This window comes from Ruditapes philippinarum, unplaced genomic scaffold, assembly GCF_026571515.1.
Source record: "Ruditapes philippinarum isolate M1 unplaced genomic scaffold, ASM2657151v2 ctg978_1_1_1_1, whole genome shotgun sequence".
Taxonomy (NCBI): domain Eukaryota; kingdom Metazoa; phylum Mollusca; class Bivalvia; order Venerida; family Veneridae; genus Ruditapes; species Ruditapes philippinarum.
The window spans coordinates 4,764-148,942 of record NW_026864178.1 but is presented as its reverse complement, the minus strand read 5'-3'; the positions used below and the strand labels follow the sequence as shown (position 1 = coordinate 148,942).

At 32.6% G+C, this 144,179-nt stretch overlaps 5 protein-coding genes across 16 annotated transcripts; 3 read left to right on the top strand and 2 right to left on the bottom strand.

Moving 5' to 3' along the window:
* The first annotated feature begins 12,359 nt into the window (after window positions 1–12,359).
* Window positions 12,360–17,852, top strand: LOC132724719 (protein sneaky-like). The gene is made up of 4 exons (XM_060709659.1): window positions 12,360–13,265; window positions 13,747–13,835; window positions 14,545–14,646; window positions 15,411–17,852. Exons 1-4 carry the CDS (start codon window positions 12,360–12,362, stop codon window positions 16,564–16,566), a joined length of 2,253 nt encoding a protein of 750 aa, XP_060565642.1. The 3' UTR covers window positions 16,567–17,852.
* A 6,242-nt stretch (window positions 17,853–24,094) lies between these two features.
* On the bottom strand, window positions 24,095–34,762 carry LOC132724718 (large ribosomal subunit protein uL15-like). The gene is made up of 5 exons (XM_060709658.1): window positions 34,742–34,762; window positions 34,334–34,397; window positions 31,952–32,027; window positions 31,008–31,179; window positions 24,095–24,259 (listed from the first exon to the last, which is right to left on the bottom strand). The coding sequence occupies exons 1-5, from the start codon at window positions 34,760–34,762 to the stop codon at window positions 24,131–24,133; spliced, it is 462 nt and encodes a 153-aa protein (XP_060565641.1). The 3' UTR covers window positions 24,095–24,130.
* On the top strand, window positions 34,618–75,228 carry LOC132724716 (uncharacterized). 7 transcript variants are annotated; one of them, XM_060709653.1, is made up of 21 exons: window positions 34,618–34,727; window positions 39,689–39,920; window positions 41,482–42,819; window positions 45,049–45,188; window positions 47,628–47,675; window positions 52,866–53,000; window positions 53,861–53,984; window positions 55,776–55,852; window positions 56,592–56,732; window positions 57,971–58,021; window positions 63,635–63,714; window positions 64,357–64,426; window positions 64,938–65,015; window positions 66,064–66,183; window positions 67,087–67,149; window positions 67,587–67,693; window positions 68,559–68,736; window positions 69,120–69,246; window positions 70,514–70,651; window positions 71,096–71,206; window positions 71,889–75,228. In XM_060709653.1, exons 2-21 carry the CDS (start codon window positions 39,773–39,775, stop codon window positions 71,990–71,992), a joined length of 3,378 nt encoding a protein of 1,125 aa, XP_060565636.1. In that variant the 5' UTR covers window positions 34,618–34,727; window positions 39,689–39,772; the 3' UTR covers window positions 71,993–75,228. The 7 variants fall into 7 exon arrangements, with proteins under 7 accessions (XP_060565636.1, XP_060565635.1, XP_060565634.1 ...); XM_060709652.1 differs by having other exon boundaries at window positions 34,661–34,771; XM_060709651.1 differs by lacking the exon at window positions 34,618–34,727 and adding an exon at window positions 34,839–34,940.
* A 2,704-nt stretch (window positions 75,229–77,932) lies between these two features.
* Window positions 77,933–134,898, bottom strand: LOC132724715 (uncharacterized). Of its 6 annotated transcripts, XM_060709648.1 has the most exons (32): window positions 134,577–134,898; window positions 131,621–131,697; window positions 123,599–123,656; window positions 115,651–115,852; window positions 115,102–115,198; window positions 114,359–114,542; window positions 111,020–111,703; window positions 110,501–110,649; window positions 110,007–110,204; window positions 105,787–105,989; window positions 105,279–105,378; window positions 103,624–104,373; window positions 103,050–103,189; window positions 100,638–100,724; window positions 100,262–100,386; window positions 99,634–99,727; window positions 99,022–99,123; window positions 98,361–98,495; window positions 94,041–94,121; window positions 93,158–93,307; window positions 92,309–92,416; window positions 92,003–92,168; window positions 91,406–91,689; window positions 90,851–90,937; window positions 90,429–90,504; window positions 89,894–89,983; window positions 88,043–88,728; window positions 87,440–87,517; window positions 86,793–86,926; window positions 85,609–85,633; window positions 80,900–81,048; window positions 78,681–78,819 (listed from the first exon to the last, which is right to left on the bottom strand). In XM_060709648.1, exons 1-31 carry the CDS (start codon window positions 134,657–134,659, stop codon window positions 80,932–80,934), a joined length of 5,550 nt encoding a protein of 1,849 aa, XP_060565631.1. In that variant the 5' UTR covers window positions 134,660–134,898; the 3' UTR covers window positions 78,681–78,819; window positions 80,900–80,931. The 6 variants fall into 6 exon arrangements, with proteins under 6 accessions (XP_060565627.1, XP_060565632.1, XP_060565633.1 ...); XM_060709644.1 differs by lacking the exon at window positions 85,609–85,633 and having other exon boundaries at window positions 77,933–78,819; XM_060709649.1 differs by lacking the exon at window positions 85,609–85,633 and having other exon boundaries at window positions 77,933–78,819; window positions 88,043–88,338.
* A 4,307-nt stretch (window positions 134,899–139,205) lies between these two features.
* On the top strand, window positions 139,206–142,842 carry LOC132724721 (catenin delta-2-like; the record flags this gene model as incomplete). The annotated part of the gene is given in 3 exon segments (XM_060709662.1): window positions 139,206–139,256; window positions 141,444–141,651; window positions 142,771–142,842. Coding segments are annotated over 2 exon segments (183 nt in total), but the record flags the coding sequence as incomplete, so codon positions are not given.
* Window positions 142,843–144,179: the final 1,337 nt, after the last annotated feature.

The window sequence follows — 144,179 nt, the reverse complement described above, 5'->3', positions numbered from 1 at the left end:
AGTTATTGAAGGTAAACTGACGGCAACTAATTTTTGGTCGGTGAATAAAATCGCTTAATGCAAGCTTATATTAATATAGTTAATTTCTTTTTTTTCTTTATTGTATAAGAGTAATCATAATTGAGTTGCATAGCAAGTACTTTTGTGCTCCGATATACATAGACGCTTACTGGTCAAAATATTTAAGTGTACGCTGGATTTGGGTGCGATAAATTAACTGTACGCTGTTAAAGGTTTGATATTTTTCATTATCACATCTGCTGTACATGTTTTCCTATGATTATACTAAGTATTTGCCCGTTTCCGGAATTCTGAAATCTTCTTCTTTCCTTAAAGATTAACTTGAAATAACAGTTTGTATAACCATCTATATAAGTGTTTGGACTTAATTTGAATGATTAATAATAATTATCCTGTGATAATTAGGAGTTGATAAAAGGTAACCTTTACTCTAAGATCTTAGATAAAAAGTAGGAATTTGACCAAAATATGTAAGAATGAATTAAAAAAACCTATTAAGAAATCTTGTATAAATTAACATACTTTCAAAGCAGAACATTTCAGAAAAATAGCAGTTAATACATGTATGTTATATAAGGGCTGTTTTACTACATGAGGTTCTAAGATCTTTTGTACATGCTGATGTCAAACTGATATTTTTTCATATTATAAATAGAATTGAACATTTCAAACAACCTATTAAATACAGTGAAAGTACATTTCACTGCTGTTCTAGAGATAGAGACTGAGAACCAGGTGGTAAAAATCTTTAGGTGGTAAAATTCTATTTTTGTAGTGCACATAATTGTGGCCTGTCAGGAAAAAACACAAAACTACAATTTCAAAATTCAGTCAGTCATTGGACATTAAACAGCTCAGTGTCTGTCTTAGGAACAGCTGATGCTCATATTTGCAAATACACCGTTGTAAATGTTTCAGAGCAATTAAAACATTACAAATTGATTAACAAACAAAACTACTGCCAGATAGGTTAAGTACCACAACAAGTACAAATGCTGACACATGTGCAAATAAACAAAAAGCTTTTGAGTATATAATATTAGATTGAGTCACAATGCTTATGGAGTAGTATATAAATAACACATGGGTTTGTGGGTTACAGTTAAAATATCATCCAAAGGAAAATACTGTTAGCCAAGGTGTTAGCCGAGGGAAACAGTATTTTTAGGAGGGTTGATATTTTTACTGTTACTCACAAACGCTTGTGTGTTATTTATTTTATTTCCCGAACAGATACTGTAATCTATAATACTTTTATTTACATAAAAAACACTTGCCCAGATTTTATACTGTTAAAAAGTGCTGTTGGCCTGTAACGGTACAATTCTCTTGGTACACTTGCTTCAACTCCTTGTTGAAATTAATATTTACAAAAAAGTGATACTATACATTAAATGATGCAGAGAAAGCCTAGTTTTAAAAGTAAAACTACTGGCAGATAAGTTAAATCACTAAAAGTATGAATGCTTTCATAAGCAAATACACAAAACTGTTTGGTATACACTGGTTATGGAGTAGTATAGTTATATATTCAAAGCGACAGAGCTAATGACAAACATCAGAATAACTGAAATACAATTATGTGCTCTGTATATAATATATAACATCCAATCCATAGAGGAAATCAAACCAGTTTTTTTTTATAAATTTTAAGTTCCATTGCAAAAAAAAAAAAAAATGGAAGAAACAAAACGAATATTATCGTGACTATTGATTACTTGATAGAATTTCAAATTTATGTGCATAACTAATCTCATTTTAATGATTAACCTCTGTGAGAAAAGAATATTTAAATTAACTATATCATAGTATAATACATTAATTGACGCTGTTGTTTAAATTGACACTGTGGTTTTCATATGATTAACATAAAACTCAAAACTTGATATTTCATCAAAATTGAATAAGAATGTAGTGTAATGAGGAAGTTACTACAGAAAAACATACCAACATTTGTGCGTACATTTGGTTTATCGTACCAAATATTAGGCGTACAGTAAGAAAACTGGAAATATTTTATATATTTTCGGATAGATATGGAAAACTACTCTTGTATATCGTTTTGTTTTCAAAAAAAAACATGTTGGGACTTAAACTAATCGAATATCTCGTTTTAAAACGACTGATACATTATTCGTTTGCATTTGCATATCAGGTTGACAGTTGAATTTGCAGCAACAAATACCTCAATAACTTCCTCAATTCTACAAAATTTAGTATTTTATTTTGACAATCATGCACAATTATAAGTTTTGATCAGCATGCACAATGCTATTCTTAAAAAAATTACAACATACAACAAATATTTGGAAAAAAACATGCTCATACCCACTTTCGTTTTCGCTCCCGTCCGCCATTAGGGCGTATCGCATGAATTCACCTCGCTTAAAGGAGTATCGCACCGCTATACGTTCGACCCCCTGGTACTAGTTGCCTTCACTTTCGCAAGGAACTGAAACTTTTGTACATACCGGAGCAGAGGTACAATGCGAATGACGATATAAAATATTTCATGATCAATTACAACAAAAATGACCTGCGCCGTCCGGGAATCGGATTCGGGTCATCCGATTCATATTCCAAAGCTCTACCTATTGGGCTAACCGGACGGCTAGTAATCTTAGGATTGCTGGTCGCGTGGTTTCATACGACATCCTGTGAGGGGAAATTTGTTGTTTCCTTGAACAAGAAACTTGGCGCTTATTGCGTAGTACTTGTTGGTTCTAATTTCCAGGAACTGATTCAAAAGTGTGTGTCTATAAGCTTATAGCTTCCATCGAAATGAGGAAAAACTGAATAAACTGATTCGATTCCTGTTGTAATTTAGAGTAATACTTATCGCGATGAATTTTTTACTGCAATTTATATTCAAATGTTCCAAACCAAGTTATTATACAAAGTATCTCGACTTATAAAGTTCATTTAATGGAAAGGTGTTAGCCTTTTTCAACTTTAAGAATGGTAATTCACGTAAGAAACATTAAATGAAGATTTCTGGAAAAAAATAGACAGTAAACATGTTATATTTCGTGCCTCATTTGACTTCTAAGATAGTGTTGATGGTAGAATCCAGAATTAAGCCTCAAAAGTGACTGATTTCGAGGTTTTATATCCGAAGTTTGACGGAAAGGGCCGAGAAGATGCGGTAGATTCGTGCTTAGGATGACGGCATTCCGCCGTTTAGAACGAAATTGAAAAATGTACGCAACTTTTAGAAAATACTTACAGGTGCAATGACATTTACTTCACGGAAATGTTATCTATTGAATATGGTAGAATATGCATGAAAAAAATATTACTGTAGATACGGTTCGATCGAAATATCTCAGGTTCTTTTCACGGCACATGACAGATATTAATTTAATTAATTTAGTATTACACTGGCTGTCGGTGCAGGTTGGAATATCTGACTCCAGGGAAACTTATTTACAGCGGTAACGAGCCTCCTTCAATACAGGAATGTTGTAATTAAAATGCAAATGATATTATATGGTCGTATTATTATATGTGCTAAATTGTGTGAAAAAAATGTAGCATTTCATCATAATATTTACAAAACACTACTATATCAGCAGCATATGAAAATACTTCTGTGTAATGTATTTTTTTTTTAATTTAGCAAATATCACATGTGATTTAAACTTGTAAAATATATTTGTAGAACTATAACAAAGAATTCATGCTTAATTGGTAAATATTTAAACAAAATAAAGTAGTACGTGTATCAAGTTTCATTACTTTAACATCTAATAATCAGACTTTGTCATTATTATAATTGTTATTAAGGTATCAAGTAACAAAGTTTTATATTCCACAGTGGAAAAAACATTGCATAAATATTTGCCAATTTTATTATTACAAAACAAAACTATTTTGATTAATTAATGAATTATCAGTATTTAAATCAATATTAGTGTATTAATATATATTTAAAGATGCGAATGAATAAAGACATGGATTATTTCTTTCAATTTATATTAATTGCAATGTTAATTGGACTAGCTCGCGGTGCATGTAATATTAGGACTGGACCATCCTGTTCAACTGAATGTGTCTTGTTAGAGCCCTACTACAACAAGTCCCAATGGGCAACGTGTCTGACTGACACATATATGAAAACATTCTCAAAGGGAGCTCACCTATGCAGGGATTCAACAGCAACATACTGCTGGTATCAGTGTATGTTAGAGGTGCATGGTCTAGATGAAGGTGAAACATGTATTGTATTTCTATTTTCTATGAAAAAGGAATACTTCAATATTAAAACACATGTACAAGCGGCATGAAACTTTAATCATTGTTTTTAACGAATTTTGATAGATAAATGGCTTCTGTATTAAATGAATAAATAAAATAAATTGTAAAAATTTAATGATAAATTTGAAATGTTAGGCAATCATTCGCACGTCAATTCCTCCGGCTATCTTGTCGTAGATGGATGTAAAATATTATATAATATGATCATAATAAAACAACAACAATATAGGAAACTTTAGAGAGTAATTCTTCAACATTATTTAATAAAGAATTCAATCATTGATTTACCATTATGCTGTAGTTTTCTTTATATTTATCATTTTTCTACGTGTTTGAAGCTTTTTGAATTATATGTTAGAAGATCTATTGAGACATCAAAATACTTTATACATGTATACATTTATTTTCAAACCAGCAAGGTTATTTGTGTTAATATGCGTTTGCAAAGTATGCAATGATAAGTATAGCAATGATTGTAGTCTCCGGTAGTAAATCAAGTGATTCCAAGAGAGTGTAAGTTAATCGATGATCGCACTACTATTAGGCGATTATGCGTCTACTCTTTTTTGTGGACAAGTGCACGGATTAATTCCGCTGTTATGTTGGCTAGCCAGCTTATGTGAGAGGGAGGGAGCCTGTTGACGGTGTGGTTTGGTTATAGGGATTGGTGATGATGTGAGTTTTGGCGCCAGTCGTGGTTTATCCAGTGTTCGTTTTTATACTTACAGTAGAGGAGTCAGATACTTATTCGAAATCGTTCATGGTTGGGTGGTGATTACAAAGTAAAACCGTGTTTAATGTTAAACCACTGATTCGCAAATTAACATAATCATGCCTGATATGGGCCGGTGCGCCGTGGTCCTGAATTTAATCTATTGGTTTCGGTTTAACGCGGTGTATAGAGGATCTCTACCTTAGCCGTTTTCATATCGTGGCGAAGAGCTCTCAAGACAATTATTTGAGCGTCTAAACAGTTGCGTTTGTTTATGATTCTGACAGGTTAAGTGTGACAATCACGGCGTGCTTGTTGCTCAGATTGAGTTGAGGTCATAAAAAATGGGCGGTGTCCGCATAACTGACCATGATATAAGAAATTCTTGATAATCGTTTTTTGTCGCTTTTAGTAGTGATGGTTCCTTTGTGTAAGATATGTATGCAGTGTGATCTCAGGCGGTCGGCACAGCAAGGTACGCTAATAGCACCGTTCTGCCCTGTCTGTCAATGGGAGTAGGCGGCGGATAATACGTTCGTGACTCTTGCACTCGTTGTATGAAGTGGTTGAGGTATTACTTTAGACATACTTCATTAGAACTCTATAGAGCATGGGTTTCGAATGGCTAGGATAATGTGTCTATCATGGTGGGAAGTATTCTATCACGTGGCTGGTGTAGTGGTGTCCGACAGATTCGGCTTGACAATTCACGTGTCTGGAACTTGTCCGGGCGAGGTGTCAGATAGACACGATCTTCAAGATTGTGTGGAATACGTACAAGCTTATAATGTGTCGTTTCATAAATTACCACGATGGATGCGGGATAATGGTAATATAAGATGAATGTTGTAGGAAGGGAGACCATTTTTACATGCATGGTTCTTTGTTTTCTCATCAAAAATAAAGCAATTTGTTGATTAAAATATCGAAAATGGAAGTTTTGGCAATTATTAAGGATATAAAAGAGCGATGGCAGTTCAATACGTATAGTGGTTTTTTCTGCGCGTGCCTTTATGTTCGCGTTTTTCCTGCGGTCAGAGTTTCAAGACATGCGCAGAAAAATAAGAGCACTGCAGAATAATTGAATTTCTTGTATTTATAGCTAGTATTTTAAGCTGGATATATTTAAAGAGTGCTTCTTTCCAAATCAGCACAAAATACGATGATCTTAAGTTAGCAAATGGGGTGAACCTGATCCGACATGCATCTCACGATCATGAATACATCAGATATGCACGCATGCTTTCCGTCTCCTTCATCATCTAGCGCCTTCTGCATTTTAATGATTTTTCCGAGACGAAGGATCATCTGCTCATGTTAAGTTCAATCGTAGTGTAGGCGCTGAATTAAGTTATTCACGCGGAGCGCGTTCCTGGATTTTTCTGTGATCTGTGGATACTATATGGCCTGTGTTACCTAGTGGCTTGGGGCGTCACAGTAGGTGGAAGAGTCAGAGCCGGAGCGTCACAGGATTAGGGGGAACTGGATTGTATATTGGATTGGTTTCGATGATATGTTTTTGTGTCTATTTGTCTCGTGGGGCACTGGTTGTTTCTTTTTTTCTTTTTTGAGGAATTATAAGTCGTGTTGTTAAGTGGTGAAGGTCCAATTATGACTGTGGATTCTGCTTCTATTGTAACTGATGGACGTTAGTGTGTTCGGAGTTAGCGTCACGGCGTTTCTGCAAATACGGAATAATGTGCCGCAGCCTCTTTCGGACGCGCCACCCTCCAAGGGTCAGCGCTGCGCGGCAGTGGCCAGCTGTTCAAGCAGAGAAAGTGTGTGCGTCAAAGCATGATAGCGAGGAAGGGACGATACTCATGGTAAGTATCTCTAAAATGAAAGCCTTTTTTGAAATATAGACTAGTATTGCCGTCCCTCGTTGTCGTGAAACGGCGTTTGGTCCGCTGTTGTTTCCTAGTTCAGGGCGCGCAAGGCGGCTGTGAGTCTGTTTGCTAATGTCCTACGTTTTATGCACCGAGAAATTAGATAACCGGTGAAAAGAAGAGAGCCCGAGTTTCGTATGGTGTTTCTAGATTATTTTCAAATTCACCTACCGTTCCTCTTGACCTCGTCATTCTGTTAATATTGTCTCGTCCGTGATTTTCGTCATGTTATGTGGCTCAACTGGCCGTTGGACTCAGAGCTCATTGTTTGGTGGTTTTGCTATTTTTCTCAACAAGCAACCGCGTGGCACAGGTCGGGCGCGAGCGTTATTGAGTTTGCTTATATGACTGGCCATCCAGTCGTAGGTCCCACGCTGACATCGCGTATAGTCACCCACCACTGCGGTCTGTTCTGTTCTGCGTTAAGCCAGCCGTTTTTGCGGCCTATGAGGGATTTCTGGGCTACAGAAACCTCAACGCGCGAGTTGGTATTAGTTGGCTGGGATCTGGATATGTGCTAACAGGGATCTACCAGAATTATTCAGATAGTCATGCGTCATGTGATGAGACAGTTTTTTGCGCGTGGCAATAGCATTCAGTAAAGCGGCGATCCCGGTCCATTAACGTACTATGAATGCTATATAGATCAGTCTTTATGTACGAGATTGGGAATATGAATGTTGTTTTATTTGTGTAATCGCCTTTGCCGTTGTTTTATCAACCTCTGGGGCGTGCTCTCATTTACGTATGCGCCAGTCTCCGACGAGTGGAATCTAGTGGCATGGGCGGCTTGGTTGGCTTCTAGATGATTGTGTTTCGGTTGGTACTGTTGGGAGAAAGAGGAGATGATGGATAGCGCTGCACGAACAGACCGGTCGTGGCAGCATTAACCGGCTATGGGAATTTGGTGCTGTCGTGTCGTCTGGGGCCGGTCAGCTCGTCGTTGGCTGCGGGCGTTTCAGAGTGACGTGGTGCCTAGGATAAGAGCGGCCGCCACCGTTGTCGTAGGGTCTGGTCTCTGGTCGGTCCGCGCAACCAGAGCTCACCGCCGTTCCGGCCATAGGCTCTGTGCAGTAGCGGTAGTGGTCTGTAGCGGGACGAGTGCGGTCCTGGCGGCAGGGTGCCCGGTGCTGGTGTGGCGTCAGTTGGTTGTCTGTGGGTGCAGAGTTGTTTGCCTTGGGGCTGAATGCGCCCTTGTTCGCCCTCCGCTGCGAAAGTTTGCGTGCGTGTCCGCCCTGCAGTGGTACAGAGGCAATGGCGCCTTTGAGGTAATATACATGAAGTGGGAACAATCGTATTAAGTTAAAGATTGCAAATGGTTGATATAATAGCTGTTATGAAACTCAAGAGAAAGTTTAAGGAAAGATGATGCATATAAGTAGCATTAAACAAGTCTTTCTCATATGAATCAAATGATAATAAGTCACCCCAGCATATCATCTCTTTTATATAGGTAGTGTACGAGTATAGTTTTGTTGAATGTAATATTGTGTAAAAGTGCAGTGTAAAGTGATTGAAGTATAGCTGCTATATGCTATGATGGTAGAATGAACATGAATGACATGGCAATTCGACAAATCGTTTATTGCAATAAGACTGGTTTGAATATTCACGTTTTGTCTGTTATAAAGGTTTTATATATATAGGTATAGTGTTATAGTATAATACAGTATATTATAGACAGTATATTATATATTGAATGTATATACATAGTTAATGATAACATGATTATGCATGTTAGAGGCGACGCAACATGTAGCTGTGTGTTCAGGATGATGGCTGAGATAAACTATTTTATAAATAAGGATTGCTATATACCGTAAAAGGGGTTTTTGCTAGGTAAACTCGTTTTTATCAGTGATTAGAGATTCGGGCTTTTTTTTCAATAACACTATCGAAAAGTTTTTAACTTATTCTATAAGTCTCTTTATTGCATTTTTGAAGTTTATTATTGGGAAGAAGGGAAACAAAATGATGGATTAACGACTGGTTTGGCGAAAGTCAGTTATTTTCTGTCATAAGACATGCCAATAGATTATTTCTGTCTGCTTACATGTGTGCAAAGTCTTGTTGTATTGTTTGTGTTTCGACAGATGTGTCAGATGGATGTGAGTCGACCTGATAGATCGAAGTAGTTGACGGCGTTAATAAGAAAGAGTTATAGAATGTAATGGATCTGGACTGTGAGTTCAGTTTTGGTTTTTGCTATTGTTGCTGAGAAACGGTTTCACGGTGTAAGACGCAGCGGAGGCAGTTCGTAGATGCCCGCTTTGACTACGCGGAGGTAGAATGGTTGATGTCGTATATTGTGTTTGGTAGTACGAGATTGATCATGGTAGACGCTAGTTAAAAGAGGAGTTTAACTCGCATTGGACCAAGAAGTGGATCATGCTGTAACGAAATGTCTACAAGTCAGGCCCTTGTACCCATCCTGAGACCATATGTAATGGCAACATGTGATAGCATTAAACAAACAGCCTTTGATTCTCACCCTTCCTGCTATCTTCATCCGGATTTTGGAAAGCCATCCATCTGTGATATTAGTGTGGGTAACTGGACACGTATATTTTGGACTGTAAAGGGTGCGCTAATTCAAGACGCGACGGCAACCTTAACACAGATGCTGGATGTTGTTTCGTCCTGTGGTGCTGATATACTATCAACTGGAATGGTGAAAATACAGCTGATATTTCGACAAGAAAGGGAAATGGTAGTGACTAACTTAAACAAATTTGCTGAAAATATTGCGGATCAATTATCAAGCAAGACAGGTTGGTACAACAGAGGGGTAATTGTTTTCGGCTTTCCAACTCTGAAAAGTTCAAATCGTAATAAACGTTCTGCTGACAATAACACTGATCTAGTTTACGTTAATCTCCTTATGGCTGCACAATCCGAATTCGACCTTAACGCGCCCAAAATGATCGCAACAAATGTGTCAGCGGAGGCGATAAGCGTAGCTAAAGCCATTGGAAACGGCGAGACTCGTATAGATAATGAAGAGGGGACCGAGTTTACAGAGATAAGTATTTGCAAAGACTACAACTGTGCAGAAAAATCTCTTCAGAGCGTAAACAGCAAACAGAGGACAAGAGAAAAAACAAAGAACAAAAAAAGGGGCGAGGGGGAGTTTTAATTTCCCCCTTTAAAAAAATCAAAGATCATGCGTTGTAGGTAGTGTGCAGTTGGATTATTCTATTAGTTTTTTGGGATAATTGTTATAAGCTGAAGGAAGATGGCGCGCATTCCTAACACGTTCCAATTATCGGTTCTGATACAAGGTTTGCGCGCTGTTGTACTTGAACCAATGTTTCCGTTTGCCTTTTGAGAACAAAAATGATTCATACAACGACATACATATATAATGATATAATAATATATCTTGTATATGCGGGCATGACATTCAGTTTCGCTCGCTTTCTGGCTGTTGGATGTGTTAGGTTTCTTGTTCTTTGTATGTTGGGAGTAGGCGTGTTATGAGTTGTTGGATTGGTTTTTGGATGTTTGTTGTGGTGGTGTGTGGTGTTCTGCTGTGTTGCCTGTCTGTAGTTGTAGTTTGAGTGTTTCGTTGCTGTGTCTCTGTTTGTGTCTGTGTGTTGTATGCTTTGTTTTTCTGTGACCGGCGATGTACTCAGTATTAGATATGTAGTTTGGATTAAGTTGATGACGGTGACAGTAAGGTCCAATTACCTTTATATTCTGTGTATGTCCTGTGACCATTAATGCTTTTTTTAAGTTTATGTAATATGGAATGAATATTTGAGTAATTTATCATGTCTTTGTCCTTTATTTGTTAGTGTTTGATTTACAAGATGTGTAACAATATATTGTATCTAGATTGGTAAAATAGTTGAGACAGCCTGAGTGTGGCATCATAGCGAATGAGTTTAGTGTGAAAGAGATGCGAAGAGTTTGTAGATTGGAGGTGTAGATGTTTGTTAGTGAGAGGAACTGAGTGGTGTTGGGGCTTAGTAGTGTCGGCGGCGCCAGCTGTATGTTGGAGGCGTGTTCGCTAAGCATTTGGTCGCGAGCAACAAACTGAGTCTTTTTTAAGAGAAACCAGAGATTTGGTGGTTGGTGTTTGTGTTGTGGCGTATGATATGATCGCGCTGAAAAAGGATTTGGATTATATCGTTGGTCGTCGTACTTTTCAGTGGTGTTATATCGCATGGGTGAGGAAGCTGTTAGCACTCAGGGGAATCGAGAGTTCATTCTTAATCTTGTTACGCAGCATTCGGTCGGAAAGCTATGTGGGTAGTATTAGACCGAGACACTGGTGTGTAGCACACGTGCGTCGATAAAATGTGGTATATTTGTTTTAATCTCTTTAAACGATAGTTTGAGGTGGACTAGGAACTTATGTGACTATGGATTCGATTAGGCTTGTCTAACATCAGTTGCTGCAGAGATCAGTGCTGTTAATGGGTGTACGGTGGAATTGTAGTTTTAGCTAACCTTAATAGATTTATTGAACAGGATTGAATAAGAAGATCATGATTTAGTGTGAGCCTCGTAGGCTACCGGTCGTATTCAGTCAACACGATATATTTTCGGCGTGTGTTATATTTGCGTTGCTGTAAGTGTGTGTATTTTTTATGAAAGAGAGGATAGAGTTACATACAGCTGTGCAAATCAAACATATAAGGTTTATATTAATCACTTAATTTAGTCATTTAAGGTATACAGTTATTTTGTCATGTTATAGGTTGAACGAAGGATAGGATGTACTATCGTTGTAATCATTTGACGTGATCGATATAGAGGACAGTAATTCATAATCATTTCATTTTTCAAATGTAGGTTTTGGCGCACTTCAAATATGGAAGATGAATACATTCCGACATCCTTAGTATTGAAAAGTTTCAACAATTATCTAGGACGTACACATGGAACGAAGAGGAGATTGAGACTTCATTGATATGCGTATATGGTTTACTGTTCATGGATTTGATGTATTCCATCAAAAATTGTGTCAGAGACTAAAGGACATGAGTCAGTAACATTTTGTATGTTTTTTAAACAAGAATATGTTTTATTGATATCGTGGTTCGTTTATTTTCTTGTGTCAATTCACGATATTCTAATCGATCTACAGGCATGATTACTTAATCACCTGTTCCAATATCTGCAGTTGTGCCAGTAGACAAGAGTGGTCTAATCGCTGAAGAGATTTGTGATAGCGCATAGTATCAGGACCAAACAAGCATGTTAATTTTGTATATGTCATTGTGAGGAGTTATGTGTTAACTGTATTGATGGTATAGTAGTGTTAACAATAAATACGAGAATGTACATAGAAGAAGAAGTCGCCGACCAGTAACTTGCAAAGGGCAGAAGCAATTATGTAGAAGTGTGTTAGGTATAGGCGCGATTTTGTAATGTGTTAAACACAGTAAGACCAGAGCGAAGCGACCTCTGTGTTGCTCGCGTCATATGGTGATATCATTTGGTAACAGGGGTCGCGATACACGATTAGACGCTTGATGCAAGTTTTGTCAACGGTTGTTACAAAGGTTTATATTTATCATTTGGGAGTATGTTTCAGACTTTTGATCGTTATTTATACAGAATATGGACAGGGCGAAGATGTGGCTCCGAGCAACACACAGCCTTCAACTGCGCTATCGTTTCGTCCGACTGTTCACCATTCTACGAGTGTTCCCGAATCCGTAACATCTTGGCAGGAGTCCACATTTGAAAGCTCTTACCAGCAGTCAGGGAAGGGAAATGATATATCACCAAGCACAGTTACCTTTGCCAAAGATGATAATTCTAAAGATAACGTTCAAAAGATGAAGAACAGGAAACTTGGCGAACTATTTGCTAGCACTGAAATGCTGTTTAATAGTGGAAGAGAAGAAAATAAAAGAATGAAAGCTGTCTTTGGGGTGTTTTCGGGTCTGGCTGTCGGAAGTCTGATATTCGTATTGTTATACTGTAATTTTGAATACAGTGGTATTATTGCAGGAATCGTCGCATCTGTCAGTACTATTTTCATTTGTATTGGGCTAGCTTTCTTTCCGATCTGTAGATGTATCATGGCTCTAGTTTTTCCAAACTTTACAACGGGAAAAGGACGAACACTACTTCTTTCGGTTATTTTTGCTGGTATATTAACTGGGCCGATTCTAAACATTACACACAATGGTAAGGAAATCGGAAACAGCATGGCATGTGTGATTGACCTAATTGCCAATCAATCCAGAATATTATTACAGCAGTCAAAAGAGCCTATAAGAGATGTTGCAAAATATATAGAGCAACAAAGACAGTCACTAGAAAACATCCAGAACAGCATGTTTGTTGACTTTAAGGAATTGAGAGACGCCATTGATGCACTGGAGAATGACTTTAATGTCGTGGATACAAGTATGAACAAAATCTATGAGGTAATTTGTTTTCCCTGGTGTTTATTTCCTAGTGCAGAAAATTGAATCAATACATATTCCACATGTGGAATTGATTACAGAAAGTTGCCAAACATTTCTGGTAAAAATTGAGAATTATACATGTACCTTAATTAATATCATAATATCTTTTAAACAATATTGATGAAAACAAATTATTTTTAGAAAAAAATGTTTTGTTAGATGTGTCTGTCATTCTGCATAAATAGAACTGTAAACCTAACCAGAACAACAATATGGTATATAGAATGGTAATTTAATGTATTTTAGTATAATGTGTAAAAAGAGAATGATTGGTTATTTGATTTTCCTCGGGTTATCTCTCAATATTTTATATTAGTATCTATATTATGCACATAATGATACTACATTCCGATTTGAAAGAAAAGCAAGTATATAATGTTAACGGTGAGAAATTTTATTCTATATACTTTAAACACACGTGCATTTTTTTAACTTTCAGGAATGCACCAGCCCACTAAAGACAGTTAATCAAGAATGTATAAAACTGTACGACTGTAACGAACTTCCGACATTTCCTATAAATCTAAGGTATAAACATTTGACTTATGTTAAACTAGTAAAAATGTACAAACTTGTCAATTTATCCATATAAATAATATCTTTCACAAAATTCCCGTCGCATCCGATCAAAATTATCATTACTTCTAAATACGATGCATTCCTTCTATGTTATCGTTTTATTATTTTTCTTTTCTTTACTTTTGTTTTGTAAGAAATATACGTCAATTATAATAAACCCCATTACAGTAATACATTTTTATTACTCAAAAGCTTTTTATTTTTGATATACTGCGCTTATTTTTAAAAGGTTACTCACTGTCAATAACCTGAACCATTTGGAAAAAAGTAAAAATAGTTAGGTCACAGCGAGTATTTTGGAAGTCAAAATACTATTTTGTTTATGTTTATTCTACTTTTATTACAAATACTTTCACATTCTACCCTACTTTTTCATGTGTTAAGCATTTAACTATTGTTTGCCCTTATACAGACAGGGAAATAGTGCTCGTTTCTGAGGCATAATAAACCTTAAAATATGAGTGTTATTCATCATCATCATCATCATCATCATCATTATCATCGTCGTCATTTTTTCATCTTTATCATATCATATAATATCATCATCATTACAAACATCATTTTATCATTATCATTAACAACAACATTATCACCATTTTATATATTGTTTTCTAATGTATGCGTGCTACAGGGTTAACATTTCTTTTGCTTACTTCAGAGAGGAATGCCTTACTCAGTGCAGCAGTTTGAACACTCTAACTGATATATGCTCTCCATTAAAGATAAGTGACAACTTTGCTGGTGTTACAAAAGATATGAAGTAAGCATAAAATCAGTTTATAATATATCATGGTAATGAAATCTGGTTATTTTATGAACATTGTAATATTTGGATACAGATAATCATTATTTTTACTAATAATTGTCCATGTAAATGAATATTTAATAAATTATAATGTATTCAGTTAATTTTGAGCATTTTCAAGCAAAAAAAATTTAGTTAATGTAATACACGCATTTCTTTCCAGTGTGACAAGAGTACGTGTATGAATAAAAAGAAATTCGTATGAAAAAATTAACAGCGCGTCATTCGCTGTCCTAGAAGTATTGTAGCATATAACATGTTAGCTAGTAGTTAACCATTTATAGAGATACTACGAAACACGTCAAACGTTTGGTTTTCTCATCTTATCCCACGGTTCAAACAAACATTTGCAGTTACAGATGATAACCGCAACTCTGTTATGAACGGTAGTTCACTGCGAGGCTTTAACGATAATTGTTTGTTTGTACCCCGGGATTACACGGGAATACCAAACTTTGCCGGGTTCCTGAAAGCAGGAATTATTTGAAAGTACCAATACAAGGCGTTTTATTCTTTTGTATAATTTGATAACTGTTAGATATCCCAATACAAGTTAACATGAGGACATCGTAGGTGAGAACGGTTCTCATCTAATGATTTATATTATACAGAAAAAGCAGGCGCTTAATCTTAAATTTTATTATATCATAAGAAATTGCAACCATCTTTCAAAAATCAATGAACAGTGAATAATCAGAGCTTTTGTTTCGTGTTTTTAGAGACATTATTGGCCAAGCAGAAAAGTATTTTAGCCCTGGAGTTAAGGTAGATGGTAATTTTGAAGACAATGGAAATAACTCGGAAGAAATCAGCATGGTACAACGACGAATAGATGAGAAGACTGAGTCAAGCGTTCTTACAATAAAAACTATCATTACGACAATGAAGTATGTGCTGTCGTTGTCTTTGCTTTTAATGTTTATCCAAGCGTTCTTATACTTCAAAAATTATATGGCAAAAGACGGGTATGACAATACATACATAACAAAAGAATTCATTGAACTTGACAAGAAAAAGGAGGAAAATGGCGAGGAATCTTTATTGCCTATTAAGAAAATAGAGAAATCAGAATACATTCATACAAGGTCATTAAAACTAACAAAGCAAGAGCTTGGCAGTTGTAAAACTGGTCTCGCTCATGTTTTTATACATGCCTTTATTTGTTTTGTCGTGGTTTTGTTCGATTTCTTTCTGTATTATATCTTAAATCTTATCCAGACGTTTGGTAAAGTCGAAATAGACCTGAATGATAAACGCCGGTTGACCGTTGACGTGAAAGGAAAGGGTTTCATTGCCAGCTTTTATAAGGAAATTTTTAAAGGCATAAACATAGATGATGTATTCCACGTACATGTTAACCTAGACAAATGTTTACCAAACCCAACATCTACATCTGGAGACACTGTTGTTGGCTTTTTCCTTCTCTATCTACTGGCATTGTGCTTCGTGATGTTTCATGGTTATGCAATGCGCATGCGCAGGAAAATTGCTGCATACTTCTATCCAGAACAAGAAGCTTCACGAATGGAATATTTGCACAAGACTATTCGTCATAAACGTATCGCACGTCAAAGATTTCTCCGTCAAGAAGTACGGTCGGCTCACAAAGAAAGTCTTATGAAGAAAAAATTCCGGCTTTCTACGTGGCTCATAACCAATTGCAAATGCATTGCCAATCTTGTTCCATCGAGACAGCAGTTAGAGTGCAGCAGCTGTGAGGAGACAAAGGGAACATTTGACTCAGTAAAGCTGACGAAATGTACTGGGGTAAGGGATGATGTTGCCTGTACAGCTGTCTATTGTGACGACTGCAGAGTGATTCTTGGCGGAGTTTGTCCTTTATGTTACCAAGAGGAAGTCGAACTAAGAGACTAGTCTATTATATCAAATATTGTTGCATGGAAATATATATACTATTGCTTTCTTCGAGGAATTATATCTTTCCAACAAAATTGTGCTCTATACATACATGTATATGTTTACAATAATCAGAGGTGTATCAAATGTTATATGTGCTGATGGTAGTCAACATGGCGCCATTGCAACGTTTTGTGTCTGCATTCTTGCTATTGACGTAATGATAAGTGGAATGGATTTAGAAAATTCAAAAATTAATTTTGACAGAAATAAATACATTTTTATCCTGAACACATGTACGAGTATGTGGTACAAAAGACATATATGTACTGAAATATCATGCTGAGTACCTTCACTTAACGTTGTACATGAAGGGCGAACTATTGTTCGTTTGTTTTTCTGTAATTGGAATATTGTATGTCGCAGTAATATCCATGGCAGAACAGTCGATATTTGATTTAAAAAAATCATCACTTTTTCGCCCCATTTTTCGCCCCATTTTATATTGATTTAAGCTGTCTGTTTCAATTGATTTCAATATATTCGTTTTACAAATATTTGGTATGTTTCTGGATGGATATCATTACATTCATACTCTGATATGTAAAAATAATCAACCCAATACAAAACAAAGTCTGCATGAAAATTCATTTCCTGAATGTTGTTTTCCCGAACAACATATATGTTCTTTTAGAGCTTTGATTTTGATTATTTAGGAGCATTCCCTGATGGGAAACTTTTGACAAATGCTAATCTTTAAACGTCCATATATGAACAGAATCTACACGTTATATGTAATTCCTTAGAAAATAATGATTATGTTTGAAAAGAAGAAAAAGTCAGATCTATCATGAAATAACAACACTTTCACAGAATAAGTTTGAGACTTTCTGAAAAAGAAACTGGCATTACTTTTTAACCTTTGTGCATTTGATTAGCAACATAACTTTCAAATGCATTGAAATTAGGGGAAAAAAGAAATCGCATCTTCCCGGCCTTTTCCGTCAATTTTCGGATAAATATTATGAATAATCGCCGAGGAGTTCCGATTTAGTTATTTATTTAGTTATTGCAGGCATCATTTTGTGACCATTTCCTTCAAGATGCAATAAGCTATTATATATGGCCAGAACAGCCCCACTTTAATAAATATACACATACAAAATTGCTTTTACAATGGCAGCAGCTTTTCATTATGTCACTGAAACAGACCAGTCTGTGAAATAAATTTCTATTAGCCAAATATAAGCGTGATTTTCTGATTTCATTCGAAATTTTAATTTCTCATTCGATTTATTTATATCTGGAACATACGATACGTTATAGTACATCCCAGTTTATATCAACAAATAAAACATTTGTTAAAATTAGTTCCTGGAAAATAACTTAAAACTGAACTTCATATTAAAATAATATAAACTGTATTTTGACAAACCTCGGGGAAGCCTGTACGAAATTTTCTGCACGGAAATGAGGCGGAATTCAATGGCAGATTCCGCCCAGAAATTTAAATTCTCCCCCAAATATACAAGTGTTAAACCATTTGCTTTTGGCACGGATTCCGGCCGGATTCCAGGCGGAAACGGGACGGATTCTGGGCGGAATTGGGACGAAATATGCAAATGAGTTGGGGCGGAATTTTGAAGCGGAATCTTGGGGCGGAATTTTGAAGCGGAATCTTTGGGCAAAATTTTGAAGCGGAATCTCGGGGCGGAATTTCGGAACGGAATTGTCAAACAAAATTCTGGGCGGAATTCTCGGACAGAATTCATGGGGGCGGAATTTTTATGAGTTTAACATGATCACATTTTTTTGGGATAAAATTATCAATAATGTATCACATTAAATTTTCTTTCACAAAATTTAATACATATCCTTTAGTCCATATACAGAATAGAATACCATACATTCACTATAACACAAACAGTTTTTTTCTACCTGCAGGTTTTGGTAGGTACTGGTTTTCTTAGAATCCAACACTTTGTTTTTTTGCAATTTTTTTTGCTGAGAGTGTTTCAATCATAAATTTGTTTCAAATGTTTCTGATTATTTAAATTACTATTTCTTTAATTGATGTCTGTTTTAAGTCCACTGCCTGTGTTTCCAAGAACTTCTTGTGGTTGTGCTCACCTTTAATAATAAAATTAATAATCAATTAAACAAAAATGTAGTAATGAATTATGTTTGATTGCATAATTATATGCAGTTATATTTCATGTTTTTTGATAATATCAAATTTTATGTTTCAACAGTATTAAATATTAACAGTGCTTATGCATATTCAAAAATACTAAAGCTTACGCAGTATCTTATTTCAGTGCACAAGTGTTTAAGAATTGCTCTGTATAAGAATTAATTAACTGCTTTATTTGTGACACTATTTATTACTGGTTATGTATTTTTTCAAGGAAAGATGTTGAATAGTAAAGTATTGAGATTTAAAAATATACCTTTTCAGGATTAATACTGCACATCTTTATTGAAACACCTTGCATCTCACAGTCAGCTCTAAAATAACTCCCAGTCTGAAATTATGAGTGTAAAATGTAATTTTAGATTGTTCCATTGGAAACACGTTCACATACATGTAAAATAATAAATGATTATAATGACCCTGTTCAGCTGTACAAAACTTCTGAATTTGTACCATTTATTCCTATTTAATCAAATTGACTTAATTTGTTTAATTTCCAGGAAATGAAAAAGATCTACTACATGCTACATGTATTAATTTATACAATACACACAATTATTATATAGAATCATTGAATAATTTATATTTTACAGTCATTAAACATGTAATAAAGATTTAAAACAATTATCAGAAAAAAACAAATGTATGAAGTTGAAAATATAACAAGAGCTGTCAGTAGGACAGCAACGCTCGACTATTCTTAGTGCTTGATAGTAAAAGAGCCTTGATAATGTAAAATTTTCAAAGCTAATGACAAAAGGACAAAATTTTTCTTTAAATCCATGTTAAAGTTATAGGCCTTGGACAGAGTCCTATTATGTTCTCAAAGTATAAAATATCAACTTTTTTCAATAGAATATGAAAATATCTGAGGTGGAATGCAAACCTAAAAGTAAATTCTAAGTTGAAAAAGGGGTATAATTCTGTCAAAATGCTTGATACAGTTACCTCCTCCTGTCTACAGGTTGGGGTTATAATGGCGAACAAGTGTGCAATGTTTCAAAGCCATATGTCAATGGACTTTGAAAATATTTGAGGTATTACAGAAACTTAAAACATAAATTCTAAGTCGAAAAAGGGGCATAATTCTGTCAAAATGCTGGATACAGTTACCTCCTCCTGTCTACAGGTTGGGGTCATGATGGTGAACATGTGTGCAAAGTTTCAAAGCCATATGTCAATGGACTTTGAAAATATTTGAGATATTACAAAAACTTTAACATAAATTCTAAGTCAAAAAGGGGCATAATTCTGTCAATATTGTAGGCAGAGTTATCCAACTTGTCAATCTGATGTACCTTGTTACTATAAATAAGTATTGTAAGTTTCAATTGAATATCTCAAGCAATAATTGAGATAATTGACTTTACAAAAAACTTTAACCAAAATTTCTAAGTTAAAAAGGGGCATAATTCTGTCAATATTGTAGGTAGAGTTATCCAACTTGTCAATCTGATGTACCTAGTTACTATAAATAAGTATTGTAAGTTTCAATTGAATATCTCAAGCAATAATTGAGATATTTGACTTTACAAAAAACTTTAACCAACGCAGACGCCGACGCGGACGCCGACGCCGGGGCGACTACAATAGCTCTCATATTCTTCGAATAGTCGAGCTAAAAACAACATTGACCTCTTGTTACAAATTTTAGTTTGCTACCATTCAGATAGTTTGATATAAAACTTGTTTCAGCATTAATGTAACTAAAGGTTTATAATTACAAATGTACCTGATTATGTTGTTCATCTCCTTGTCCCATGTTTTCACAATTATTTATCATACCAATACTTAAACACTTTGAGATCTTAAACAAAAGTATATCTCCAAAAATGTTAAACTCTGTTATTTGCACTCTTTTTGCTGACCCAGATATCTTAGAATTCAAAATTCACAACTGTATAACTGCATGGACAGGTCAATCATTATGTAAAACAGGGTTAATTTACTCATCATCTCAACCTCCATTCATTGAATGTAACAAAAATTCAAGTAACAAATAGATATATATATAGAATTTAAAAAATCATTACAAATTTCTGAACAAAAAAAAATTGCAATGTCCTTCACCAATTCTGCATATGAAATTTATTATGTTATCTCTCCCCAAAATAATTCAATGGAACAGCCTGATCTGTTGGAATGACCAGTGGAGTAAATTAGTCATGCAAAGAATTTAAGATGGTGGGAAACTGCTGGTCAGTTGAGTTTTATCAGAGCTCTGATCTGTGTAGTGTAAAATCTCAGGTGGATATATATTGTAGTATTTATTTACCTAAATGAAAAGCAATTATTGGGCATATTGGCTGATCAATTCTATATAGATTAAAAGGGCATACTATATGAGATTATTTTCATGCAAATGTTTTTTGTTTTGTTTATTTCTTTATAACAAAATCATGATTTCTTGGAGTTTAAAATGGCAAGCACACTATCTTGTCCTGTGCTGTCCTGATATTCAAATTTAAACAGCATTCTTATTTCAATGTTGCTTTTTATAAACTTAAGCATTTTGGGGGTGAATGTTTTTCAAGTTCTACACTAAGATTTATTACAGTTGTTTTTCAGTACAAAAAAGATTTGCTAAATTAGTCTGACAATATATCATTTGCCACAATATTTAAAAACATTGTTTAGGCATATTGTAATGTCTAAAAAATAACCCTATTTATTCTAAAAAAACACCTGTAATTATTGGTCAAGTATCATGCTTCAACAAAAATAATAAGTACAGTTGGTAAAATTTCAATGCCTGCAAGTGCAAAAACAAGAGTTAACAATTATGATTTAGACATCTTATATGTGAAATTCTGTTCAAGAAAAATGTTTAAGTATAGAATTCCGCCCATAGTGAAGACCATTCCTTCCCAAGAAAATTTCAAAGTTGAAAATTCTGTCCAAGATGAAATGTTTAAGTATAAATTCTGCTCCAAATAAAATTCCAGCCGGAATTTTTCTAGTTTTCCGCCCAGAAAAGTGAACAAAATATTTTTCTTGTGAGACGGAATGACACGGAATTTGCGTTTCCGTTCCTGGTCCGCCCAGAAATCACTGATTCCGTGTCAATTCCGTGCCAATTCCGCCCAGAATCCGTGCCAAAATTTCGTACAGGAGGGCCCACGATAATGTTGTTAGAACTTTTGGCCCAACCCTTTTGTATGTACACTTCATTATGTTTGTAAATTGTGTGTAGACATGTATTTATACAATAAAATATTATTAAACTAAACTACCACAAATGTATTTTTGTATCTCCAAGCTTTTTATAAATTATTCCTACATTTATGAAATAAGAGGGCCCTGGATCGCTCACCTGAGAAATAGGTCAGTGTAGACCCTTTTCACTCCAGAAGCACAATTTGAAAACACAAGACAGTTTAATCTGAAAATTTTTTGTACACAGTCACCAAGGAAATTTTTGTGTAAAATTATCTAAAAACAAAACCAGTGGTTAAGATGTTGATTAGATGTTGTTGTTTTCTAATTTTAACTCTAGCAGCCATTTTATTAAACAGTTCAGTCTGTCACTAAGTGAGAATGGAGCTAAGAAAAAGATGATAGAACAAGAGCTGTCATCCAAGTGACGAATTCCCCCCGAAAAGGTTTCTTAAGCATGCAGGTATTATGAAAAGAAAAGAGAATGAAAGTAACTAATTGCTGATTATTGTTCTTTGTATTATTGTACCTGTAATCTCTAATTGTGATAGCATGAATCTTCAAAATATAAGTGACCTTGACCTTTGGAGAAGGGACGTGGTTCCTGGACACGACAAAATGTTGTTATGAGATAGACATTTGTGCCAAATTATTTCAAAATCCCTCGATGCATGACAAAGTTACAGTCTGAACATAATTGTTGTGTAAGTGGGGACACACGAACAGATGGACATGAGCCTTAGCCTCGACACATTGTCTTGATGTGGTAGACATTTGTGCCAAGTTATTTTAAAATCCTTCCATGCATGACAAAGTTACAGTCCGGACATGAATGTGTATCTACTCTTCTCGAGAGAATGAGTACCTTCAAACTATAAGTGTGACCTTGACCTTGAAGGTAGGGACATGGGTATTTGTCGCGACACATCGAACATCTATGCCAAGTTATTTTAAAATCCTTCCATGCATGACAAAGTTACAGCCCGTACACGATTGTGTGTACCTATTAATTCTAATTGTGATAATGTGAAACTTCATAATGTCAGTGTGACCTTGAACTTTGAGGTAGAGTTGTACTTCTTGGACACGACACATCGTCTTGATGTGGTAGACATTTATGCCAGGTTATTTTAAAATAATTCGATGCTTGACAAAGTAAAAGTCCGACACGAATGTGTGTACCTAAATTGCGATAATGTGAAACTTCAAAATGAAAGTGTGACCTTTGAGGCAAGGACATGGTTCTTGGACGTGACACATCTTCTTGATGTGGTCGACATTTGTGCCAAGTTATTTCAAAATCCCTCGATGTATGACAAAGTTACAACAGTCCGGACACGAATGAAGTGGCGACGCACAGATTATATTATCCCTCCCTGGGGGAGGGCATAAAAAGACGAAATATTTTTGAAGCCCGTTTGACTTGCGACTAATCAGCTTAGTAATCTACTGATTGAGCTATTGAGGCAATTATTAGCCAATTTTAGTTATCAATCTTGATGTGGCAACAGTTCATTTACATGTATAACTTTAACATAGACTACCCCATACTATAGAATTATGTATGAAGAAATTTCTGTTTAAACGTTAAGATGTTGACTTGACAGCCGTTTATCAAATTCATTCTCCTGATAAAAGTTAAGCGCAAATTGTTAATGTTCATTGCTATTCAGAAAATGAAGTCATACATCTTTGAATTGTGGAATTTGTCCTTTTGGCTCGAGACAGATTTCAGACAGGGATTCACTTGGTCTTGCACTAAACATTTTATGGTTACCAAGATTACCAGCGAGTGTATTTTGGAATTCCGTCATTTCATATTAGGTGAATAATTCAGCATTAAACAAAGTAATAAACTGACACTGCATTAATTCTCAAACAACTTTCTTTGTGTGGCACTGACACTGTAAATGTCATATAACGACTTTTCAGCTTTACTGGTTGACAAAGACCGTAGAAGAGGCAAGCAGGTGCCTCTCCGTGGTCAGTGCATAATTTCAGGCACCGGAGTAGAGCTCAAATCCCTGTGGCTTTAGTAGTTTTATGTATGCAACCTTAACCACTCTCCCCAAATAACATCCATAACACAACACAAGTTGATTTTAGCCACAGGGAATTATCAATAGTATGTACATGAAAGTTTTCAAATGAGTCCAACGTAAAGAAATTGTGGAAATCTGTGAAGACAACAATAAATAGGGTTTTTTCTCTTTATTTGTCAGTATATACAATTTAAGCCACCAAAACGCAGGCTCCACCAGCTTGTCGAATTTTCTTCTGGGCCAACTGACTGAAAAATTTAGCCTTCACAATACATGGCTGCTTGGGCAAATGTCCTTTTCCTAGAACCTTGAAATAGCCCTGAAAATAAAAATACAGCAATTGAATTTCTACAAATTCTTCTTCGTCCTGAAGATCTTCAATTTGCCTAGACATCAAAAATAAAATGTTGATCTCATACAACTTTCTATTAAATATAATACTCCACATAGAGTATTTTTATTGTCAGACAAAAATTTCTGTATTTTCCCCTATAAGTTAATTATGCCCCTAAAGTGTCACGAACAACACTGGCATGAAGCCTGTTTAAATCATTTCCTTATTGTAAATCAGTTCTATGACAGGCATAAATATACAGTAAGGTTGTATTGTGTAAATCAATGAAACCCAATTACCTCTAAGGGGGTGTAGTCACTGGTGAGTGAAACTCATCAAGGTAAACAAAGTCTGAAGTCTAGAAGTTTACCAACAGACCAAAAACAATATGTTAATTTGTTATCCTAATCAGTAGATTTTGAGGCATTAAAATACATTCAGAGTTGGGAGATTGGATTATAAAAATATTTTTCTTAAACTATCACAATCTGACTTGTCAATTTCATCATGCCTTCTATATATGACAGGCATAACTTGTTACATCACAAGACAATATGTGTTCAAGTCTGTAGTTGGCTCATCTCCCCCCCCCCCATAATGTCTCAGTCTGACGTGCTGTTCTCACCATGTCTTTTTGTATGACAGGGATAACTTGTTATATCATGGACAAAAAAAAACTCAGTCTTCTGTCAAATAATAATTATCTTCCCCATAATGTCTCAGTCTGACGTGCTGTTCTCACCATGTCTATTGTATGACAGGGATAACTTGTTTCATCATGGACAAAAATAAACTCAGTCTTCTGTCAAATAATAATTATTTTCCCCATAATGTCTCAGTCTCACGTGCTGTTCTCACCATGTCTTTTGTATGACAGGGATAACTTGTTACATCATGGACAAAAATAAACCAGTCTTCTGTCAAATAATAATTATCTTCCCCATAATGTATCAGTCTGACATGCTATTCTCACCATGTCTTTTGTATGACAGGGATAACTTGTTACATCATGGACAAAAATAAACCAGTCTTCTGTCAAATAATAATTATCTTCCCCATAATGTATCAGTCTGACGTGCTATTCTCACCATGTCTTTTGTATTACAGGGATAACTTGTTACATCATGGACAAAAATAAACCAGTCTTCTGTCAAATAATAATTATCTTCCCCATAATGTATCAGTCTGACATGCTATTCTCACCATGTCTTTTGTATGACAGGGATAACTTGTTACATCATGGACAAAAATAAACCAGTCTTCTGTCAAATAATAATTATCTTCCCCATAATGTATCAGTCTGACGTGCTATTCTCACCATGTCTTTTGTATGACAGGGATAACTTGTTTCATCATGGACAAAAATAAACCAGTCTTCTGTCAAATAATTATCTTCCCCATATTGTCTCAGTCTGACGTGCTGTTCTCACCATGTCTTTTGTATGACAGGGATAACTTGTTTCATCATGGACAAAAATAAACCAGTCTTCTGTCAAATAATAATTATCTTCCCCATAATGTCTCAGTCTGACGTGCTGTTCTCACCATGTCTATTGTATGACAGGGATAACTTGTTTCATCATGGACAAAAATAAACCAGTCTTCTGTCAAATAATAATTATCTTCCCCATAATGTCTCAGTCCGACGTGCTGTTCTCACCATGTCTTTTGTATGACAGGGATAACTTGTTTCATCATGGACAAAAATAAACCAGTCTCCTGTCAAATAATAATTATCTTCCCCATAATGTCTCAGTCTGACGTGCTGTTCTCACCATGTCTAGTGTATGACAGGGATAACTTGTTTCATCATGGACAAAAATAAACCAGTCTTCTGTCAAATAATTATCTTCCCCATATTGTCTCAGTCTGACGTGCTGTTCTCACCATGTCTTTTGTATGACAGGGATAACTTGTTTCATCATGGACAAAAATAAACCAGTCTTCTGTCAAATAATTATTTTCCCCATAATGTCTCAGTCTCACGTGCTGTTCTCACCATGTCTTTTGTATGACAGGGATAACTTGTTTCATCATGGACAAAAATAAACCAGTCTTCTGTCAAATAATAATTATTTTCCCCATAATGTCTCAGTCTGACGTGCTGTTCTCACCATGTCTAGTGTATGACAGGGATAACTTGTTACATCATGGACAAAAATAAACTCGGTCTTCTGTCAAATAATAATTATCTTCCCCATAATGTCTCAGTCTGACGTGCTATTCTCACCATGTCTTTTGTATGACAGGGATAACTTGTTTCATCATGGACAAAAATAAACCAGTCTCCTGTCAAATAATAATTATCTTCCCCATAATGTCTCAGTCTGACGTGCTGTTCTCACCATGTCTTTTGTATGACAGGGATAACTTGTTTCATCATGGACAAAAATAAACCAGTCTTCTGTCAAATAATTATCTTCCCCATAATGTCTCAGTCTCACGTGCTGTTCTCACCATGTCTTTTGTATGACAGGGATAACTTGTTTCATCATGGACAAAAATAAACCAGTCTTCTGTCAAATAATAATTATCTTCCCCATAATGTCTCAGTCTGACGTGCTGTTCTCACCATGTCTTTTTGTATGACAGGGATAACTTGTTATATCATGGACAAAAATAAACCAGTCTCCTGTCAAATAATAATTATCTTCCCCATAATGTCTCAGTCTGACGTGCTGTTCTCACCATGTCTTTTGTATGACAGGGATAACTTGTTACATCATGGACAAAAATAAACCAGTCTTCTGTCAAATAATAATTATTTTCCCCATAATGTCTCAGTCTCACGTGCTGTTCTCACCATGTCTTTTGTATGACAGGGATAACTTGTTTCATCATGGACAAAAATAAACCAGTCTCCTGTCAAATAATAATTATCTTCCCCATAATGTCTCAGTCTGACGTGCTGTTCTCACCATGTCTAGTGTATGACAGGGATAACTTGTTTCATCATGGACAAAAATAAACCAGTCTTCTGTCAAATAATAATTATTTTCCCCATAATGTCTCAGTCTGACGTGCTGTTCTCACCATGTCTTTTGTATGACAGGGATAACTTGTTTCATCATGGACAAAAATAAACCAGTCTTCTGTCAAATAATTATCTTCCCCATAATGTCTCAGTCTGACGTGCTGTTCTCACAATGTCTTTTGTATGACAGGTATAACTTGTTAGAATGCATGGACAAAAATAAACCAGTCTTCCAGACTTCCCGAAAGTGGAAAAAAACTGTCAGACATTCGGTCTGACAAACCATGAAAATCCGTCGGACCGAAACGAAATCTGTCGGACCAAATAAAATTGATCAAAATCAAAGAATAACTTGTGTTTGTATTTCTAAGACACTTTTTGTTTTTAATTTTTTCGCCGTAAAAATCGGCACATTCCTTACAGCGCATTTTCATCTCCTCCCTATCATACACCAACAATTCACTGTCTTGCTTCTATTTTTCATTAAATTTTGTCTCAGGTCTATTCTTTTTATCCTTTTACTGCTGTTCGCCTGTTCCTCTCACGTAGATTTTTTATTTTTCCAAGGTTTGGCACCTTTAGCGACGCCATTTTGTATACATGCGGCTTGGATAAAAGCCGGACAGTCGGACCGATCCGGAATAAAAACTCGTCGGACCAGATCAAAATTTATCAGACATGTCCATCGGACAGACGTATTTCCGGAAGTCTGGTCTTCTGTCAAATAATTATCTTACCCATAATGTCTCAGTCTGACGTGCTGTTCTCACCATGTCTTTTGTATGACAGGGATAACTTGTTACATCATGGACAAAGTATTTTAAAGTATCTGGTATGAGGTTCATTTTTTTTCTTTAAAATACATAGAATGCATGGTTGATGTTGGGATGGAGAAGGTTTATCTGGTGAGCGAGAAAGTGTATCTTGGCGAGCTTTAGCGAGCCAGGATTCACTTTTGCAGCAAACCGGATAAACCTTCTCCATCCCGACATCAACAATGTATTTGATTTATACTGCTTTTAATCATGTTTTTAGAATAACTAAATGGTTTCATTCTTACTTTACCCCGATACAGTATGTAGTTTTGTTTTGCTGTCTAACAGTTGACGTCATCATGTGACATAATGACTGGAGATAGATAATTTTATCCGGCAAGGCTTTATCCAGCTGATGATATAGACAGTAGCAGGATAAAATATCTTAGTTTCACATGCTGTTTGTATAACAAAGATAGCTTGTTACATACTGGTAAAAAGAAGACAAAAAAATCAAGTCTTAGGTCTTCAAAACCATGTTTTGCCTCAGTCTGACGTGCTGTTTTCACCATGTCTATAGTATGACAGGGATAACTTGTTACATCATTAGCAAAACAACAACAATATTTAAATAGTATCTTCATAATGAGTCACTTGAGACTGTGGATCAAAAACATGAGGCAATCCAATCTGATATAGGCCAAAAAATTTCAAGACAACCAGAAATTGGACTTACAACAAACTTTTCAATTGTTGTTTATCCATCAGACAGATAAATGCTAACATTGTAAAAACAAAATAGTAATTATGACCAGAAATAACTTAAGATGTCAAGTATAACACATAATTCTAAATGTTTGAGATTTCCTGACTCGACACTTTTGAAACATTAAATATATCTTTAATCAAGTTAGCATACAATTATATTAGTATCACAGTTTTAAGACTATGCCCCATCGTACAAATCAGATAGCCTTGTATTTCGATGCTCCTTCTATTATGAATTATTTTATGAAAATGTGAATCAGAAATAACAAATTTTCTAAGTTCCTTTAATGTTTCAATCGGAGTATCAAAGCACTCTCCAGTTTATTGTCTCAGTCTGACGTGCTTTTTTCACCATGTCTTTGTATGACAGGGATAACTTGTTACATCATAGACAACAATATCATCAGGATGACTTCAGGTGACTATAATTATAAATTCTTAAAAAACTTCCATAGAATATATCAATTAATACTAATGGTCTTTTGACAAGTGTTTAATATGCAAAATATGGCTGAATTTAACATTTCAATCAACAAATTTCTGTACAAGCAACTTACAGAGCAAGGACTTTTTCTGAAAATTTTGGCACATTATATAAATAATGTGCCTTAGGCTAGCATTAACTCACTATATGATAAACAGACACTATTTTAACACTTTGCATAATGTAAAGTATTTTGTTATACAGGCATGCTCCTTAAATCTTTAAAAGCTGATTCTTTGCTGATTATCACCATGTCTTTTGTATGTCAAGGAAAACTTGTCACATAAAGGCAAAAAGCTCAAGCATTGTTTACTGAAATAATTATATACCCTCTCTGTGGGAGTGAAGTATGGAAATGCTTAAACAATTATTTGGTCGGAAAAACTTATGATTTCTTTAAGTCCATCAGTTCAAATATATATTGATGTAAATAAAGTATGAGGGATATTTTGTTTAAATTTGTCTCTCAGTCTGACGTGCTGTTCTCACCATGTCTATTGTATGACAGGGATAACTTGTTACATCATGGACAAAAATAAACTCAGTCTTCTGCAGTGTTTTTTCCCCTACTTTGGGAATGGTGCCGGTACCGCACGGATTGGGAAAAAAATCCATCGGTTTGACTCAAATTGGGAATTTTACATAAGATGCAAAATATTCTTTGGGAATTTCTTTCATCCAGGGAGACATGAAAATTATGCATAATAAACACTTAAAAACCATGTATTATTAACTTTAATGATTATTTTTGCCTCTTGAGGTTGAAAAAAAAATTGATAATCATAACAATTGTACATAAATAATGTTAAGGTGTGAAACACTAAAAGTACGAAATTAACTGGGTACGAATATCACTCATGTGGTTATACTTGGTTTTTATCACTTATCAATGGCATTTCTGTTTTTGTTTACCTTTAAATTTGCCGATTTTTTAAGGAAATTTTCAGTGTTATTTTGGGAATTTATCAGTCATGAATTGGGAAATTTGTTGTCTATTTTTTACTTGGAACGGTGCCGTTTTCTGGTATCAGTTATATAAGGAAAAAAAACACTGCTTCTGTCAAATAATAATTATCTTCCCCATAATGTCTCAGTCTGACGTGCTGTTTTCACCATGTCTTTTGTATGACAGGGATAACTTGTTACATCATGGACAAAATGTATCAAAGTTTCCAAAAATGAAGTTAACACTTTTTAAAATAATGTCTGACTAGTCTTTTATCTGGCAGGGATATGACATCATCATGGATGAAAAGATAAATGGTATTCTTAAAGTCAAAAGAAAATGAGGACAGTGGCAGCCTTTACCTTTATCTATAGGAAAAAATGTTATTCTTCTGCAGACAAAAGGGCCTTTACCTTGATCTGGAGGAGAATACAATAATTTTAATCTGTGTTCTTGCAAAAAGCATCAAAAATACATGTACAGGTTTTGTTTGTTTGTTTGGGTTTTACGTCAAACACAGTATAGGTCATATGGCGACGTTCCAGCTTTACTGGTGGAGGAAGACCTCAGGTGCCCTTCCGTACATTATTTCAGGCACCAACAGGCACATGAGCAGAACCACCGATGTTCCGTAAGCTAGCTGGACAGCTTCCTCACAATATAGAGAATCCAAAGTCCCTATCGGTATTCATAACCACAGTGGTGACTGTCAAGTGGTTTCAAGTCAACGACCTTAATCACTCGGCCATGGACGCCCCAACATGTTCAGGTATGCCAACATAAATTGTAAATGAAATCAGACTTACTGCTCTGACACAGTCAATGACAGGAGCTTTGCTTGGTTCCTTGGCATATTTTTCTCTTGTCTGCTCAGTTACAAGTGACCAAATTTTATCAACATTCATTGTTGGACAGTAAAACTTATTGTTGGTCTTGTGGAAGTATCTCATACCAACCTTTCCAAAATAACCTGGATGGCTGAAAAACAAAATAAGTAAATCAATATAATTGTCAATGAAGGCATTATGTAATTGTACATAGTTCCTTTTTTATCACAAGTCATATAGCCACTTTCCAGCTTTAATGGTGGAGAAACCTCACATACGTTTCAATGCATTATTTCAGACACAAACAAACGCCTGCGTGGAACATCCAAAATTCCATAAGCTTGCAGGTTAACTTCCTCACATAAAAGAATTCAAAGACCCTGGTGTTATGCAAACCTACAGCAGTAAGGAGAAAGTGATTTAAGGCCGATGACCTAAACCACTCTGCCCACAAAATGAAAATAAAGGCGTCAAAAATGTGCTTGAAACAACATACATTGGCCCATTTATCAAAATATTACAAGATATTACACTTTCAATGGTATTTTTTCATTTGATAACTATCTTACAAGATCTTATTCCTATTTAAAACACATGATTGCCTTTTCTTCAAAAGAAACATCTTATTCATTTCCAAGGCGACATGTGCCTTTGAATCTTAGGAAAAGAATTACGGTCTGTATGGGTTAAAACCCTACCGGGCGCTAGCCTGAGAAAGTAACCTGAGGAATAAACTTTACACTTATTGTTTTCAGGAACAAAATTTTAAGAGTGTGTCTAAAGACTAAACTTCCAGCTTCCTACAAAACAAACTAAAGCAAATTCTGTATAAACTATATGATCACTAGCAATTACAGAAAAAACTCTTTAAATACATCGTTTTTGTTTAGATTATATTAAAAAAAATTTGTATCAATACTTACTATTTATCAAAATTAATTCTGTGATGATGCTGACCACCAGCATTACCACGACCACCTGGATGCTTTCGATGTTTACCTGAAATTGTTACATAGTACAACTGTCATAAAAGTAAACATTGCAAGTAAATGACAAGGAATCTTATTCATAATAATTGACAGTCTGAAAACTGCTGATTTTAGCCATCCTGTTTCATCAAGATTATGCTGATTTTAGCCATCCTGTTTCATCAAGATTATGCTGATTTTAGCCATCCTGTTTTATCAAGATTATGAACTACAATCAGGGAAATCAAATTTCAGCAATAAGGTTTTGTTTGATTTTTTACCAAGTGACCCAGGTCAGCTTTGTTTTTTAATTAACCAATGAAATAATCTGTTTCAAATCGGTCACGTGATAGCCAATGGATGCTGATCAGGTCTAGGATTTCATGATATAAATATTTAGATAGTCTTGAAATTTAAAGATTTTTCAATCCATAAATTTACAGATATTCAATGTTAAATTTGCTGTTTTTAGTTTTACAATAAAGAAAAGTTGTTTTATTGATTGTTTATATTTACAAAGTTAATGGGGCGAGTTTCATCTTTGTATGATATTAAAAAATCTTTGTTAAAAGTGAAAATTTAAAGTCATCAAATTGTTCTGGATCTTGCCATACTGAAACATTTAATCATATAATAAGTAACCATATTCATTTTAACCTGCCGTTTTAAGTTTTAATGCAATTTCTACTATTTTCTTACTATGTCTGTACATTTACAGATAAGAAAATCTGTAAAATTATGGATCGTCCAAAAATTCATACTGTCCGTAAATATCATGAAATTCTAGCCCTGCAAAAGTCATTTCAACTTTCATTTTCACATTCAGAAATGTTGTTTGCAGATGTAATAAAACATTTTGAAAATCAATTTCAGGCGGTGTTTTTTTATAATTTTTTTTATTGATTTATTGTGGGTTGGTACAATGACATGGTTTGATTTGCGTTTATATAGCAAAAATACAATATTCCATCTGAAATATCGCTATGTCGAAAATAATGAAATGTTAATGGCAACGTCTAGTTATTTCATTTAGCTGCAATTTGATATATAGCTTTATATGATTTACTTAAGAATGACTTTACAATTGTGACATACTGACACTTGGGGTGTGGAGCTAAAAATGCCTTTAAAATCCAAATAAAATGTATATTTGTCAATCCCAGCACATGTATTGTTTGTTTGATTTTTTACGTCTTTTCCCAACAGTATTTCAGTCATATAGGCGGGTAGTTTCCTAACCATCCATCGTTCCTGGAGAGTTACACCAGTACTAGACTACCTTCCTCTGTGCTAAACTACCAAAGCATCTCCGGGGATCGAACCCACGCCAGAGAGGTAACTAGATTAGAAGTCATCGACTCTAACCCCTCGACCATGGAGGCGGTACATACTGATCATATATTATATCAAAAAAACTTAATATAAGCAGTTTTGAAAATTTTTCATATTTCAACGTCTGTAATAATACACAAGATAAAAATGTTCACCGGAAAAAATCCGCACACCTACAGTCAACATCACCATGTATTTTAAAAGTTTAAAATTGATCATCATTGTGAAGAATTATATCTTCTGTGTCGATGGACCAAAGGATTGTGTAAAAATATTGGAAATGCAATAAAATACATGGTGATGTTGACGGTAGGTGTGCGGATTTTTTCCGATGAACATTTTTATCTTGTGTATTATTATAGACGTTGAAATATGAAAAATTTTCAAAACGGCTTATATTAGGGCTGTCATTGATGGAAAATTTTGTATCAATAGACAAATATCGACGATATATCGCCTGACAGTAAATACAATGAAAAACATTTAAATATGTGTTATAAATTGGGATCATGCATGCTTGTATTACACATAACAAATTCTACAAACTAGTAGAAAGTTTGTTTTTTCTGTTATTCTTGTCACTGACAGTTGAAAACGGAGTTTAAAAGTTTAAGTTAACCAAGAAAACTAGAAAAATAAAGATGACTTCTCTTCTAAGCCAAAATAGAGAGGTATATTAAAATTATTTTTAGCTTGTATCGATATGTAAATGTGCTGGGATTGACAAATATACATTTTATTTGGATTTTAAAGGCATTTTAAGCTCCACACCCCAAGTGTCTGAGTGAAACTTCTGTTCGTTCTCGGCGAATTAAATTATGCAAATGCTCGTTTACAACACAGATGCATTATTAAATGCACCAACTTGTGTTTCATATGTTGCCAACTGACAATATACTTAACTTGATAAAACGTGTAGTTATCGTTACATGCCAGGCAGCAAATAGCCCATTATTTGAAAGTAAAAGAATAATTTCTATCTAATCTAATTAAAGAAAATTTTACCTATGCGACCATGTCCGTGGCTGACATGACCACGCAACTTTCTGGTCTTCTTGTTCTTTGTGGTCTGAAAAAGTCATAACGAATGTAAACAAATTAAAGGAAAACGCTAACAGATCTCATTTTACAAGAGGAAATGCGGACAATATTCTACAATCAGTATCATTCACTCGTGATTAAATGATGAACAATTCTATAATCTTACTAACTACAATTTCATTGACTTTATAATTTCGAAAATGAAGACGATTAGTGCAGATTTTTTATTAACAATAATGTAAGTACGTTACCATTTTCAAGACAGGAAGTAAAAGACCGGATGTAACATCACCGGTGTTGATGTAAATATCTCCACTGGAAATGAGGAAGTGAAATGAAATTGAAAATAGATGTTGTCGTGATTTTCCATACCAATACTTTTGGTTTCGGCATTGCATATATGTAAATCATCTTTATTTATAGATATCCAAACTCATATAAGTAAAGAATGTATTTTCCTGGAATATAAAACAAAAAAAGACGGTTTTTGTTTTAAAAGTCTGAAGATTTACAACTGAACTCTAGTATCATTAAGTTGTATATTTTGATTAATATAATACCCGCTATCTAGGTATCATTATTTATTCTTACTTTCTTTTTTTACCAGATTTAATCATAACGTTTCAACGGTTTGGCAATACGATATTGCAAAACAAAGGTTTAATTTTGTTGTCCTCTACAGTTTGCTTCAAATGGGACATGTTGAACTAGCTTAAGGTCTTCAGCGTACCCGTTTATATATATGACATGACGTGAGATGCCGCATCTGATGAAAAACAAAAATGTTAAAAAGCGGCTTATAAAGTTTTGGAAGCCAGAACTAATGTTGAACTAATTAGTTGAAACTACATGTACAGTGTGTAGGGTAAATCCTGGTAAATACGGACATATTTTGAATGACGTTCCGTAGAAGCTTTCTGATAGGCAGAAGAGTTACATTATCTGTTATTCGTTGAGTAAGTATTTGTAAAAACATATTCCTCGGTCATTATTATCTGAACCAATACGTTTCTGGACCAAATTGTTGCGGTATTACTATTTTTTATGCTCCATGTAGAAACTGGAAAATAGGGACACAGTACTGAAAATGCGGACATTCGACAGAATTTCTTCAGTCTTAAATAAACATTAGACATAATCGTTCTCACCTTTAGATTTTACAAGCAGGTATGTTTACATTTTTCGCATGGGGGATTTCACGTGCTACTGTTGCACGTATGCAAGGATAACTCCATTAGGCACAAATTATGACAAGTTTCCCCCCTTTGCCAGCGAACACAGATGACTTTTCAAAAGTCGCCAATAATCATTCAAAATTCATAATAGTCAATATATAAAAGCTAGAACTATGTGTTGTTGTCATTTTTAATCAACAGATATTGAAATAAAAGCAAAAATGACAGAAAATGGGAAACCCACGGCAAATTTTTTCTAACCAAGGGAGGCAACACTGTTTATTATAGTCTATACTCTAACAGTAGGTTGTTTCCCGTATAGAAGGCTATTTTTAATATGGGGCACATATTCAATAGAAAATTTCTTAGAGTATTAGAAATTTTTTTTTTCTAGTTACGTTTGATCATATCTCATAGTTTTATTTATATAAAGTATACTTTTTAGTCATCGGGAAAAAGAAGGAATGATTGGGATAATGAAAAAATATAATAATATAATGAAAATTGTCAAAGAGGGGAGAGCAAAGGAAAATAATTATGTACTTTTGACAGGCTGAGATATTAGAGGTTTACACATTAAAAAGAAACAGATTAAATGGCATAAATTTAACATGATGAAGTGGCCTTGTAATTATGGCCCATATTTAGGATCAGGTTTGAAATTCAGCGTGTGTGCAATGATTATGAAATAGATTACACTTATTTTCAAAGAGTAGTTGTTTATTGTTATAAAATATTGTCAGTTTTGTGCATTAGAATAATGAATCTGGAGAAAATGTCTTTATTTTTTTAAATTGAATCTCTTCGATCAGGTTGTCCGTATTTTCAGTACTGAAAAAAAAGTCGTAGGAAAAATACGGACAATTTATTTTTTACAAATATTTATTTAGTTAATCATAAAATGTCTTGTGCAAGTTCATTTTTCAAAAAATAAATGTTATTTACGAAAAATCTATTTAACTTAAAGAGAAGGCTATACAATACATTCAAAACCAAGACCTCAAAACCAAGGAGACTGGAATACCTTCGATTTAAATGTTGATAAAAATAGCCTAGAAGCGTAGATGATTGGTTTAAAGAAAGGATATGAAGTCATACATACCTTATGACGTTATCACTGTTAGATATGTTCAAACACGAATATTAAAAGAAGTGATATAGGCATTAATAGACAAGACGGATGGTCAAGCGCTGACGATGATGATACGTATGTTACTCGCGTCCGTATTTACCGAATTGTCCGTATTTACCAGAATTTACCCTACTACATTTACTTCCCAGAGATTGGTTTAAATTTTGGCATGATCAAGAGATATTATAATACATAATTATACATGTTTAAGGGTGTATAAGGGAACAAGCAACAACCCACTGGAAAAGCGATCTTGGCTTATGTTGATATGTTGTTCAACTGACAGTTGATCGCTCATTAAGCGCTACAAGTGACTATAATTTAAATGCCATTAATATAGAAAATGTTCAGAAAATTCTTGTTCAGACACTTGAAATATGAAAGGACTGTAAAATTTGTACACCAGTGAGTTAGCAAGTATATTTGTCTTATTTAGGGCAAAAAACTTTTTTTGAAAAAGTATCTGTTTTTGGATCAAACCTGATTTTTTTTTGTACATTAGAAATTAAGGCCATTTAAATGTTTGATTTTTAAAAAGTTATTCAGGGACCAGGTACAAATAACATATGTACAAATATTAGTTACAATTTGCCCCACTTTTACCTTTAAATGATCAAAATTAAGAAATGGTAAGGTTAAATGTTTTTGTAACATTTCGAAATAAAATGTTCTCTGTATCTATCTTTAAAAACAGAAATTGATCATTTTTAGCTTGACTATTCGATAAGAATAAGTAGAGCTATTGTAGTCACCCGAGCGTCGGCGTCGGCGTAACCACTTATGTTAAAGTTTTTGTAATAGTTTAAATATTTTCAAAGTCCATTGACATATGGCTTTGAAACTTTGCACACTTGTTCACCATCATTACCCCAACCTGTGAACAGGAGGAGGTAACTGTGTCAAGCATTTTGACAGAATTATGCCCCTTTTTCGACTTAGAATTTACGTAAAAGTTTTGGTAATAGTTCAAATATTTTCAAAGTCCATTGACATATGGCTTTGAAACTTTGCACACTTGTTCACCATCATTACCCCAACCTGTAAACAGGAGGAGGTAACTGTATCAAGCATTTTGACAGAATTATGCCCCCTTTTTGACTTAGAATTTACGTTAAAGTTTTTGTAATAGTTCAAATATTTTCAAAGTCCATTGACCTATGGCTTTTAAACTTTGCACACTTGTTCACCATCATTATCCCAACCCGTTAACAGGAGGAAGTAACTGTATCAATCATTTTGACAGAATTATGCCCCTTTTTTCGACTTAGAATTTATGTTAAAGTTTTTGTAATACCTCAAATATTTTCAAAGTCCATTGATATATGGCTTTGAAACTTTGCACACTTGTTCACCATCATTACTCCAACCTGTAAACAGGAGGATGTAACTGTATCAAGCATTTTGACAGAATTATGCCCCTTTTTGGACTTAGAATTTACGTTAAAGTTTTTGTAATACCTCAAATATTTTCAAAGTGAATTGACATATGGCTTTGAAACTTTGCACACTTGTTCACCATCATTACCCCAACCTGTAACTGTATCAAGCATTTTTTTTTACAATCAAGCACTAAGAATAGTCGAGCGTTGCTGTCCTACCGACAGCTCTTGTTAATGTTGGTGTATCAATGTCAAAACTGGTAACGATTTGTCCTAGTTCAGTGAAAATTCGCCCCACTTCTGTAATCATCATGTAACCATGTTCTTAATCTTTTTCCTTCAAGAATGTTTAAGTAAGATATATATTCTTTGTATTTACTGAAAAAGATAAGCTTTTCTAATTGGTGCTATGCATTGAAATACATTGTACTATGTACATCCTTTTTTATTTTAAGGCCTTCAGTTACTTTATAAATAACAAATTTCTAGTTTAAAAAAAACAACATAATATATATTTTAGCATACATTATATTACAAAATACCATTCTCAACAATGTATAGCAATCTGCATTCAGTAACAAATAAAATTTGGTATGTTTAAATTAAACAATTTATATCACTTTTTTATAACATTAATCTAATTTAATTCTTATAACTCTGAAAGTTAAATAAAGAATATACAAATGAGGTAAGTAATTGTTAGTTCTGTTAAACCTTTATTTTTCTTAATCTATCTCTAAATCAAATGCTATCTATAAAAAGTATACCAAAAAAAGCAAAATATACCAAAACCATCAATATTTTTCAATCCAAATGAATAAAAAAATGTTTAATATTAAGTGGGTCAAATCATCGTTAAAGTGGAACGAATTGTTAGTGGGGCAAATCGAAATATTACAAATAGTGCCATCAGAATTTGTCCTAGGTTTGCTATGAAATGAACAAAACATATAAAACAAATATTTATTTTCTATTTGATACATGTGTCATTAAGTACATACTAGTAAACTTCCGTTAATGTTAATATATACTTGCCTTTATTACTTAATACTTTATAATTACAAATGCATGAGGAATGTTCAACATTCAATGTTCATCATTCCTCATAATTATAAAGAATTAAGCCGTAAAAGTAAATATAAAATATATGATTAAAACAGTCATTGGGATAAAAATGGTCAAGCTAGGGGTCATTTTGTCTTAAATGAAATACTTTGACTTTTATAGGAAACAAACTAAAAAAATATCTCTGCTCAGAACACATTATCAATTGATCCTATCATGGGCATTGGTATAACTACTTATAAGTATTTGAGCCACGTCACGACAAAACCAAGTGCGTTTGCGACTAGCATGGATCCAGACCAGCCTGCGCATCCGCGCAGTCTGATCAGGATCCATGCTGTTCGCTATCAGTTTCTCTACTTGTAATAGGGTTAGTAAGCGAACAGCATGGATCCTGATCAGACTGCACGGATGCACAGGCTGGTATGGATCCATGCTGGTAGCAAACGCACTATGTTGGTTTTGTCGTGACGTGGCTCATTTCTTGATTTTTACAGATCTTTTAAATTACGGAAAGTTTAAGTTCCATGGTGTATTTCTATAATTTGTTTAATTTTTCATGTTTTAGGAGATGTTAATCCACATTACATGTAAAGTTGGTAACCATGGTTAGCATGGAAGATTCTTTCTGTACATTTTATACGTATATGGAATGGAAGATCAACTTGTAAAGGGTAGTATACGCAGCTTACCACATGGTCAGATGCAAAACATTAAACGTATGTTTGAAAAACAATGTGATCAGGACAACACAATATCAGAACAACTTGGAGAAGCAGAACCTGATGACACAAACACAGGTATATGTACAGATAGATTTAGATAAATAAATACTGTATAAGTGGATATTTTTGTGTCAAAAAGTTGACTTTTTGCGTGCGAAAATATATGTGAAAATATGATTCTTGAATTTAATACTCATTAAATAAGTAAGTTTATAGGTTAAGAATATGCCTGTTATTGTAATCGTTCTGTTCAGTTGTTTAATATCTTTATTATTTATATAATTACATTGGAAATATCCATTTTTTTTAAGTTTGATAAAGGACCTGATCACACATTTCTTTGTCATATTATGAAACATTGTTTTGTTATATGAATAACCTATTGTGTAAATAACACATATATTGTTTCATTAAAACATTTGTGATTTGTTTAGACCAAACTTAAACCAACAAGCAATGAGAAAAATTGATCTCAGTGCTTGAACAAATTTTCAAATGACAGAAGAAAGTTTGCCTAAAAAGAAATAATTTTTGTGTGATCAAATATTTGCGAATAATTTCAAATGTTTTTTCTCAATGAGTTACAAATTTTCATCAAAAACTGAAAAAATGAGGCAATAAAGTGTCTAATAAAAGTACCTCAAATTTGAAACAAATTGAAAAAATACGTGTAGTAGGTTATAAACACTGAGGCTTACAATTCTAATCTTTATATTCTTTATAGACACTAAATGAGAAAAAGGAACAGAATAAATACCATGATATTCAAGAACATGCGTACACACTTAAGATTTGTATTGTTACGTTATCCTTATTATACTTGAAAAACCATCTATGAATGAATGAGAAAATTATAACTGATAATGATAATTCACACAATTTTGATGATACAATATAAATATATGTTTTTATGTGGAGATAAACAAAACAATAGACATCTGTTTAAAGCATATGCTGTTTAAGGTTGATTTGATAAAAACCAACAATTTTTGTGCAAGTACTTGTGAGATTTAAACTTGAAAAGTTTACAAATACATGACTGTGTTAGTGTGTATCATTATCTAAAGTGGCAGACTTTCAATCGTCTCAAAACAAAGTTTATATCTTGATCAGGAAGTTTACCAGTATAAATATTGTTGTATTTCATAGTGTATTTCATTTCATGAAATATTTGTTTAACAATATATTCTTGTAACTGGACTAGTATATAATCATTTATCTGCATTCTTCCAGGATAACAATATAAAATGTAAAGGTATTTTATTTCCTCTTTGATAACTAATTTGTAGTTTGTGAATGATTATTAAGCTTGACTAATTATAAAGTTGGATAGTCACATGTACATTGTGTATGATAATTTAAAGTTGAAATATTTAATAAGGCCCTTGTTTCTGAATGGACAGGGTTGCTGACTTTGATAAATGTCCTCCCTTTACTGCGGGTTCACATCCCACCATATCTGAGCATTGTTTCATTTGAGGTAATCATCTTAATAAGCCTGCTGTTGATTGGTGCTGCTTTATGTTTCTTAAATAATGTACAGAGAGGCATGTGACATTCTTATGTATTAAAGTGAAATCTGTAAAAATCTGATATTCTGTAAAAATATTATATTGATACTTTGCATTTTTTTTAGATACAGTGGACATGGAACAAAATGAATCTTCATCTTCTAGATGGAGACAGCATATTTCCCCTACTCAGCATGGAGATAGAGCTAGCAGATCACCTATTCGAGCACAACGCCATGTCTCACCATCCAACCCTGAAAGTGGCTCCTACCATCCCAAACCTACGCCTAGAAAACACATAGACCACCATGGTATCTCTGGTATACAGGTGAAACAGTTTGGACAAATTGCCACCAGTGTAGCACTGAGTCCACCTGAAGATGATACCTACAGTGTGTCAAAGGTCAGAGACCAATTTGAACAAAATCCTCCTAGAAAATTTAGTGAGGGTAACATTAAAGTACCTCTCAAACCAAAAATTAAAAGTCCTAGTCCAGCCAGAAAGTTCGGTAACTCACCAAGTAGGGTTCCAGAGAAGAAATCTCCAGTGGCCATTAGAAAGCATAGTCCAGAGAAAAATTTAAGAGATGATCATGTGTATTCTAAAATATGGGAAAAAAAGTCCGGGACACCTGATTTGGATGTGCCAAATACAGAGGAAACTCATAGACCTGTTAGTGTTTTTGAAAGATCTAAAATGTTTGAAGGTGTAGGAAGTACTAATAATAATGCATCTCTTGCACAAGGAACCTTGTCCCCATCTAAACCCGTTAAACCACCTCCCCCTCTAAGAGAAAGGTCTTTTAGTGGGGGAAATTCAGACAATGCTAAACTCAACTCACAAGGGAAACCTTTACCACCTCGACCGCCTGTGAGGCAAAAATCAGTGAATGAGAAGTCAAAAGAAAAGCATTTAATTAAAGAATCAAATGAAAATCCATCAATTGTTCACTCACCTGTAAGTCAGCCTCCTCCACCAGTAAAACCAAAGCGCACTGGTGCACATGATGACTATATGAAAGTGAAACTTGAGAATCAAGCATCCGAGGGGAGGATAAAAATTGAAGAGACACAAAATGAAAACTGTGATAATGCATCAGTGACACAAACTAAGAATGTAAAAGTTGATTTTTCAAAAAGAGAACTTCCTGAAGTACCAGTATTAAACAAAAAGAAAAAGCCAACACGACCTCCCCCACCAAGGTCAAAGCCTCGACCATTTTCTATAGCTACAGACAGTGTAGATTTTAGGTCTAGTGAAGGTTCGGACTCTGATGAAATGTCGGATCATAACAATGATAAAGATGACAATCCATTTTACGAGATGATACCAGCACAAGCTTTCCTGAACAAACACAAGAATGAACAATTAAAACACTGGGACTTACCGCGGATTTCACACCCTGAACCAATACGCAGAAGTCTAAGTGCTGAATGCATACAAAAGGCTGTTGATGAAAAAGGTATGTTATAGTCTGATTTTATTGACCTGTCAATTATGAATACGTCATAGGACTCATTTAAATATTCGATCCCACTTCGGTTTGGTCCGTGTAGTTTACGAGAATTAATGTGGAGTATATTAGTCATGGATTGAAAGTCACGCCAGCTTAATGTGAAGGTTTTCGTTAATTCACAATAGGACAGTCGGTAAAGAGAATGCCTGATAATTGAGAGGTCTGTGGTTCGATCCTTACTGTTGCCATTGTTTTAGTACTCTTTCTTTATTTTTGCAGTATATTTTAATGGAACAGATTTGTAGTGTGTTTTACGGCATTGAAAAGACATTTATTGATTTTAATCTGTTTTAATTTTAACCATGAATTCTTAAAAAAACATGTTATTTAAAAAGAGTATATACATAACAAACTTAAGTAAAACATAATAAAAAAAAACGAACAACTTAAAATAATCATATATAGATTCAATAATGTTGAAAGTATTAATAAGATAAAAAAACATGGACCAACGCGGCCTCGAACTTAAAAAACGTGTGGCACTTAGATTATAAACTCGTGATTTACCCTATTGTGCTATAACGCTGAGTACACTCAGTTAAGATATACAAATTAAATTAAATTTGATCGTACAGCGTACATCTCACGGAACTTACCGAACATCATCCGAAGATTAATATACTGTGTGCATCGACCGTATAATCAGTATGCAATTGACAGGTTAATAAAACCAAACAATACTTAATTTGACAATGCATAACATGCTTATTAAAATGTAATATGTTAAATTGTTAACAATGAATACATTGTCTAGGCTCACTTGTATTTTTTAACAAATTCTTCACGAAATAAAAATACATCTCAATTTTGTGTGGCCTGAAATGTTTCATTATTTCATTTCACTCTAAGTGCAAATAAATTTGTAACTTCCTAAAATTGCAAGGAATTATGAGAATTGCAAAAAGATGTTTGTAAATTTACTTTTTTCCTTTAAATCATTTCTGCCATTGCAAAAGTGGCAAAACAAATTATGGAATCAAAGTTTTAAAGAATTTTATTTTTTATGCTATAACTTCATTAAACCAAACTGATAATCTGTTAACATTGCATAATGGAAATGTCCTGCTTTAAAATTTGAACTGATAATCATTACTTAGAGAGATTTTTATGTGGAGTTACCACTGTTATTTTGTAAGGTAACAAAATTTGTAGTGATGGCAATAAGTACAGATTTCATTCATTCTTCAAACATAATACTCAGTTACTTGGAACATTTAAAATGTAAATGACTGTATAATCATAAACAATTTATGTTTCCATTTCTGACAAACCCATTACGAGAATGAAGAAAATTTGTAATTCAGACTTAAGTAATTATTACACTACGCATATACATGTATATAGTTGTTTTGGTATGTGGTCGCAGCCAATTAATAATTATGCCCCCACACAGTGGGTGCATATAGCGTTGCACTTGTCCGTCTGTCCGTCTTTCCTCACTCACAGGAGAGTAATTATGTGGCTAGAGGGACAATAGGTAACTGTTCTTTCTCTTTGATGTCATTCATTCCGTAATGCTTTTATGTGGCTTTTTTCTTTTGTGTGGCTAAAAAGAACAAAAGAGAGAACAATAGAGTAGCCACATAATTACTGTCCTGTGACAACGTCTGTTCGTGGGTCTGTCGGTCCGTACGTCCCGAAATTTTGTGAACGCAACTCCTCTTAAACCGGATGGCAGATTTTGCTTAAACTTCCAGGGATGAACAACCTTAATGTGTAGCTGGTAGTAAAGGAAGGAATTTTTGCTGCGACCAAATTTAACAGAATTATGGCCCTTTGTTGATTTTTTCACTATATACTATGTAGAAATTTTGTGAAAGCAACTCCTCTTAAACCGGATGGCAGATTTTGTTTAAACTTCCAGGGATGAACAACCTTAATGTGTAGATGGTAGTAAAGGAAGGAATTTTTGCTGCGACCAAATTTAACAGAATTATGGCCCTTTGTTGATTTTTTCACTATATACCATATAGAAATTTTGTAAACAGGATCTATGTTGTTCGCTATCAGTTTCTCTACTTGTTATTGGGTTTGTAAGTGAACAGCATGGATTGTGACCAGACTGTGCGGATGCGCAGGCTGGTCTGGATCCATGCTGGTCGCAAACACAATAGTTTGGTTTTGTCACAGCACAGCTCATATAATTGTTATAATTATGTATGATTGTTTTACCAGGGAACGTAATTTATGTGGACCCAGATCAACTAGGTATAGGCAGCAATAAGAAAGAGTACGATATATATGTTGATACAGAAGGTTATGCCGTTCCACATCGCCTCATACGGAGGAATAATTCTACAGATGACACAAATGAGGTTTGTACACACATTCACAAACATTCTCTAAACATTCAGGACTGTATTTATATATTTATCTATATAATTATTTATATTTATGAGTATCACTGACTCACATGATCAATTTTGTTAGAAAATTTATGTCAACTGAATGATTTTGTATATACACTTGTTGTATAAAATTATAATTAAAGGTGATAATTATTAGTTATGTCATCCTACCAGCTTTGTGAGTTTTAAGTTTAATCCTATTATAAGATAGTTTTATTGATAAGAATAAGTACTGGAATATCATTCATTGATATCATTCATTTTAAGCGATACTTTTTAGCTCGACTATTCGATAAGAATAAGTAGAGCTACTGTAGTCACCCGAGCGTCGGCGTCGGCGTAACCACTTATGTTAAAGTTTTTGTAATAGTTCAAATATTTTCAAAGTCCATAGACATATGGCTTTGAAACTTTGCACACTTGTTCACCATCATGACCCCAACCTGTAGACAGGAGGAGGTAACTCTATCAAGCATTTTGACAGAATTATGCCCCTTTTTCAACTTAGAATTTAACTGTTAAAGTTTTTGTAATGTTCAAAGTTTATGGCTTTGAAACTTTGCACACTTGTTCAATGAGACAGAGGAGGTTCAAGAATTTATTTTTCAAATATTTTCAAATTTGAGTTTGCACACTTGTTCACATCATGACCCACTTACAGGAGGAGTACTTATAGTCCATAGACATATGGCTTTGAAACTTTGCACACTTGTTCACCATTATGATCCCAACCTATAGACAGGAGGTTACTCTATCAAACATTATGACAGTATCTTGCCCCTTTTTCAACTTAGAATTTACGTTAAAGTTTTTGTAATCCCTCACATATTTTCAAAGTCCATGAACATTTGGCTTTGAAACTTTGCACAATTGTTCACCATCATGGCCTCAATCTATAGACAGAAGGAGGTAACTGTATCAAGCATTTAGACAGAATAATGTCCCTTTAAGGAGTTATAATTTAAGTAAAAGTTTGCGTACCACCTCAAATATTTTCAAAGTCAATTGGCATATGGCTTTGAAACTTTGCACACTTGTTCACCATCATGACCCCCACCTGTAGACAGGAGGAGGTAACTGTATCAAGCATTTTGACAGAATTATGCCCCTTTTTCGACTTAGAATTTATGTTAAAGTTTTTGTAATAGTTCAAATATTTTCAAAGTCCATTGACATATAGCTTTGAGACTTTGCACACTTGTTCACCATCATGACCCCAACTTGTAGACAGGAGGAGGTAACTCTATCAAGCATTTTGACAGAATTATGCCCCTTTTTCAACTTAGAATTTATGTTAAAGTTTTTGTAATAGTTCAAATATTTTCAAAGTCCATTGACATATGGCTTTGAAACTTTGCACACTTGTTCACCATCATGACCCCCACCTGTAGACAGGAGGAGGTAACTGTATCAAGCATTTTGACAGAATTATGCCCCTTTTTCGACTTAGAATTTACGTTAAAGTTTTTGTAATAGTTCAAATATTTTCAAAGTCCATTGACATATTGCTTTGAAACTTTGCACACTTGTTCACCATCATGACCCCCACCTGTAGCCAGGAGGAGGTAACTGTATCAAGCATTTTGACAGAATTATGCCCCTTTTTCGACTTAGAATTTACGTTAAAGTTTTTGTAATAGTTCAAATATTTTCAAAGTCCATTGACATATGGCTTTGAAACTTTGCACACTTGTTCACCATCATGACCCCCACCTGTAGACAGGAGGAAGTAACTGTATCAAGCATTTTGACAGAATTATGCCCCTTTTTCGACTTAGAATTTACGTTAAAGTTTTTGTAATAGTTCAAATATTTTCAAAGTCCATTGACATATGGCTTTGAAACTTTGCACACTTGTTCACCATCATGACACCAACCTGTAGACAGGAGGAGGTAACTGTATTAAGCATTTTGACAGAATTATGCCCCTTTTTCGACTTAGAATTTACGTTAAAGTTTTTTGTAATACCTCAAATATTTTCAAAGTCCATTGACATATGGCTTTGAAACTTTGCATACTTGTTCACCATCATGTCACCAACCTGTAAACAGGAGTAGGTAACTCTATCAAGCATTATTTTTTACTATCAAGCACTAGAATAGTCGAGCGTTGCTGTCCTACCGACAGCTCTTGTTTGTCATCTTGATACTTGTTTGTTTTGGGTTTTTTGTTTGTTTGTTTTTTGTGGGTTTTTTTCAGTTTCTTAAGAAGTTGATAAATAACTGATATATAACTTTAATTAGAGAGTAAAATTTATAAAAACTAAGCTTGAAATTGACATGTTTTATTTATTTTTTAATGAAAAGTTTAAGATTACATTGTTTTGTTTAAGTGATTGAGTGGTACTGCTTTCTTGAAAAGAACTCTAACATATTTTTAATTTAATTTATCATTATTATTTGTAGTGGCATTTATTAGATGTTGAAGGCTCTTTTTCTGATAATGATCTGAGAGTAATTATATTTTGTTTTATTGTTTGGTGGTTGTTTACAGAAATACATGCATGGGTCTAGAGAGACAGGTGCAAATTAAAGTAGAATATCTTACTGTTTGTTCTATTCTTTAACCTGCTGGAATCAAAAAGTGATAAACCCTTTACCTCTAGTAGTACTAGTATAGAGCCAGGTCAGCCTGTACATACAGTCTGACAATGCCCAATACTATAAGTAACTCAAATTTTGTACAATGTACTTTCATATTGAAATTCTTTTAACTTTTAATGGATTGGTTCGAAATTCAAAGGAAAATCCTTTTTAGAAATTGAGTGAGTTTAGTGTATGGTGAACTGACATGATCTTGTAATAAGATTCTTGTAATAAGATAACATCAATAGAATGAATGAATTTTTGAATAGATGAAAAATAATTGCATATCAGGTTAAAGGATTTAGCACAGTTCACCTTTTCCTGTGGCATTGTAAGCTCGAGCATTTGCTGGATCCATGCATGGATTGTAGCTTAATTATCTATGCCTATATTCTTTAATACATGTATATCAAACCTGTATTTACATGAATCCAGGTAAGAATTAAAGATAGAGTATGGTAATCAGATAAAATATAAAAGTGTTGGAGTTTAAGGGATATATAGATATTTAATTAATGTCATAGTTATAAATGTAACTTTCAAATGTCTTTGTAAAATTTAAGATGGAATTTATACTTTATTAGTCCCCTACCGGTTTACCGGAGGGGACTTTAGGTTTACCCTCCGTCCGTCTGTCCGCCTGTCCGTCCGTCAGTCCGGCCGTCCGTCTGTCCGTCCGTCAGTCCGTCCGTCCACAAAACTGGATCCCGCGATAACGCAAAAAGTACTGAAAATATTTTAATGAAACTTGATATATGGATAGATGGCAGTATGGAGATTATGCACGTCTTTTTCTTTTCTTCCTATGTTGAAAATTCTGGTTGCTATGGCAACAAATAGACTGAAAATATGACAAATTTTACACATAAACTGGATCCCGCGATAATGCAAAAAGTACTGAAAATATTTTTATGAAACTTGATATATGGATAGATGGCAGTATGGAGATTATGCACGTCTTTTTCTTTTCTTCCTATGTTGAAAATTCTGGTTGCTATGACAACAAATAGACTGAAAATATGGCAAATTTTACACATAACCTGGATCCAGTGATAACACAAAAAGTACTGAAAATATGTTTATGAAACTTGACATATGGGTAGATGGCAGTATGGAAATTATTCACATCCTTTTCTTATCTTCCTATGTTGAAAATTCTGGTTGCTATGGCAACAAATAGACTGAATTTCAAGATTTCTGATTCTAGTTTTTAAGTTTTTTCACTATAAGTTCTTTATTTCTTAAGGTATTTTCTTCAAACTTTAAATATAAGTTGCTTGTCATCAACCACATCATATGTGACAAGGTTTACAACTCTATCACAAAATTTATTAGAATTACCTCCCTTGAACTTGAAATTTTCATGAAAAAAACATCGTTTTTTTAATAACTTCTTTTTCTGAATGTATCTACTTCAAACTTCATATAAATGTTTCTTATTGTCACTCAACATTTGTGAGTGTTCAATACTCTAGCAAGACTATTTCCAGAATTATGCCCCTTTTGAACTTAGACTTTTTTTTTTGAGAAATTGGTAATTTTTACTCCAACTTCTTCAATTATGATAGGATTTTAAAAATGTTATATTTTGATAACAGGGATGTTTAAAAAATAACTTTAGAGTGTCTTTCAGTCCGTCTGTCTTTACATAAAAACTATTTCCTGTGATCACTTTTAAAGAACTTTTTCAACAAATTTACTTAAAATAGGAACCTAAGTGAATTGCCAATGGCCCTTCAGAATGTTGCTTGGGCTCTTACCGGTAGGGGACTTATGGATTGCTTGCAATACTATGATAATTGCTTGTTGTCATCAGAATTCACCCCCTATAACTTGCAAATTCAAAAAGTAACACAGATATATAATACTAACAAAGTATGGCAGAAATAGAATATAGAAATACACATCACGGAAATTTTATTATAAAACAAAACGTTAAAGATATACTTTGCTCAAATTTCACATTAGAAAATATTGATAATTGCTACACAGTCTTTTTGTATACCGGTTTATAAAATTAACATGTTTGGACTTAACACAAAATAGATATTTTATGTTTAAAATCCTCAACACTACAGATGGTCACAATATGAATATACAGTGTCATTTAAAAAAACTGCCAGTTTTTTTTAAGAAAAGACCAACTTCACTTGTTCTGTAAAAGGGAATCCAGCTTCTCATGCATAAATTATGCATGCTTTTATTCAAATTAGACAAAATTAATAAGAATTTCATAGATTTCAATAAATTTCTGTGATTAAAATATCTTACTCAAGAATGAGCAAAGTATATCATTCTTTAATTATATAAAATTTATATATAACAATAATAAACTTATACTGATAACTTCCTGAAAAAATACTGGAGTGTGATTTGTGAGATATAAGTTTATTTAATGAATGTATAATATATATACAAGGAAGTTAAGATTTATATAAGAAATCTTTTAAACCTAAACAACCTCATAAATATTTAAACATTGGTCTAGAATGATGTACCATACATGTACACACACACACACACACACACACACACACACACACATAAATTTTAAATTTTTAAACAAGTGAGTTCTGTAAAATCATGTCTAGACATGCTGTCTTGGTGGGGTATCATGAAAATGCTCCTGTAACATTTTTATTATTATAAAACTGATTCTCTTTTGGTACCTATTTTGAAATGTGTCCAGTGCATCAACTAAATGTTATTTAAAGAATGTCTTTTTTTTCAACAAATACTCTGCTTCTAAATTATTATGTTATGAGTTCATGTTGTGTGTTTGTAAACAGGCTTTTCTGACTTGAATGACAACTTGAAAACAGTTTCCGGAACATAACTTAAGTTCCATTTGGCCCACAATATTCAAACTTCAAAGGATGATTGTCCATATTGGGTAGAAGACCCCTATTGATTTTGGGGTCACAAGGTCAAAGGCCAAGGTCACTATTACTTTAAAACTGAAAACAGTTTCCGGAGCATAACTTAAGGTCTACTTGGCCCACAATATTCAAACTTCATTGGATAATTGTCCATATTGGGTAGAATACCCCTATTGATTTTGGGGTCACAAGGTCAAAGGTCAAGGTCACTATTACCTCAAAACTGAAAACAGTGTCCAGAGCATAACTTAAGGTCTATTTGGCCCACAATATTCAAACTTCATAGGATGATTGTCCATATTGGGTAGAATACCCCTATTGATTTTGGGGTCACAAGGTCAAAGGTCAAGGTCACTATTACCTCAAAACTGAAAACAGTGTCCAGAGCATAACTTAAATTCCATTTGGCCCACAATATTCAATCTTTATAGGAGGATTGCTATTTGAAGGAGGTAATACTTTATTTAATTTATGTAATGTCTTACAAATGACAAATGCTTCATCCTTACAAAGACAAAACAAAACACTTTCGGGCATATAATGCTCCGCCTAGCGGTGCTCTTGTTTTCTTTGTAAGGATTCTTTCAAGCTAGGTCAGAGGTTCTACTAGAATTGCTGAATTGTACTTGAAATAATGCAAAGAGGGGTCACCTTAGGTCTTCTTTCACCAGTAAAACTTGAGAGGTATCTTACTATCACCTCCACATGGTCAATGCCCATATCACTTTATACCCAGTCAAAATAAAATAAAAAAACAGGTGAAATTTCCAGATCGCATCAGCAATTCAGATCCAACAGATCTCAAAAAAAAAGGATCTTATTTTATCATAAAATCAAACTGACCACTTGAAACTTGAAAAATGGAACAAAATTGGTGTACTCTTAATGTCTTTATGTTCAACATTAAGTTACATGTTAAATGTATTGTTAACACAATTTCTTTCAGTGAAGAGGGTGACTTGTATACTTCATGTACCTGTAAAATAATTATAACAATATATCCTGAAATAAAAGTAACACTGAATATACATGTTTAACTGCAGCACTTTATGTGTTAACCTGTGACATAGATTAACCAAAATTAGTGAATGCTTAATTGGCTATCATCAGGCAACACATGTGATCACTGATCACTCTTGTTAAAAGTAGATTTTTGTATTCTTTTATTTGTATTATTTGTTATAACATGCCAGTATCTATATGTAATAATGTACTAGGATATAACATCATATTACAATATGAAAATTACATGTATAATTATTTACATGAAACAATTAAGATTTCTAAGAAACACATGAATACTTAGAACTTATAAATTCAACAATTCAAGTAATGAGTAAGGGAAAACCCCCATTTTGGTTGTAACATATTTCTAAAATACTAGATTGAGAGGAAATACTTGAAACTGCTCATCTTACGTTATGGTAGGCTTAATTTATTAAGCTTTTTTTTTTCATATATAGAAATTGTGATGTGTTTTCACCAACCTTGATCTATACCAGTGATTCAAATGGATTATCTGAGCAAAGGATTATAAAACATTTGAACATCCTCATGTTGTGACTAAATTTGATATTAAATATTCTAACAAGCAGAATAATCATCGTGACAGGGACAATCTTAAGCTTTCTTATTTTATTGTTATAGTCTGATTTTATTGACCTGTCAATTATGAATACATTATAGCATTTATCTAAATATTCGATCCAATTTACTATTGTGCTATAAAGCTAAGTATAATTATGTGAGTGACACAAATTAAACTAAATCATATCTTATAGTGTTCATATTACGGAATTTACCAAATATCTATCAAAGAATAATACAGTGTGTGTATTGACCATATAATTAGTATGCATTTAATTGACAAGTTAATAAAATCACACAATACTTTGCATTGTATCTGAACTATGCTGATAAAACTATTTGGATAGATTGATTGTTTTAACAATGGTATTGTTTGGAGTTTCTCTATATGAAAATAATTGAAACATATGTAGTGATTCATTTTATTTACAATTACTTTTCTTTAATTACAGTTACAGGAAATGACCAATTAAATTGTCCTAGGCAATATAAGTTTATTACTTATTAAATATTTAAAACAAAAAATAGCAATTTTTATACAAGAATAGCTAAGTTCTATTGTTTGAATATTGTGCTGTTGTTGTTTTTTCAGCCTGTGAAAGCAATAGGTGATCGAGTAAAGTCAAAATTCCGTCGGTTTAAGAATTTGTTCAGCGAACAAGACAAACCAGCCCCTGAGAAATCCTCGACCTCAGATCGGGGCAGTCAAAAACGTAAAGTAGATGCAGTATGTATCTTTTTGTTTTATAACTTGTTTAACAAGAACATAAAATTGAACATTGTTTAAACCATCATGTATAAAAAGAAAAGGAAAAGAAAAAACATTAAAAAAAACAATTATTTTGAAGGAGACTAATGAATTATTGTAAAATTTTTAATCCACTTTCAGTGAGAAAACTTCTTTCTTTTCTTTGTGAAAATGTAGCAAGTGGTTAATAAAACATATTTTTATCTTAATTTTTGGTGTTTTTTTAAGCTTTTATTTTAAACACATCTCATGTAAATTATAGGTATCTTAATTTTCTATGCCTTTACAGTCCTATATTAAAGTGTTTAAAGCTAAATATCTGCTGCAAATGTATTTTTTGGTTTTGAAAAAGAATACTTCTAAAATACTTGTATGAAAGAAGTATGTTTGTATATTTTCCTAAGAGTGAATAACACATGTAGGATGCTACATGGTTGAAATCCTATACGAAATAGTAGCATAATATTTTGTTCCTGAACCATTTTCTTCTGTTTATGACTGTACAATATTCATATGTTTTGAATAAAAGAGACATAATTTTTCCCAAAATCAAGAGGCTAAGGCCTCTTCCCAATTAAGTGAGAAAAATCACTGCTCTTTTGAGAATTTACTATAATATCATGAGAGCACCTAGTTTTACTGTTTATAAAGATAAAAACAATCAACACAGGATAAGGTTTTAGGTTTCTTTAATAATGATTACATTTATAAAGATAAAAATATTTCATAAGATAAAGCTTTATATCATTTAAGAAATCTATTCAACACAGAAAATTATATTTTAAAGCTATATTTGTTTCAAGGGTTTATTTTTATGTTAACTGGCTTTTTCTCCATAGATTCGTAACAAAGTAAACCAAGCATTTGAAGTATTACAAAGTTCATTGAGACAGAAAAACAACATTAACAACAATTTAGAAGACAGTGAAGATGAAGATGATGAATTAGCTGAAAAACTTTCTAGTATGTATTCTTTGTTATTATGTTGCTACTTGTATTATAAAAGACACTTTTATGAGTACTTTTATACCGGTATGTAAGGTTGTTTGTTAACAGATTTCAAAACTTAAAGCTGTAGATGTGAGATGATGGTCCCACATGTCATCATGTGTCATTATAAGACAACACTGTACCTTGATCTAGTACTTGTATTTGGCTATCATAAATTTTCTTAGAATAGATTGAACTTGATGCTTTTGCACATTGTGAGATCCTGAACTAATGAAATCTACCCCAGTCAAGTACAAATTTCAAATCACGATACTTTTTTAATAACTCTGTTAGATTTGGACAATTTTGTCCATTTTTTTTTTTTTTTTTTTTTTTTTTTTTTTTTTTTTTTTTTTTTTTTTTTTTTTTTTTTTTTTTTTTTTTTTTTTTTTTTTTTTTTTTTTTTTTTTTTTTTTTTTTTTTCTGTATCATAAGTTTCTTACTAATAGAGTCTTAGGTCATTTGTCTCTCAACTCTCATGTGGAATTGGAAGTCAATTCACGTGCAGATCAAATTGGTAATTACTGGGTAATTTATCCCAGGAATGCTGGTTAGGTGGACTGAGTGCCCCCAGATATGACCAAAAGAATATGTTAAATCAGCATTAAAACAAACACAGGCAAACATCATTAATTGATTAGGGGTGAATTGACAAGATAATTTGTAAAAGGAAAGAAAAATGCTTATTTGACCTGGATAATGGCAAACCATGACTATTTTTCTAGATAATTATGGGTGTTTAAACATAACAATTGCAAAACTTGAGCTACAAGTATAGAGCCAGGCCAGCTTACACACCTGTGCAGGTTCGGCTAGCTAACAAACTTCCAAATTTTCTTCATGATATTTACATTATTTAATAAAGGAAAGCAGAGCAAGTGAATTATACAAATTTAGCTACTTAGGGTTTAAGTACTTTATAAATATGGTTCAAATGTTAATAATAATAGTTGTTAAAAGTGAACGTTTGAAGTGATATTGATTGTGTATAGATATATAAGAAGTTAGATGTCATGACTGTGTATATATTGATGTGGTTTATTACAAGGAGGTCACTGAAAGTGGTCATCTTTACCTTAAGTGGTTTCTGTCCATAAACTTGTTATGGTAATACCACACCAATATTTCTTCCCAACTTTATCATTGCAACACAAGTATCAGTATTATAACATGCACATGTATAGTGTGCAGTTATAATATTATATCACTTAATTGCTTGAGTGTACGTGAAAACATAATGTTAAGAGGATAAAGAAAAATTTTATTCTTCAAAAAGACGGAAATGAAACATCATCTTCCCTCTTTGTGCTGGTAAAATGATATAAATTGCTTATGCCTTTGTTTGAGATGTCATTTTGTTAAAGAATAATCGTTCTGTCCTTCTACCTGTGGTGTTTAATGTGGAACTTTATATCTCAATACCCACTGAAGATACTCTTTGCTTGACTTATTTCTTTATTATCATAACTGTAGGTCAATGGTCAGACCCTAAACTCTTGTTTTATTAACAAGCAGACATGTGTTGAGAATAGTTGAGACCCTTGGCCACTGTTATTAACTTTTAAAAAAGGGAGAATGAATAGTATAGAATATATCTCACTGGCAATAAGTGATATTCAGTGAATGATATAGAAAATATCTCACTGGTAAGGAGTGATGTTCAATAAATAATGCAGAATGTATTGAATTGGTAATGGGTGATACTCGGTGAATATTGGTTATTTTTCACTGTTAACTTAATGAAATTTATTAATGTAATTACAGATGATTCTGACAGCAAAGTTGATGAAAGGGAGATTAGGAAGAGGGTAGAATATTCCCGTAGTATTCGAATCAAAACTGTAAGTATAGCTTTATCATATTACATTGTATATATTGACACAAAATTATGCTAATATTGAAGAAATACAAATAATATTTAACTTTAATAATACCTCAACCCAAGTGAGTCCTAATAACTGTAATAAAGTATTTTATCATAAAAATTGGAATTGCTGTCATTGTATTAATACAATAGTAAAAAATGGCATGGAGATGAACGCTGAATCATTATTGATGATACTGACTCGGCCATGCCACCAGTACGTAGCCAGGTAAGCCGGTACACCCCAGTAGTCTGTCCAGCCACAATACCTGTCTGGTATTTTGGTAATGTACTTAACAGTATTGATGGATGTGTCACACTTAAAATTGAGACAAGTTGAATTATATAGATTATACAAGGTAAGGGTTAAGAACTGAAAATAAAAAAGCTGTACATCACATACCCATGCCGCTTTTGCTACTCCGTAAAAATGGTATTGCACGGCCGTGCATATATTTTGATGTGACAACATTTGCGTTATACAAACAAAGTGTAAGGATGCGCTAAATGCTAGCGAAATACTATAGGCACATTAATGAAAAATGAATTTTTTTCTCTTTTAACAGTCTTTATTTTTGGTATGTGATGAATAGAACTTGTTCAATAAATTCAGTATTGAATTTACACTCATTCAATATCCTCTATATATTTCCACATTGTTGTTCAAAATAACGTTTTGATTGGTTAAATGAATGTATATATTTCTGTTATTTTAGTCAAAGAGTATTAAGGAGACCAGGCAGTATGAGAAGAAGATATATCCTCAACTATTTGAACATGCAATGATTGTGAGCCTTCATCAGAACTCGGACACTGGCGTTTATGAGCCATATGTCGTTTATAAATTCCCAGAAATAGTGAGTTTTATTTCCTTAGTACAATATCCTCTGAAAGGTCACTTTTACTATAGCCACTATAATGTTATGATTGTGTAGTTGAACTCTGTCTAGAACAATTATATACCGTTTGATTCTTTCTCTCAAACCATTGATAGACTTGTATAGTGCTGTCAGTGAAAGCTTTGTAAAATCCCATAGTGCCATAAAATATAGTTTGTTTATTAATGTACAGTTTTCTAAATTTTCAAAGATAGTTAGTATAATGTGTTTCTTTTGAACCTAGTATATGTTAGTGTTCATCCGTGCTGTTCTACAGAAATAAGAAACTTGGACGGGAGCGTTAGGGACAGGAGAATGTTTCTAATTTCTGTAGAACAGCTACGGATGAATACTAACATATTTAGTGTCAAACTTTATTTGGCTTCATAATCATTCACTTTATTACGTCACTATGCCGCTCTATGAAGTACTATGAAAAATAGTAGTCGACTATGAACGGAATTCGATATAGTATCGACTTCTGTTTTTCTATGAAAATAAACGCACATAACTTTTAAGAAATACAGCGTTTTCATTGGATGACAAATTAAGTTGGACACTAATTGCATTTAGAGTGTCTTTAAGTTTATATGGATGAAGTTTTTCACATTTATTTTGTACATGTATGAAATTAGGTTCATGTATAGCTAATATGACTAAATAAGGACTACTGTTTCCGTAGAGATAGTGTAAAATGTAAATGTTGGTCTCTCTGTTATAACAAAAAACATTCAAACTTATTAGATTTTCAGTTAGAAATCTTTGTTGTGAAATCTTGAAAAGTCTATTTTGGTCTCATTATTTCTTCCTTTGAAATTATTGATGCTAATGATTTTACCTTAAGAAATGTTTAGGACATTGATATAAACCATATTAGTGTGCACAGATGCACAAGAAAGGAATGTTGTCTAATTCTATTTTGACATTGTAATAGATAGAGGATCAATACAAATATGTTGAACTACATTGAGCAGACAAGTAAATTTAATGATATCATAAATTTTAGTGTATTCATCCCTCATCTGATGTCATTCAATATGTACATAGTACTTTCCTTATTCTGTACATTATTGTGTAGAAATTCACTCAGAAGCTTATTCTGTTCAATAAGGAAATAGTGTGAGGTATACTGAAATTATGATATCTACAGTTTTCCATGTCTGCTAGAAATTGCTTATTACCTCTCGTATTGATTTTATGTTTATCTCATGTTGTAGCGCAATTATAAACTTACAATGGAAGGGAAATTATTCCCGTGCTCTGAGGCGGTAAGGGGTTAGATATTGTTCATAGTGTTGCTGAGAAGATTGTAGCTGGCTGAGTTCCCCCTTACATGTGCTTAACTTGTCGCTTTTACTTATTTCTTCTAGATGTTCTTATAATGTGAATTTCTGTTTTGGTTTAAGGCACATTATTGTACATGTATGTCAAACAATTATACCGTTCACCTGTTTTCTTATGTCTTGAAATATGACACATGTATGTAATTTGTCTGACGGTTTAACTAGGGAATTTCTACTATGTTGAAGCATGTATGTATGATCATTATTACTAACAGTGTCTATAGCATAACTTATCATTTCATTATCATCCACCTTCTCATTATATCTGCCTTGTCTCTTTACCATTTATGAGACACTTGTTTGCATTTTGGCATGTAATATGTTTTCTGCAAGTAGATGTTTATTCCTCAATCTTTGCTGGCACCAGAAGCGTCTTTGGTATTAACTTAATATCACTAGATTCACTGATTGTACATTAGAATAGTTAATCTGTTTCTATTGTTTTGATAACCGGATATCATGCTTTTAATTAAGGTGTCACGGTTAAAAAAAATGCTCTCCGTTTAAACGGCGACAAACGGACTTAATAACCGTTTTAAAAATATTTAACCGACCATACTAATAAAATCCTTAGATTTTTCAACATTAACTTTGTTTCATTATGATAAAATCTAACATTTTGTTTGAATTTTGTTGTACTTAAAATACATAATTATCCGAATATAGAGTAACTATTTTCCTTTAAGGTCGTACTGTACTTGATCAGATTCGAAAAAATACATTGTTGAGTTAACTAAAATACAAAAAAAATGTCTTTTCTTATAATAAAACACTAAGGTAATATTTAGTATCAAACTTAAACTTTTTTGTCTCTTTGTCAAAAACTAACATCGGTTGCCGGTTATTGAATTTTATATTCGGTGTTTAGCTAAAAACCAACGGTAAATGTTGACTGGTAGCTTATTATATTTCTTTGTTCTGTACAATTAATCAGACATTTATAAAATAAGACCAGTCTTATATTTTGAAATTGCATGATGAATTGTAATACCCCTTGTATATCCTTATATTGTATCATAGTTTGGGGACTTTCTGTTGAAAATGTGTCAGAGTTAAATGGTATACATATACATGCACAGTACGTTAACTGGAGTGCAGGTATTAGTTACCTGCACTCCAGAGCATGCCCATTGATTGGCTCATTTTTGCTGGGATTTACTTTTTGTGATGGAAGAGAAATAGAAAGCGACAGAAACATCATATTCAGATGCTCGTTCATTTTTATAAGCCCGAAAGGGCATATTATGTTATACCCCCTGGCGTCCATCCGTCCATTATCAATTTGGTTTCCGGAGCATAACTTAAATTCTATTTGGCCCACAATGTTCAAACTTCATAGGATGATTGTCCATATTGGGTAGAAGACCCCTAATGATTTTGGGGTCAAAAGGTCAAAGGTCAAGGTCACTATTACCTTAAAACTGAAAACAGTTTCCGTCCGTTAGCAATTTTCCGTCCGTTAGCAATTTGGTTTCCGGAGCATAACTTAAGTTCTATTTGGCCCACAATGTTCAAACTTCATAGGATGATTGTCCATATTGGGTAGAAGACCCCTATTGATTTTGGGGTCAAAAGGTCAAAGGTCAAGGTCACTATTACCTTAAAACTGAAAACAGTTTCCGTCCGTTAGCAATTTGGTTTCCGGAGCATAACTTAAGTTCCATTTGACCCACAATGTTCAAACTTCATAGGATGATTGTCCATATTGGGTAGAAGACCCTTATAGATTTTGGGGTCACAAGGTCAAAGGTCAAGGACACTATTACCTTGATACTGAAAACAGTTTCTGGAGCATAATTTAAGTTCCATTTGACCCACAACATTCAAACTTCATAGGATGATTGTCCATATTGGGTAGAAAACCCCTATTGATTTTGGGGTCAAAAGGTCAAAGGTCAAGGCCACTATTTCCTTAAAACTGAAAACAGTTTCCGTCCGTTAGCATTTTTCCGTCTGTTACCAATTTGGTTTCCGGAGCATAACTTAAGTTCTATTTGACCCACAATGTTCAAACTTCATAGGATGATTGTCCATATTGGGTAGAAAACCCCTATTGATTTTGGGGTAAAAAGGTCAAAGGTCAAGGTCACTATTACCTTAAAACTGAAAACAGTTTCTGCCGTTAGCAATTTGGTTTCCGGAGCATAACTTAAGTTCCATTTGGCCCACAATGTTCAAACTTCATAGGATGATTGTCCATATTGGGTTGAAGACCCCTATATATTTTGGGGTCAAAGGTCACTATTACCTTGATACTGAAAACAGTTTCCAGAGCATAACTTAAGTTCCATTTGATCCACAACATCCAAACTTCATAGGATGATTGTCCATATTGGTCAGAAGACCCCTATTGATTTTGGGGTCACAAGGTCAAAGGTCAAGGTCACTGTTACTTTGATACTGAAAACAGTTTCCGGATCATAACTTAAGTTCTATTTGACCCACAATGTTCAAACTTCATAGGATGATTGTCCATATTGGGTAGAAGACCCCTATTGGTTTTGGGGTCACTAGGTCAAAGGTCAAGGTCACTATTACCATGATACTGAAAACAGTTTCCGGAGCATAACTTAAGTTCCATTCGACCCACAATGTTCAAACTTCATAGGATGATTGTCCACATTGGGTAGAAGACCCCTATTGATTTTGGGGTCAAAAGGTCAAAGGTCAAGGTCACTATTACCTTGATACTGAAAACAGTTTCCGGAGCATAACTTAAGTTCCATTTGGCCCACAATATTCAAACTTCATAGGATGATTGTCCATATTGGGTAGAAGACCCCTATTGATTTTGGGGTCACATGGTCAAAGGTCAAGGTCACTATTACCTTAATACTGAAAACAGTTTCCGAAGCATAACTTAAGTTCCATTTGGCCCACAATATTCAAACTTCATTGGATGATTGTCCATATTGGGCAAAAGACCCCTATTGATTTTGGGGTCACTAGGTCAAAGGTCAAGGTCACAATTACCTTCATACTGAAAACAGTTTCTGGAGCATAACATAAGTTCTATTTTGCCCACTTTATTCAAACTTCATAGGATGATTGTCCATATTGGGTAGAAGACCCCTATTTATTTTGGGGTTACAAGGTCAAAGTCACTATTACCTTAAAATTGACAACAGTTTCCGGAGCATATCTAAACTTCCATTTGGCCCACAATATTCAAACTTCTTAGGATGATTGTCCATATAAGGTAGAAGACCCCTATTGATTTTAGGGTCACAAGGTCAAAGGTTAAGGTCATTATTAATAACTTAAGTATTAATCAACCTACATCTGTAAAATTTTATAGGATGAACAGCTAATTCCCATGTCATACAAATGCTTCATCCTTACTAAAAAAAAAAACACTTTCGGGCATATAATGCTCCGCCTAGCGGTGCTCTTGTTTACTTTTTCCCGGGATTTCATATTGTGACAACATGGAACGTGTTTTTATGTTTGACTATGATACAAAAGAGAAAGAACATCAAAACACCCGGCAATCTGATTAATACTCGGGGGCTACTCCCCCTCGTACAAATCAGATAGCCTTGTGTTTCGATGCTCTTTCTATTACTTAAATATTGTCAATTAAATTAATTTCTTCAAAGCATTAGATGTTATCTAAATCTTGGTAAATGTTGGTTTTTCCCAGGTTAATATTTAGGTACAAACAAAATATTACTACCGGTCACAATACATTAGTCAACCAGTCGTACTTATTTTTGAAGATATTACTGTAACAGTTTGTTTGTACCTATAGATTAGCACTGGGAAATCCCCAAATATTCTTAATTTTGGAGTAAGTCTATTAGATTTACTTTATTTAGACATACATGTATTAATTGTAGCTATGATAACTACCACCTTCTGTCTCTTCTGTATAATAATGCACATGGACTCCCCTGTTCTTCTGTTAACATTGGTTTTATAACTTCATATTGTTTTGTTCTGTTATAGTTTTCTTTGTACTGTTATAACTTTAATGAGCATGTTTATATCCTGTGGATGTATCTTTAAGTTTGATCTAGAAGTGCTAAAATTCTTTTCTAACTTTCATTTACACATCTGAATAAAACAAAGTGAAAATCTGTGACAGTTATTTAAGAAACTGTAAAGACAATATAAAATTATAAAGAAGTGAAATTTTGTAGTGACTCAATTTATGACTCAATATATTAATGGTTGAAATAAGTATATTTTACAAAGATTTTGTTAAATTAGAAAGATGATAAGATTTAAGAAATACTCAGTAAAAGTATGCATAGGTATATTCAGTAGCTAAAAGTGAAATTAAGCGATACTAGTATGCTGTAAAAGTAAAATTTAAGCCATGGGTAAAAATTGATATGCTGTAAAAGTGAAATAAGCCATGGGTAAAAATTGATATGCTGTAAAAGTTAAATTAAGCCATTGGTAAAAATTGATATGCTGTAAAAGTGAAATTAAGCCATGGGTAAAAATTGATATGCTGTAAAAGTGAAATAAGCCATGGGTAAAAATTGATATGCTGTAAAAGTGAAATTAAGCCATGGGTAAAAATTGATATGCTGTAAAAGTGAAATTAAGCCATGGGTAAAAATTGATATGCTAAAAAAGTGAAATTAAGCCATGGGTAAAAATTGATATGCTGTAAAAGCAGGGTTCGTACAGTCTTAAAAAGTGCTTAAATTTGAGTCCCTTTCTTAAAAAGTGCTTAAAAATGTAAAATCGTGCTTAAAAGTCCTTGAATTTGATAACACTCTTGAATAGTGCTTAAAAAGTGCTTAAATTTGCTAAAAATGTGATTGAAAATGATTGATTGACAGTGTAGATAATAGTCAACAGTTAACAAAATCAAAAGAATGATCTAATTTAGTATCAAAATCAATGAAATGTATCAATGTAACAGTAAGTGGACAAATTGAAGTTGTTTTGAACTAATTTGTTTTTGATGCACCCTTTGTTGTTCTTCTATAAAAACCTTAAAAGTGTGGCCAGAAAAATGTGTATTCAACAAAAATTGGCGAATAAACTTTCCGTCTTATGTTGAAGATTGTGCCGATATATGTACAACAAATGTGCTTGAAAAATGGGAAAACATGCTTAATTAGTGCTTAAAAAGTCCTTGAATTTTGGCATTGGATTTCTGTACGAACCCTGAAAAGTGAAATTAAGCCATGGGTAAAAATTGATATGCTGTAAAAGTGAAATTAAGCCATGAATAAAGATTTATATGCCTAGGTAGAAATTAGCTTATAAAGGTAAAGGTAGATATGCAGAAGGTAAAAATGAAATTGAACTACAGGTAATGTTTAGATTTTACTGCAAGTAATAGGAAAGATTAGGTTAAATGTTACATAATGGTTAGATCAAATTGTAAATAAAGTTTAAAGTATATTGTAGGTAAAGGTCAATTTCTCCATTTGTATGTGTGCATCTTTAAACTATATTATGACATAAAACCTACCAAAACAGGTTTTAACAATGCAATGCACCTATCAATATTGTGACTAAGATTATCCCTGCTTTAGAAAATAGTATTATAATAGTTTTATTTCATCATTTCAGAAAGACACAAATGTATCAGTTCCATTATTTTGTTTCCCTGATGCTGCCAATTTCAAACCAACATCATCTAGTTCTAAAAGGTATGTTGCTTTCAAATATTTTTGAGTGAACGTCTCATTTTTGTCAGGTTTTATTCATTAAATTTTTTTCACTGTCATGAATGCAGTTAATGTGTTCAGCATGAAAATAAGTAAATTTACAATGTTAGAGGGACAGGAACATACATTTAGTGCTTTTACATTAAGTTAATAGACCTACATAGCTGTTAAGTTACAATTGTTAGCCTTAATCTTGAACCTGCTGAAAGATGACAAGCCTGTTAAACCAGTATAGAGCCAGGCCAGCCTGAACAATCCAGGCAAGGGTCTATAATACCTATAATGTCTATAACTTGAGATTTGCATCCAAAATTTCCCAAACGGTGATAATGGACTGTTCCAAAAATAGAAGTGGGACAAAACCATCTAACAAATTCAGCAGGTTATAAGTTAAATCCATCATCACACTTAAGTTAAAAACTGTAAAATCATGTCTGTAAGTCTTGAGAGCATTGTGACAACAAGCAAATGATAATAATAATTGAATATGTAAAATATGAAATAATAAAGTTCTCATTGGTAAGTAATTCTTATCTATTTGATTTCATTACATGATAAATTTGTTTTTGTTTTTTCTAGTCATATTCAGCATTTTAATATGGAGATTTTATTTTTTGTTTTCAGTCAGTCATATAATTTTGTATTAACCAACTTTGATGGTGGGCGTGTCTATGGATATTGTAGACGTCTTGTTGTAAGTGTTTTAAATACAGTTAAAATACTACTTTTGATAGGTTGAAATACAGTAAAAACTTTTATATGGGTTGAATGTGATGATGCTTATATTAACTCAACCACAATGAACATTTAAACACATTCAGTAGGGCATGGTTTAATAAATATTGAAGGGAAGCGGTGGCCTAGTGGTTAAGGTGTCTGCCTCTCAACCAAGGGATCATGTGTTCGAGCCCTACATGGGTAATGACCTTTGGTTAGTTCCAGGAAGCAGACTCCAGAGCGGTTAATATAAGTTACAAGAATTTGTTTTGCAACCAATTAAAATGAATATGTTTAAAGTTAACTACGTATTGAATATTACTCTTAAAAGAGAGAATCATTCATGGAGAAATGAAGCAAGTTTCAAATAATATGATATCCACAAAGAAACAGCATATTATGTTCTTCGTTTAATTAATATTACAGGTTTGAATGAATTTAATTTAAATTTGATTTTTTATATTAAGCATATGCATGTATTATTTCAGCCACCGAAGTCACCCAACAAGATTCCTGAAGTGATTTGTATTATCAGTCCTATAGATGCTTTCAACATGTATAATACGGTCAGTTAATACTTAATCACATTGTTATATAATGTATATAATTATACCCCCACCACAAAATGTGGGGGGGGGGGGCTATAATGGATTCGCTTTGTCGCGTCTGTCGGTCCCTCCGACATCTCCATTTTCGTGTCCGCTCTATAAATCCTATACCAATTGAAGGACTTTTTAAACTTTGCTCAAATGTTTTCAACAAGGGCATGTGCAGAACCCATGTTGCCCATGTGTCAGCTCAAGGTCAAGGTCACAATTGAAGGTCAAATATTAATCAAATATAAGACAGTATATCCTGTCCGCTCTGTAAGTCCTACACTAATTGAAAGATTTTCTTCAAACTTGGCTCAAATGTTCACCTCAACAAGGGGATGTGCAGAACCCATGTTGCCCATGTGTCAGCTCAAGGTCAAGGTCACAATTGAAGGTAAAATTTCAAACAATCAAATATTAGACAGTATGTCGTGTCCGCTCTGTAAGTCCTACACTAATTGAAAGATTTTCTTCAAACTTGGCTCAAATGTTCACCTCAACAAGGTAATGTGCAGAACTCATGTCACCCTTTTGCCAGCTTAAGGTCAAGGTCACACTTGAAGGTCAAAAATTGACTTGGAAAATATTCTTAAATTTTAACATGTGTTTGAATATTTATGAAACTAGAAAAGGTATTTGCTTGAAACTTAAAATATATATGAAGTGTCACAATTAAGATATGCTGGTCAAGTTTCATAACTCTGTTTTGCATTTTAACAAAGTTATGCCCCTTTTTAAGTCTTCAAATTTACATACAATCAAATAGTAGACAATATGTTGTGTCCGCTCTATAAATCCTATACTAATGGAAGAACTTTCTTCAAACTTTACTCAAACGTTCACCTCAACAAGGTTATGTGCAGAATCCATGTTACCTTTATTTACTGTTGTATGAGACACTGACAAAGATTTTTACCATGTAGATATGTTGTATTAATATCAAAGTATTATTATTATTGTTATTATTATTATTATTATTATTATTATTATTATTATATTATTATTATAAATAACATTGCAGTTACTGGAAGAGATTGAGAAGACAAGGTTGGTATCTCTAGATGCCGCCCAGGAGTTGATTGCAGCATCATTTGGTCGTCCACTACCTTCACCTGGTCAGACTGAAACTATACGAACACTAGTAAGTGATATTACATTAATCCAAAAATAGAACACAATACTGAGGGCCATACCATAGCATTATAATAACCAAGCTGTCAGACTACAAACATTTTATGGACCAAAGCCGGAGGCTTAAAATCTGTTCAATAATTGAAGCTGTATGGGTGGTCCTTATATTGCTAAAAGGTCCGAAATCGTGTTTACTATTTCTTTAATTATACAAAAAAGTTCTACAAGAAAAGAAATTATATATTTAAATAATAAAATTTCAAGTAAAATGGACAAGACATTTAAGCTGTCATTACTTTTGTAATTTGGACTTTGTAAATTCTTCTTGCTGGTTACACACCAGTTAGTTAAAAACAGTCTGATAAAAAGATAAAAGTTCTCATTCAGGTGATCACTATACTTTTTGTTGGATCGATGAGGTCTTTTGTATTTGTATTAACAGCCCCCTAACACTATTAACGTACGTGAAAATAAAGGAAGGAAAATACATCTCTAAGATATAATATTTAAGGCAGGATTTTAACAAAATGATACATCTGTTCCCTACCTTTTTTCAAACAAATTTTTTTTTTTTAAAGAATTTTATTTATTGTAGCCATCAGAATTGATGACATTTGAGATTTAAAGTTAAAAAAATAATCATGTAACTGAAATGTATCTACATGTAACCATTGTAACAACTTGCCTTTACCACAAGTATAGAGTAATGCCAGCCTGCTTCTTTCTGACAATCTCACCTGGCTATATTGTTGGCTATTAAAAATTGAAATCCAATAAATAACATTGGACAGTTTCAATAAAATGAAAGGCTATTCTCGTTGACTAAGTTACTGTAGAAACTATATTATTATTAAAATATTTTGTAAGTTTTGAAAATTTAACTAATATAAACTTTCTGTATTTGGTATTTTAGGATGAACATGGTGAAATGGAGACTATATTTGTTACCAGGGATACTGATAATAGAATAGAAAATGTAAGAACTTTTTTTTTTACATTTTTTGCATCAAATTTCTTAAAATGCTTGTGCATAGAATAACCTGAAAGACTGATTAAACAGTGATACAGAATAGTAAGAGGAAGTACAGTGTCTAAAAATCATAATTATAATTTGCTTGATTTTTAGCTTTATTCCAAGAATAGAAGGCTATCCTGATCATGGGGGGGGGGGGGGGGGGGGATTTGCATCTGCATAACACTTTGGTTTAAGTTTGCATGCAACATTATATCTCATCATTTTAAAGGAAACTAAAGTGACCTTTACTGTTGCAGAACTTTGATCCAACAATAATAAGGTTAAACTCTTATAATACTTATTTGTGAGAAAGAATTAGTCAAAAGAACAATATGATTTCCTTGATAACTCTTTTTAAAAATGTAATTAAGTACATGTATTATCTTGTATTTGTGCAGGTAAATTGTGAATGCTTGTTGACAAGTCTTGGACCTGACAAGTTGCTTAAAGTATTTTCTACTATACTGCTAGAGAGAAGTGTTCTTTTTTGTGCCAAACATCTAAGGTAAGTTCTGGATAATAAAGTTAAGTTTAAACAAGGGAAAACCTTTCCTGTAATTCATCACTGTATAAGAGGGGGTTCAGAATTTGTATATTATCAGGTAGGTCAGATAATAAATCTGTGGAAGGTAATGAATCAGTGGGGAAGTAATCTGTGGTCTCATGTTAAAGGCCTAGTCAGGTGTCTCATTTTTCTCACATTGTGATGCAGTATCCCGTTGTTTTACTTATTCATATTATGTTATACATGTTTTTCATTGTCTATAATAAGTTTGCCTTATTTTACTCTAATGTTTAATATAACAGCCAGAGCAACAAACTAGTATTTGAACTGAATCCAGGAATATTCATAACTTAATTTTTGGGTATATTAGTAAAATATTGTTTTACACTAGCCCAATACTCAACTAAACATACATGTCAGTTAATATAAAATCTCCCAGTGTATTTAATTTGTACTATCTAGCCGTTCAAATTTACCATATGACTTTTATATATATATTTTACAGTAAATTATCATCTACTATACATGCCTAATTTACCATACTACGCTTGTATATATTTTACAGTAAATTATCATCTACTATACATGCCTAATTTACCATACTACGCTTGTATATATTTTACAGTAAATTATCATCTACTATACATGCCTAATTTACCATACTACGCTTGTATATATTTTACAGTAAATTATCATCTACTATACATGCCTAATTTACCATACTACGCTTGTATATATTTTACAGTAAATTATCATCTACTATACATGCCTAATTTACCATACTACGCTTGTATATATTTTACAGTAAATTATCATCTACTATACATGCCTAATTTACCATACTACGCTTGTATATATTTTACAGTAAATTATCATCTACTATACATGCCATTGTGTCCCTGCTGTATCCATTCTCATGGCAACATACATTTATCCCGGTACTTCCCTCAGATATGATAGATGTCGTCTGCTCTCCTACTCCATATATAATTGGTATAACTGCCTCCCTGCTGCCAAAATTAACAGATCTTCCCATTGATGAGGTAACTTTTCAATTATTACATATTTATGTATCGTGATGTAAAATTTTTTAATACATAATGAATAATGGTGTTTCTTATGAAAACCGTCACTTTGACTCACTTTGGTCATTGAATTTATGTGCTCTCTAATGAGAGGCAATATTTTCATTTTACTCAGTATGGAAATAGATAATTAAATCTATTTTTCTGAAGAAAAAAAAAAGAAATACAAAAACATATAAATTGAAAATAAAATGAGGAGCTATCTTGGAGACAAATACATGTATAATATTTTGAATATTACCCTGGCTTGAGATTTGTCTTGTCATTACATGAAAGTTATAAAGTGAAGTGTTTGATAGTTTACCACTGTTTATCAACTTGGAATGTTTTCATATTTTCAGAATGTATTAATTGTTGACATTGACAAGAGATCATTTATCCGTTCCCAAGGTGATGAAGGAACTCTTCTACCCAAGAAGATAGAAAAAGCTCTTAAGACATCACTTAATATGTGCAGAATAGATTCTGGTAATGTTTACCTGTATATAATCAGTCATTTATATTGGGAAGATTCTGGTAATATAAATAAAGTTGTTACTTACTTACTCACTGTGTATATAATCAATCATTTATATAGGGAAGATATTAAGTCTTGTACATCTGTATTTATGTTTCAACTGGTGCTAGGGGCGTGAGTGGTAGATTACATTTACCACAACCGTCCATGAACAGGCTCAATTTACCACAGCCGTCCATGAACAGGCTCAATTTACCACAACCGTCCATGAACAGGCTCAATTTACCACAACCGTCCATGAACAGGCTCAATTTACCACAACCGTCCATGAACAGGCTCAATTTACCACAACCGTCCATGAACAGGCTCAATTTACCACAACCGTCCATGAACAGGCTCAATTTACCACAACCGTCCATGAACAGGCTCAATTTACCACAACCGTCCATGAACAGGCTCAATTTACCACAACCGTCCATGAACAGGCTCAATTTACCACAACCGTCCATGAACAGGCTCAATTTACCACAACCGTCCATGAACAGGCTCAATTTACCACAACCATCCATGAACAGGCTCAATTTACCACAACCGTCCATGAACAGGCTCAATTTACCACAACCATCCATGAACAGGCTCAATCAAATGCAGCTTGCAACATTTTCAATTTTGCTGTTTTCGACGTTCTTTAGAGATTCCTTTTTCTTCTTTTCTTACTGGAGGTGATTAACAGATGTACATGTATATTACTTAAACAGATATCAACTGTCTATTGTTTATTTATGAAAACTTAAAAAATTTGATGATATATTTATATCTAAAATAACAGTGAAGTTTTTATTTCTCATTGTGTTTTGAATTGGATGTAAAGTTTTCATACATTAATTTTTGAAATTTAAATGTATGAATTGGTACAAATTTATAATTTGTGCATGCAGGCTGTCTCACCATGTGGGATCTTTCAGACAAATTGACATTTTTATTAATTAATTAATTAATATGCGACTGTTTTAAACTGTATGTATATCATTTGATAGGCTAATTATTGATGACTGTGATAAATTAACATTCAGCCTGCTAGGGGCATTAATTAGATTTTACCCTGAAGATCAGTTTGCTGTTTGCTATTCAGTTGTAACATATTTTGAAATTCTCCCTGAAGATGATGAATATGTTTGTCCAGATGGATAGATAGACAGGTACATTTTAGATATTTAGCATGTTGAGGTTTAATGAATCTGCTGTCAATGTTAACTATATAACTGTTTGTGTTAACAGATGCCAAGAATTCTCCGGACCTGATGATCTCCGAGGCTTTTGTGAGATTTTTTGTGGAGGCCATCGGGCACTATGGACAGTTTATAATTACACAGCAGGATGGTAAAAGAATATTTCGGAAAGAAAGTTTTGTCAAAGGTATTGTATAAAAGTACTATGATCTGCTCATTAAATTAGGATTTTAAGGGTAACACAACTTTAATGGCATGTTAGAATGTCTTATAATATTAGAGGACATGAAACTGTAACTGGCAGTATATACTAATTCAGTGGCATGATAATTTCTCTTACCGTAAAAGGAGTGAAAGACTTCCGAGGAAGACCAATGCTAATAGATGGATTTATCTAGGTCATTGACATATGTGTGAAATTTTTACAATAAAATGCATTCACTTATTTCTTATCACTTTTTCATGTTCAATATTGTGTGACTAAACATTGCAGTTATCAGCTATTTCCTAATTACTAGTACAGGAAGTATACATGTATATTACTAACAACACACATTCTGCAAGAAACAAACAAATAATTCTCTAGTATATAACAACTTGATATTTACAGTGGATATGTATATATTACTAGGTACAAGTTCGTCCTCCCTTCAGCAGTTACTGGAATGGTTTGTTGAGACACAGATGTTTGAAGTGTTTATTACAAAACAAATTGAGAAAACAGATTGGGGTAACACTATAGGTATTATGATTTACCTTTACTTTAATATCAAAACTACTTTGTGAGCGTTTTCTTTTATTGTTTTAGAAAAATCTTCTGTCTTATTTTATGAAATTTGGGTTAAATTTCCTTATGAAAGTGCCAGTACTGTGAAAGGTAAGGACAATAATGATTGTTCAGTTTATATCAAGTTGACCGCATCAAAATAAGAAAGAAATAAAGAAATACAACATGTCAACATTTTGACATATAAGAAAAGGTATATTGTTACATGGCACAGATATTAACTATTAACCTACTGGGCCAGTAAAGGACAAATCTATAACACCAGTATATAGAGCCAGACAAACCTGCTCATCTGTGTAGTCTATAATGTTGCCTGATTAACTTTAACTCTGCATCATGTTAAACCCCAAAATTGATAATGGGCAGTTCCAATATAGAAGCTGGAGAAGTCCATTTAAGAAATTCAGCAGAATAGGGTTGTTAGGCAGTTACATTATTACTCTTGTTTACGACCTTAATGCCCTGATCATATGATTAGCTGTGATCACTTGAAATAAGAAAGTTGCTTTCAAGTGCCTATGACTTCTATATCAGTATATGATTTGGTAAACAAATAAGTATTGATTATTAAATATTCAAAACTTTTTTGTCTTTTAAACTATATTAGGTTCTATTTGTTATCTGTTTTTCTTTACAGAATTTTTCCAAAGTAGAGTCCAGGAAAACATGTTCGCAAAAGGCCACAAAAGACGCCTAGGAAAAACACCAGGTGCCCCACTTTTCTCTCCGGAAAAAGAATGAACAATTTATTTTTGAATATTTGAATAGATAATATATAATCTCTAGAATCTATCCAAAGGTAACTTGGATACATTTTGTGAAAGCTAATTCTTTGACACAAATTTTAGGACACAAACACACAGTAAGAATGTGATCATTATGTTTATCATGATGGTACATAATTTATGTAAACAAAACAGAACATGCATTTTATTTTAGACTTGTATGTGGTACATTGTCATGCAAATAGATAAACAAAACAATTATCATATTGTCACATGGTCATGAAAACACAAAATACAATATGATAATTAAGTAAGAGAAAATACATTTGTTTACAGAGGGAATTATATATAATATGTTATTATATAATGTATTATAAAACAGACAGTACTAGACATTCTACTGGCAATCAAGATGTTAAGTGATAATACTGATATTATAAAACATAAGTGTCACATCATACAGTTTGTCCTTATCCCTAAAATTGTGTTGTATGTCCTAAAATTAAAAGTGTGTTTAAATGTTAAGTAAGAATTATGAAACATTTGGTATTCCGTCGTACAATTTTGTCCTCATTGTATCCTCGTTTTTTTCCTCATGTATCAAAACATAGATTTTATCATTCTGAGCACTTTTTATTTGGCCTATATTCATTTATGTAATTAAGGCCATAAATTTATACATAATGTCCTAAAGTTAAAATTGTGTTTTATTCCCTAAAATTGTGTATTCTCCACTAACATTTTGAACATGTCCTAAAGTTGTTAGAAAAGACCTGAAATTTACTATTTTGACATAAGATAATAGATGTGTACATATATTGCATACTTTATGTGAAACGTTTTTGATTCATTTTGATCTGAAGTTAAAATTGACATGAAATAAAATGCATTGGTCTAAATATTTATGTATCAGGTTTACCATTTATTTTTTGTACAGAAAATGTTGTTGATATATTTAAAATTTACTTGATTTATATTTTTTATATTGCATATCCATTCACCTAGTGCAATAATCATATCAGAGGTATTTTATCATTCCTAGAAAAATATAATATATAGATGACACCTTTTATCATTATATGTTATAAATAGTTGAACATTCTAAAATAACTGACTTGTTTAAGCTTACCTTTTTTAATAGTTCATTTCTTTCATTCTTTATATATTTCATTGAATTTGTTTTTACTTTTTTTTAGTCTTTATTGAAATATAAATTATTTAGCTGTAGATTGTTTGCCTTTCATTACTGAAAATGATTTATTATACTGCTCATTTGTAACATCAATTTTGATTGGTCAATTCTGATGTTAATATTAACTATATACACAGAAGCGCTTGAAACTTTTGAATTGTTTTCTATTTAAATCAAGGAAAGTATTTTATTATTTAGCAGCATTATAGATTAATTAAGATTATTGACCCGGAATAGTCAGTAATTAGCTACATAAACAATTTAATATATATCTTTTTATAATACCGCATATTTGTAATGTCGCTTTTTATTGGATAATCGTGATGTTTATATAAACTATGTACATGGCTGTTGTCAATTTTTTAAGTAATTTTTTTTTTCTCTAGTGTAGGAAGTTTGGTGTAATTATAAATTTGTTATAAATATTTTTGACAGTTTGGTTGTTTGCAGTATAGCACTTGCCTAACTGCTCAGGTTATATATGCAAACAGTTGTTTATATAGGGGCATTTAACCTGTCAAATTTCTTTATAACTAATAATTAATATAACCATCATAATTAATATAAGGAAAAACAGACAGGGTAATGTGTATGACATAGAAATCCTTTATATATCAAATGATTCATCTTCATTTTATATAGAGTGCTAATAAATATTGCATGAACTCGAAAGTTATTGTAAAATGTAAATTTACGTAAATTCATGCAGTTAAAGGTATTTGTTTAAAAACCAAATTGTGTTTTCTGTGAAAACTTGAAATGGAATGTTGTCAAGTGTACAATATGAAATGATATAACCCAGCCTAAACACAGAATCTACCAATGACTTGTCAACATGATTATGAAGTTATATTCTCTTATTTCAATAATTACTGGATAGAATTTTGGTACATTTGTATTTATAAAACTATTATTCTGTTAATTTTCAGAAAACATTCAAAGCTTCAGCTGGATTGTAAATATTTACACAATTTGATAATTATAGATGTATATGCATTTTTTAAGCATGATTGTTTTGAAGATTTATTTTACACATCTGGAGACATAATGCTTTAAAGGAAGAATAAAAAACAGAAGATTTCTCACACCTAATTTATATACAGAATATCATCACAATGTTAACTGTATAATTATACATATTAGATGTATTGGCAGTATTTGAACCATGCCTAAGTTAACATCACCTAGTAATAATACAGTGAGATGCACTTGAAATACAATACTTACTATTTCCATGAAATTGTAAGAACGAAAGAGACTTATATTCACTATTACATATTTTTCTGGCACTGGCTGCTGCATCTTAAATTACAACAATATGTATTCATCAAAGTTTGGTCCAGTATCAAAGGCAAAAACATTAAAGTCAGTCTACCATGTTTATAGGTGGCGCTATGTAATGTACTGGCAGGGAATATTCGAGTACAGTAATTCCGAAATATTTGATAGATATAAATGCATAAACATGTAATAAATTTGCTTTTAATATAAAACTTTTGTATTTATTGTAGGATTCAGGCATGGAGGTGCTCAATTATTTCTAGCATTTTTATTTCATGACATTTTCCTGCCAAAGATTTCCAGCATAATGATTTATTTTATCATTGTTACCATAACTACACAGATTGTTTACATGTTTTAATTATGTCCCTTTTTTATACATTTTTTATTTTTAAAGCAGAATAGATTATTGCTGTATTGAATTGATGCACAACACACTGTTGCCATGACAACATGTTGCAGCACTTTCCATTTAAAAATCATCATAGACAATAAGTAAAAAATTACAGAAAATTTAATATTGCATTACATTTTTTTAGGTGTTATGTAAATAGATAAAGTATTTGCAGTGCTCTTTTAAATTTATTAGATTATACTTGATGCTAAGACGTAGTGCTCTTTCCAGTATCCTGTTTTTCTCTCCAGTATCCTGTTTTGTATATGTTATCCTGTTAATATCTTGTTGATATTGGTATAGACTTGTATCTTGTTATCAATTTACTAGATATTGTTATTGATGTAATGAAATCTCTGTTTTGAAGTAAAAAGATGTTGAAACATTATTAAAGTTTGTCATTCTATTTTTCCCCATCATAAACTTTCACTGGCCTTCCATGGCTGAGTGGTAAAGCTGGTTGACTTGTACTTACCTGCCTCTCATAGCTGTTAAGTTAGATTCATGTCATTTACTCATGTAAGGTAGCTAGCTATTCTACCAACTTATAAAGGGTCAGTTGTACAACTTGAGTGCCTCACATGCCAAAACAAAGCATGCTATTATCACCATAAATCTTCATCTCCCAGTAAAGCAAAATGTCATTTAAAACTCCCAAAATCTGTATGATTTAATTATAGACTTGTATTATTCTGTAATATTTCACAACCCTAACCCAATTAACCTCATTTCATTGCATTTCAACACACTTGCCTAATTGACCAATGAGAGATTGTGAAAGTGAATGATGATCAGGCATAAATGCCATAATGCATGTTGAATTTAATCTAGAGGAGCCATCCATCCTGTCGGGTTTTCAAGAAATAACAAACAATTTTTATATTTGATCCCCTATTTTTATTTATTTATCTAGATATATGAAAATGGCCTAAGAGATTTTCCAACAATATTAAAATTTAAATGTATAACAAAAATAGGAATACAAAACATACAAAAAATGTGTTTGTATGAAAATAAATGTTAAAGTCCATTTAACAACTAAAAAGCTATACATTTAACTTATAATTCATCTATCTAATTTCCATTATTCTACAATTTTCTAAATCTACATAATATCAATGTTAATGCATAGTTAAAATAGTATCACAACTTGAATACCAGTCCATGGTTATTGTAATAAAATGGTTATCATATAATGTAGTAATGAGAAAACAATGATATCGTTTAAAAATTATCAGATATTATGGTTATCAGTTATCAAGGTTATGTTAAACAAGGTCATTCAATATCAAGGTTATCAATTATCCAGATTTATGTTTAAAACATATCATGATTATCAGTTATCAAGGTTAATTAATGTTAAATAAGGTCATTGTATATCATGGTTATCATTTAAAGGTCATCAGATAACAAGGTTATCATTTTACAGGGTCACTTAATAACAATGTCATCATATATTTAGTAAGTTCACTTAATAACACTTATGTTATCATTTAGTGTTGTCACTAATAACAATGTCATTTAATAACAATGTTATCATTTAACATTGTCTCTTCATAACAATGTCATAATTATAATAACAATGTCATTTTTTAACGTTTCTAATAACAATGTTATAGACAAGTAATGTCAACTGATATTGTTATTGTATAATAAGGTAATCTAAAAACAATGTTTTCTATTAATAATTCTATTGTATTTCAAGGCCATATGTGAACGATGTTATAGAGTAGCATATTGTCTATATAAGTTCACATTATTACATTAATGTAGTTCGAATAACCCACAACAGTGTCAGTCATATGTTTCCATGTCATAGAGCTTGATAGTCAACTGATCTGATACTTCTATCACAGTCTACTTTCTGTCCATTATACTAATATGCCTTTTATTTAATACTCATCATTTAAAACTGAAAACAACAACAAAATATTTCAGCAGTGATAATTATAATACATGTACATTGTTCACATTTTGGTATAAGAGTATGTTGTTTCTACAATTATCTTAAATGCAAAAGTTAATACAGTGAGGTAATTAAGCCTTATTATGGCATTTCTCATTATCATATATCGATAAGACCAAAAATCATTGAAGACATAGCCATGATGATGATATTTTTGTTGCTGTTACTGAATACATCCCGGAAAATTATGTAAGGGGCAATTATCATCATCATATTATTATTATGACTATTTCTGATGGTTATAGCAGTTGTGATGATGATGATGAGATGATGGTGGTGATGATGATGATGATATTCATTGATGACAATGAAGATTTCAAAATTCAATTAGCATTCAAATATAAAGTATATTGGAATATTTTAAGCATTTCAGACAAAAAAACAAGCAATAAGATGAATGTCTTCTTAAAGTCACTCAAGCATAAAATGTGCATTCAATATAATTTAAAATCAATATAATAGTATTTCATTCCTTCTATAACATCACAAACTTCATTCTTTTTTAATTTTTAAAGTAGCAAATACAAAAATAAAATTGATAAAACAGAATAATGTAAACATGTAAAAATATGATACAATTAAAATGGAATTATAGAAACTGACCAAAAAATATTTCATAAGGCCAAAAAATGCAAGCATTTTCGTGGATATATAAGGTAAAATAGTTTCCTTTAATGAGGGCTATAATATAGTGTCTATATACATAGGAAAGCAACATTTAACATTCATTGATTCATTCTATCATAGCTTAATAAATCAAATAATTGCACATAATCGTTACATGAAAAACAAATTGTTTTATACACAAAAGATTTATATTACTAGTAATACAGTTATCATATCAGAACAGAACAGAACAGAACAGAATTAGATTAATATTCATCTTCATTATAAAAACGAGATTGTTCGGGTGGAATATACATACCACCAACAATAAATTTTTTCTGGTTGTTGTCCTCAATTTGGAGCCAATATATATATTCACAATTAGATACAAGTGTTGTAGTTTTGTCAGTGAGCGAATTATGAACAAAGAAACCTATGCCACCCGATTTCCGCTTGCACTTTTCAGTCCTCGGTTTAGAAAAAAATGTGTAGTTTGGCACTTTTAAGATATCATCAAAGAAGTTATATGTAATCCATATACAACATTGTAATTTCTCTGGTGTACAAACAAGTCTAGAGTAAGTTTTTGTTCTTAGTTCAAGAATGAAACACAAATGAACATAAGCCAAATACATGTATAGACCCATACAATTTTAGTTATGTTAAACACTGCCTGCACATATTTTCATGTCACATTTGTATATAAACTTATTACTGATAAAAATATCTAATAAAATACAGCAGGAAAATTGTTCTATCATTAAGAATTTAACATGTATAATGAATAAATGAAGAATGCAAGGTTTAAAATGAAAAATGGTTTAAAAAATGTTTGTTAACTATGTGTTCCTCAGGTATTAAAATACTTAGTTCAACACATTATTAATTATTTAAAAGGGCATTAGCATTATTTGTGATTTCTTACGCAAGCGTTAGATAGGAAAAAGATATTTTAGTGAGGGCATAACAGTTTAACTTCTTAGATTAAAAATGACTTTGAAGGATGAGTAAATAAACAGTTCTTTATACAAATGTTCAAACATAATAGAAGGAAATTTGCTGCTTTATAAGTATTCTAAACTACAGTGAATCAGCACTTGATTATTCAAAAATTTGTTCAGTGTTAAATTTTAAAATTTGGCCGATTATCATATGAGGTAGTATTATAATTAGCATTGTAGTAATTCGGGGCGTCGTCGTACTGCCGCGGGCTCGTGTATAAGTCACTGTGATATAAGTCAGTGTCGTATGATGATTTCTCCGTATAATACACTTCTTTATCATCACGTGCCGTGTACGAATTATTGTTCGCGTCACCATGATGCTCGTCGTCTGTTTCCGCGTGATGGTCGGGCTCCACGTCAACTTTCTGAGTCGTCCCGGACCATGTTTTTCTTCTTTCAGCTAATAAACACAAACATTGACATAAACATCTTTATTCAATGTATAATTATATTTAGTGAAAATAAGTTTTGTCAAATCTACAGCACTTTTCAGAAATTCTTTCTTTACCAGAACAGAACAGAACAGATACTTAACTTTTGACTAGAACAATTATCCAAAACAAAATGTAATATTAATGTTTACATTAAGAATTAGTAAGTTCTCAAAAGAAAATAAGTTGAATTATATTGTATGTCAATTCTCAAAAGAAAACAACTGTTGCAATGTTATTAAAATCATTTATTCGAACTATGATATTTCATAATTTTATCATTATCAAGGAAAGTTATTTAAAAGATAATAAGTTTACCCAATTGATAATATGGTAGTTAACAATTCCTCATGCTTTTAATAGTAATACAATTAATCAAAGGTTAATTAAGTACTTAAATTAACTGAGCTGTATTAGGAGAAAAATGTTGGGAAATTGAAGGTTCTGTGTCAGTATTTACAACGTTTTTAATTTTCATTTCATTTAAATGCAAGGATTAAAGGAGAAAAATTGAAAAGGAAAAAAAGCAGATTTATTTGTTGTTGTTGTTGTGTTAATGTAAATGATATTATTGTGCATTAGGTTTGTTCACTATGTAAGTTTCATTTATTATGTAATACAGTATAATTGTTACATAATTATTATCTTATTTTAAAGCCTAAAGTCAATTCCTTCCATTCTAAAATATTCAGTCATATAAAATAGTTTATAATAGTTATGCTTTTGCCGGACATCTGTAAACCCCTATATCCGATTAATGGAATTGTCCAATTGTAAAACACAGCACACCAGTTTTGTCTAGCCATTTTTGTCTGTTTTGATTTATTTACCCTTGCCGCAGGAAAAATTGCCTTGTGCGGGGAAAAACAGATTTAGTTTTACCATGCTAAATATCTAAAATAGACTTGTCCATCTTTCCAACTGGGCAAAACCATTCATTATTTTTAAGGAAAATTTCACAGAAATATACTTAAGTTAGTTTAACTGAACAAAGTAGACCATGATCAAACCACACAAACATGCCTGTTGATCAAAATCCTTGTTATACTGATATTGATGCAATAAATTTGAGCAGCTTCCATTATAGAACCTATAGGTCTATAGTTATTCTTTAATCTGCAGGAAGCAAAGTTGATTACAGCCTTTGCCACCAGGACAGATCAAGGCCAGCATGCAATCTCTGCTGTCAAACCAGGCTCTATACTATTGGCTGACTTACATTCATTTATCATCTTGATATCCCCTAACTTGATAATGGACAGTTCCAAAGATGGAAGGTGGACAAGTCCATCTTAGAAACTCGGCAGGTTATTTGTCACTACCACTGCGAGCATTTAAAGGGATTAGAACCTTCACCTGATCAGTAATGAACCTTAATGGAAATAATCCCCTGATGCCCATTCCTATCTATTTATAGAATTGACTAAGAGCTAAAAATTCAAATTGCTAATTGGCAACACATTTTACCTGTTAGTACCTGTACAAGGTAAGAATTGTATTGAAAATAATTTATATCATCTTCCATAATGACTCATTTAATGTAATGATATTATAATGATTTAACAATATACTACAAAGCAAAACCATTCTAAATATGACACCATAAACATGGTTGATAAATTAAAAAAAAAAGTTACTATAATTAATCAAAAAGGCTTAACTTTTTTATCAGACCTCTAATTCCAACAACATAAGGAATGAAACACTTTTAACCTTTTGCCTGGAGGAATTGCTGAAAATCAGTTTCCATAACTTTCAAATCTTTTAATAATATAAAGATTTCTTTATGGCTACTAATACTGCCTTGTTTTCTAATTTAAAAACATTTGTGTTTTGTTTGGTAATTTGTCACAGTTATGTAGTTCAAAACATCTAAAAATAGGGGACAAATGGCCATAAACTCCATTGCTGGCATTTAAATATTTCAATTTAGTATTAAACTCTTAAAGCATTTCATAACACAAAAAAAAGTTTAACTTTATATATCTGTTTAAAAAAGAAATATTTAATGAATTGTTTAAAGAAATCTGTGATGATTTCAAAACATACCAGCATATTGTCTTGATTTTTTCTTGACTTGTTCAGCGAGCTCTTGATTGATACCTAGCAGGAGGGCGCGTTGTTGCTTCTCGTGTTGTACGCGCTCGTGGACCTCGCCCGCTACCTTGCTCACGTCGGGTTGGGACAGGGAGTGCACACTGAAATTTTTTTAAAAATATAATTTTAAAGACTATATTTTCTTAAACAAATACGATACTTAAAACTCTGGTGACAACATCTCTCCAGAAAGCATGTCCTGAAATGTTTACATCTGATATATACTGTCAAACCTATTCAAAAAGGCCAGTCTTCCATATTTTTAAGAAAAATATTTTTTGACACCAAATCTCTCTAAAAAGTAATTTTTTATCAGCATAATTCATCAAAACAGATAAGAAACTACTGGTCATTAATGAAACACTTTTATTACATTGTCTTAATTAGGAGGTGGTCTTTAAAACAAGTTTGACTGTATTTAACAAAAAAAGGATCTTTTTCATTTCATAATGTAAGCTTCCTCAATGTCTTAATGATGGTTAATTGTAAAATAAAGCTCATAAATATTTAATGACTTGAAACATGCCAAACATTACTACCTGAAAACAAGAGATATACATTTCATAATTATACAACTGATGGAAATCTCACTTTTTTTAAAAAGAAGGGTTGGAAATCAATTGCCATTTCAAGCGTTCACACCATGACAAAACATACAGTTATAGCCTAAGATTTCAACAAATTTTACATGGTATGGACCCTGCTTCAGAAAAAATGTTACTAAACATCAGCAATTCTATTCAATGCTTAAATTCTGTACATATTACTAACAAAATATTATCTTTAAATCATGTATCAAAAACTACTCTAAATCTCAAAGACAAAAATTCAATTAACAATGTTTATTTAAATTCTAAATAAACACATAGTTAATATTGAAGATATCCATTAAGACTATGTTTTGTTAGTAACTCTCAAACCAACTTTCAGTTACATGCAGTTCAACATACTCTATTATCTGGCTTACATCTAGAATATCTAATTTACCTTATTTTATAATTAATGTACATAATATTGTAGATAGGTATAGACTTTTCATGCATTCTTTTCAGATTTTTTTTTTACCATGGCAACATGTTGAAATGTTTATAAAACATATGTCATCCCCATCATACATTACTTTTGGGGGAAGTTTGTTAAAATTTTATAGACAGTCTACTGTAGGTTAAATTCAAAGAAAATCATATCTTCTACTGAGCATGTCATTACAAATGTCAAGAATCACAGTGACCTTGACCTTTGACCCTAAAACCAATAGATATTCTGCTCCCAATACCTAACCATAATTTGAAGTTTAATAATCTTAAGTTTGACAAATGTTTGCACAATGAAATTTAATCTCCTTAGTTCTTGAATGGAAAGCATTTGCAGGTTGCTTTGACCTTGACCTTTGAGAAAACCAAAACAATTTATCAATTAAGTTTGATATCTAAAGGTCATTAAAGCCTTATAAAATATTAATAAAGAAAGCATTTTGGCATTTATAATGTTGTAGTGTCTATTGACAAAATATGCAAAGACCACCCACATACTAAAGAATTTTTTTAGAAACTAATAATTACTACACAAAAATAACTTTTTAACTTATTTTTCCTCATTTATCAAGTAGTGAAAAAATGGTCTACTGATTTTTTTTTCTCAAAAAAAAATAGGGGCAAAATAATGGAAAAATCTGAAAATAATGCAAAAATACAAATGTAGTGATAAACTGGTTTAAATATCAGACTGTATTATAATTTAATAACAATAAGCAAAGCTTACACATGTAAATATAGACAGACAGAGAACCAATGAAATATATTATTCCAATTTTATATCAAGAATGAATATAGAAGTTTTTTCTTTAACCATCTTGCAATACATTGTATCAATTTAAGTATTTAAAATATATTAACAGCAGAATATGTTCAAAATAAAATGGAAACTTTGCAATGAAATGGAAAAAAAATCATTCATTATATAGTTAATCATAAATACGAATCATGTGTTTATGTAAAATTATGTTATGTGAACATGTTGGAAAATGTAGGAATATTCCATGACTGTCCTGCTTTTATGCATGATTGCACTGCTTTTTCAACGAGCCAGCTGGACAACTGTGAATACATGTCACACTATTCTACCCGAATAACACACTGACATAATTTCCATTTTTTTATAATTAATATACTCCTGCAAAATACATAATTTAAAAGAAAATTTGGGAAAAAACAAAGCAATTACCTTCCTTTAAAATGTTAAAAATGTCAATCAATACACATTTGTGGTGTCACCACTTCGTCAAATATAGAAAATCATTCCCTGTGTGTATAATGTTTTTAGTTTAAAATGACTGTTATTTTTTTTTCATCAGAAAACTTATAGCTATATAATGTATCTAAATATCTTTTCCTCCGGCAGTGATGGGCAATTAAGTATTCAGCAATCTTTACTACGCAGTAATGGTAACTTATACCCCTAGCCAAACATATGAAACAATGTCTGAAAAAAAAACAACCAAACAGCAACAACAACAAAACTGCTGCAAAACTACATAACTACTGTATTAGGTAACACTGCCAAAATCAAAATGCATGAACTGTGTGTAGAAACAACAACAGTTGTCCCTTAAAACAAGTGATTGCAAAACAACAACAACAACTGTGATGACCCTTGACCTCTATAACCATAGCAACCAAACAGGACACTTACCAATTGCTGGAGAGAAAATACATAAATTATACTGTATTATTTTGATAGTTTTAACTAAAATTTTCGTTTCAAAGCAAGCGCATGTAGCAGTGAGGTATCTCCAGTTTGTACATGCATGCATTATCTACCACTAAAATATGACATTGTACCAAAACCATCTTTTCCTTACTACTATAATTATAGTTTAATATAATTAAATGATAGAGGGTAAGGGGAAAAATGTCATGTTTAATGTTCCCAAATAAATCCACTAAGGTGGCTGATTTACACCATGTGGTATTTTTGTTTTTTCACTTACAAAAAAGCCCAACTTTAAGTATGTTAATGTTTTCACAATTTGGTGAAAACAGTAAAAGGAAGACAAAATTAGGCAAAAAGTGACACATAATATCATGGCATTTTTGCATATTCAAGTTTTTGCATTTTCGCTTTTTTCACATTGTTACAATTTCCCTTTTCCCTATTATAACAATGCACTTTGTTGGACTTTGTCTTTGTATCTTTGCATTTTCATGGTGAAAAAAAAAAAAAAAAATAGCATGGTGTAAATCAGCCGCCATAATCAACTGATATTTTATTTCTGCATCAACCACTGAGCTCATTGACTCCACAGTACAAAGGCTGGTTTGAGGCATTGGTTTGCAAAAATAAAAAAGATATTCAAAACCACAAAAAAGTGATCTCTTGGATCAAATTAAAAGCAAAAACACAATGACAAATAATGTATTTAACAACTTAACAAATTATAAACATATAAATATACCCAACATAAGGTACCTAGTACAAAACAAAACACAATAGAATTCAAAAATAAAAATAATGTATTCTGTGTTTTTCATAAAAATTAAATGCTGGCAAAATATATGTACCTTTGAATCCATGAATTCTTTTAAATAAACACATATATTAGAAATACAGAACATTTGAAAAGTGATCAGAAATATCAATGCAAAACTGTTCTGCTGAAGTTTTTTGGTTGTTTTTTTTTTTTTAGTAAAACTGAGACAAAAGACGAGAAAGTAGTTTTCAGAAAAAAGTTACATCAAATATGATGACAATGATTAAATATGATTTACAAAACTTTCATTATAACTGAAGTGCCCGGAAATAGTCTACAATATTTATATATATATATTTTACAGAAGACAAGATTCTGACAGCACTATAAACAATGCCAGTAAAACAATAGAGTAAAGGTGTTTTAGTGGCATACAGTCAACAGTACACAGTTACGTAAATTACGCAGATCAAGATGCAAAACTAGGCTTGTATTTCATCAACATTCAAACTATTGGTAATGGGTGTTAATAAATGCATTAACAGTGTGACGTCAATCAGAGCAGCCTTTACATTTTTTGTCAAAGTATTAAAGTTATGACAGACATTGTCATGTTTTATTCTCAAGATATTAACGCCTTTTGTCATATTTCAAGATAATAACAACTTTTGTCATATCTCAAGATAATAACAACTTTTGTCATATCTCAAGATAATAACAACTTTGTTATATCTCAAGATAATAACGCCTTTTGTCATATCTCAAGATAATAACGCCTTTTGTCATATTTCGAGATAATAACGCCTTTTGTCATATCTCAAGATAATAACGACTTTTGTCATATCTTGAGACAATAGAGTAAGAATTTTTATCATAATAACAAAATTTGCTTTCATTTAAATGTCATTTAAATCATGCTTCCGATACACTATGACTTTAAAAGTGAATCTCACAAAAGTGAAATATTATGCTTGACACCATCTTGAAAAATTAAATTATCATCGATTGATCACACTTTAATATAAGTGAAAGAAACTCACTAGAACAGCTCACATAAATTTCTCTTGAATCAATTAACCCTAACACAACAAATCGTTTTTTTGAATTAGGCAGTTAGTTTATTTATAGATTTTGAATGTTGATGAAAACACACCATAATGTTACGTTATTTGATACTCGGCATGCCACTTACCTCTAAAGGTGGGTAATGGTAACGACTAGCAGAAAGAGAGATATAGTTCTAGATAATGATTTATAGAAAATAACAAGACATCAGATCTAGATAAATGATTCATTATATTGAGGTGATGTGCTAACAAAGTTCAAAACAGATCTTTTCCATGATGCTATCTAACAAACCTTCTGACACTAGTGAGAGTATTGAAGAGAAGTTTGTAAACTTGGTCAACTACGGATATGGAATGGCCATACTTCTATCTAAATCCTACTCACAAATATGACACAAAGGTTCTAGGTGACAAATTATAGAATTTTATTTCTCCATCTTTATATCTGTTGGAACTTTGACTGTGTAAAATTTGGACACAGATATTTCAAGGATGCCACATACAAAGTTTGGTGGTGATCTGTCCATTGAGTCATGAAAGGAAAATGTTCAACCAAATTTCTTTAGATTCTTACTTGTTTTAACAGTCATTTTCTTACAACTTACATGTAACCAACAGCATTCATGTTGGTTTATACCCAATAAATTTAACTATATAGACGACTGTAAACAGCAGTCACTTGTTGACCAGCGGCCATTAGAATAGGCCGTTTTGAACGTACAACAAACACAGTCAGTGTCATTTTATTCTCACCATACAAAAGGTGTGAAAAATGTGAATATTTCTATGTTGCACATCATTTAGGACCAGAATTATTTCTGTGGAGCTTATAGATGCAAGTAGTGAAATGGTAAAACTTGCTGTAAATGTCTTGATAATATTTCCGGTTAGTCTAGCAGTCAGTGACCTACTTCTAGCAGAAAAGGCTGGTGAAGGGTATGCTAAGCATAGCTTTTTAGATTTTTTATCAAAATGCAAAACAATGTGTGTCCATGCAATGAGGTAACCTAATTTCTTTGTATGATAATTATACATGTAAGTTCAAAGAATATTAATGCCCCCTCTTTGTTATTTCAACCTGATCTTTCTGTTTCTTAAAATAATGAATAAATATGAATAAATAACAATATGACTAACAAAAACCCTAAAATGATAACCCCAAAAACATTTTGTGAAATGTAATTCATTATTTCTTTCAAGAAAAAAAAAGTAAGAAAAAGAAAGAATGAAAACACACACCATTTTCTAATCTGTCTCCAAATGTCTATACAATGTAAAATAAAATTGAAATCATAATATGTGAAATTACCTTTGTTGTGTAAGAATCTTCTTAATTTTGTTCGCTTTTTCTCGCCGCGATGCCTTTTCTTCCTCTGTAACACTTTCATCATCTGAATCAGGAATGTAACGTTCCGGGATTTCTACCTTCTCCGGGAAATACAACTGAAAATAATTACATATACCATTATTATATACAGTTACCTCAAAGCTTCTATTGAACATCGAGGAAAGAGACTTATGGAATGAGGAGGGTCAAAAGGTTATGGTGTGCCTCCAAGCCAAGGAGTCATGGGTTCAAGGTCAATGAGGGTGATGACCAAGTTTGCTCATAGGACACAACCAACTAGTCCAGGCAGCAAAATGGAGAAACGATTTTAATACTTCTTAAACTTTCAAACCTTCATAATTAATTGAAATAATCATGTTGAAACTAAGAGATAATGATAATGTTTATAAGTTTATCTCATTAAAATTATTTTACAGATGTTTGTGTGGTAAATAAAACTACCAAACATGTAATTCTACTATTCTGATAATTATGAAGTCAGCAAACAACCACTTTACCACACATAGAACCAACACAACTAGCTTCTACAACTAACTGAATCAGCATTTTGAAGACAGCATATCATTATAACATTGTGAAGTAAGACATGATATTAAAATTCAACTCACTATTTCCCTCTCTATAGTTCTTTCATCATACAAGTCAGATTTTGTTGTTGAACTTTTAACAATATCTGGTATATCCATCTAAAGAAAACAAAATAAACACAGACATATCATTTCTATCATATTGAGACAGTAGCCACATAATTTATTAAACCTTTATTCAACTTAAGTTGCTGACCTACATAACTGGACTTGCCCAGGTTCAATTATTGGAACTGTCCATTATCAGTTTGGGAGATCTTTAAAGTCTGCCAAGAATAAAGGAGTGAGGATATGTGCAGGGTGGCCTGGCTTTATACTGATCAAATGATGGCTAAATAAATCTCCAGCATTCTATAAACTATAATATAATAAATAAAATTTATGTGCAAGAATCACAGAAACATTTTAAATTTCATAAATCTGATTGGGTTTAATTTTTTTTCCCCAAACTTTTCCAAGAAATTTGTGAAGTGACATGTAATTTACTTTTAACTATGCCAGATAAATGTGAGGTCATATAAATGATAACTGAGTGTGAGGCAGGGTAGTGAAAACTTGAATCTACATTTTATGCTAAATGATTCATTTTAAATAATTCTCAAATATGTTTTCCCAATAACTTACAGAGGTAATAAGATCTCCTGCTTGTGAGTGAAGTTTAGGTGACTGTGAAATGTTCTGCTCTAATTTGATTGGTTCAGAGCTTGATATTGTCAAATATCGTCCTTTCTGAGAATTTCTTGCATTACGACCTTTCTTCAATATTGCAGGCACAGGTATCTCATAGTTCCGATTACTTGATGACTTCTTTAACATTTCTTGAAACCTTTCCAAGTTGGGGACATCTGCTATATACTTGCTGGTTCCTCTCACAGGAGGTGGGGGTGGAGTCTTGTTTGAAAGCTGTGTTGCCATTGGCTCTGTGGGTTTATAGCTATCATTTGATTGGTTGTTTTCAAAAGTGTTCAAATTATCACTTATAGAATGTGATTGGCTATCTTGAGTATTATGATTATTATGTAAGGGTGCGTCTGATTGGTCAAGATTCTGGCTATTATACATGGATATATTGTTTACACTGCTATAAGGTGTGGGTTTACTATTTAGAGAGAAAGGTTTCGGAGCCATGAGGTGTAAATTTGAGCGCCGTCTTGGCGTGCCCGAAGCTGCTCCATCGTCCTTCACTAACGCTGCCCATGGCAACTTCTCCTCCGTGGAAGACGAAGATTTCTGCTGAGGAAGGTTTTCATATACATGGGTGTTGTCATTATAATCTGAAGGAATGACCCCCACACGTAATGGAGGTGAGTCTAGAAAAATGGAAGAAATTATACAAAGGGTAAAAAGACATACACAAAAAGCATGCTTTGTTATAAATTAGCGTACAATAATACTGTGAAATCAGAAATTTTACCTTTCAAACTACCTCTACTTCCTTAATAATTCTTTAAAATTTAATTTCAAATTTAGACCCATCAAATTTTAGATTTTAAACAATTCTTGACCAAAATACAAAAAAGCAAGCTATAATACTTTAACCAAAGAAAAAGTAAATTGCTAAACAGCAAAATACTCTAGGTTACTTCATAGAAGGCTGTCTTTTATAATTAACTAATACCAACAGAAAATGAACAAACTGGCCTGAATTTTATAGAATTATTTAGATCTTCAAATTTCAACGAATTTTATGGATTTCTGCAGAGGGAATATTATCTGATTCCACATTAGGAAAAACAAATAGGGCATGCAAAAAGATGATTTTAATTAAAACACAAGATTGACAAATATAACTCAAATCTGGATCAGGTTATTTATAGATAAGTTCTTGAATACATGCAAATAATTCAATGAATAAAGAGTGCAGAAGTTAAAAAATCATTGTTCAAAAGCATTATCTATTTAAATAAAAGCATAATACATAAATCAGGCAAAATATACATTAAAATTAATTCATGTATAACATACTTTAAATTAGTATAGAAATATAATAGTGAAGCTCTTCAATCTTAAATGCAACAAACATTGTATTTAAATTATTAAATCATAAGAGTGGAAAAAAGGTTTAACTATAATTAAATGCCATGACATGAAAGTCTGCCAAATATAATCTTTTTCATATGATATTACCATGCCTTTTTTTGTATATAAACACATACATTTTTACAATATTCTTATTTTCAGTATATTTTCAAGTACCTGAAATTGCATTTTTTTTATCTCTATTCTAAATATTCTTCTTAAACAAGATAAATTCATTGATGAGTACTATCCTTCCAATTACAACTTAAGGATCAAGATTACTGTATTTATCAAAATATAACATACAAATTGCAAGAAATCTATATAGTGCCAAATAATACAAGTTCTCAGACCTTCTATAAAACAATCACTGTAAAGTTTAAAAAAACAACAAATGAGGTAATAAGAACAGCATCATAACAAAAGTATTTAACATTAATCAATATGGTATACAACCTTCTCTTTTCTTTACTTCTTTTCGCGTCTCTGAGATTCTCTTCACATCACGTACCGTCTGCTGTTTTGGCATAGACTTTGGTATCAAACCTACACAAATATTCCCATATCAATTATTAATGTTTTCATATTATCGTTTTTTTATACATTGTATTCTTTACCTGTAGATAAGGACTGCAAAAATGGTCAAAAACGGAAACCTTAAAGAACGCCAATGTCCAAAGTTTCATTTCTTTATTTCTTAATTAGTAAGCTTCAAGGTCACACTGGCATTGTTAAGGTTACATGTTTTATTTCAGTTTTAAACTTGGTAAAACACTAGGTGCTTCTACATTCATTATGACTGGCATGAGAGAGAATCTGTATGATATCCCGGCTTTTACTATGATTGGTATTTAACTTTCCTTCCTCAAAGAGATCAACATTCTGGGTATGAACATGATTTAGGTGCAAGGACATGCAGTTTTGAATTCAGCAACAAAATATATTATGAAACATATCAACATATAAGCTGAATGGTAGAAATGATTCTTACCAAAAAATCTTTTAGTATTGTCGTCTGCTTCACCAATATCCCACTGATCTGGTGACCCATCTGTCTCCATTCCACTCTGAACAAATCAAAAATATTATCACTTTAATACTTTTTCTTAAGACAATAAAAAAAATCTATTTTAATATACTTTATAAATGCTCTACAATGAAGTCTAACTTTGGGGAAAAAATGAAAGTTACTGTTGTCGTGAAGAGGTGATTGTTCTACAGTGGGTTGCTTTACAGAAGTTGTACAGTTTTTGATAACTGGCAATTAATACTTGCATTAAACCAAACTTAAGATTGTAAAAGATACTGCTTGTATTTAATTTTTTTTATTTATTCCAAGTAAAATTTCATCCTTTTTTAATCCAAATAAAAAGACTTTGATTGTAAACATAATTTTTAGCTTGAAATACATACCTCTAACTGTGATTGTGTATTTGGTTGAAATGTTGCCTGTACTAGTGATGCATGATAAGTTGTGTCATCTTCCTTGCGGGATGGACTCTGAATTATGTTATAAATCTATCAAATAACTGTCATAATGATTACAGCTTTTCTTTTCTCAATCTCTTCTATCATCAAAGTAATAAAAATTAGTATAATTATCTATGACTTTAAATAAAAGTAAAATATAATTAAATAGTCAACTAATTAGCTAGAGTATGGTTGCATGGCTAAGTGGCTAAAGCCTTAAACTAGTAATCTCATGATTGCTGGCCATGTGGGTTCAAACCCTGCCAGAGACATTCATTGTTTCCTTGAGCAAAAAACTTTATGCCTATTGCTAAGTACTAGTTGGTTCCAGGAATGGACATCAAGAATGTGTCAATTAGCTTATAGTTTGCTGTACAACTAAACTAAAATAAATTCTGAATTAAATAATACTATCTTGATCCCTGACCTGTGTGCTGGTTCCCATTTCTTAGATAGGTTAACAACACTCCCTGTCTTAACTATTAAATAATGGCTTACCACTGTTCTAAATGCACTTGTTCCCTCTTCTGTGCTTGGTGGAGGGGATCCAAAACTTCTTCCAACCTCAGATCTTGTAGTGGGTGCCTCGTGACTTATGTCCTCCATTGGCTGTTCTGGTAGTAAATGGTATGATGCCAGAAGTGCAGTCACTTGAGCTAGATCCTTTGACTGGCCATTGTCAAGGTCAGTCTCATAATATGTGCTGCCATCTTGTTTTCTTCCATCTTGTTTCCGGGTGTCTAGTTTTCTCCCATCTCTCTGGTCAGTACCTGGAAGTCTCCCTGAAAATATACATTAATCATTAATTTTATAGATTTATATTCTTTACAATCAAAGCATATTATAAGTCCTTAATTCTTAGTTGTAACCAGGGCTTAAATTTCTTTTTAAAAAATTGTCAAGTTATCAGATAAAGCTTTATTCCGTTTAAAAACTTAGAATATCAAGTGCACAGCCACTGTATTAAAAGAACTGTTTACTTTAAATTATGATGTAAATATTCAAAATATGAAATAAAATATATCTTTATAGCAGTTAATGGTTATTATTAAAAGTGTATTTCATAAACTATTGTTAAATATAAATTGCACCAACCTTGTTGGAAAGGAGGACTTTGGGGTTCTGTTGCTGACTTTGGCTTCCTTAATGTGCTCATCATTTCCTGTAACCTGGCTCCCTCTTGTGACAGACCGGCCATAATGTTCTTAACTTTTGCTAAATCTTTCTCCATTTTCATCTTAGTGCGTAGCGACTCACTGGACTGAAATCATCATATCAGAGAATGGATATACAATACAATACTAAGTACTTGCCACAGAAAAAGGAAATTGGCATGTAATATCAACTTAAAATTGCAAAACAGCCATTAAATTGCAAATATTAATTCAATGTCTTGTATACCAGTGATGGTGCACTCTTGCTGCGTGAAACATTTCCATGAACCTTTGACCTCAGTAGTGCCACCTCATGTTCAAGTTTGTTATTTTCAGCTGTTGTTTCTTCCAATTCCTGAATTCAATAAAAGCAAGTTAAACAATAAAAAAATAACACTATACTAATACATGTTTATTAAGCATAGATTTTTCTGATCAGATATTGATATTTTCAAACACATAAATGAATGCTGATGATGATGATGATGACAAAGATGATGACATTTATATGAATAAATAAACAAAGATTAAATAAAGTGATACAATAATACAGGTTAATACAGAGTATGCATGAAACACAGTACTAGCAAGCTTCAGGTGACTCTATTGTCCAACAAAATGGCCATTTAAAAATAGTAACAAAAGCTGTCCCAGAAGCAATGCCCTTCACTTTTCTCAGTGCTGGAGAATTAACCTTGACCTTTTGACCCAACGTTGGTATGTCAGGTAGAATTCATTCAGATAAATCTACAAACAAAGTTTAAGTTTCCATGTCAATGCACTTTGCTTTGATTTAATAATCAATTTTATGTTTTGCCATTACAGGTACCAGTGGCCCTGACCTTTGACCTGAAAATCAGTATGACAGAACTCATCAAGGTGCATCTACATATAAAGTTTCAATGTACTAGTAATAGTCTAAATAGGATCGAAGTAAATGACCATAAACAAAAACTTAACTAAGGCTGAAGCCACAAAGTGGGTCATGACAATAGCTTCACTTTTTCTTTTAAAAGGAAGAGCGAAAAAACTATTACAAAGCACAACTCAAGCTAAGATATAAATTCTTTTTTTATGGTAGTAGTTAACTACAAACCTTAGATGCCTCGGCTAACTGTTGTAAAACTCTGGATAACTCTTTCTCTATAGTTTTTTGTTGTTGTAATAGTTTATTAAGCTCATATTGATTGGTGCAATGTTGATCTTGTTTCTTCAATAAACCACCGAGTGCTCGCTCTAACATTTCCTAGAAACAATAAATTTTATAATACATTATCACACATCCGTGCTGCTGTTCATACTCCATAATAACTGTATGGCACAGCTGTGCATCAAACACACAAATAAACTTTATTCGCATATATCACTTTTGTTTATAGAAACAATATTATTCTGCTATATTTGGTTTCCTCCTATGTTACAGAAATAATACATGCATCAAATTTGTGTTCATTTCATAGAAATAGCCTTATACAATTTTATTTAACAAGTTAAATAAACTCAATAAAGAACCTATCTACCACACTTGTTAAATATCATATATTTCTAAGCTGTGGTGGATTTTTCAAGAGATTCCATATTGACTGGTATGTGTAAGTATCATTGAATATGTTTAAAAAATAATTAAAAGAAAATGTAATATATCAACTAAACTTAGCAGAAACTAGAAAGAAATGATTTTATACAATTATGAATTAATGTATGTATGGCAAAAATAAAAATGTGACTTTAAGGTATTAAAGTATTAAATTTACAAAAAATTAATGTTTTCTGAATTATGTTATCATAAATTAGAATATTTGATCTGTTTGAACTTAGAGTGTGATTAAATTCCTGTGACTATATAAGTATGTTAAAAGTAAGAAATACATTTGACAGAAAACCTTCTAGAGAAATTCTCAATTCTTTATATCATTTCAACATTATTACCGTGGAATAAGTGTGACACTATCTGTTTTAATTTATTTGAATGTATTTACCCTATCCTCTTTCAGACTGGTAACTTGGAATGACTGGTCCTGGATAACTTTATCAAGGTCATACAGTCTATTTAACTTCTCCTGAAAATAAAATCATTGTAAAAATTATAATAAACATTCCAAGATAAATATACATGTAGATTATAATATTAATATGAAATATGAGATATGAACCAGACCCATTACACATGGAGTTAATTTAAGCATTTACTCATTGAAGCATATACTGGAATACAGTGTGGTGCTCCAACACTTTTTTTAGTCTCACTTGATAACATTAACCTTGAGTCTCTGGTGTCAACAAACTCTACCCATGTGACCGTTGACAATCATTTACATACAACAACTACATATTAACATCATTATTACATTTACCACATCCAACAGTTTACAGGCAATGCTGTCTTTTTTTTAAAATGCATAATGTAAATATAAAGTAACAGATTTTATAAGATTTTCATTTGTAATTAACATTATCATTTTAAACTTATTCAAATATTGATCTTCAACATTTGCATATAACACACTTTGCAAATTCAGTCACTTTTTAGAGTATTTGTAGATCTTCCCTTCTGTATTTTAATATTAAGACTGCTAATTTTAAAATTTGTATATATATATCAATAAATTTTCTTTTTTTTCAAATCCTAAACATTCAGATAATGCTCAAAAGTAAAACAACATTTAAATGATTTGTAATTTTCTAGCTTATAATAATTGTTAACCTTTATGTTCCATTCTTCAAGACTTATGTCAGAATACTTTAATATAATTTCATTTTGTACACATTGGTTTTGCCAAAAATAGCAAAAACTCTACCTATCTTTAAATAAACAGTTTTTCACTGATGTAGCCCAATTAACATATATATATATATATACTGTATATGTTTGTGTGATCATTTAGCATCTTTTCACAGTTCTTTTGCTAGACATCTATAAATTTTCAGGCAATATGTTATAGATCTTTTTAATGTCCTAACATACAGTGAATACCTAGCGCAGTCACATAAAACACAATTTGATGAGTTCTGTTTTACACACATAAAAAATTTACAAGCATTATAATGTACATGTTCTTGTTCGTTCATCAAATTTACAAGACCCCAAATTTCAGATCCATGCCATAACTTTGGACAAATCTTATTATCTTTATTTTATCTTTTAAAATACTCCACAAAATGTTGGCTATCTATAGTATCAAAGCACTTTTAGAAATTGACAAAAGCAAAAAAGTTTTCATCCATTGTTTCTTAACATACAACTGATAATTCATTTTAAGATAAATGTATTCTGCTAGAAAACTAGCTTGGTTTTCAGAGTTTTTCTTCCATGTTTGTACAATATCTGATCATGGTTTCCTATACAGTCAGTAAGAATTTTGCACTTTCTGAGTTTCCAATAGTCATATCTTGTACTGAGTGAGAAATGTAGAACAAAAGCCCCTCAACCAAAAGCCACCAAAAGTAGGAAAACATCAACAAGGGCTTTTGGTCAGCCAATGTTGCTACTACTTTTTAAGTCCTAAAATAACAACTTCTTATAGAAATACTGACAACACTTATTGCATACATGTACTGTCCTCTTTTTCATTGAAAAGAGGTAAAACATTTATTGTGTGTTAAAAACAAAGCTTTTAATATCAATCTATCATATCTATAAACATGTTTCAATGCATTATTACATGTTTAAGTTAAACTTTAAATTAAACTTTTCAAACCCTAATGCATAATGTCTTTCTCCATTTCAATTACAAGCATAAACAATCAGTGCAGCTAAAATGTGTCTAAAATACTTGTTAAAATGGACTAATTATCCAATCCAATATCATTAAATTTTAGTAATCTAAAAACACCAGTTACCAGTCAAAGCCATAAATGGACATCTGTGACATCCTTGGTCACACATACAAACATGTGACATCCTATGTCACATATACAGATATGTGAGACATCCTAGATCACACATACGGACATGTTACATCTGTGACATCCTAGGTCACACATACAGACATGTTACATCTGTGACATCCTAGGTCACACATACAGACATGTTACATCTGTGACATCCTAGGTCACACATACAGACATGTTACATCTGTGACATCTTAGATCACACATACAGACATGTGACATCTGTGACATCCTAGGTCACACATACAGACATGTGACATCTGTAACATCCTAGATCATGCATACAAACATGTGAAATCTGTGACATCCTAGGTCACACATACAGACATGTTACATCTGTGACATCCTAGATCACACATACAAACATGTGACATTTGTGACATCCTAGGTCACACATACAGACATGTGACATCCTAGATCACACATACAGACATGTGACATCTGTGACATCCTAGGTCACACATACAGACATGTGACATCCCAGGTCACACATACAGACATGTGACATATGTGACATTCTAGGTCATACATACAGATATGTGACATCCTAGGTCACACACATAAAGACATGAGACATCCTAGATCACACATACAGACATGTGACATCCTAGATCACACATACAGACATGTGACATCTGTGACATCCTGGATCACACACACAGATATGTGATATCTGTGACATCCAAGGTCACACATACAGACATGTGACATCTGTGACATCCTAGATCACACATACAGACATGTTACATCTGTGACATCCTAGGTCACACATACAGACATGTGACATCTGTGACATCCTGGATCACACACACAGATATGTGACATCTGTGACATCCTAGATCACACATACAGACATGTTACATCTGTGACATCCTAGATCACACATACAGACATGTTACATCTGTTGACATCCAAGGTCACACATACAGACATGTGACATCTGTGACATCCTAGATCACACATACAGACATGTTACATCTGTGACATCCAAGGTCACACATACAGACATGTGACATCTGTGACATCCTAGATCACACATACAGACATGTTACATCTGTGACATCCTAGGTCACACATACAGACATGTGACATCTGTGACATCCTGGATCACACACACAGATATGTGATATCTGTGACATCCAAGGTCACACATACAGACATGTGACATCTGTGACATCCTAGGTCACAGATAGAAACATGTGACATCTGTGACATGCTAGGTCACACATACAGACATGTGACATCTGTGACATCCTAGGTCACAGATAGAAACATTTGACATCTGTGACATGCTCGGTCACACATACAGACATGTGACATCTGTGACATGCTAGGTCACACATACAGAGATGTAACATCTGTGACATCCTAGGTCACATAAAGAAATGTATAAAAATGTTCTATTTGAGCAAAATTTAAAATTTCAAACACTAGCAGAGACATATAACATTACAGTAACAGTATACTGTCTACAACAATGAAATAAGTGGTTTCCAAAATTTCTGATCCAGAAAAAAACCCTCATAAACAACATTCTACAAGTGAGAGAAGACTTGTAATTTTTGAAAAAATCACTACATCTACATCAACATTTTTATGCCTTATTTTACCTCATATTTTTTAACCTGAAAAAAGAACATGTGAGTTTATACCATTTCTAATTTTCAAAAACAAAAGTACATGTACATAAAAAAAAGTTCAATACCGTCAACCGTATAATTATAAAAAATATTAAAGATATACTATGCTCATCTTAGAGTAAAATATTTTTATCCCAGAAATTAATTGAAATGTATGTCATTCTTTCTGAATATGTCTAATTTTAATAAAAGAATGTAAAAACTGTGTGTGGGAAGGTGCAAATCCTATTACAGGTCAAGTCAAGTTGGTCCTTTCTTAAAAAAACTGCCGGTTTTTTATGATACTATTATATTCTTAATGTGTCTACTTATAGTGTGTAGAGTTTAAAACATAACATAATTATCTACTTTCTGCGTAGTCAGAACATGCTTATTCTATATTTACAAAGAGACTGTGTAGTGATTATCAATATTTCAAAATACATGTATAAAATTTTAGCATAGCATATCTTTAAATTAAACATTTGAAACACAAAATAAGTTATAGTATGCCACATAGACAGATTCAGGACTTATCAAACTCCTGGACTTATCAAACCTTCACATTGAATATTGGTATTCATACCCAGATTTCTACTCAAACCTGGCAGCTTACTGATTAATCTCCAGAAAATGCCTATTTAAAAATAATTGAATTAACATTTCGTAAAACCAAACATAATAAACAAAATGAAACATTGAGAACAATAATTATTGAGAACATTTTTAACTAGTTTTTCAAGTTGTTACACCACTATTGTATTGTGTCTATATATATTAAATATATACCTCGAGATCTGCCTGTTCCTGGGTGAGTTGTTTAACATCTTCCTCTATCCCCTGTATAACCTGATCTTCCTGGTGCTTCCGGGAAAACTCCAACATCTTCTTAGGTGGAGAATACTGTTCTGGTGATAACAAATGCTGTAATATAAAGTTATATTGTTACTGAAACAAGGAAAATTTGTGTTCTTACTGTACTCTAGATACACGAATAAGAGAAGAGGGGTGAATTAGGTCTCTGCCCTTCAAAACTGTACTACAGATACACACATAAAAGAAGAGATGTGAAGGAGAAGTTGAGGTGTCTGCATTTCAAAACAGGAACCGTTGGTTTTACTCCTGCTAAGGTCATAACCAATACTGTCTGATAATGACGCCTGTACAGGTTAGTTTTATTATCTTTATAACCATACATCTGATGCAAGTTAATGAATTTATTTTCATTTTAATCAAAAAGAAAATTGTTTGGTATTATAAAATGTGTTATAAAAACTTTTAACAAGTTATATGGTCAAATGTAGTAGATTGTTTGCTATATAAACTTGCAACCATTAATATTAGGCCATAAAACCTGTCAAAAATCTTATAACTTGCAATATATACAACCTTCAATTATCATAAAAGGTAACGGAAAAATTGTCAATGAACATGACTTTTATTTGTATACCTTTCTATATTCTGTTGCTAACATGAGATTGTCGCCTCCATATAAACTTCCCATGGTTACCATGTTACATACAAGATTCACCAGTGGTTTATATACCTCCAACTGTAATAATATTAAAACATTAAACACTTACTTTAATTTTCTTACTATTTTTGGCATCAATATTCATATATAACAAAACAAAGGAAAACTTGGATGCTTAATTTTAATAAAAACATTTCCATGTAAGCAATAATGATTATGTGCCTATAATATTATGCCTATGTCACAAGCAACTGCTTTATTTCAGCATTTATACTTTAATTAATTAATTCATTCATTGTTGGATCATAGTAATTGGCCTTTGCCACCAGACTAGAGCAAGACCAGAATTGGCTGGCCAACTTCCATATTTTCATCCCAATATCAACCAATAACTACTTCAAAAATGAAAATACAAGGTATCCATTTAAGAAATTCACCAGGTAAATGGTCAAACTCCCCTCTTTCACAATGGACAGTAAGAAAAGTTTGTTCAAATTAGCTATGCAAGGCTTATATGTTGGTGCATGTCTGATAATCATAATTTACGCGGATCAAAGTTACAAAGGTCAAGGTCAAACTTATGACTACCTTTTTCTCCACCTCATCTAGCTTATGTTTCAGATCTACATATCTTCTATGTTGAAGTTCTTTTTCACCATCTATAGGTCTACCCTCATTTTGTCTGAAATAGGTATTTTATTATCAATAAGCCTGCTACATGTGCTAGTGACAACTATTTCTACCCATGTGACCAGTGCAGACCAATATAATCCAGCACATTCATGCTGTCTGGTTATAGTCTGAACTGTTCACTATTAAGCCAGTTTATACCTTAAAAGTTTCCTTTAAACTGGGACAGAAAGATACTTCCGTCCCAGCTTAAAATGATAAAATTTAATGGTTTTGTTCAGATATAAAGATGGACAAGTCCATTTAAGATTTTTAGGGGGAACGAAACAACAATGTGCCTAAATTCTTGTTTTTTAAGCAAGACATACACAGCCTCATTCTATAACTAAAATAACATGGATGATGGTGTACATGGAGTACATGACGAATTGTCCTTATTTACAATAAAACTAACAAATCATTTTTGCAAAACATTAACCATTGAAATCTTCCATGAAAATCAACATATTTGCAACCAGTGGTCTAAGCAGTAAATTCATCAAGATATCTACACATAATAAAACAAAATATGAACAAAACAACTTACAATTTTCTGTAATAGAACTCTGCTGGTCTGTTTTGTTCAACATTTTTTCTAATACCATCCCTTTGTTCATTTAACTCCGCCTTGTCCCGCCTTAACTGTATCAATAATAGCACCAACTCGTCATGCTGAAATGAATATTCATCATTTAACTTTGGCTCTACATGTGCATCATATGTAACAATACTATTATATTGATTGGAAGACATTTTATCCTATGATCATAGTTTTATAGTGTAAATCTCTAAAATCAGCTTATCATTTCCAACATATAGTTAATTAATTTTCACTTAATCAATACAAAATATCTATATCTTCCTCTAAATTATACATGTAAGACAATGATAATGAATTAAAATGAAGCATGAAATTTACTTACAGTTTTACCCAGTAAATCAGTAGCAGAAATACTCATCCGTAATCTAGGTCCATTCAGAGGGAACACTTTCTTTGGAAGTTCAGTCTCCTACAAATAAAACAAAGATTTTATAATTTTCATTCTTTAGATTGTATCCTCTTTTTACTGCAATATTTATATATACAAATTTATCAGTTGAGACAGCGGGCTTATCTCAATTGGTAAACATATTGGTTAACACTGCAAGTATCAATCACATTGAGGGATATCATAGCTGGTACACAACAAAATTCTCTCAACACACCTATTTTTTTTTTTAATTATTAATTCAAAAGAAAGGTCATTGTATAATATTGCAATGTTTAACATTTAAATTTGCATTTTGGACTTCAATAGAAAAAATTATAATTCTGATTTGACATTGAAATTCATGCAACTAATAAAGACAGCTTTGAACTAAAAGAAAGACAAAACCATTACCCATATTGAAGGAATAAAAGACCATACATACACATATTTATGTTTGTTTACACACACATACATGTATTATTACAGACACTTTGAGGTAAATATGAAGTTACCTTGACATTATACATGAAGTACATACATGTAATTTAACCATGTTTACTAATGTAATTAAGATAAATTAGTATAAATCAACTTGTAAATATTGTCCAAGTAGGTAAAATGTATCAAAATTCATCAAAATACATCAAAAACACATGTCACTTAACCCTTTCCCCCATGAGCATATTGTGAAAAATGGCCATTTTCACTGAAAAGCCTCCTGTTACAAGTTCAAACTGCTATGAAACTATGAAAAATGCTTCAATACTAATCAAACTTGGCACAAATGTTGACTGGACCATTGCCTTTGTAACGACATGCTCAGTCTTAAATTTCCTGTTACCATGGCAACGAGGGGACATCTCAAAATTGCCAAAAATCACTTTTTTGTCTCGATTTTCTCCATCAAAATTTATTTCAAAGTGCTGCAACTTCTCAAGGGATTGAGATAGAGTCAAAGGCTTTTCAGCGTTGGTTACACGTTACCTTATGATCGACCTGGGGTCATTTTAAGCCTGTCACAAGTCCAAAATTTTCTTGGAGATGAGCGGGAACCCGCCCCCCTTCAAACCCCCCAAACAGAAGGGGGCACATCCCCCTTCTGGCAACCCCCTGATGTAATATTTGGATGGGGGACGGCGCCGAAAAAATGGTCACTTTTTTTAACAACATTTCTCAAACAAAAGACAGTGTTTGGGGCCTAAATAGGGCATTTTTTCACTGTTTGAGGCCTCAAAAAGGGGGGGGGGCAAAAAGCCGTCGAAACACGCTTATATAAGGGAAAAGGTTAACAAAAAATGATGAAAAACCTTGGAATCACCCAAAATCTAGTTTTTCCATGTTAACATGTGGTCTTTTACCTAATTTTGGTGAAAAATTGTTGTTTTGTAACATTAATATTTTTTTTAGTTAACCCTTTCCCCCATGAGCATATTGTGAAAAATGGCCATTTTCACTGAAAAGCCTCCTGTTACAAGTTCAAACTGCTATGAAACTATGAAAAATGCTTCAATACTAATCAAACTTGGCACAAATGTTGACTGGACCATTGCCTTTGTAACGACATGCTCAGTCTTAAATTTCCTGTTACCATGGCAACGAGGGGACATCTCAAAATTGCCAAAAATCACTTTTTTGTCTCGATTTTCTCCATCAAAATTTATTTCAAAGTGCTGCAACTTCTCAAGGGATTGAGATAGAGTCAAAGGCTTTTCAGCGTTGGTTACACGTTACCTTATGATCGACCTGGGGTCATTTTAAGCCTGTCACAAGTCCAAAATTTTCTTGGCGATGAGGGGGACTCCGCCCCCCTTCAAACCCCCCAAACAGAAGGGGGCACATCCCCCTTCTGGCAACCCCCTGATGTAATATTTGGATGGGGGACGGCGCCGAAAAAATGGTCACTTTTTTTAACAACATTTCTCAAACAAAAGACAGTGTTTGGGGCCTAAATAGGGCATTTTTTCACTGTTTGAGGCCTCAAAAAGGGGGGGGGGGCAAAAAGCCGTCGAAACACGCTTATATAAGGGAAAAGGTTAATCAAACCAGAAGTTGGATCGACAGTTAATACATCTTCCTATATGTTTACATAAAAATGCAGTTAAAACAGCTATCTGATGTCCCAGGGTTAGATATTATACTCTATGTATTATCAGTGCAACTCTATTACCCACATACTCTCAGTATTTTGTCATGTGCGGTCATGCATATGGTGATTTTAAAAATCTTTGATCTTATTCAAATGAAAAATGTAATGATTAGTTGAATTTGTTCTGCTACACACACAATATTAATTATTAAATTCCTATACAAGAAAGAGTTTATTTACCAACACTTTATCAAATACCAATATATTTCTTTACTTACTATCACTTGTGAATCGGGCATGTCTGGGTCTTCTTTCACTGTATGTATTGCTGGTGGTGGTCTGTGACCTCTCTGACCTTGACCCTTGTAACCTTGACCCCTGTTTTGTCTGCCAGGATCATGATCTCCTTGTAATGTATCTAAATAAAAGAATCAACTTTCTTTTCACATACTGACACATATCTACATGTCACTTGAATTTTTGCCTATTTGTTTTTTGAATAACTAGCAAGATTTTCAACAACAGACTAAACTCTAAAGTCTAAAAGATATGTACAGATGGATTTACTACTAAATGTTCTACAACATAGATGAGAGAACAATTCTTTCTTACCAGCCAATGAAGTTTCATTAATACTATGCCTACATGATCTTGTTATATTTCAATATTCTAACATATAGATTAATGCTGACAGCAGAAATCTTTAAATGAGTAAAACTAAGTTTGAACATCTGAAAGAAACATTTTAAATCATAGTCATTAATTAAGACAGAAGCAGCCCTCTAGACCCAAGTTAATGAATATAATTAAAGCCCATTATTGCCAAATACAAAACAGCAGACGACAAACTACCTTGCTTCCATGGGGGTATTCTATTTTGAGAAAGTTGTGAACTAGCAGATGATAATCTCTTTACATCGGTTTGATCCTGTTGAGGGGTGTTGTAGTCATTAAATCGACCTTGATCCGAGTAATTAGGGGACATATTGTAATCTCCTGATCGACCCTGATTGGGATAATCTTCTCTATGACTCTGATCTCTATAATCACCATAGCGATCATCTGGATAGCTTCCAGTGCTTGGAATTCTTTGTAAAGAGTTTGCTGATAGAGGTCTGAATGCAGATCTTCTTTGATCTTGGTCCGCAGGTTCATGGCCATTAGGTATACTACTAGCTGCAGACAGGTTCATGTAACTATTAACTGGCTCACGTTCAGGTACTTGTATTGATAATGGCTGCTGCTCGTGATACAATGCCGGCATAGACTGAACGTGATCTGGTAAACTACGTAATCTAAAATCTTTTTCACCAGTAATACCTGTCTGTGGTTTGTAAGGCACTGTATTTGACCGCACATCTATGTCAGACATAAACCTGGTCTTATCATTTCGGTTCTGACCTTTTTTAGCATTGTATTTGCCAAGGCCGTAAAATTCACTTATTTTATCATTTCGTTCATCTTCATTAGTAAGAGTGATATCACTGCCATCTAAATGATTAGACAAGTTAGAGTCATTTAGATTATGACCGTATTTATTTGGCGGAGGTTGGTATGAATTTCTGGCATCTTGGCGCGTGATTGGGGCATCATGTGCAATATCTACAACAAAAACACAGCACACCATTATCACACAACACCCTTACAGCAAACAGGAACTTTCCTCACCTTTTAATGATGTTAATAAATTAATGAAATGCAAATAATCAGCAATACATAGGAACATTATTAAAATCTTGTATTATTATAAATTTAATCTCTTAATCAACAAGTCAAATTTATGTACAGTCAGACCTGTTTATGAAGATCTGTGTAACTTTGAAAATGAAATATCAAAAATAGTCTTGATGGACAAGTTTTTATATTTGTAGATAAATACAAGTTTCACTGTGTATCAAAAAACTAGCACCACAACTTTGCTACTGTTATCAAAAAGAAGCAAAGAAAGTTCCATTACAATTTAATTTGCATTTGTGTGTGAATAGGCCTCAGATCACCATGGCAACATTGCTAAAACCTACACAACATTTATAGATATTTAGATATAATTTTGTGCTACAATACCTAGATTTTTACTGCACATGCATGATAATTACATCAAACTAGCCAAGGAACTACTTTTCTAGTGTTATGATTTATCAACACATAAATGATAAGTGTTCATTTTTTTTTTCATTTGAAAAAAAAGCTTAAGAAAATTAACTTTTCTGTAAGAATGTGGGAGTGGACCATTTGGTAAATTAATAAAACAAACATTGTAATGCAATAAACTTACTAAAGAAATAGTTTTGACAGCCTTTGGCTAAACCTGTAATTTGCTTTAAAAATAAAAATTGCGAAAACTTACTTTTTAGATTTATTGACTTATAGTTTTGTTGCTTTTATTTTTTTCAACTGTGCTTGTCTAACCCTCAGGATTGTTACAAGAGGAAAATTGTCAAAGTTAAAAGAATATCCACTCTTAGTAATTTCACATCAAAATGATTTCATTGCCACATAATAAATACCTGGTCGCCTTGGTAAATGAGGTTGACCTCTATCCTGTTCATATGACCTTGGATCCTGTGACCTCTGTGACCTTTGAGAGTACTGTGACCTTGGACTTTCCTGAGAGAGATGAATTACAAAACAAGTATTACAATTGTCAAATAAAAGTTATGAGAATGACACCATAGATGACATGATAGATGTCCTTTTTCATTATTTAATGGCTGCTAATTAAATACATGTACTTATAATAAATAAATACCAATGGAAATGAAAATAAAAAAATAAATAAAAAACAACATATAAATTGTAAAATACCTTCATTAATCTGACATTACCTAGCAAGAACAATGATTAAAAAAAAATTCTGACACGGTCAAGGTCGTACTGAGACTTTTCAAACATAATTAGGACAACCACAGGAACTCCTCCATTTGTTAATGGTAACTAATAGTTATTACGAGTCAGTGATACTAATATTATCCACTTGGTTACAAAGGTCTCCTAATAAAAAAATAAACTATGTACTTGTGGGAAAGACGGTAGAGATTCCTGTGTTGGTGTTGGGTAATTGAAAAATGCTGGTTGATTCATTCTCCTCTCCAAGTTGTTCTCCGCGATAATCATTTCATTTTGAGTGTTGGGTGAGCGTGTTTTGGCGATGTCTTCAACAATCTGGTGTCTCATCTCAGCCGGGAGAGGAGGACGGGATGGTAACTCTGGTGGATGGTCTGAAATTATGTATACATTATTTGATTACCATATTATTATACATAAAAAACTTGTTAAAGACAAAGTCAAGTATTTCCCCCCTATTTTAAACAACATTAGACAAATTTTCTAAAGCTTAAGAAATGGGAAGAAATAACTGCCTGAAGAAAACTTGTATTTAATTTTCACAACATATCAGACACAAATACTAGAACTAGGCTGACGGCTGACCGCCACTACCACTACAAATTCACCAGTTTTGGGTAACTATGTTAAATTAAATCTCATAGTGAACATGATCCATAACTCTGACCTATTGACCTTTTCAAATAAAGGTCAATAGCTGAGAAAACAAGAGCTGTCCGTAAGACAGCGCGCTCGACTTTTTTATTGCTTGCCAATAAAAAAAGTTTTTGCAGTAAAAGGCAATACAAGAATCTCTGTATTTTTAAAGTGAACAATGGCCATCAGCATTAAGATATTTAGTGAAGAATTATTTTACTGAATTGTGTGATACCCTTGAACACTGCAGCAAAGTTTGAAATGTTTAAGTCAAAAGAGGGCTGGTAAGAAAGAAAAAAAAACTGACTTGAGCCTTTTATGGTAAAGTGAACAAGTGGATAGGAATGAATTTTTTAAGTTTTTTAGTGCTTGCCTATAATACAAAACATTGACAGTTAAGGGCCATAATTCAAATAAAATCTTTGACAGAATTACCTTCTCCTGGACATGTTTGGGAATCATGATTGTAAACAAGTATTCCAACTTTCAAATTAATATCTCAAACAGTTCAGTCAAAAAGTGGACTGGTACTAAAAACTTAACCAAGATTCTAAGTCGATAAAAGGCCTTAATTTTTAAAACAAATCCTTGACAGAGTTACCTTCTCTTGCGTACAGATGGGGGTAATGATGTGAAATAGCATTAAAAGTTTCAAAGCAATATCTCAAAGGGTTAAGGCAATAAGTGGATTTTACCCATATTCAATGTATTTTCTAAGTCAAAAAGGGGCATAATTCTGTCAAAAACCTTGACAGAGTTATGTCCTCTTGTCTGTTGATGAAGGTCGTGATGGTAAACAAGTATGGTCAGTTTCAAAGCAATACCTCCAATGGTTTTGAAATAAAGTGAGTTGGTACAAAAAACTTAACCAAGCTCAATACACTTTCTAAGTCAAAAAAGGGCCATAATTCTGTCAAAAACCTTGACAGAGTTATGTACTCTTGTCTGTAGATGGAGGTTATGATGGTGAACAAGTATGGTAAGTTTCAAAGCCATACTTGTAATACTTCTGAAATAAAGTGGGGTGGTACGAAAAACTTAACCAAGGTGTGACGCCGACGCCGACGCCGGGGCGAGTAGGATAGCTCCCCTTTTCATAGAAAAGTCGAGCTAAAAAATGCAATTTTGAATACTAGTACTGAAAGCTGTAATAAGATGTTTCCATAACTTTAGAGCAACTGCATATAAAACAGATTACCTAACTTAAACTTTGAAACTGCCACTTGTTACTTTTAGTTATTGTTAGATTAAAATAATCAATGAATAGTTAATAATCTAATATCTATATATTAAATACTAAAAGTGAGTAGCAATTCTATGTCTTTTATTTCACCTTTAGAACTTGTAAGCACTCAAATGTTTGATTATCTAGACATTAACATCCTATAGCAAAAACTGTCAGGCATAAATATAGCAAAATATTCTTTTATCATTTATTAAAAACAGTTTTCAATTTGACAGTCTAAGTACATTTTACATGTATCTGTTAGTGAAAAAACTCTTTAAAACATTAAGATAAGATTATCCCGCTAAGTAACTTTTCCTTTCAACATAATGCCATTATACTTACTGAATTATGTAATAGTATTTTAATACAAGTTATTTGTTATAATATTAAATGTATTTTAAACATGGAGATAAATTATCAATTTAAAGTTTAAAACAATTCAAAATGTATCTAAACTCTTTAAAAATATCACATTATTAAATATACTTTACCAAATGCAAATTATCTCACATCTGAGATGTAACATGTCCTTAAAACACTTATCAAATATGTGCAGTCTTAAAATAGATAATGCTTTCCCTTTAACTCTGAAGTTAATAAAATATTTGCAGTACACATAGTGCTGCAAAAGGGGAGATAATCCTTTACAAAAATAGTTTTCAATCTAGGATACCAATGGTGCAAGGGGAGTTAATCATGATGGAAAATATTTTCTGATCTAAGATACAAAATATTATGGGTGTACATAGTTTCTGTGGTATGAAATAAATGTGGTTACAGGAATATGCTTGAAATTATTTGTATTAGTTACAAAATTATTCTTTGGATAGTCAAGGACAGCATTAAGTTACATATCAAAATACATAATTATGTACACATATAAATTACTTGCAATGTAACATAATATATTTGAAGGGAGACTATAGCAATATCAGAGGAAAATGTTTCCCTTGAAAAATTGAGTAGTCTCATGATAAATTGTAAATAGTACAAAACTCAAGGTAATACATATCAGCACATGGCTTGTGGCAATTTGTATCAGCACATGGCTTGTGGTAATTTGAATCAGCACATGGCTTGTAGGAATTTGTATCAGCACATGGCTTGTGGGAATTTGTATCAGCACATTGCTCGTGGGAATTTGTATAAGCACATGGCTTGTGGTAGTCTGTATCAGCACATGGATTGTGGTAATTTTCATCATCACATGGGGAATTTGTATCGGCACATAGCTTGAGGTAGTTTGTATAAGCACATGGCTTGTGGTAGTTTGTATCAGCACATGGATTGTGGTAATTTTCATCATCACATGGGGAATTTGTATCAGCACATGGCTTGTGGCAGTTTGTATCAGCACATGGCTTGTGGTAGTTTGTATCAGCACATGGCTTGTGGCAGTTTGTATCAGCACATGGCTTGTGGTAATTTGAATCAGCACATGGCTTGTGGGAATTTGTATCAGCACATGGCTTGTGGGAATTTGTATCAGCACATTGCTTGTGTGAATTTGTATCAGCACATGGCTTTTTGTAGTTTGTATCAGCACATGGCTGTGGTAATTTGAATCAGCACATGGCTTGTGGGAATTTGTAACAGCACATAACTTGTGGGAATTTGTATCAGCACATGGCTTGTGGTAATTTGTAAAAAGCACATGGATGTGGTAATTTGTATCAACACATGGCTCATGGTAATGTGTAACAACACAATGATTTGTGGTAATATGTATCAGCACATGGCTTGTGAGAATTTGTATCAGCACATTACTTGTGGTAATTTGTATCAGCACATGGCTAGTGGTAATTAGTATCAGCACATGGCTTGTGGGAATTTATGTCAGCACATGGTTTGTGGGAACTTGTATCAGCACATGGCTTATGGGAATTTGTATCAGCACATGACTAAGGGTAATGTGTATCAACACAATGATTTGTGGTAATATGTATCAGCACATGGCTTGTGGTAATTTGTATCAGCACATGGCTTGTGGTAATTTGTATCAGCACATGACTAAGGGTAATGTGTAACAGCACATGGCTTGTGTTACATTTATAAGCACATGGCTTGTGGTTTTGGTACTATGTAACAACTCATTTCTTTAGGTATTATGTAACAGCACATGACTTGCTGCAACATGTAACAAACAATAATTTGTGATTATATTTAAAAGCACATGGTTTATGGTAACAAAAACATAGAAAAGCTTATGGTTATGTGAAGCAAAATATTTTCATGTCCAAAGCTGGTTCTGAGAAAAAAAATCAGAATCAAAGAGACAAGATATCTTAAATCTTAGTACAAACAGTTGGACTATGCTATATGTAGGAATATACTGCTTGTGAATCTATTTCTATTTTACAGTAAAAATATGACACAGCTCTCATTCACTAACACTTATGTATATACCCATTCCTTATTTAATCTTAATCATTCTGATTGAATCAAATGACCTAAAACTTGGGACAGATGATTGTTGATTTTCATGATTTTTAACATAAAACTATAAAATTGACAAATGAAGACCTACCTCTGACTTGAGATTCATCATATACATTAACATAAGTATGAGGAATATCCACATACAGGTCTGGTCTATTTTGCTGAGTAGGGGAAAGATGATTTGGTCTCACTGGTTCACCGCTTGAACCTGTGGGGGACAGGTGGTGGTTAGGTCTGTTTGACTCACTGCCAGATCCTGTTGTCCCACTGTCTGATAACTGTTGATCTATAATCAAAGAAAACACTACAATTAACCATGTCAACTTAAACATTCCTATAATATATCATATTGCAATTCCAGCTCTACAGAGCATATCTTAAACTATCTAAATATAATATTGGTTTCTATTTTAATCTGCCAAAATATGGTTAAGCCATTAAAACATGGCCTGTTAATAGGACATACAATGTTCTTTATATCTATGTTATAAAATATACAACATAATTTGCAATCAAAAGGGTTGCAGATACAATGTACATGTGTAATTTGAATAAAACAGTTCAAACAATATATAAACATACTAGGCCATTTATCTCTTATCCTAGTAAGGCTGGCATAATCCCCGCCACCTGACCGGCCCTTCTCATGTGCAGGTTCCAGATTACGAGGTCTCTCATGTCTTGGTTCTTGTGGTAAAGGTCTGTTACTGTGCTTTAATGGGTCCATTTTCCTGCAGACAAAATAATAATTATTTCATGAAATAATAATTTCTTTTGGTATCAGTAATTTTTTATAAAAACTTTGTATGCCTGACACTTTTATACAAATCTTCTTACCATTTAAAAACAACCTGAAAAAGTGTTCAGTAATCTGATATATATTCATAACCCCCTGATGTTTGGCGCATTCTTTTCCCCTTACTTTTATATCTATCTAGTATTTTACAGTAAGTATAATTAACTGATATTGTGATGATATATATAAGTATATAAACTGATAAAGTGAAGATAATTAAGTCTTTTTTATCAAAAACAAAAGATAACAGATCTATAAAACTTTAATTACCAAGAAACCCAAAATATCACAAATAAACCAAATACCTTTCGTTTGCATGAGGTGACATCATTGTCATGTATGGATTATTATCATCCCTTCTTCTCCTTGAGGCATCTTTTGGATTTTCTCTGTACTCCTTTGTTCTGTGTGGCAATTCATGACCTTCCTGTGGCCTTGACCTTTGATCTCTTGGCAATGAGTTATAACCTTGACCTCTAAGTGAGCTCAAGCTTCTGTTATCTGGCTGATTAGGCCTCATGTCCCTTGGCATAGTACTTGAGGGATACTGAGCTGACCTTTGACCTACAGATGACATTGACCTCTGATCATCTGGAAGACCTTGACCCTGATTTGATCTCTGTGAGCTTCTTTTTCTATCTGTTCTATCTCCAAGATATCTGGGATCATCTGGATAATTTGGTTGCCCGTACCCTGGCCCTGGACCTTGACCTCTATTATCCCTTGGCAAAGTTCCTGAACTGACACTAGAAGGACCACTCCCATTTCTATGTCTCTGGTAAGGGTCACTATAGTTTTGTATATTTTCACGGGCTTGTAGTGGGGCTCTTTCAATGAAACTATTGTCCCCACTTCCTCTGGTAGTATTTCCATCTTGACCTGAGAATGGGTACTGTTGCATGTCTGGTGGAGAAATACCTGGGCTGTCTGTGTCATCATTCCAACTCATGATGGGAGATTTAGGGATCATCTTAGGAACAAGTCCTGACCTGTAAACACATAGTTTTTTTTTTTTTTTTTTACTTGTGGGAGATCTTATACAAAGTAACCATAAAAAGAAATACCTACCTTGTCAAGTAGCATTTCAATTAATCATACATGTATTTCAATTGCATTGCAATATCAATATTAAATATTTTGTAAACAAAATAACCAATGTGACCTACAAATTAATATATTCATTAACCACTTTGATTGGGGGCAACAAAAATATAGTGTCACCAGTATAGTCAGGGCAGTCTCAATCTCATTAAAATCATATCCTAATTATCGCTCCACTACCCTTTGTATCTTAGAGGAACGAAGAAAAAACGATGATCTAATTTTAATTAGATTGATGCCAGTCTGTGCATAAATGAAGTTTTAACAAGGCTCAATACTGCTGTATGATATAAAATTTTAGAATTCTTGATAATGAACACTCTTAAATTTCTAATGAAAAGATCAAAATTCATAGCAGGACAATGTCCATTATAAAAATATAACTGGGTAAGGATAGAGCCTCATTTCTGAACCTGCACATCAAAATATCTTTAAACCACAAAACATTATTACATTTGACTGATTTAATCAAACTTGGACTTATGACCTGTGTTAAAAGAGATAGACATGTGAAAAATGACAATAGACAAACTCTCACTGTGTTTTGTCAGAATGAATAAGTGGAAAATGAAAACAGCAGGTGATTCAAACCTTAATGAAATCATAACTTATTGTGATATTTAACTATTCATAGTTTCACACATAGTAAATGCTTTTACATAAACACTTATCTTTAAATAAAGTAACAATTTTAGGGAAATGAACTTGTAACATAATGAAAAGTAAGACAAAAATAATCTTTCGACATGAGATATTACTGTTTTAAGTTACTTATATTAATAATAATAAAGTACCTGTGTGTATATTATGTGACAATATTATTATTCAGATTTAAAACTATCAGATTATCTAGTTATAAGCTCAGATAAAATTTCTTAAGAAAAATCTAAATTTACATTTTAATTTATCAGTACAATCATGAAGTGGAAATTGCATAATAAATGCAAATTTTCCTTTCATAAATAATGAGAAAAATAGTACCTACAGGAAGTTATAACAAGAGGGCCATGATGGCCCTGAGATCGCTCACCTGTATATAGGCCCCCCAACCCCCCCAACCCCCGAAAACGTTGCAGGGCCAATTTTAACCCAAGGGCTTTTATTTGCACAAACTTGGTAGACACCCATAAGAAGATGTTTCATGCTAAACATCTAAGCTCTAGCTCATTGGGCTTTTTAAAAGAAGATTTTTTTTAAGTTTTTACTATACACATATAGTTAAAAACAATGACACCCCTGGGGCGGGGCCAATTTTGACCCAAGGGCTTTTATTTGAACAAACTTGGTAGACACCCATTAGAAAATGTTTCCTGCTAAATATCTTAGCTCTAGCTCTTTGGGTACTTTAAAAGAAGACTTTTTAAGTTTTTACTATATGCATATAGGGAAAATCAATGACCCCCCGGGGCGGGGCCAATTTTGACCCCAGGGCTTTTATTTGAACAAACTTGGTAGACACCCATTAGAACATGTTTCATGCTAAATATCTTAGCTCTAGCTCTTTGGGTTTTTTAAAGAAGACTTTTTAAGTTTTTACTATATGCATATAGGGAAAATCAATGACCCCCTGGGGCGGGGCCAATTTTTGACCCCAGGGCTTTTATTTGAACAAACTTTGTAGACACCCATTAGAAGATGTTTGATGCTAAATATCTTTGCTCTAACTCTTTGGGTTCTTTAAAAGAAGACTTTTTAAGTTTTTACTATATGCATATAGGGAAAATCAATGACCCCCTGGGGCGGGGCCAATTTTGACCCCAGGGCTTTTATTTGAACAAACTTGGTAGACACCTATTAGAACATGTTTGATGCTCAATATCTTAGCAATAGCTCTTTGAGTTCTTTAAAAGAAGATTTTTTAAGTTTTTACTATAATGCATATAGGGAAAATCAAATGACCCCCCGGGGCGGGGGCCAATTTTGACCCCAGGGCTTTTATTTGAACAAACTTGGTAGACACCCATTAGAACATGTTTCATGCTAAATATCTTAGCTCTAGCTCTTTGGGTTCTTTAAAAGAAATTTTTTTTAGTTTTTACTATATGCATATAGGGAAAATCAATGACCCCCTGGGGCGGGGCCAATTTTTGACCCCAGGGCTTTTTATTTGAACAAACTTGGTAGACACTTACTAGAAGATGTTTCATGCCAAATATCTAAGCTCTAGCTCTTATGGTTTTTTAAAAGAAGATATTTAAAGTTTTTTCTTTCGGTTGCCATGGCAACCAGAGTTCTGCATGGAATTAAATTCTTTGAACAATTTTTAAAGGTGACCACCAAAGGAACATTCCAGTGAAGTTTGGATGAAATTGGCTTAGTGGTTTGTGAGGAGATGTCATTTAAAGTAAAAGTTTACGGACGGACGACGGACGACGGACGGACGGACGGCCGGACGGACGGACGCCGGACGAAAAGCGATCACAAAAGCTCACCCTGTCACTTTGTGACAGGTGAGCTAAAAAATAGACCTGAAATTATCATATAATTATGCTAATAAAGAAGCATAATTCAGAATTAGATTAAGAGTACAAGAGTTGTCTTACCCTGGAGCTCGCTGTACAAGTGAGGCCATTTTTAATGCTTCAACCCATTTCTCCATCTCCACCTGGTTCTCGGCAGCAAAATAAAATGTTTTCATATTCTCATGTTCTGCCTTAAATGCGTACTTCTTGTTGACATCATGTGAACTACAAGGGTTGATCTTGTAACTAGGCAACAAGATAGAACCTGTAACAAGGTTACAATAATTAACCTGTATCTAGGCAAAAGGATAGAATAAGTAACAAGGCAACAAGATAGAACCTGTAACAAGGTAACAAGAATTAACTTGTTTCTAGGCAACAGGATAAAATAAGTAACAAGGTAACAAGAGAGAACCTGTCAAAAGGCAACAAAATAGAACCTGCAACAGGATAGAACCTGAAGCAATGCAACAGGACTGAATCTAATATAGAACCTGTAACTAGGCAACAGGATAGAACCTGCAGCAAGGCAACAAGACATATATTACACGGTCACATGATTTTGTCAGATACACTTAAAAATTTAAAACTCAAAAAGTTGTGAAAATACCTTGGTTGAACTTAGGTGATGATTAACATGGCATCAAAATATAATCTGACCTAATAAACAACTTCAAAATTGTACTCAATTAATACATGTATCCTTTACAAGCTTTGCAGAAATGCAAGTTCCTGGCATTATTGCATATAAGAAACTGAGTGAATTTAACAATTTTGACAATGGAATATTTACATTACCAAGCATACTATAGTTGTTCACTTACCTATACAGTTTTGTTCTGAATCATCCTTATAGAAAAACAGACCAAAGTCAGCAAGAACACTCCATTTCTTCTTCCATAATTTCAAACCTCCACTCTCCTATAATATAATGTATGATTCATGTTAAATCATATAAAGACCTCACTACATTTGTATCATAGCTTCTTAAAACAGCTATGTTTTAGATAGCATTACATTTACATAATTTAAATACATTTATCTTAATATAAAGTTACAATGTGTTGTCATGATTTGTTACATTAATAATGTTATTTTTCAGTATTAATTCTAATTTCATGTAAATAAACATGTACTTGGGACGCATTAGGTTGCTTCCAGTCTAATCCTTTTTTTTTAATGATTGTAAATGTCATGTATGTAAATGTGTTCTTATGTGACGAATGAAATATGTTTAAACCATACATGTTCTTGCCATGGCATTTTCACAGGCGAACGCGTGTGGGGGTATTTTATATATCTATTAAACATAGTACATGACCTTTATACAAGTGAACAGGAACCAGAATATATTTTAATATAAAAATATTTACTTGTTTTTGTAACCATCCTCTAAGAATGACCTTGGAGTTCTCTTCCCTTGAAGCAGCCGGCGCTTTAATGGTCCGAGATTTACCACTCTTCCTATGCTGGCTACCTTTAGTTAGCGGACTCTGTGGAGGGGTTCGAGTTGGAGCCTCCATTATAGAATGACCTGTTACAGGATGATCAAATGTTGTTGTTCTACGATTGTGACTGAAAATAGATAAATTAATATTTTTACCCTTGAGAAATTTTAATTTTTGTAAAAAAGGGGTTCATAGTTTACCATGACAGGCCTTTAAACATGCATGCTGGATAGCTTCTATGCACAAAGTAGGTACACATTTCACTTATCAACCTTATTTAATGGTGAGGTTAATGGAGGTAAGTATTTGTAGTTAATACATATGATGATAATTTTGGTGGAAGTAATATTTTCATCACAATCAAAGTTATAGTAATTCACCAGAAAATGTCCAACTTCTTAAACTATAAAGGGAAATGTGAAATTTCTTTAAACTATCAAGATTGGACCATGACTAAGCTAGTTGAGATTTCAATAAATTTTGATGTTACAGGCTGAGATTTTATTTAAACCTGTACAAACATTTGTGGCAACATTAACTGTCAAATCAAGTACAACTTTAATTAATCAATATAAAATATTCTAAATCGGTATTAAATAGGTATAAAACATTTCTCAAACTCAAAAGTAACCTACAGAGTAAATAATATCATCATAAAAATCTCCACATTTTATTGATATTTTATGTGATATCTGTCAATTTGACATGATGTATCACAGGGGAGTACACTAATCAATGCTTTTATAAATTTATTATTGAAGTATACAACGTTCTGCATCATTTTAACTGGATTCAAAAGTTGTGTGCCTTTGCCAGGTCAGCCTTGCATAGCCATGCAGTATGATTTGGCTCTTAACTATTGGCTGAAGGACTTCAATTTTTTTGTCTTGATATCCCTCCTCCCTCTACATTTGATAATGGACAGTTCCAAAAATGAAAGCTAGACAGGTCCATTTAAGAAATTTAGCAAGTTATGGGTTGATATTAATAATAATTTCTGTATTAAACTGTTTACTATCTGTGGATGTCGTTATACATTTAGATATATTTGAGAGTGATGCTACTGTAACTGTAAACAGAACAAAACCTAAATTTGATGCTAATGAAATCACAATTGTAGTTAAAATTTTAAATATTAAATAATACATTTTTTGCGCATAATTTTTAAGCTCGGCCTTCAATATTTCCAAATTTGGTCATACTACAACAGATTTCAAGAATCGCATTTTGTGTACATGTACCTGAGCCAATGACTACACAAGTTATGTAAAATGTTATTAATCAAGGAGCTCACTAAAAAATGCTCATTATCTCATGCCTCTTAATCAATTATACATGAAACTTTTTCATGTGTTTTACTAACACTTAATTAAAAAGAAACTGATAATGATAAAATCATGTTTTACATTCCAGATTATCATAAAATATAGAAAACTTAATTATTTCATTTGTAACACTTTCTTCTCATGCTGTTTGATCAGAAGAACTATTTTGTTGTATTTTATGTTGTATAAATGCTGATGCATTGAATTGGTAGCAAAAGAAAACATTAAATTATGACAATCATTCCTTTAAATTAATCTTTTGGTCACTTTAATGTCATTTTATTTTTCATTAATGTTTTTTTCGTGACAAAATTTATTTTCATTTGATTATCAATAATGATAAATCATTTACATTTTTTGTTCAACAGTTCAATTGTACACTTTGATCTGATTATCACTAATTGGTTTTTACACCTGATTTAAAGTCATAAGTTTATTTCAAATCTATAAGCTGATAAATGTGTTTACATTTACATTCACTTTGGAAATCGCTTTCTACAAATATTTAAGAATATCTAAAGCAGATATTTTTGGACTGTTTTATTTTATAATTTTCTATTTTACAATTTTAAACAAATGATGTTTTTTTCATATGACACTAGTACTCAGGCCTAAGCTACAAGAGTGGTTCACATAAGCTACAATTTTTCTTCACAATCAAGTTTTAATACATAGTTAGATTTAAATTTAGTTTAAACTTAAATACTAAGTGTAACTAATCTAACTAATTTCGCAATATATGTGTAAGTATTGCTCCTGACAAAAGTTTTCATTTGACTTTTTAGAGTGACCTTGACCTTTGACTAAGAGAGCTGGTTCATGTGTGCTACACAACGTCTCATGATAATATACATTTTGAAAAAGTGACTTTAGAATACTTCCATAAATGTAAAAAATATGCTCAAGACAAAACCTGACACTGCCTGGATGCCTACCACCTTCTTGCCAGGGGCAATCATCCCAATATCCCAGTTGTTGTGTGCATACGAAAACTACACTACATTAGTAAACTGCCTTTAACAATTGGACATGCTTTCTAATAATATTCAGCTTAACAAGGTAATAGGAAAATGAATTCATCGGAGCTGAAAATTTAAGCCTTATTTTACTCTACTATAAAGAGTAAGCCTTCTTTCTTAGGCTTCTATTTTCACACCAATATAATTATACACATTTGGTGGGAAAATAGATTTCAAATAATGACATTGATAAGTCAAGGAATTGGATACAGCTATTTGAAATATAAACAGGAATGTTTCAAATTGCCTGACTCTATTCAAATCATTGCAACTGTTAAAAAGGGAAGAGACCTTTAAAATGCACATGAATGTAGAAGAAATTAGCCTAAATTAAAATGTATTTTATGCTATTCTTTCTTCACATGTGGTTCAGTTATTCATGCATAGATTCTCATCAGTATTTCAAGTTTTTTTCAATCAAGCGTAAGTAAATTGTATTCAACTGATAAGTATTGGTTTTATTATGTTTAAAACTCTTTTAGAATTTTATTGTAATATATTATATCTGTAATGCCATACCGATAGTTTAGTAGCAATGATTTACCTTATTATCATATGACAATATAAAGTTTCATATTACACATTATGGTAATAAATATAACCCTTTATATAACATTAATTTCCATTTTTTATAATTAAATGGTAAAACTAATATCATTTGGAATTACTTTTCATAAATGCATTCGGATAATAACTGTACAAATATTAAATCTTTAAACAAATTTTTTTTTTAATTATCTGCTCAAAAACATTCCTCACTTAGAGAAATAATTTTGTCTGCCACCTAGTTAAAATTTAAGTGAATCTAGATAAAACGATATGAAATTTTTCACATAAATTCAGTTAAATAGACCATACACGTTTTATGCAAAATGTAAATAACACTATGTTACATTTTATCAACTACTGTGAATTCACTTAAATTCGTGGGCATGAAATTTCGTGGTTTTATCAAAAAGGGCATTTTCGTGGGTTCTTAAATTCGTGGATTTTCGTTTTCTTGTTAAAAAAAAATCAGTAACCTAATGCAAAATAATCTTAAACTTAATCGCCGAACATTTTTACTTACAACATGTACATATCTTTACTTGTCACACAGCGCTTGTCAATAAATTTAATCCTTGCCTCTGGGCATAACTAATTTAGCACAGTTACTGCCGATAATTGACTGCAATTAACACATGTATGTGACATGATATGCATCTCCATTGGACACACTGCCCCTGTATTTCGCCGATGTAAACATCGCATAATTTATACGACACCTGACAGGTTTTAACCAGCGAGTTTAAAAGTTTACACCCTGAATTGGTCGTAACATATTTGACAGTAACTACACGCAACGTCACAGCGACTGTGTAAATTTACATGCATATTCATTAATCTCGGTAAATAACACGAGTATGTGTGGATCTTGTAATAGTCGGTGGCGTCTTTGATGTTGACGGAATAGCATTCGCACAAATACAGATTAAAATTCATATAAACTGGATCTTTTAAAACGACAAAAGAATGTACAATAAATCTGTTTTAGCGATCGTATTTTTTTATAGTTTTGTGTACTTACGACATTAATATCAAAGATTTTTTTTAATAAATAAGAGCAAACTGACAATTTTTATTAGCGCTAATTATTGCACTGCCTGGGTTCCCATATTTACTCGATTATGTCAAGTATTCTTGTTGACACAATCAAGTCCAAGTAGACTAGAGAGCCGACGCATGTTTGTAATATATAGAACAATTAAAGACTGGGTAAGAAGTATTTGTTGGTATAAAAGTTCGTGGGATCTTAAATTCGTGGATTGACCTACCCACGAAAACCACGAAAATTCGTGCCCCACGAATAATAATGATTTTACAGTATTTTAAATTTTTTGCATCTAACAAAGGAAAGACAACTCTGGCAATGTAAACAAATGAACATCTCCCGTACATAATCTGATGTTACCTGAAGCAGGACAAAAGCCTCTGTGGTATAAAATTATTGATAACATCAACAGCGGCAATATGATACATACTAAATTATTTAAAAAAGATGGTGGACAACTTAAAATAAAACAACCATTTTGTAACACAAGATTGATTGTTTTATTTGCGTAGAATGATCGTTAAATGAGCGTCCCTCGCTATTGCTGTGCTAGCTATTGTAACGATCAGATCGTCCCAATGCTTCAATACGTTTGAGCACTTTGCTACATGGCTAATTACAGCAATTTTTCTTGTTATAACCTAATGTACCAGGCATAAAATAAAGTAAAAATTGACATTTTGTCAGCGGAAAACAAATTTACCACCCATGATTGAATAAACAACGTTAAAAAATTGATTATTCAGAGAATTACTATTATACATTTTGTATTACCTCTTTCACATTTTTATGAGAAAAATAAAGTTTTGATGAAAAAAAGAAAATCTTATAAATAATCAAAGGTAAGAAACTCGCAATATATTAGTTTTTAAAAGTAACCATGATAATAAACCTATGTTTTGTGGGTGGTTTTATCACAAAACCTTGAAGTTACACCTATTCATTTTTCAATTTAAGTTTTTATTACAACCAGTGTTATAAAAAAGGCAAAATTGTTTTTGGTAAAATGTATTACACTATAAGCCAATCAAGTATCTTACAAAACATGCATGAAAATATGTATATCAGTCCTTGCCAACTAAAGTATGAAATGAACCTTCTACAAATTGTATATTAACAAGATTGTAGAGTAAGCCAACAAGACAGGTAATGTACCAGTAAGTCCTGTTTAACATATTGTTCAAACCCGGTTTTGTTTACAAAAAAAATGAATAATGCATCAAAGTTGCATTGTTTGGACCATTAGTTCAAACACTTGGTGTATTAACAGATCAGTTAGTAGGGTACCAGAGGTCTTCCTCCACCAGTCGCCATATGACCTATACTGTGAAACCAAACCAAAAACAAAATTATGTAAAGTTATTTTTCCTGGTTAAGAAAAAGGATAATACAGCAGTTTATGTTGATTCTGACACTTTGCTTTTCAAGTACTAACAAAGGAAACTGATATTGTTGAACTTTAAAGAGGAAAAGAAACTTAAAAGATAATCTGTCTATAGTGTTAACACATCATTAATTTTTGTCTCTGTTACAAAGTGAAAAGAAGCTTAGAATAAAGTGTTATCACATGTATATACAAGAAGCTGTTTGGGGAGAAATGTAATGGTTTTAGTTGGAACACAAGTGGCAAAATCACTGAGATTCATGTCAGGACATACAAATGTATATCTCCACAATTTGACAAAAATATTCTGCTTAGATTGTACTTGATTAATGAATAAGTACATGTACAAATTCAAAGCAAGTTTTCCTACAGAGAACTATGCAGCATTTTGAGAGGAATCTAATGTTATGGATACAAAGATGAAGAGTAAAAATTAGAGATTTGCTCTTGTTACACTAAAGTCTTGTTCTTGCTACATTTATTCTTGTAACATTAAATTTTGTTCTTGTAAAATTTGTTCATGTAACATTTGTTCTTGTTACATGTAAGTAACTTGACAATCAAATGTTTTTTGATTCACTGCATGATTTGAAATATCAAATACTTTTCTGTCAAATAGTATTGGTTTTGTTTAGCTAACCCAGTTCTTCTCAATTCTGCATGAAACCCTTAATTCCTGAAAATCATGAAATGGGCTATGTTAATATTTTATAATTACAAAAGTTACAAGAGAGCTTTTGGGATTCTGACAATCCTCAAGAACAAAAGTTGTTTTTAAAAAAACTCCTCAAGATCAAAAATTGTTTTTAAAAAAAACTGAACTTCTTAAATTAAGCATTAGGTTTCAAGTCTTATATTTAACAAGAGCACTTTAGGGAGTCAGAATCAGAATTATCCTGGAAAATTTAATCCATGTACAAGTTACATATAATTATACTGTATATAAATCTGCAGGGAAATATTACCAGCCGCAAACATATGTGATTTTACAGAATTGTCTTTCTCAGGTAAAGATGAAACAAATCTTTACAACAAATAATTTATTGACAGAATAAAGAGCATAAGATATTACAATATAAACAAGTGTTTGGCACAGAGACTTGCAATAACAGGAATGTTTCTTTAGTAACTTATTTGATCCACTGATAAACAGACCATTGATAAAGGCCATTTTCTTGTTTAAGCATTAGGAAAGATATATTTATATTATAGGCACGCACATTAAGAATAGTGGGTAATGGACATGGCATTGGTTGGGAAATTGGGATAAGTGAATAAACAAAAGTGAAATTGAGTTCCCTTGTTAAAATAGTTGATTAAACTATTTGAAAATGAGCTGAAACTGCATGTCTGAGTTCTTTAAATATTAGCTTTTATATATAATGAGGTATAATGACCATATGTCATTAATATTCAAATTTTAGACAGTCCTGACAACTTTAGCAAGTGCATTATACTCATGCAGTGCAGATTTACACAACATATACTTTGCTGCACTTACATTAATATGCATTTTATGTAACATCTTAAAATCAAAGCAGACACTAATAATAAGTGCTGAACAGCTGAATTTAAAGAATATTATGTAATATATAAATAAAACAAAGAGTTACTTTGTTCTCAAGGCCACATAGAGTCAAAATGGTGACTGTAAAGCTATAGTGGTTGAGGATTAACACCGGATGTACACTGAGGGACTAAATAAGCAGGCACAGGTAGACACACCCACTTGTATCATACTATGGATAGCTTACTACTTCTAGTCTAGTGGGATTTTACATTAAACCCTTTTCATACAAGACATGATTGCTTCACAGTGGCTATTCACTTTTGAAATCTCAAAGGGATTATAAATGTAACACTGCAATAGTGAATATCCTGTCTTACCAATTAAAATAGAATATAATAGTTATCTTTTCCTGACTTTCTGACAAGAATGTTTACTCTATTTTTTTGTCATAGTTTATCTTGAATATGATGAATTACTTACAGGTATACTGTATACATGATTTTTTACAACAACAATATCAAACTTAGATACTTTTTGTCAATTATAAACAGTTTTTGAAGTGTACTGGTAAAAACAATACATACCAGTACATCATTTAATGACAGTGATGTACCTAATGTTAATACACATGTCAATTACCTGTGCTGAAAATACAAGTTTCAAAACACCATGTCAGTGTTTGTTAACATTTTCTTAGTGTGTTTTATAAGATATGTGGAATTAATGGCATGAAATAGCTTGTAGCAAGTGGTACTAAAGTGCATACTATGGTCAGCCAGGCAGGATGACTGCCATACAGTACAGCAGGTTCGGGTGGAATATTTATGTCATCAGTTTTAAGAAAGAGAAGCAACAGATAGTCTGTCAAGGTTAGACTTTCAGTCCTTAAAAAAAAGCATAAATATGGAACAAAATTAAATACAGACAGACATACAAACAGACGGACGGACAGGGGCATTACATGGTGGAGGGAGAGGGATAGTTATTGTTACTTTTAAGATATGTTTACAGTAACACTAAGTATTGTATCAAATATAAACTTACTCTATAAAGAAGACTGTCCCATCAATTGTCAGTGCTTGCTCCCAGCCTGTTGGAAGTCCTGAAAATATATACAAGTAAATACAGATGTTTATAATTTCAACACTCAACTATATATATTTCAAAAGCTGCCATACATGAAGCAAGATGTTTTACATGTGTGAAAACATTTTCAATTTTTGGTAAGAGTCCGGAAGATAAGCTGATATATTGAAACCTGCAACTAATATTACCATTCTGTAGACCTTAACAATAGCCAGATAGTGAACTTTAGTAATGATGACTTTAATATATTTCATCTTCAATTAAAAACAGCTATATAATAACTTGATTCTTAATGCTGACTTAAAAAAACAACCAGGAAGAGTGTGGTGTATGACAGAGCATCAGACATCTCTCCTGGTGGTCATGGGTTTGAATCCCACATGTGGCAGGATCCTCTTTCAACTTCCACAATCTAAATTGGTGCAATAAGTCACTTTTAGTGACATTGACACCCAGGCAGCTGTTAACTGGTGTGATTTAAAGCCTATGTCTAGGTCCCCGAAATTGGGTTTAAAATTAAAAGGAAAACAAACAAAAAGATAAAATAAAATGCTATTTCAACAGAGAATATCATATTTTCTGTTCTAGTTATCAAAAGCTTTTAGAATACAGCGGGCCTTTCTTTATAACAGCACTATACAAATACCTCATTGACACTTTCTTAATGTTTTATCAATAAAGACCATGTCTTGACAAATCTATATAACACTGATCAATCATTGATTACTGTGTATAGCACAATTGTCTTCCAATTTTTTTCTTATATACTAGAACATAGGTGCAAACTTAATATTTATATAATGTATGTATTTGAGGAAAAATGCTTTTTAGATTTTTATTTGACTATTATCATCATTATCATGCCTTATAATTTAAAATACTACAACAAGAAATGCTAGACAGACAAAACCCTTCAAAGGTACTGAAACACAAGACATTTGACAATAAAATAGTACTTATAATCCAGTAAACTTTTCCTATAGACAAATACTTTCAATTTCAACCAAAAAACACTTTCTTTTTAAAATTTTTGTTGGGTTTTACATTGCATATGCAATGTAAAGGTCATATGGTGACTTTCCAGCTTTATTTGTGACAGATGACATCAGGTGCCCCTCCATGCATTATTTCAGGCACAAACAGACACCTAAGTAGAACCAACATTCTGTAAGGAGCTCAGGATACCTTCTTTATATGAAACAATCGGAAGTCTTTTGCTGGATTCAAACCCACAGTGGTGAGGGGCAAGTGGTTTGAAATCTATGACCTAATCCACTTGGCCCCAAAATACTAGTGAGAAGTTTCAAGTGAACAACTTCTGATGTTAAAGAAAATGAAATTGTATGCAAAACTTTTACAATGTGTTATTGTGATTCTGGCTATGATAATGTCAGAGTCAAGCAAAAAAACAAAGACAGCATTAAAAAGATAACAGTTTTATAACTAAAGTTAACAGTATAGATTTGCTCCAAAAATCCAGTAAGTTTATGGAAACTTAACCTGAAATGCAATTTTAATTTTTAACACTTAAACTTTTATCAAAACAGCAATTTTTACAGCAGATGTAACACATGAACGAAAAGTAGTTAACCTAAAGAATGTTTAACTCTATTAAAATAAAACAAACCTTTATAACAAAACAAACACTGAAAACTGTTATTTCACATGATATATCCTGCCATGAAATGTATTTATATAAATTCCACCAATGTCTGGATGTTTGCCATATGTCATATTATTATCATACAACAAAATGACAAACATGTAACAAGTGTTTTATAAACTATTACATTTTAGATAATACAGTCTCAGTAAATATGAACAATATCCAAAAGATTACACAATAGCACTTGTGTCTTCAAATCCTATCTTAGTAAAAAACTGGTTTTATCTTTTTGTTTTAAAACCCTGAAAACATTAAGGATAAAGTATATTAAAGATAAAACACTGGTTTGACACCCAAAAACAAACACTTTATAAAAATTAAACTGTAATAAAAACTATGTTTACCTTTAAGTTAATCATACTGTAGAGAACTAAATATATTCTAACACCCTTCTAATAATGGCATAAATTTTCAAATTTATCTAAACTAAACGATACAAATTAGTGATTGATCACTTAGTCTCATTGTGCCAACTAATATTGACAAACTTATCATGTTCAATAATACCTGACCAATAAGATAACATTTCATTCACAATACAATACCTCATCCTGACTTACTACTACACATTATACAAAGTTGACCTATTATTAATATAAATATATCAATACTTTAATATTTAGTTCAATTGGAATATATTTAAATTATCTCCCTTGGTTGTTCCAATCATTTCCTAGCTCTACACTTTTTTTTAAATTCTGTATAATGAAGTTTAAAACATATCTTTTGTCTGCATTAATATCTGTGCAGTTTGACATGAGAAACCTGGAGGCTTAACAACAAAAAATTTAAATACCTTTTCGTGCTTCTGCAGATGTTAATGTGCATTAATAGGCCTACCCTTTTTTATGTTGATATTTAAAATAAATGGTTTTTAACCAATTAGCAATGACTTTGTGCATATGCATTTGTTAAAAGGAAATATACCAACAAATTTCTTTCATGTAGGCATTTTTGAATTATTCTTACAAAAACTTTGTAAACTGCAGGCAGTAGAGATAAAGCTTTACACACTTTAAGAATTCAAAACAGAAAAGGATATAAAGTGACCTCAAAACCTGTTAAGTTAAATCTGCCATTTTTGCAAAACAAACAATTTAGAATTTTCACTTTTATCTGCATTTATTAACGCAAAAGAAAAAGAAACTTAAATCAACAAAATAATCTATGTTGGTTGTATTTTATGTTTAAAAATTAAGAATTGAATCAAACTATCTTATATGTTATCAAAATATAACAATCACATAGCCTGTTCTTGCACCGAATGGAGCAGATATCCTTTGACTATAAACCCCTTAGGTGGGCAGATTTAGAAGTAAATAAAACTGGGAATTAGCCTCCATTTACAAGCCACAAAAATGTTGATAATTTTGTCCACATTCCAAATACAAATAAAAATATTGATCATGACATATTATCTTTCATTATCGTGTGTATGTGTGTATAGCTTGATACAAGAGTTTGACCGTGGATAGAACGAGAGCCTATCAATCCTATAGTTATATTGCATATTTACTAGCTGCTTTAATAAAACCCTTAAGAAAAAATGCTACATAGAACAAATGAGCCAATGTTGGTGGAGAACTAACAACAAATTGTGTGAGTTTTGCCATATCTGATACTAATTGAGTACTTGTTATATACTTTGTGCTATGTTTGCATACTTTTTAGCACAAAACGATGAATTTTTTCTTTCAGAGCTTTTATCATTTGATAAAAGCTTTTTGCTGTTTGGTAATATTGTAAAATGTTTTAATGTAATCAAAATATTGAAATAATGCCACACCCAATGTATAACCCTACTTAGCTTGCCCAAAAGATTCATTAAATTTCATGAATTGATAAGAGATCTAATCAATTATTTTATTTGATCTCAAAATCTTACTTTCCAGTTTTATTGTTTGTAGGAGACTTTCATGCATTATTACAGGTAATTGGGCTGGCACCAGGAGTTGAACCACTAGCTGAATAACTTCCTCACTAAAAAAGAATTCAATGATGGCTTAAACAACAGCACTGAAATTATCTATTTGTTGTAAGTTGACAAAGCCAGAAAAAATTATTTAGACAACTAAATTATCCTAGGATATAATTTTAATCTCTTTATTAACAATACTGTCTATTGCCTTATATATCATGATGTAAACAAATGTAATATTTTTAATGATATACATATTCATCAATACATATTAATTGAATTTCATGGACAGCCAACATAGCATTAAATTTGTTTTGATTATTGAACAAAATTTTCATTGGTCAATCACGAATGGTGACACAACAAAGATTTGACCAGTGATAATCAGCATATTTCACAATAATGATGTGAAGGTAATGACTGTAATAATGACTGTCTACCACCAGAGGGCGCTGTTATGTCATAAATGTCAACATTAATGATCAACCAAATAAGTCTGCAGTTCATTTCTGATGATTAACCATACCACATACACAGTGCTCTCCCTTTCATTATAAAAGATCTTAAAGTGATCTCCCTTTTTGAACTATTTCTACAAGTGATCTCCCTTACTTCAAGTTTTCTCCATTTACTATTCTAGCTATCCACCACAATTTAAGCCAGTAAGGCTTGCAAACAAAGTGTAACACAATATCTAAAGAAGTTCATTGTGATCCTAAACAAAACATAAAAACATTCTGCTCTTAAATAAATGTTTTATAAGTTTCCTAGAGCATAGTTTTACAATGATATATTTGATGTATAAGGGTATAAATTACAATGTTTATCATATTACAATAACATTGAACCAGAAAGTGAAATTATATTTCTAGAAATGACTAAAATTTTAATAAAGATTTAACAAGATATTGCATAAACAGAAATTATATCTTCAGACACATAATGGCATTAACATCCTCATTGTGGACTTGAAGTAGAGGGGATACAAAGTAAAAGACAGTGCCACAACTGCCACACATCAGAGCAGACACACCAGACTCAATATATGATTGCTTGTTTAAAGGAACTCCACTGAGGTCCAAAAGCCTAATCACATAAAATTTTAATTTCTAACATAGATCAACTGGGACACTTAAAACTGAAAGATATTTAAAAGATAATTAACAGATATACTCGGAATTACTAAGTAAATTGAAAATTGTATTTTTGTGCTATTTAAAGCCAAATTTGAGTGAAAGGCTTTTCAATTTTTGGTCATTTTTCACATTTAGAATAATCATTCAGGTAAAACAGAATAAGCGAATGATCTGAAATTGTGCATACAAAGTTATTGGCATAGACCTACATCAAATGGTACAAAAATCCAAAACACTTTGTCATAGTCATGTCATGTCAAAACCTCAGTGGAGTCCCTTTAACTTTGCTATCCTAATTTCTGGAACTGATTGATTGTAAAATCCAAAAGAGCCATGCAATAGTGGCCTCTTTGATAACAGCTCAGCAGGTTACAAGTTAAATAACAAAGTAATTTGTTATGTTAAAGTAAAACATAACATACAATAATACAGCTATAAACAACAGTAAGTCTCATCACTTATTACTGACAATAAAATGATTAACTTCTCCTACAGACTGCCAAAATATTACCTGTTATTGCATGTTTTATAGTTTGCACATAATAACTGTTGCCAATTCAGTATAAGTTAACTATATAATTGCAACATTGCAACAAACTCTTGCAGAATGAGCAGTTTTTTAAATAGAAATCTTATGAATACGTAAAATATATCCACTATATGCATTATGTATTATAATTTAAAACATTGCATAACAAAATAATGTTAAAATGAAATTCCTTGGCATTTAAAACTAATTATCTGTCATTTTAAATCATATTTCTGGAGAAACAAATTATAATTTACATTATGTGCCTAATAAACTTGATTTATAATTATGTATATACCAAGTTGAAACACTCAAATGGAGAGTAAATTATATGTTTATAAAAGATTTTGAGATCTTACAATTCTTTCAGGAAAATGAGGAGAGGCAAAATTTGTTTCATGTAACATGTAAATATACAATAATTGATCCAGAACATAGAAAACACTTAACAACTAGATAACATAGCTACTGACCATATCTTATTTGAACTTAACAGTCAAGGTTGATAATATATGCTATGACAGTAATGCATGGTTATTTCCAGGAACTAAACCCCATATTAAATCAGATAAATTATAAGCACTAACTTTGCCAAACCCAAAATTCCTATTTTTATTAAATGAGGGTGGGGCAATCCCTACTCAAAAATGGGGTTTTTGGGTTTATTTTTGCTGAATTTTGTGGGGGGAGGAGGGGTGGGTGGTTGAAGGCATGCATATATTTAGAATAAAAGGTTTTTTTTTTCAATTTTAATTTTATATGTCACTTCTTGGGCAAAAAAAATAGGGGGGACCTAAACATGACTGGACTTAGTTTGGCGATGCATATACACCAATTTTTTTATAAATGTACTACACCATGCAATTTTCTTCTTCTGATGAAAGAAAGGAAAAATTTCCATCAATTTTTTAGTTGTTTTTTTAAAATTGATTTTATAACACAACCAAATGACTGTTTAACAAAAAATATTATTAAATTGTTCCCCACCAACTGTTTACTTTTTCAGCAAAAACACTTTTGTAGTGCACACAAGAAAATATCGGAAAGATACGATACAATTAATTGTTCATAAGCAACAAGTTGTGTCTACAAAAAAACACCACAAAATAATGTGCTTCATCTGCAATGAACATGCATTTTGTTACCTGCTGAAGAAATTTGCATGATCCCAAGGTCAAGTTCATGTGGAAGGTCATCAAGGTCACTGCCATCTGACCCTTCATCATCAAAATCAATTTCAGAAGGTTTAATATCATAATAACTATATTCTTCTTTAGACTGAGAAAATCCCATTTTTGTGTATTATAAATAAACTCCAGACTTTAATAATGAATTAATTTATTAATTTTATGCATTTGATAATTATCTTATTAACACACTGACATTTCACAGCATACACAAGTCTTCAATATATATCCATGTTATTATAATATGCTTTCTCCACAGAATCTTACAAGTATTTATTTTGCTAAGACAAGGTAGAGAAAGAAATTCTTAGAAATATATACAACCACCCCTCTACTGTATAATGTAACAATTCGTACAATCATTACTTTCCATCTTTTAAATCTACTTGGCACTTTCTAAAGAGATAAGAATTTTTTTCTTTTGAAATATTAAGACTTAAAACTTTTCATTTTCCCTTGTGTTTATTTTTAAATTAATAACTAGGTGAAATATTTCATGAAAGCAAGTATTTATAAGAAATAAGGTACAATAGAACTTTTGTGAAACAGTTTGTACCACCTACTAAGAGAACAATGGGTTTGCTGTTATATATATCACCTGTTTTTGCATGGCTTATCAGCAGTTGTACTTCAGATAGAAATATAAATAGTGATAACACTGACTCAAGAGGTCTCATTGTTATAACAATAGTTTTGGTTTAAGTTACACTTGTCCATCTGTAATCAGTCAACAATTTGTTAACTTTTATACTGACAGGTATCACTATCTAATGTTCTAACTTTAGCTAGTTTATCACTGACAAGTACATGATATATGTAATGTTTTTAAAGTAACATGTCCATCATAAGCTTGTGAAAAGTAGGTCAACTTTCCAACTTCTTATATCTTTTAGCAATGGAATAATTTGATATCAATATAATGCAGGATCAATAGACGTTATCCGGAACTCTACAAATGTTGATTTTTCCAAGCTAATATGAGGTACAAACTAACTTTTACTGTTATAGCTTCACGGTGCAAAATTTGTCACAATAGATAAGTCAATCTGTTTTGCTTATTTTCAAAGCTGTAACTGTAAAAAGTTTGTTTGTACCTACGGGGGATTAGCTAGGAAGAGCATTGTCTGCATCCTCTTACCAGTAATCCCACTTCTGCCTGGTTGTAGTTGAGTTACCAATCCTTACACCCTCCCCCTACCCCCTTCCAAGACCAACCCCATAAAAAGTTATGTGTTTAATTTGGTTATATGTGTATTCTCTATACTAGTTCGAATTTAAAACTCAATGCCAATCTGTCACCTGAAAGTGGAGACTTTTGCGATCATATTACTGAAGCATAATGCAAAGAAATGCGTCTTTGTATTTTTAGGTCTGGTAAGCGATATTCCAGACAGTTGGTTTAAGAATGACAGCAAATTGCTGAATACAGATACCTGACCAGCTTGAATACCGACACTGTCAATCCCACAATTTAATTTTGACTTGCGATATTCTATTTCAATAAAAATAAAGTCAGATATATACTATATTGGTATGAACTGTACCTGGGACCGATGTGAATCCTGTCTGAACTGGTTCCCCTGTAAGTGGATGAATCCATGTTGTGTTTTGTGTACCATCACTGAAAAAATGAAATTGATCCACATTGATAAGATAAGAATTATTCTTGAACAATGTAGCACAAACAACATATTAAAGTGAAAGTTGAAACAAACATAATACAACTGTGTGAATGAACACAGTTATCATGTCATGCACACCAACACCTGCAGTGATAACACAAGGGTAAACCCTTTCCATTGTTGTCCCTAAATGTTGATGACAAGACCATTAAAAAGCAATATAAAGGGATGTCAAACTTGTTACTGAAATTTTCAAGAAAAACCTGAGACATTAATTGTTTGACACATTTTTTCTCAAATACCAAAACTCAAGAAATTTGAGAGCATCTAACTGACAGAGTTTATTTCGAGTTTCAGGTATTTTCTGTTATGTTCATTTTCATTACTGTATGACAAACTAAGAGGTATCTCTACTTTAAACACACCTATTTTAAATTGATTGAGAACAAATTTTCCAGCTTATTTGAACCCATTTGCTTCATGGACTAAATAAGGATGTATGGTACTAGTAACACCACTAGGGATCAGACTTCCAAATACTTCACAACCACCTTTGAAACAAGGCCACTTGCATGATGGGACTGCATCTACATATTACAATAATCAACAATCTGTTTCTGTGAAAAATTGGATGGTGCTTTTATTAAGTCACAATAATTCACAGCTGCCTGGTGTCATAACCAGTAATTGCGCCAGTGCAGATTGTGAATGTTAGAAAGAGAATCACACCACAATGTGACCACAAAGATCATGGGTTCGAGCCCTACTAGGGTCACGACCATGTTTCTTCATATGACACCAGTATTGGTTGGTTGGTTCCAGGAAGGGGACTCGAAAGTGACTAATTTAAGTTGCAAGAACTTGTTTTGCAATCAAGCTTAAATAAATTTGTTTAAACTGTGTGACCACATAATTATATGTGGGATATGAACCCACAACCTCTGATTTAGGAGTCTGCTGCTCTACCCCAGCATCACTTGTAGCAAACTACAACTTTTGAAATGAATACTTGATAAGAGCTGGCTGATACAAAGTGTAGTACACATCAACTATGTATGGTATATACCAACCAGTGCATTATATATAATTAATATATATACCAAACAAGCGGCTTACAGACACTTCACCTCCAGACACTTCATCCTAGGGCCTTTTTTGCAGACACTTCATCCCTCAGACAGTTCACCCCTCATTTTAAGAAATTTGATTGAGACACTTCACCCCTCATTTTTTTTATTTTGTGTTTAACAATTATTTATGTAGATTATGTTAAATACATTCAATAGTGATTATGTTTATTTTTTTCACCCATTGTCTAATAAATTTTGAGTTGATTTAATTCTTGAAGTTTTGGTACTTAAGTTTGTTTTCAGTTTGATCCTTACCATATAATAAACATTGAGTTACCGTATGTTCATTTGGTGATGGTTTGTGCTTTAACCTTGTGCTTTATTTACATAACTGGTGCTATTTATTTGTTTAATACATGACATTATGAATGATCTTTGTATTAAATGCAGGATAATTGTGTCTGATAATGATGATAAATAATTTATATTTACTATATTTTATAAAGCAACCGATTCATTCATTCATATTCATTTATATTCATTTAATTTATTTATTTATTTGATTTATAATATTTATTAAGAATAAATTTAATTTTCAAACAATTATACCATTTTAATTCAATTATCTAATCAATTGTGAGATAACCGTTGAAAAACAACTAATCAACATGTTGAATAAACAAGGTGACATGCAATTAACACTCAATGGATGAAAGTGCTGTGATATATCATTTGGCAATACAACCAATTAACCTAATTCTGCTTTAAACTTAGTAAAAATAAAGGTAATAAGCAAAATTTTTAATCAAATAATACTAAAAATAATAAAAATTAACATATATAAGCATTTTGTTGTTGACCAACTTGTTTTATTTACTTTATAGAAAAAAATTGGATGAGGGGTGAAGTGTCTTACTGATTTTGGGGGGTGAAGTGTCTTAAGGGGTGAAGTGGTGGCGCGATAGCTCAATTGGTTAAACCACTGACTATCACTCCTGAGGTCCCGGGTTCGATCCTGGGTTACACCCTTGGGATTTTTCAGAGACACTTTCAGTGTTTCCCACCTACATAGAGGTGTACTGGTAAGAAATCCAGGTAATCCTCGCATGTATCAGTGCTATACACTGGGCATGTAAAAGAACCAAGGGGTCTATTCAATAAGAGCTAGGGACTGGTTCCCGGATTCCCTTGTATCTTAAAGCTGTTTCTTAAATGTATACAATGTATACCTGCTTAGAGTGATCGAAAACGATTTTAAAGCAGTATGATGTAGAAAAAAAGTGTCTTCAAAATTTGAGGGCTGAAGTGTCTGGGGGGGTGAGGTGTCTTGCTACCAAACAAGCTATGAACCTGGTCACTAAACATTTTAATATTTTAGTAACTTAAACATTTTCATATACTGTCAGATACTAAATTTATATAATATACTTAATCAATGATTGACAATCTTGTTACTCTCAATTTCTAAATGACTGCCAAACAAACAATAACTTACATGTAGAAATAAACATTTGACAATGTCAGCAGCCTTAAATTATTAATCTATTACAATATTATTGATCATTATTAAAATTAAAGTGAAATGCAATGCAGAATAAACAGTTGAATATTTGCAAACAGACTATTTTCTTCAAAAATTTGATATTTTTTAGATGAAGTTACTATCAGACTATACACTGAATCAAAAAGACACTTTTTACACTGCAAAAGAAATATATCCACGTGCATTTTAACATTTTATGGTCAATTATGTTTCAAACACGTGCTTATAAAGAACAGGTGTTCAAATAATTATTTCAATCACTTACTCAATAAAGAAGATGCGACCATCTCTTGTAACACCGTAACTCCAATTTCGTGGTAGTCGTTCCCCTATAAGTTTGGCGGCCATATTTAACTTGCGTATCCCTTACTTCAATTTGTCCCACATCGGAATGTCCATTAAAACTCACGTAAAAACAATTAAAAGTTAAGTAAAACACAATGTCAATGTCTAATTAATACTCCGCATTAGTTTAATTAACCGATCCTACAATAAAAACAACTTTAATAAAAGTTTAAAAACACCGGTCACGGTTCACCTATGCGAAAAATTTCACAGGTAAGTTGCTGTCACTTCAGATTGTAAACAATTATAGTTTGTTTCAAAGTTTCAAATTAGTGTCTATTTAGTATATAGTCTGTTTCATGTAAGATTGGTATGTTTTATGTCTGTTATACGGTATCAGGATAATATAGATCGTCATGATTTTTGTTTGTTTGATTTGAGTTTTTTACGTCACACCGACACAGTGTAGGTCATTTGGCGACGTTCCAGCTTTACTGATGGAGGAAGACCTCGGTGCCCCTTCGTGCATTTTTTCAGGCCCAAAATGTTGCAAGTTTGGTTGCGGTGTTGGTAATTGCAAGTTACCGTCCACATACCCTAGCACCCGCTTAAGCAGTACAATCATGAATGCAGACTCATGTAGTGCAATATAACGATAAAAGTGTCTGACACACTCAATGATTTCAACAATTTAACCCATAACCCGAAATACACGCCTTTTAACGCATTTTTACCCCCGCCCCTATTTGTTGTCTCAACTGGTAAAAAAAATGCCTTATTTAGGCGCCTTTACTTGTTTTTGTTTGAGAAATGTTCGAGCACTTTTGCGGCGCCGCCCCATATCCAGAACGTACATCAAAGTGTTGCCAGAAGGGGAATGTGTCCCCTTCTGTTTGGGGTTTGAAGGGGGCGGCAGTCCCCCTCATCGCCAAGAAAATTTTTGACTTGTGAGCCACAGGTCGATCATAAGGTAACGTGTAACCAACGCTGAAAAGCCTTTGACTCAATCTGAATCCATTGAGAAGTTGCAGCACTTTGAAATTAATTTTGATGGAAAAAATCAACGCAAAATGGTGATTTTTGGCAATTTTGAGACGTCCCCTCGTTGTCGTGGCGTGAGAGGTCCCTTAAACCAGTGGATCAAATCCTTCCTGAGCAACCGCAAGCAACAGGTAGTCCTTGAAGGCACCAAGTCTGACCAAGATGATGTTATATCTGGCGTTCCCCAGGGAACCGTTCTAGGTCCACTTTTGTTCCTGGCCTACATAAATGACATGCCTGACTGCACATCATCTGACATCCGACTCTTTGCGGACGACAGCCTCATGTTCAGGGTCATCAAGAGTACAAATGACAAGACAAGGCTGCAGCAGGATCTTGAAGCACTGGAACAATGGGAACGAACCTGGCTTATGCGCTTCAATGCTTCCAAGTGCTATGTACTACACATATCATCAAACAAAAAGATAGATCACCAACACCAGTATATACTTCATGGCCAAGTCCTGCAATCAGTGGACCACAGCAAATACCTTGGTGTAAGTGTCTCCAACAACCTCTCATGGGACAAGCACATACAGAATGTAGCTGCCAAAGGAAACAGAACACTGGGATTTGTGAGGAGAAACTTGAAGGATTGTACACCACAACTGAAAGCACCAAGTTACTGCACTTTTGTACGCCCAGGTCTTGAATATGCAGCAACGGTTTGGGATCCTCATATTCAGACACACATAGATTCAATTGAGCAGATCCAGAAAAGTGCAGCCAGGTTTGTCAAAAATGACTATAAATCCAGAACACCTGGATGTATGACAGAAATGCTGAGGAGCCTGGATTGGAACACCCTCCAACAGAGAAGGAAGGAAGCAAGGTTAGGCATGCTCTACCGCATTCAACATGACCTAGTAGACATCCCCAAGGACAAGTACCTACCACTGAGTAACCAATCCAAGAAGAACACCAGTGACAGTAGAACACGAATACGTTTCTACCAAGAACGCACCACTGGCAGGATGTATACAAATACCTTCTTCCCCAGGACAATTGTTGATTGGAATGGCCTGGCATCAACAGTCACCGCCGCGGAAACATTGGATGCTTTCCGCGCGCGCCTGCCGGCCTCCGTCTGAATTCACTTCACAACGTCTCTGTAAATAAAGTTTTTATCAGTTTTTACAACTTTTATCGCTGAGCGGAAGAGTGTTCCATCTCACCATGTACATAGTTTCGCAGAGCCTCATTACGTTCCTTTTGGATCCCGGCTATTATACTAGAAGAAGGAAGAAGAAGAACAGGATATTTAAGACTGAGCAAGTCGTTACAAAGGCAATAGTCCAGTCAACATTTGTGCCATGTTTGATTAGTATTGAAGCATTTTTTGTAGTTTTATAGCAATTTGAACTTGAAATGGGAGACTTTTCAATGAAAACAGCCATTTTTCACAAAATGCTCATGCAGTTATGGGTTAACATAAAACCTACTCACTCCTAAACTCTGTTCTAAATGCTAGATAGACAAGATTAATTAACGAGTTAGATATTCCAGTCAGTAATATAAAAATGTGAATTAGATATGTAATGTTAGATTAGACAAACCGATCTTTTTAATATCATTGATTTATCTTTCATATAATGAAAGAATAAGGTGTCATTGGATAAAATAGGGACGATAATCATAACAGTATATATTGAGCTGATATTTTACGTGCATTGTCCCTCTGTGTTCCTTTCGCTTAGTTCTTTTTTTATTCACTGTTTTTCATAAGAATTTCTCTTTTAATGCTTGCAATCTTTTAAGTTACCTGTATTGTAATATCAGATATATGGTTTCAGTTCATCGTTTTAAAATTGTTGTTGTTGTTAGCCATTTTCCCCATAGGCACATTTATTCCTGCATTTATGACATAATTTCTATATTCCAGTATTTATTTAAGGTAAAGATATTAATATTTTGGGTTCTTTAAATGCTTCTAGATAATGTTTGAATGGATCATAGAATAACTTGTACATATATTTTTTAATCTGATATTGGATGAGTAATGCATTTACGATGATGAAATATATATATTTACGTAACGATCAATTTATTTCATCATTTTAATAAATAGAAACACGACATTAACACAAAAGCGTTATTTATAAAGATATTACATAATTTAATATTTCGTGTAAATAGAGGGAGGTAATAAAAATGTATTTTCTATAAAATTTAGGTCAAATTTTACAATAAGAAATAAATGCATGTATTTTAATGATTACATATAATATGCATAAATATTTGCAGTACATATTTTACATATTCTTCGATGTTTAAATTTTTTTTTTACCTTATATATAATTTCACTTAGTGTGGAAAACCACTTTGATCACAACATACAGGATCTTTAAAAATAACTGAATGGCATCACATATATATCCATAAGGCTGCTGCTACATGGTACATGAATAAAATGTATTCAATCTGGATAATTGATAATAGACTTAATTTTAATGTATAATGTATGTTTGCACCTATGATTAGGGTATGTTTTTTGGTTACCTGTTGACAAATGCTTCCCAATTGTTAGAGATTTATACCATATGAGAAATATATGCTAATGAAATACACGACTCTTCAAAATAAATGTAATAATATATATGGTGATCCCTTGGACATCGCAGATTGGACTGTAGACTGATAATGTTTTACAAGATATATCATAACCTAGTTTCAATTCATCTCCCACCATATGTTCAAGCCCCACATAGATCTCGATTAACCAGACATATGCACCCCTTATCCCCACGCCAAATACTGGTATCCTCCGACTACCATAAGTACTCTTTCTGTTCTCATAGATCTCGATTAACCAGACATATGCACCCCTTATCCCCACGCCAAATACTGGTATCCTCCGACTACCATAAGTACTCTTTCTGTTCTCATAGCATTATACTATGGAATAAACTCCCTAGTAACATTGCCACCCTGCCCAACTTGAGTCATTTCAAACAGTCAGTGGTGGGTTTGCAGTACTAGTCTTACTCCCAGTGTTTTTAAACTATTTTAGCTCTTATCATCTTGTTTCACTATTAACATTTTAACCATGACTAGAATACATTTTCAGTCTGACCTTCCTAGCATGTTTATAATGCTTGGACTTTTCTTTCTTTAGCTTTTCTTTTCACCTTTTACTAACATTAATTCCTGCCTATAACACTTGTAAGAGGGGTTGGCAGGATCCAGAGATAGATCTATATAGCTTTTAGATTTTATTCAAGTAAATTCCAGAAGGTCACAGACCCATGAGGACAATATATTTACAAGAAATCAACATATTAACATAAAATGAATACATGTATAAAGAAATCAGCTGTAAAGTACATAATAGATATTAAACATTATCTGCTACAATTCATCCGAAGTAAATGTTAGCATACACATTTTTTATATTCTATTTCTACATAAAGTCAATGCACATCATATTAACGTATGCCCTTTCTAAATAATGAAAATCACTCGTTTCTGAGTCAAAATGCGCATTCGTAACCTGCTTGTGGTTGCAAGAATATATCCTTTCCATCCGTCAATGCGTGTATCATCTTCGGTACGGTCTTATTTTTAGTGACGGGAATTTTACAGTACCATACATAGAACTGCTTCCGGTTATTTTGAACAGGTAAAAATGTCCCCTAATTAATTAACAGAACAGCCACGTATATTGGTCATCTTTCTCTCACAGAACCTATTAAAATTTGCAGCAAAACGTATTGTCAGTTGATAAATTTAAATAATATAGTTATTGGTGAAAAGCGGGGATGAGAAATACTATAAAGGTTATTTTAGTTTTAACTTGGTGGGAGTAAAATTTGTTTTCGGAATGCTGAAAACTTTGAGTGGGTCGGATTTTCATATTGTTACATTTTGAGGTTTTTGGCTGCAGAGAAAGTCTTGAATTACTGATTGATGTTCTAGAAAGGTATATTTTTATTGATGATATGTTTAGGAATTAGATTAGCAAGCAATTATAACCAAATGACAAAATTTGGCAGATTTTCTATTATTATACCCCACCCACTTTTTACCTGTGAGTGACTATCTACATGTTAATTTACAGGGCCAGGCAATATGGCAATATTTGTATTTTGTGCTCCCCTTACCTACCTGGGAAAGATTTGTAAACAACCTTGCTTAACAGTGAGTCTTACACGCTTAAACAAAATCATTTTTTGGCAGTTAGTTCAATAGTTGCAAAATATACCAATTAAAGTATCAAAATATTAATACCGTCATTAAAATTGCCTATTTAACTGTAAAACATCAATTTACGCCGACTTCAGTCGGCCATGACATTTAGGTGCCACGCGAGACCTCGTATGACGTCATTCGCGGGAACCAATTTGAATAGAGTCATGTACTATATTTAGAGCATTTTGTTGACATGATTTCAATGTTTTTATTTAAGATAATGTTTTTATTTATTTTCAAAAAGCATACTACTTTGAGGGGGGAATCTGGCCAAATTTGGCCCGAATATGTTGGTGAAAAAACACTGCTCTGTACACCATTGGAACTGCAGTTGCCCTATCCCAGAGCAGTACATTGTACAGTGCAGCCATTATAAGCTAGCATTGAACATCAACACATCTAACCCTAGTAGCCCTCCAGTTTTTAACATCTTTAATATTCTTCTTTTATTCTCATTTAAACAACTTTAATTTTATTGTGATTTTGATGCACACAGGTATCTTTGACCCCATGGAAGGGTTTTACATTATTGGAAGATAGATAGATAGATAATATATGGATCTATAGCGTTGTAGACTAAATGCCTGATGATATAATGTGAATTGTATTGTTGACAATGCATGTTAGTATTGTCACACAATGATGTGAATAACTACATATAATGATGTGTATTGACTTATGACCATGACATTTTTAAATGGTCACAAATTGAAGAGAAAGCATCCAGTTTCAGATATTATAATACATAAATCAAATGTGTCAACTGTTTTCATTCTTATTAAAAAAATGGAATCAAATGTGTTAATTTTTATCTTCCTCCTTAACAAATGAAATTATAAATTGCATAAGTATTTCAGTCTTAAGTTCATTTACAAAGTAGAGGTAACTTGTGCATGCATAAATGGATTCACAAGGTCATGCACTTGCACAAAAATTCATTGTTAAAAGGTTGTTTAAGTTGATCTAATTAGCAGTATGTACTTTCATATTTCCAATTTCATTGTAAGATTGTAAGACATAATAATTCAGTAATGCGAATGTCTGCAAAATAGCTTTTAATTAGAACTTGTGTCAGCTAGCTAGCTGTTTTTAAAGATAACAAGATATAAGCACCTCAGTGTTGTCCACAATAAGTGTTCAATTTTGTTTTAAATACCATTGCACTTTAATAAGAGACTCGGACAAGAGGACAAGCAACTACAAAATAGATCAGTGGTTTTAATTTAAGTGGTATTTGAACCCATGACTTCCAGATTAGAAGTCTATTTCTTTTATCCTACACCACTATTCCCTCAACTGTTATCAAGGTTTAATCAATATTAATGGAAAAATCAAGCTGAGGACTGAGGTTCATTCAGGTCACAAGAAGAAATATATATGACATAAAAAAAAGATGAAAAGAAATATATGCTGATATGCTCCACTCTCTATATTTCATTTGAGTGGAACTCAATATGCTAGAATGTCTCTCTTCTGTAAGATCCACATTTAGTCTGTCTTGTTGCCAATCCCATAGAAGCTGCATCAACCAAATTTTTACCAATGAAATGCAATTCATATAAATTTGATAAACTGTTTTGACATGTTTCCAACATATTGTGTCTTTTTTGTATTTTAGGTTGTTGCTGACATTTACCTAAATATTACTATTGTGAGTCACTGCAGTTGTCCATGAACTAAAATAGTATTCTATAAACGGAATGCCAATGTAGAATATGCCCCCAGGTGTCCAGTATAAAAACAGCAATGTCTCTAGCAAGCCATATGCTTACACAGCAGATGCAAGCCATAACACAACAGACATATTGAGGACAGTAAGAGAACAGGTGTGTTAATAGTTTAATAATTGGTACTGGATCAGCTATAGTAATTTCAAGTGTGTGCTGCTGAACTTGGCCATTTTTGCCATTTTAATTTGTATATAATTGTTACCATTTTGAAAGTTGCTATAGAAGTGTTCACATACCAGCAAAACCCAGGTCATGATATATAAACAAAATTTTCCATATTTTATAGTTCATATAGATGGTCTGAAATCAAAAGTGAATGATATCATTAATAAAACAACACTAAATATTTGCAGACGCAAAGCCTTTATTACAGGAGCATCCATGTCCTATTGACAGATTCTAGTTTCAATTAAAATGGAGTCTTATGCAGAAGCACACTTACATTGACTCTTTTCAGGAACAATAAGTCAGAAGTGGTTGAAATAAGTTAGTCAACATGTTTCATAATAAGCATTTAGCCTGCTGGTGGCAAATGTATTTACACATACAACCTGTGCAGATCAAGATCAGCTATGCCATCTGACCATGGTCTGCACTGTTCTCTACTTAGTCAGTAAATATTTAAGAAATTTTCTCTAAAAATGATGAATGATTTATATCAGACAGAAAGATGGACAAGACCATATATTTGGTGTGGTGTTAATCTTGGAGCAACAGGCCCACAGATGTGTGAACAAATTTCAATGTATCAAATTATAGAAAAAATGTTTTAAATGTTCAAGAAATTTGTAAATATTCACAATACATGTGATATGACTGCATTTACTTTTTTTATCACTGTTCCTTAATATGAAAGGTTCATTCTAGCAAAAGTCGCCACACATTTTGTTAATATGCATTGTGTCTTGTGTTAGCTTCTTTATTTATTAGCTTGACAAAATTTTTGAACAATTTAAAACTGTCTCTCAATTTTCATAAAGATAAGTATGAATAACTGTGGTTAACAGATAAAAGTGTTAAATTTATCATGTTAATGTATCATTACTGGAAGAACTATCTGTATTGTCTATGTGATTCTGGGAGTCAATTTATAATGACAGATAATGTCTAGAATTTTCAATTAGTAAATAGAAAGGCATTGAACATTTGTAGATATATCATTACTTACATGTATATCTTATCTGTAATGAGAACATTTTTATCATATTTTTGTAGGAAGCACAGTTTGAGAGACTCACTAGAGAATTAGAAAGTGAGAGGGAAAAAGTAGTGCACAAACTTCATCAGGTAAGTCTCATGTATTTTCAACATGAAATAATATACAGTACTCTAGAATGAAAATTTGCTGAAGTATTTGCCTGCTTTTGATGCACTCAAAGTATCCCAGAGACAGGGGCACATAAGAACACTGCTGTAAATTTTCACTCTTGATGGTAATGCAGAGTTTCAAAAATTGAAAGAATAATTTGTCATAAAGTTAAGTACCAGCAGTGTAATTCAATGATAATTGTTAGTTCCTGTGAGGTTTATTATGATTATCAGTGATATAAAGTCCAGTGCTAGTTGATAATATGACAAAACCTGTAGCAAAATTTAGGTTAATTGAATAAGAAATGAGTTTTCACTGCTGAAATTTGCTTAGATTGTGTATTACTTACTGTTATGCTATTTATTAAATGTCATTTTACGTTTTGATAATAATAGAGCATTTAATGTTATATTTCCCTGTCCTAGACACATTAGTCTGTTATTATACTTGTTAGGTGGTTCTTTTATAAACTATAATTATGGTATGTGGATATATCACATATCGAGGTTTTTTGGATTGCATGAATTGACATCATAATTTTTGAACTGATGGTATATATGATTATGGTATATTTTCAAGATTGGAATGTATTTATGGTATTTATGCATGTAAACTCAAACTTAATTTGACATGATGATAAGAAGTCAGTCTTCGGATGCGAAAATGGTCTACTTTTTGATGCCTGTACAAGTTTGTTTTATTTGCAAAAGTGTTACATTTGTTTTGTACCAAGTGATTTTGAAATCCTGGACTGGGAGTACCTTAGAATTACTAAGGTCAGCATAATTGTGTATTTTAAAGAAGTCTTATAACTTAACATAGACTGACAAATGTGCACATATTTCTTATACAGGTAAATACCTGTGTACCTAGAGTTAACTATGTTTTAGTGTAAACTTTTGAAACAAAAGGGGAATGTGATGAATACCTTAAAATCAGGTTACAATTTAAACCTCCACTTGAAGTTACTCAAAAATTAGCTCCTACTATGAAATCCTTTAGTAATATAAGCATTTAAATGATAAAAAACTATGATAAACAATCTAGCATGTAATCATATCATAGATCTATAGTAACTTTATACATAGACATTCCAGTGATCTGCTTTAAAACAGTCCATGGCCATTGTTGAAAACCTTCATGGTTACTACTACATTTTCTGATAATCAATTAAGCCTTCCATAAATTGTTCTGACTGTTTTGAAAAGGCATTAGAAACATTCCTATTAGCATTTTTGCTATTGTTCTCTTATGTAATTATCTACAGTAAACTCTTGAAAAGTATTTTGTTGAAATGTTTGTATAGGTTATGATA

Bases quoted from the DNA above. Each gene is read 5' to 3' on its own strand.
- LOC132724719 (XM_060709659.1), top strand. From the start codon at position 12,360: ATGCAAGTTTTGTCAACGGTTGTTACAAAGGTTTATATTTATCATTTG. The intron at 13,266-13,746 runs GTAATTTGTTTT...TTTAACTTTCAG, and splicing joins GTATGAACAAAATCTATGAG to GAATGCACCAGCCCACTAAA. The intron at 14,647-15,410 runs GTAAGCATAAAA...TCGTGTTTTTAG, and splicing joins GGTGTTACAAAAGATATGAA to AGACATTATTGGCCAAGCAG.
- LOC132724715 (XM_060709644.1), bottom strand. From the start codon at position 134,659: ATGGCCGCCAAACTTATAGGGGAACGACTACCACGAAATTGGAGTTAC. The intron at 131,698-134,576 runs GTAAGTGATTGA...TCATTTTTTCAG, and splicing joins GGTCGCATCTTCTTTATTGA to TGATGGTACACAAAACACAA. The intron at 88,729-89,893 runs GTTGTATACCAT...CCATTTTTCTAG, and splicing joins AGAAGTAAAGAAAAGAGAAG to ACTCACCTCCATTACGTGTG.
- LOC132724718 (XM_060709658.1), bottom strand. From the start codon at position 34,762: ATGCCGAAACCAAAAGTATTG. The intron at 34,398-34,741 runs GTATGGAAAATC...TGACTTTTTCAG, and splicing joins TGCCGAAACCAAAAGTATTG to ACCACAAAGAACAAGAAGAC. The intron at 31,180-31,951 runs GTAAGTATTGAT...TTTGTTTTTCAG, and splicing joins AGAATTAATTTTGATAAATA to CCATCCAGGTTATTTTGGAA.
- LOC132724716 (XM_060709653.1), top strand. From the start codon at position 39,773: ATGGAAGATCAACTTGTAAAGGGTAGTATACGCAGCTTACCACATGGT. The intron at 39,921-41,481 runs GTATATGTACAG...CATTTTTTTTAG, and splicing joins ACCTGATGACACAAACACAG to ATACAGTGGACATGGAACAA. The intron at 67,150-67,586 runs GTAAGAACTTTT...GTATTTGTGCAG, and splicing joins CTGATAATAGAATAGAAAAT to GTAAATTGTGAATGCTTGTT.